General features: G+C 42.5%; 1 protein-coding gene across 1 annotated transcript; it reads left to right on the top strand.

The window, feature by feature from the left end:
- Positions 1-45,360: 45,360 nt before the first annotated feature.
- Positions 45,361-142,387, top strand: LOC120050703 (supervillin-like). The gene is made up of 43 exons (XM_038997274.1): positions 45,361-45,367; positions 46,867-46,930; positions 47,066-47,109; positions 50,315-50,381; positions 50,477-50,631; positions 50,994-51,762; positions 56,199-56,282; positions 58,304-58,569; positions 58,732-59,302; positions 59,949-60,157; positions 72,983-73,047; positions 73,921-74,057; positions 75,674-75,824; positions 76,004-76,180; positions 76,451-76,519; positions 80,708-81,299; positions 86,070-86,295; positions 96,889-97,018; positions 98,790-98,796; positions 99,766-99,809; positions 106,375-106,546; positions 107,177-107,269; positions 109,070-109,156; positions 109,451-109,634; positions 109,758-109,930; positions 111,524-111,679; positions 121,378-121,514; positions 124,189-124,336; positions 124,610-124,755; positions 125,027-125,202; positions 126,190-126,343; positions 126,617-126,819; positions 127,007-127,089; positions 129,915-130,069; positions 130,639-130,744; positions 131,214-131,421; positions 131,871-132,004; positions 132,099-132,254; positions 136,391-136,534; positions 140,546-140,667; positions 140,925-141,080; positions 141,466-141,486; positions 141,882-142,387. The coding sequence occupies exons 1-43, from the start codon at positions 45,361-45,363 to the stop codon at positions 141,966-141,968; spliced, it is 7,035 nt and encodes a 2,344-aa protein (XP_038853202.1). The 3' UTR covers positions 141,969-142,387.
- The last annotated feature ends 1,792 nt before the right edge of the window (positions 142,388-144,179 follow it).

Raw genomic sequence — 144,179 nt, 5'->3', positions numbered from 1 at the left:
CAGCATGGAATTCAAAGGAGGCGATAGACAGATGGGTCAGGGGAGAAAGAGAGAATGTCCACTTGGGAGAGATGAGGATCCCAGTGCCACCACCCCGCTGACCAGAAGCTCTCGGGGTGTGCGAGAACACGTGGGCAGACGAGGAGAGAGCAGTAGGAGTAGCAGTGTTATCTGTGGTAATCCATGTTTCCGTCAGTGCCAAGAAGTCGAGGGACTGGAGGGAAGCATAGGCTGAGATGAACTCTGCCTTGTTGGCCGCAGATCGGCAGTTCCAGAGGCTGCCGGAGACCTGGAACTCCACGTGGGTCGTGCGCGCTGGGACCACCAGGTTAGAGTGGCAGCGGCCACGCGGTGTGAGGCGTTTGTATGGTCTGTGCAGAGAGGAGAGAACAGGGATAGACAGACACATAGTTGACAGGCTACAGAAGAGGCTACGCTAATGCAAAGGAGATTGGAATGACAAGTGGACTACACGTCTCGAATGTTCAGAAAGTTAAGCTTACGTTGCAAAAATCTTATTGACTAAAATGATTAAAATGATACAGTACTGCTGGCTGGTGAAGTAGGCTAGCTAGCAGTGGCTGCGTTGTTGACTTTGTTTGAAAGTGTAGCTGGCTAGGTAACCTCGATAACTGGCTAGGTAACCTCGATAACCTCGATAATTACTCTAAACTACACAATTATCTTAGATACAAAGACAGCAAAGACAACTATGTAGCTAGCTAACACTACACTAATCAAGTCGTTCCGTTGTGATGTAATAGTTTCTACAGTGCTGCTATTCGGTAGAAGTTGGCTAGCTGGCGAGCTAGCAGTGTTGACTACGTTAGAAGGACGAAAATAGCTGGCTAGCTAACCTCGATAATTACTCTAAACTACGCAATTATCTTAGATACAAAGACAACTATGTAGCTAGCTAACACTACACTAATCAAGTCGTTCCGTTGTGATGTAATAGTTTCTACAGTGCTGCTATTCGGTAGAAGTTGGCTAGCTGGCTAGCTAGCAGTGTTGACTACGTTAGAAGGACGAAAATAGCTGGCTAGCTAACCTCGATAATTACTCTAAACTACACAATTATCTTTGATACAAAGACGGCTATGTAGCTAGCTAAGAAAAATTGCTCAGATCAAACAAATCAAACCGGTGTACTGTAATGAAATGTAATATTACCTGTGGAGCGAATCACTTCCAACCCGGAAGTGATTTAACTGTGTGTATTTCTATTAAGCTGCTGCCAGCAGCTACTCTTCCTGGGGTCCAACAGAATTAAGGCAGTTTATGCAATTTTACAAATTTACAATATGTTCAGACTGTGTGCCCTCAGGCCCCTACACCACCACTACCACATACACTGCTCAAAAAAATCACACTTCTGTGAAATGCTGGACACTACGCTGACAGACACAGCAAACCTTCTTGCCACAGCTCGCATTGATGTGCCATCCTGGATGAGCTGCACTACCTGAGCCACTTGTGTGGGTTGTAGACTCCGTCTCATGCTACCACTAGAGTGAAAGCACCGCCAGCATTCAAAAGTGACCAAAACATCAGCCAGGAAGCATAGGAACTGAGAAGTGGTCTGTGGTCACCACCTGCAGAACCACTCCTTTATTGGTGGTGTCTTGCTAATTGCCTATAATTTCCACCTTTTGTCTATTCCATTTGCACAACAGCATGTGAAATTTATTGTCAATCAGTGTTGCTTCCTAAGTGGACAGTTTGATTTCACAGAAGTGTGATTGACTTGGAGTTACATTGTTTGAGCAGTGTATATACAGTACAAAACCATATGTACGTGTGTGTATGCATGTGTCTGTGCCTATGTTTGTGTTGCTTCACAGTCCCCGCTGTTCCATAAGGTGATTTTTTTTATATTTTTTTAATCTGTTTTTTTTTTAAATCAAATTTTACTGCTTGTATGAGTTACTTGATGTGGAATGGAGTTCCATGTAGTCATGGCTCTATTTAGTACTGTGCACCTTCCGTAGTCTGTTCTGGACTTGGGAACTGTGAAGAGACCTCTTGTGGCATGTCTTGTGGGGTATGCATGGGTGTCTGAGCTGTGTGCCAGTAGTTTAAACGCACAGCTCAGTGCGTTCAACATGTCAATGCCTCTCATAAATACAAGTAATTATGAAGTCAATCTCTCCTCCACTTTGCGCCAGGAGAGATTGACATGCATATTATTAATATTAGCTCTTTGTGTACATCCAAGGGCCAGCCGTGCTGCCCTGTTCTGAACCAAATGCAATTTTCCTAAGTCCTTTTTTTGTGGCACCTGATCACACAACTGAACAGTAGTCCAGGTGCGACAAAACTAGGGCCTGTAGGACCTGCCTTGTTGACAGTGCTGTCAAGAAGGTAGAGCAGCGCTTCATTATGGACAGACTTATCCCAATCTTAGCTACTGTTGTATCAATATGTTTTGACCATGACAGTTTACAATCTAGTGTTACTCCAAGCAGTTTAGTCATCTCAACTTGCTCAATTTCCACATTATTCATTACGAGACGTAGTTGAGATTTAGGGTTTAGTGAATGATTTGTCCCAAATTGTAATGCTTTTAGTTTTAGAAATATTTAGGACTAACTTATTCCTTGCCACCCACTGTGAAACCAAGTGTTGCAGTCATTTCAGTCACTGTAATAGCTGACATGTACAGTGAGCCATCCACATACAATTCATTAGTAAAGATTGAAAAAAGTAATGGGCCTAGACAGCTGCCCTAGGGAATTCCTGATTCTACCTGGATTTTGTTGGAAAGGCTTCCATTAAAGAACACACTCTGTGTTCTGCTAGAAAGGTAACTCTTTATCCACAATATAGCAGGGGGTGTAAAGCCATAACACATACGTTTTGCCAGCAGCAGACTATGATCGATAATGTCAAAAGCTGCACTGAAGTCTAACAAAACAGCCCCCACAATCTTTTTATCATCAATTTCTCTCAGCCAATCATCAGTCATTTGTGTAAGTGCTGTGCTCATTGAATATCATTCTCTATAAGCATGCTGAAAGTTTGTTGTCCAATTTGTTTACTGTAAAATAGCATTGTATCTGGTCAAACACAATTTTTACAAAAGTTTACTAAGGGTTGGTAACAGGCTCATTGGTCGGCAATGTGAGCCAGTAAAAGGGGCTTTACTGTTCTTAGGTAGCGGAATGACTTTAGCTTCCCTCCAAGGCTGAGGGCACACACTTTCTAGTTGGCTTAAATTGAAGATGTGGCAAATGGGAATGGCAATATCTTCCGCTATTATCCTCAGTAATTTTCCATCCAAGTTGTCAGACCCCGGTGGCTTGTGATTGTTCATAGACAACAAGCATTTTTTCACCTCTTCCACACTAACTTTATGGGATTTAAAATTACAATGTTAGTCTTCCATAATTTGGTCAGATATACTTGGATGTGTAGTGTCAGCATTTGTTGCTGGCATGTTTTGCCTAAGTTTGCTAATCTTGCCAATTTAAAAAATAATTAAAGTAGTTGGCAATATCAGTGAGTTTTGTGACGAATGAGCCATCTGTTTCAATGAATGATGGTGCTGAGTTTGCCTTTTTTCCCAGAATTTAATATAAGGTGCTTTTACTATCATTCTTTATTTCATTTATCTTGGTTTTATAGTGTAGTTTCTTCTTTTTATTCAGTTTAGTCACATGATTTCTCAATTTGCAATATGTTTGTGCAGCCAGAATTATTTGCCATTCCTTTTGCCTCATCCCTCTCAACCATACAATTTTTAAATTCCTCATCAAAAGGATTTAACCGTTTTTAGTCATTTTCTTAATGGGTGCATGTTTATTAGCAACTGGAACAAGCAATTTCATAAATGTGTCAAGTGCAGTGTCTGTTTGCTCCTCATTACACACCACGGACCAACCAGATATTCTTGACATCATAGGAATCACTATAAAACGTATACTCTATATTAGGCCCAGCCTTTGGAGCTTTGGATTTCCTAGATATGGCTACTATATTGTGATCACTACATGTGATGTATCTGGATACTGCTTTCAAGCAAATTTCTGCAGCATTAGTAAAGATGTGATCAATACATGTTGATGATTTCATTCCTGCGCTGTTTGTAACTACCCTGGTAGATTGACTGATAACCTGAACCAGGTTGCAGGCACTGGTTATGCTACCATCTACCACTAACAGGGCACAGAAACAAATGGCCAGAAACAAAGGACTTTCTTCTGAAACTCGTCAGTCTATTCTTGTTCTGAGAAATGAAGGCCAGCATCCCGGAGTTGCCTCTTCACTGTTGAGGTTGGGACTGGTGTTTTTGTACGAGTTCTTCAGTTTCTTGGCAATTTCTCGCATGGAATAGCCTTAATTTCTCAGAACAAGAATAGACTGACGAGTTTCAGAAGAAAGTCCTTTGTTTCTGGCCATTTTGAGCCTGTAATCGAACCCACAAATGCTGACGCTCCAGATACTCAACAAGTCTAAAGAAGGTCAGTTTTATTGCTTCTTTAATCAGGACAACAGTTTTCAGCTGTGCTAACATAATTGCAAAAGGGTTTTCTAATGATCAATTAGCCTTTTTAAAATGATTAACTTGGATTAGCTAGCACAACGTGCCATTGGAACACAGGAGTGATGGTTGCTGATAATGGGCCTCTGTACGCCTATGTTGATATTCAATAAAAAATCTGCTGTTTCCAGCTACAATAGTCATTTACAACATTAACAATGTCTACACTGTTTTTCTGATCAATTTGATGTTATTTTAATGGACCAAAAAATGCTTTTCGTTCAAAAACAAGGTAATTTCTTATTGACCCCAAACTTTTGTGTTTTTTTTTCTTTTTTTCTCCAGAACATTAACCATGTGTGTTCTCTTGTTTTGTACTGTTCTGTAGTTTCTACCCAATGATTTGTTTGACAAACAAAGACCTTTGCGTGCTGCAGGCCCAGGCATGAATCAAAGCTGGCGAGACATTCAGTGACATCATCAAGAGATATGCTGGACCCTATGTCAGAAAGGTGTTTTTGGGACCACATCGTGTCTGTTGTTCTGCTAATAGCCCTTGTGAAAAATACTTGTTTGAAAACATATCTAATATCCAAGTGGCTTTTCATAATTATAATGCAGGGTTAATAATAATAATAATTATTATTATTATTATCATTGGATAACAAATCGGCTCTCGGAACTCATTAAGAAGCCACTTCTTAATATCTTCAATATAATCATTAACCTCTCTTGGGTATGTGAGACGTTAGCGTCCCACCTCTTCAACAGCCAGTGAAACTGCTGGGTGCCAAATTCAAATACAGAAATACTCATTATAAAAATTCAGAAAACAAAACATATTTTACATAGGTTTAAAGATTAACTTCTTGTGAATCCAACCACGGTGTCAGATTTAAAAAAATGCTTTATGGCGAAAGCATACCTTACGATTATTTGAGAACATAGCCCACTAGACAAATCATTACAAAAAGTAACCAGCCAAGTAGAATAGTTACACATGTCAGAAATAGAGAGAAAATTAATCCCTTTAATGATCTTCATATGGTTGCACTCAGCAGACATTCATTTACTCAATAAATGTTCCTTTTGTTCGATAAAGTCTCTTTATATCCAAAAACCTCTGTTTTGTTTGCGCGTTTTCTTCAGTAATCCACAGGCTCAGAACACAGTCAAAACAGGAAGACAAAAAAATCCAAATTGTATCCGTAAAGTTCATAGAAACATGTCAAACGATGTTTATATTCAATCCTCAGGTTGTTTTTAGCCTAAATAATCGATAATATTTCAACCGGACAATAACGTCGTCAATTTAAAAGGTAAACAAGAAAGGCACTCTCTCGGTCGCGCGCATGAAAAAGCTCTGTGACACTTTAGGGTCCACTCATTCAGACTGCTCTTACTTCCTCATTTTTCAGGATACAAGCCTGAAACAATTTCTAAAGACTGTTGACATCTAGTGGAAGGCATAGAAACTGCAATTTGAGTCCTAAGTCAATGGATACTGTAATGGCATTGAATAGAAAACTACAAAACCAAAAAATAAACTACTTCCTGAATGGATTTTTCTCAGGTTTTCGCCTGCCAAATCAGTTCTGTTATACTCCCAGACACTATTTTAACAGTTTTGGAAACTTTTGTGTTTTCTATCCAAATCTACCAGTTATATGCATATCATATCTTCTGGGCCCGAGAAGCAGGAAGTTTAATTTGGGCATGCATTTCATCCAAAATTCTGAATGCTGCCTCCTACCCTAGAGAAGTTCATTCAGAAGGTTAAACCCTTAGGTTTTAGGCCTGCAGTAGGTTATGGAAACATTGTTTTCAAGTCCTCTGGTGGTTACAGTCCCTGGAATGGGTAGCACCATAGAAACAAGCTGGCTTGATGAAAACTATGTCCATTTTGTCTGTTCTCTTTGGTCACAATATCATTTGGGGCGGGGTGAGGAGTACTGGAAAGGTGTGACTCCAGTTTACAATAGGTCATAAGTATACAGCAGATCGGTGATTGTCCTCACTTTGATTATGATGTAACAACATACTGTAGCACCATGACCAGGATCTCTATTCATTTATTAAGTGAGCAGATTAGGGCCTTCAGGAACAACGGAAAATTGCGTGTCAATTCATAAACCATGTGCCATGGAATCGGTACATGGGAAGAGATTTTCAAACTGTTTTGCAATCTATACAGCTGTCAATTTTTTTGTCCTTAAATGAAACCGTTGTTGTGACTATCATTAATGTGTTTGACTGATATTTTATAAAATAATTACATACTACGTTCAATTATAACGCAATTAAATTAATCATATAACAATTAATTAAATAGTAATCTGGGGCACCACGGGAAAAGTTATTTAACGAGTTACTATCTCCCGACTAAACTCTAAAGATATACAGTGGGGCAAAAAAGTATTTAGTCAGCCACCAATTGTGCAAGTTCTCCCACTTAAAAAGATGAGAGAGGCCTGTAATGTTCATCATAGGTACACTTAAACTATGACAGACAAAATGAGAAAAAAAAATCCAGAAAATCACATTGTAGGATTTTCAATGAATTTATTTGCAAATTATGGTGGAAAATAAGTATTTGGTCAATAACAAAAGTTTATCTCAATACTTTGTTATATACCCTTTGTTGGCAATGACAGAGGTCAAACGTTTTCTGTAAGTCTTCACAAGGTTTTCACACACTGTTGCTGGTATTTTTGATGAAAAAATAAATAAATAATATATTTTGGAAATTTCATTTTCAAAGTGAGCGGTTGTAATCTGGATAAAGCCCATTCTTGAACATGGGGTAAGACATTCTTACTAATTTGTAAGTAAAGCCCGTTTGTTATTTGACGATTTATTTCTGTTTTTAGAGGGAGAGAAAAGTGTAATTCCCCCATTTTTGTATTTACCCAAGTTCTCTCTTAACTCCAGGACCACCGACAGTTTTTTGTTGTTGTTGCCTGATGCAGGACTCTAGTGCCAGAGAAAAGAGACTCTCAGACTGATAACTCCATTAATTTGCAAAAGATAGTACATTTGTGCCGCAGTTTAGACTACTGATAGGTCAGCGTTCTAACTCCCCCTTTTGATAGTGTGGTGCAATCACAGAATGCTACCATCTACCACTAACAGTTGCGGCATAAGCTCGTAACTTTTAAAGGAAGAACCACTGTAGGAGGACAGAAACTAGCTGTACTCCGACTACACCATTGTGCTACCATACAGAGTGCTGTTGAGGCTACTGTAAACCTACATTGCATAACAGTGTGTTTTAATCAATTATTTGGTTATGTGAAAATATTTAGTATAGTTTTATCTAAAAAGTTTAACTTTTTCATGTTTCAATATTTTTATGACATTTACTAAGGAGGATGGTCCTTCCCTTCTACCTCTGAGGACCCTCCACTGGTTGACATGTTATGTCACATTGCCTTGTCATCGTTCCCAAACTGTCCCTATTCTGAATCCGTTGTGCATAATCTCATAGCACAAAACCATACGGAAATATGCTGTATTTTTGTTCTATTGTAGTCCTGAACACACTAGTTTGTACTTTGTACACACAGATACTCTGGCATCTGTTACTAGCCTAATTGTGTCTGTCAGTGCGAGATGAAGAGACTGGGAGATATTAGTGTACAGGACATAAGCAAAGACACTAAGGGTGTTTTCACAGTTGGTCTCTTTCACCCTAGTTTTGTGAACTCATTGTGGTTCGCTTTATTTTTTTGTGCATTGTGAACACTCCAAAGGAAATAAGACTCCTCAAAAGTGCCCCCGTAATGAACTGAGAACATTTCGAGAGGTGGTCTGAGTTCGTTTCGCTTGAATTCCAGGGTCTGTTTCCCTTTTTTAGGGCAATGTGAACACAAAGCTCCCTAAGTTCGCAATTCCCACACCACACACTATACTGCAACGCTGTTTCTCCTGAAATGACCACTCACATTGGTGCCACAAAAGAGAGAAGATGATGATGTGCAGATTTGTGGGAAAAAACGTGTGCCGTTTTTGGATATTGTTTAGCGATTGTCAAGGATGCAGAGAAATTCCAAAATATGTGTGGACTTATGTAGTTACTATTATTTGTTTGAAATATGTGATCTATAGGCTAAGTGCTTCATACGCTGTTTATTTGATTATGGTGTTTGAATAGTGTAAGAACAACATATTTGGTGAGAATCACAACATGTGACCAAATTCATTCTAGTTCTTAAAGTGGCAGTAGCTGCCTATGTTGGGTGCACAATTTTCAAATAATCACAAGTATGTGACAAATACAATTTTGAGTTGAAGATAATATGATTTGCAGTGCTTCCTGACGAAGACCTGGATGTGTCTTTTTGTTTTGTTTTAGTCGTTAATGTGTGGGGGATATTAAATGGATCCAATCCTCCTTATCTAGTTTCCGTCATTCCCACTGATCTGAGAGTTTAGGGGCAAATCCTAAATTCCATTTAAGATTAATTTTCACTTAGTCATGCATTGATGTCAATGGGAGACTATCGTAAAACTTCAATTCATAGCTTGGGTGTTTATTTTCAATCACTGAACACAACCGCCGCTTATTAGAGACAGGATTCTATTTGAACCAAGCGTCTATTTCCTTAATGTACAGAGCTTATGCTCAATAACATTTTGAAATGCTATTGAGCATAAGTTCTGTACATTTAATGTGACAAGTATAGACCAGTATAATTGCAGATTAGACTTGCAAAGGCTAGGCTGTCTATCACACATCCCCAAATCCGCGCTTTAGCACCCATCTCTCATGCGTTGCGTTCGCACAGACCGAATACTCAGGATACCAGATGTTTGTTTATGATACATTCCTCCTGTTCATTTGGGAATGAAGAGTTGCTGTAGGACAGTCCTATCCAATGGTCATTACCATAACACATCCAAACTTCTGTGTTGTTTTTCACCAATTTTTACAGAACCAAACATAGAAATGATGGTATGATTTGGTAAACTGTTTCTTCCGACTTAGAATTTGTCATTGACAAACTGTTGCCGGAAGAAGGCTAAGTCTTGTGAAGTGTTAGTTGCTTATGCAGTCGCCTTGCTTGCTTATCCACACTGTTACTGCAGAGAGACAGAGGGAGCACTGGTATTTTTACATTGCCCCAAGCAGATAGTGTGTCCCAAATAGCACCCGATTCCCTATTTAGTGCTCTACTTTTGACCAGGGCCCATTTGGCTCTGGTTAAAAGTAGTGCACGTTAAAGGGAAAAGGATGCCCTTTTAGGACAACGACAGCTTGTGAAACGGAGAGAGCTGGTATTTTTACACTGTAAAGCTGATAGAGAGCCTGCCTGCCTGTCCTTCAGTCTCTGCTCTGCTCCGCTCCCTTATCTAAAGACCATTCCAGTAGTAGGCCCCTTCAGAACCTCTTACTCCGTCCTTATCTTCAGTGCTGCCAGATCTTTTAAGTTTTTTTGTGAGCTTTAGGCTGATTGCCATATTCAACAAACTGCATTGCTGACATTTTAGTTTTCTACACAATTGACTGTTTGCAAACCTGACCCCTTCTGCAAATGGTGAATTATCTTATAAGAAAAAAAACCCTCTGTGGTTTGAATGCCTATCTGTGTGTCGGCACATTAATATCAGTAACCTGGGCGACATAGACCCCACTTAACCTCTGACCTTCGACCTGGATGAGAAGCTTTGTTCACATCTGACAGGAACAGTCTACTGCAGGACAGTGAGCGTAGACTGTTTGTGTGTTGGCATCCATCCATGTGGGAAAGTTGTTTTCTCCTCTTTTGTTATAGTTTTTTCCTTCTCTTTTTACTGTCCCTCTGTTTGGCTCATCATCTCTTACAGTTGACCCACATCCATCCCTCCTTCCATGGAGATTGTTCTAGCCAATGACTCCTTTTGCTCTCCTTTTCTCTCAACGATAACGAGTTCCATTGCGCCAACGACAGTTCAGCCTGTTGATTGGTTAACTCTTCTCTGGGCAGAATCCTATAGGGCCAGAGAGAAACACAAAGCAGACTAAGGGTGTGTCCCAATAGCACCATATTTCTTACATCGTTTTGGTCAAAAGTTGTGCAATATATAGGGAATAGGGTGCCATTTCGGATGCAGACTAGCTGTCTAATGGCCGTCCGAATAGACAGGTGACAGCAGGCCAACCTTTTCCTGTCACTGCCAAACCCTGTCACCGCCCGTGGCTTTGTGGGTCGTGTTGGCTGTGGTTACTGGTGGGGAGCCCTGGCCTGGCTGGCATAGGTGTGTGTTCCAAATGGCCCCCTATTCCTTTTATAGTGCTCTACTTTTGACCAGGGCTCATAATGCTCTGGTCAAAAGTAGTGCAGTATATAGGGAATAAGGGGCCATTTGGGACGCACACAGGAACTGGGAACCGCCAGTTAGTTTCTCCCCCAGTCTGGTTGTCATGTGACTTAGTCCTGCCCTGCCTCCCTCTCTCTCCTCTTTCTTTCTCTTCCCACTCTGGACCAATCTGGCATCGGAGGCTGTTTGTCAGAGGACAGATCTACAGCGTTCACTGAGACAAGGGCATCATGAAAGGTAGGCTTCCGTGGCTCTTTAGGGTTACCAGACGCAGCAGCCTTTTTGGGCCTCCTCCTCTCATTCTCTCGTCTCTGTGTCTTGTCTTGTTACTACTGTTCATCCATATTTTGAGCTGACATATCTCTGCTTGTTAATGCAGTTAATGTTAATTTATTTGCTGTGGCGGGCCTGGGGCTGCCGAGCAAAGTGGCAGGCTGTGGTGGGATAGGAAGGGGTCTGGTTTGTGTAACTGATTTGGTGTCTGTTGAGTAAGCATTTAGGTCAGAGAGGGGTGGGTGTTTTTGGGGAGGAGGGAGAGCCTCCTGTCGGCACTGAAAGCCTGCTCAGATAAGAGGCTCTGACACACATGGCTCCCAAAAACCTCTCCTTTTCTCTCTCCCTCTATGCACCAGTTCTTTGAAGGCTTATGTCTTCTGCAGCTTTGTCTCTCTGTGTCTGCTTCCATTTGGGGTTGCTGTATTTTGTTGGAATTGTGCAATCCACAGCGTCTTGTGCAGCAACTGGTGAACTTACACACACATACACCCAGGCAGTCTGTCTGAAGCGTGGTGGGTTACTGGGGTTGAGATGGGAGTATATCTGTATAGTATTTGAAAAGGGATACTCTTTTCTTTATCAGAGTGCTTTGGCTCCCCTGGTTGCTGAGTAAGCAGTGTCTAAGTGCGCTTCTGGGTCATGGTGGAAATGTTGATGTGTCATAATAATCGTGGGGGGAGTGCGAGGAAGAGCCTATTTGAAATCTGAAAGGAGCTGCTGCGATTTTCATTTTGGCCAGAGCCAAGATGTGGTCTGTGTAATTGCCACTTAAAGTACACTTTGAAAAGAAACTGCAAGGCTTGGTATTGTCCAACCCATCCCTAAAGTTGAATTGATATTTGGCATGAGGACGTGCCGTGTTTATCTGTTTTCGTCTTTTGTTTTGAAGACACGATTTAAACAGGGTTCTCATTGTGTCTCACTTCAATGGGGCCTGGGTGCTCATGCTCAGTGCGCTGTGTGAATGGGGAACCTGGTTGTGCCGACAGAGGGGGAGGAATAGAGAAGGGGAGAGCAAGGAGAGAGGATCCAGTCTGCTTGGCCCTGTGCTCGAAGAGTCCAGGGACGATGGTCTGAAGAAGGTCCTGCAAAGAGGAATGTTTTAATTGAGGAGTTTTTGTTGTGCTAAATGCTATGGACTTTGTATTCCACACAATTGCCTTTGAGTACACTCTGGCATGGTTGTCTTTAGAGTAGTGTGTATCACACAGCGGAGGAGTGCTAGTTTTATAAGTGCAAATATTTCCACTTTGTCACCATCGTCTCAGGCATTGTTGTGGTACATTTGCTGGTGTTATGGAAAAACAGAAGGGTAGTTGGCTAGCTATTTGCTGTGACTGGACAATTTGTCTCAGTCTCTGTTGTGCTGACTGTTCCCATGTGATCAACTCTGGGCATTTTTGTAATTAGCATTCTGCCCTGCCTCACAACACAACAAAGCTAAATTGAAATCTCATTCGCAACTCTCTCCACTATGTGTCTACTGATCCCGTCTTTGAGCGATGCCAGATGTCCCGATATTTTCAAACAGGTTTGATTTTATCAGAACAAAGGTTTTGAGAGCGGTGATCAGCAGCAGCTAATGAGAGCTCGCCAGAGAAGAAGCCAGTGAGGCGATGTTTCGCATCACCCAGAATGTGTACTCTCGAGCAGGATCGATGACCAGGCTACTACTAGTAGGCCAATGCGTTTGTACTTGCCTTTAACCAAAGCCAAAGTCTCAAATCGTTACAGCTCTGAAATTCACAAGAAATGTTATTCAATTGGTTTGATTTTTTTAGTCTGGCAAGCATTAATGTCTGACTGAAAACGTTTATTAGGCTGCTTTGAGCTACAACTCGTTCTACGTATGTTAACAATCTATCCACATCATCACATCGTTTTCACGAGACAGCGTAGTGGTATCGAGAATCTTCACGACCGAGTGAAAAATCTTGTAGTGCGTGATACCTAGGGTTGAATGGCGGGAACCCGGTTACCGAGATTTACCACCCAAAACCACTCCCCTTTCCCGGGATAAATAACTGCGAGAAACCAGGAAATTATAAATAAATGATTTATATAAACAGCGTGATGTGAAATGGAACTGTTAAATTCTATGCAACGTCTAAATGTGCCTTCTCTCTGCTCTCCGCATGATCAATCATCAACGCTCAGGGTGGAGACCGACAGCCCATCTCGGTATGCATGTAGGCTTATCCCATCATGGTAACTTTTTTTCTTGTGACAGGTAGGCCTACATTTGCTGCAGCATAGCCTATTCTACAGTAATATAAGGACCGAATGCACGTCTAATTTACACATCTCCATCTGGCTTTCGGAGGTCACCTTATTTTTTATTGTAAAGACTATATTTTTTAAATTGTAGGTGCAGAGTTTTAAAACAGCTTATCACTCGAATATCATTAATTGAAATCAGTGCACGTGCGAGCACTCCCACGCAGTCTTTTTCTACAGCAATTCCGTTCAATTGCATCCAAAATAGATAATCCTGTTCAAGATTGATATAGATAGATAGATACAGTACCAGTCAAAAGTTTGGACACACCTACTCATTCAAGGGTTTTTCTATATTTTTACTATTTTCTACATTGTAGAATAATAGTGAAGACATCAAAACTATGAAATAACACATATGGAATCATGTAGTAACCAAACAAGTAGTAAACAAATAAAAATATATTTTATATTCCTCAAAGTAGCCACCCTTTGCCTTGATGACAGATTTGCACATTCTTGGCATTCTCTCAACCAGCTTTATGAGCAATACTTTTACAACAGCTTTTTTATTTATTTATTTATTTATCCGTTATTTTACCAGGTAAGTTGACTGAGAACACGTTCTCATTTACAGCAACGACCTGGGGAATAGTTACAGGGGAGAGGAGGGGGATGAATGAGCCAATTGTAAACTGGGGATTATTAGGTGACCGAGTACCCATATATATTACGGAGTACCCATATATGCTGAGCACTTGTTGGTTGTTTTTCCTTCACCCTGTGGACCAACTCATCCAAAATCATCTCAATTGGGTTGAGGTCAAGTGATTGTGGAGGTCAGGTCATCTGATGCAGCACTCCATCACTCTCTTTCTTGGTCAAATAGCCCTTACACACCCTGGAGGTGTTTTGTGTCATTGTCCTGTTGAACAAAAACAAATGATGGTCCCACTAAGCACAAACCAGATAGGATGGGGTATCGCTGCAGAATGCTGTGGTAAGCATGCTGGCAAAGTGTGTCTTGAATTCTACATAAATCAGACAGTGTCACCAGCAAAGAACCACCACACCTCCTCTTCCATGCTTCACGTGGAAACAACACATGCGGAGATCATCCGTTCACCTACTCTGTTTCACAAAGACACGGAGGTTTGAACCAAAAGTCTCAAATTTGGACTCATCAGATCAAAGGACAGTTTTCCACCGGTCTAATGTCTATTGCTCGTGTTTCTCCGTCCAAGCAAGTCTCTTCTTCTTATTGGTGTCCTTTTAGTAGTGGTTTCTTTGCAGCAATTTGACCATGAAGGCCTGATTTCACGCAGTCCCCTCTGAACAGTTGATGTTGAGATGTGTCTGTTACTTGACGTCTGAAGCTTTTGTTTGGGCTGCAATCTGAGGTGCAGTTAACTCTCATGAACTTATCCTCTGCAGCAGAGGCAACTCTGGGTCATCCTTTCCTGTGGCGGTCCTCATGAGAGCCAGTTTCATCATAGCGCTTGATGGTTTTTGCGACTGCAGTTGGAGAAACTTTAAAAGTTCTTAATTTTCCAGATTGACTGACCTTCATGTCTTAAAGTAATGATGGGCTCTTGTTTCTCTTTGCGTATTTGAGCATTTCTTGCCATAATATGGACTTGGTCTTTTACCAAATAGGGCTATCTTCTGTATACCACCCCTACCTTGTCACAACACAACTGATTGGATCAAATGCATTAAGAAGGAAATAAATTCCACAAATTAACTTTTAACAAGGCACACCTGTTAATTGAAATGCATTCTAGGTGACTGCCTCATGAAGCTGCTTCAATGAATGCCAAGGGTGTGCAAAGCTGTCATCAAGGCAAAGGGTAGCTGCTTTGAAGAATCTCAAATATAAAATGTATTTTGATTTAACACTTTGGTTACTATATGATTCCATATGTGTTATTTCATAGTTTTGATGTCTTCTACAATGTAGAACATGGTCAAAATACAGAAAAACCCATGAATGAGTAGGTTTGTCCAAACTTTTGACAGGTACTGTATATAGAACAAAAATATAAATGTAACATGTAAAGTGTTGGTTTCATGAGCTGAAATAAAAGACCCAGAAATTTTCCATGTGCACAAAAAGCTTATCTGATTTTGTGCACATTTGTTTACATGCCTGTTAGTGAGCATTTCTCCTTTGCCAAGATCATCTGTCCACATAACAGGTGTGGCATATCAAGAAGCTGATTAAACAGCATGATCATTACACAGGTTCACCTTGTCCTGGGGACAATAAAAGGCCTCTCTAAAATAGGCAGTTTTGTCACACAACACAATGCCACAGATGTTTCATCTTTTGAGGGTGCCTGCAATTGGCATGCTGATGGCAGGAATGTCCACCAGAGCTGTTGCCAGATAATTGAATGTTAATTTCTCTACCATAAGCCACCACCGTCATTTTAGAGAATTTGGCAGTACGTCCAATCGGCCTTACAAAAGCAGACCACGTGTAACCACGCCAGCCCAAGACCTCCACAGCCGGCTTCTTCACCTGCGTGAATCTCCCGAGACCAGCCACCCGGACAGGTGATGATGAAACTGAGGAGTATTTCTGTCTGTAATAAAGCCCTTTTGTGGGGATAAACTCATTCCCATTGGCTGGGCCTGGCTCCCCAGTGGGTGGGCCTATGCCAACCCATGGCTGCACCCCTGTCCAGTCATGTGAAATCCATAGATTAGGGCCTAATGAGTACTTAATTTGAATGATTTTCCTTATGAACTGTACCTCAGTAAAATCGTTTAAATTGTTCCGTGTTGCGTTTTATTTTTGTTCAGTGTATATACATCTCTATGTATCCTAGCCTACCTCTTTCGGGTAATAAATTCAATGCAGTATTAGCCTTATATTTAGCTAATGAATGATGGGTTATTCATAATAAGCTTATAATTGATAGACTCTGTCTCTTGCACAGTACGCATGCACCTGCGGTCTGCTGGCCTCTCCTTAAAACATGCTCCTTAGCTATTGGAGTCCCATGCATGCAAAGCTAGAGTAGTTAGCTAGACATTTTTGGTTCTTGCATTTCTTATACCAATAGACTATTCCAAGAGGGATGCAAGTTCTTGTTTGCCTAATGTTAAATACAGCAGCCAAGAGAGCGGGCAGGCAGACCTATTCAGACCTTATTCAGACCCACAGATTTTAGCATGTAAATCTTGGTGGGGCAAAAAAAATCTACTTTTTAGATACTTGCCGGCAATACCACTAAAAAATACATTAATTGCACTATAACGGTGCCCACATACTGTTAGGGCCTACATAAAGCTGTCCCTACAGCAGAGCTGTCTTTTCAGCACCATGAGTGAACTCTTACCATCGCTACACCTGGCTATCAGCGGAGCCTTGTCTGGCAGCAAAACAGTTAACTCAGCCTCATGTACTGCTTTTTTAAAAGTAACATAGCTGATATGGCTGACTTGCTTAGGCAAATATGGTTTCTACTGACAACTGAGATGTCGTTCCCTTATGCCATAGTTTGTACAAGCGCAAAAGAGGCAATCCGTTATTTCAATTAAGACCTTAATGAGCGAGCTACTGTAGGACGGACGTAGTCAATATAACTACTTGTTCAACACTTTTGAAATGTACATTGACAGAATTCAGAACATGGGCCGTTCTTACAGTATTCTCCCTGTACACCAAGTTAGAAGCATAGGATAAATAAAGGGGTTATATAAGCAGTCAATGAAAGCTCTTACAATATTCAATTACATTTCTCTAAAACAGGCTATAGGCCTGTAGGCCGTGCACCAACAAGTCAGAACAGTAGGCTAAGTTATGAGGGGGAAAGTGACCAAATTATTCAACCCTAGTGACACCCTGCCTGTGCCAGAACGTTTAGTGTGCGCACCATTTACGTTGGCAAAAATAACCACAGGAAAGACTGTTAGTTTAATGTGAGGGGCTCAGCGACGTTACGATTTTGAAAGTCGTGTAGTGTACACCGGGCATACGTTTTGGTTGGCTACGAAAGTGCTAATGTTTCCCCTCAGCTAATTAGCCTGTGAGTCAGTCTCCTCTGTCTTCTAAGCTAACCGTTGCTAACCCACTGAGAGAAAGCACAAAGCGATGCGTCTTGCCTCTGTGCTGAACAACCTCAAAGCTCTGGCCTCATGCCCAGGACCCCATTTCCCAACCAACTGACAGAACATAAATCAGCTTCAGGGTTTACGTTTGTAGCACAAAGATAAACAAATCAATAAAAAAAATATATTTTGAAATACAGTTAATTCATTTTATTGTTGAGCCAGCCGTTGGCTAAGTAAAGGGGGATTCTCAGTCAGTACCTGTCGGTGAACACCAGAGGGTACTGTTTGATGAGAAAACGTCTCTGAGTGGCAGGTGATGGGGGTCAGTTCAGCTTTGTGTGTCCTGGTGACTATTTAGGCTCTGTGTTGCTTGCTGACTTATTGAGTACTTTTCCTGGGATTTGAACCTATAACGGTCAACATTCATTTAATGGGTGTATTGTCCCAGTGTGAGTCCAGAGAAGACAGAACAGCCGTCCTCATTGAGTTTTAGTTATGGTCAGTTGCTCTCGGTCAGTTTCATCCCATTCTTTGTTTGAACCCTCCACCCACACTTAGTTCTCATTAGAGTAAATATAGACACGATGACAATGGGATGATCATTTTACGCCTCTTCTCCTCTGTTAGTGAGGTGACAAGGTGTTTGGCTGCTCTTTATGTACTGTAATGTGAACGTCATGTGCAAGGCATGGACACAGATAGAACAATGAGCCAGATATTTAATCGGATGTATAAATGTGAAGCATCTGGTTGGTGTTTCCATTCACTAACAAGTATGGGGATGAGAGCAAGCCCAGTGGCCGTCAGTGGAAGAAGATGGAAAGACATGGATTTTGGCCGTAATTCTGCTAATAATCTCATCTATTAAACATTTGATCTCCATACAGTTTTCTGTTTCCAAAACTATAATCTGCAGCAAACAGAGTGTACTGCATTTTGTGGACTTTACCCTTTGCCCAAAGTCAAAAAGAATGCGTTTTTTCGAGTACACAGGCGAATTGAGTTGATAGTTGGATGGATAGCTCTTATCAATTTGATCGCTAGCGGGCCCAATCTTTATCTATTGGAAGTGAACTGGTTTATAGTACCCATTCCGGTTCTTGCTGAACATTCCCAATTCCCTACCAGAACCTGCCTGTTTTACTTGGAGCTGATCAGCAACTAACCTAACCCAGCCCAGGACCTTGATTCCTCTGTGACAGTCTGAGCACCTCTTAGTAATAGATGATATGCACAGATATAGTTGAGCTTTGAATTGGGAAAACTCTATTGTCTGATTTAAAAGGAAAATTGTGCACTTTCTGTTGACCAGTATAGCTCTTTATTTATACAGTATTTTATATATACACTACCGGTCAAAAGTTTTAGAACACCTCAGGGTTTTTCTTTATTTTATGATTTTCTACATTGTAGAATAATAGTGAAGACATCAAAACTATGAAATAACACATATGGAATCATGGCTACCACAGCATTCTGTAGTGATACGCCATCCCATTTGGTTTGGGCTTAGTCCCACTATCATTGTTTTTTCAACAGGACAATAACCCAACACACCTCCAGGCTGTGTAAGGGCTATTTTATCAAGAAGGACAGTGATGGAGTGCTGCATCAGATGACCTGGCCTCCACAATCATCTGACCTCAATCAAATTGAGATTGTTTGGGACGAGTCGGACCGAAGAGTGAAGGAAAAGCAGCCAACAAGTGCTCTGCATATGTGGGAACTCCTTCAAGACTGTTGGAAAAGCATTCCAGGTGAAGCTGGAATGTGAAGCACTCATCACTCTCTTTCTTAGTGAAATAGCCCTTACACAGCCTGAAGGTGTGTTTTGGGTCATTGTCCTGTTGAAAAACTATTGATAGTCCCACTAAGCACAAGCCAGATGGGATGCCGTATTGCTTCCGAATGCTATGGTAGCCATGCTGGTTAAGTGTGCCTTGAATTCTAAATAAATCTCTGATAGTGTCACCAGCAAAGCGCCCTGATATCCTCTGCAGCAGAGGCAACTCTGGGTCTTCCTTTCCTGTGGCGGTCCTCATAAGAGCCAGTTTCATCATAGCGCTTGATGGTTTTTGCGATTGCACTTGAAGAAACTTGAAAAGTATTGACTGACCTCAATGTCTTAAAGTAATGATGGACTGTCGTTTATCTGCTTATTTGAGCTGTTCTTGCCATAATATGGACATAATAAGACCATCTTCTGTATACCACCCCTACCTTGTCACAACACAACTTACTGGCTCAAACGCAATAAGAAGGAAAGAAATTCCACAAATTAACTTTTAAGGAGGCACACCTGTTAATTGAAATGCATTCCAGATGACTACCTCATGAAGGTGGTTGAGTTAATGCCAAGAGTGTGCAAAGCTGTCATCAAGGCAAAGGGTGGCTACTTTGAAGAACCTCAAATATAAAATATTTCATTTGTTAACATTTTTTGGGGGTTACTACATGATTCCATATGTGTTATTTCCATAGTTTTGATGTCTTCACTATTATTCTACAATGTAGAAAATAGTAAAAGAAAAACCCTTGAATGAGTAGGTGTGTCCAAACTTTGGAATGATACTGTGTGTACAGCGCCTTGCAAAAGTATTCATCCCCCTTGGCATTGTTCCTATTTTGTTGCATTACAACCTGTAATTTAAATTGGACATACACAAAATTGTCCAAATTGGTGAAGTGAAGTGAAATGAAAAAAATAATTTGTTTAAAAAAACATTTAATGGAAAAGTGGTGCATGCATATGTATTCATCCCCTTTGCTATGAAGCCACTAAATATATATATACACACACCTGTTCTGAAAGGCCCCAGAGTCTGCAACACCACTAAGCAAACGGCACCATGAAGACCAAGGAGCTCTCCAAACAGGCCGGGGACAAAGTTGTGGAGAAGTACAGATCTGGGTTGGGTTATAAAACAATATCCGTAACTTTGAACATCCCACGGAGCACCATTAAATCTATTATTAAAAAATGGAAAGAATATGGCACCACAACAAACCTGCCAAGAGAGGGCCACCCACCAAAACTCACAGACCAGGCAAGGAGGGCATTAATCAGAGGCAACAAAGAGACCAAAGATAACCCTGAAGAAGCTGCAAAGCTCCACAGTGGAGATTGGAGTATCTGTTCCTAGGACCACTTTAAGCCACAGAGCTGGGCTTTACAGAAGAGTTGCCAGAAAAAGCCATTGCTTAAAGAAAAAAAATTGCAAACACGTTTGGTGTTCGCCTAAAGGCATGTGGGAGACTCCCCAAACATATGGAAGAAGGTACTCTGGTCAGATGAGATTAAAATTGAGCTATTTGGCCATCAAGGAAAACGTTATGTCTGGAGCAAACACAACACCTCTCATCACCCGAGAACACCATGGGGTGTATGGTGGTGTTGGCATCATGGTGGTGGCAGCATCATGCTGTGGGGATGTTTTTCGTCGGCAGGGACTGGGAAACTGGTCAGAATTGAAGTAATGTTGGATGGTGCTAAATACAGGGAAATTCTTGAGGGGAAACCTGTTTCAGTCTTCCAGAGATTTGAGACTGGGACGGAGGTTCACCTTCCAGCAGGACAATAGCCCTAAGAATACTGCTAAAGCAACACTCGAGTGGTTTAAGGGGAAACATTTAAATCTCTAGGAATGGCCTAGTCAAAGCCCAGAATCTATGGTATGACTTAAAGATTGCTGTACACTAGCGGAACCCATCCAACTTGAAGAATGGGCAACAATTCCAGTGGCTAGATGTGCGAAACTGCTAGAATTGCAGCTGTAATTGATGCAAAAGGTGGCTCTACAAAGTATTGACTTTGAGGGGGGGGGGTGTATAGTTATGTACGCTCAAGTTTTCTGTTTTTTTTTGTCCTATTTCTTGTTTGTGTCACAAAATATTTTGCATCTTCAAAGTGGTAGGCATGTTGTGTAAATCAAATGATACAAACCCCCCAAAAATCTATTTTAATTCCAGGTTGTAAGGCAAGAAAATAGGAAAAATGCCAAGGGGGTGAATACTTTTGCAAGCCACTGTGTGTATATATACACTACTGTTAAAATTTTTGGGGTCACTTAGAGATGTCCTTGTTTTTGAAAGAAAAGCAAAAAAAATTGCCCATTTTTAAAGTGACATCAAATTGATCAGAAATACAGTGTAGACATTATTACATTTGTAAATGACTATTGTAGCTGGAAAGGGCAGATTTTTTAAAGGAATATCTACATGGGCGTACAGATGCCCCATTATCAGCAACCATCACTCCTGTATTCCAATGGCACGTTGTTAGCTAATCCAAATTTATAATTTTAAAAGGCTAATTGATCATTAGAAAACCCTTTTGCAATTATGTTAGCACAGCTGAAAACTGTTGTCCTGATTTTAAAGAAGCAATAAAACTGGCCTTCTTTAGACAAGTTGAGTATTTGGAGCATCAGCATTTGTGGGTTCGATTACAGGCTCAAAATGGCCAGAAACAAAGGACTTTCTTCTGAAACTCGTCAGTCTATTCTTGTTCTGAGAAATGAAGGCTATTTCATGTGAGAAATTGCCAAGAAACTGAAAATCTCTTACAACTCTGTGTAGTACTCTCTTCACAGAACAGCGCACACTGGCTCTAACTAGAATAGAAAGAGTGGGAGGCCCCGGTGCACAACTGAGCAAGAGGACAAGTACATTAGTGTCTAATTTGAGATACCGATGCCTCACAAGTCCTCAACTGGCAGCTTCATTAACTTCTTATGGGCAGGTGGGACGGTAGCGTATAACTAAGTGGCTCGGGGAACAAAACATCGATATTTTGGGTCCATGGCCAGGAAACTCCCCAGACCTTAATCCCATTGAGAACTTGTGGTCAATCCTCAAGAGGCGGGTGGACAAACAAAAACCCACATATTCTGACAACCTCCAAGCATTGATTATGCAAGAATGGGCTGCCATCTGTCAGGATGTGGCCCAGAAGTTAATTGACAGCATGCCAGGGCGGATTGCAGAGGTCTTGAAAAAGAAGGGTCAACACTGCAAATATTGACTCTTTGCATCAACTTCATGTAATTGTCAATAAAAAATCAAGATCTTTATCGGTCTTTCTGTGACCGCCTATAACTTCAGAAAGAATGTGACTACAAATACAAAGTTGCCAATGTCTGCAATTGTTACGAACAAGTGAAGGATGTAAAGATGCTTCATATGAAAACAGAGATGACTATTAAAAGAAAAATGGAGTGCATGCTACATAGACCTATATTTCAATGACTTGAAATCAATTTCATGTTTATTCAATTGAGTTTTATTTAGCTGTACGCTGGTCTAATTTTTGCCTCAATATATTTCACAATGTGTAAAGGGTGCAATGATGTGCCAAATCTTGATTTAGTACATTTATTATAGGGTAAGGATTATAAGCCATCTCAATATTTGTAAGCATGTGCGATTTAATCTCTCTAGGAGCTGATCTGCTGTCAGTATTGTGGTATAATTCTAACGTTAAGGGTCATTTTTGAAAGGGAGAACGCTGATCCGAGAGCAGCGCCGCTTTTCTTTCGATCCTATCAGTATCGACACGTGCCTCAACGACGCACTTAGCAAACGTTCTCTCTCAGTGTTTTTTTGAGAAACACATGTTACATCTTCAGCCGTTGTAGTAAAGATGCATCGTTAAAACACTCGTAAGCCTACGTTCCATCGCTATCGGGAAACCGGGGCCAGGACTATTGGTCTTGGTGGGCTGTTCGGCAGAAGGCTGGGTATATTGTAGATTAGAAACTGGATGGTTCGAGCCCTCAATGCTGATTGGCTGACAGCTGTGGCATATCAGACAATATACCACAGGTATGACAAAACATGTATTTTTACTGCTCTTATTTAGTTGGTAAACTGTTTATAATAGCAATAGGCACCTCTGGGGTTTGTGGTATACCACACCCCCTCAGCTGATAGTTAAGCAATAAGGCCTATCTGCCAGGTGTTGGGTATGGAACCTGTTGACAGGTCAGATTCACAGTGGTACATGAAGACAATGGTCAGGACACAAGGGGACTGGAATTTGGGAAACAACTTTCATTTGAGTGTTCCATTTAAACTGGTCTTGACTGTTTGTGCCATACCTCCTATTGAATTAGGCTGGTTATGGCCATGTCCTTTTCCCCTTGTAGGAAGAGAGCTGAGTAAATAGTGCCAAAATAACCTGTCAAAGGTTCATTAAACGTGGTCAGTTACTGGTAGCAAGACTGTATTACTGTTTTCCTTTGGCATCCACCCTTGGTCCACTCCCTTTTTGTTAATTGAGTTTCCAGTCTCTGGGAATAGGTGTTCTATCTTTGCCAGCAGCATCTTCTGGTGCTACAGTTGGTTTGGTATGCCAAGGGAACAGTCTCCTACCCGCTGGCTTACCTTGTGTTCTGTTGACTGTTCTGGCCCTTCAGTGGATGGAAAAGAGATACTAAGTGTTTCCAGTATCGACATCTCTCCTAGTCCCAGCTCTTCCAATACACTAAACAACTGGATGACAGTTCCCGGGAAGATGGTGTGGTGAGAATGGAACATAATGGGAATAACACATGGAATACTTTGGCAAATTGGATCAGTGAAGTATTCTGGTACTGAATGTTGTATCTCACTTGATAGAGCTGCCAATATCACAAGTGGACTTCTGTTTGTGTTTTCTGTGTTTTTCTCTGTGGAAATGTCGGTGTACCTGTGTGCACATTTTTCTCATTGTGTACAGTAAATTAAAATCTCATGTCAGGTTTCAACTCTCAAGCTGCATGCTCTTGACCACCACCGTGGGGGTAGTAGTCGATGGTGCTCTTCAGAGATCATTCCACCTTGAGCCATTGAGCCCATTAGGCACACTTATCTGGTTTATTTTGGGTTAGCCTGTCAGGGGGGAGGCAACAGGGCATGGCTAGCTGTGTGTGTTCCAATGATGGTGTTGGGACGGCGTTATCTTGGGCCTCCTATTTGTGTCAGTTATGTTGAAGACCAGGCTTGGGTACAGTAAGTAGAGGCCGTGGTCTTTTTGGAAATGTTCACGTTCGCGTGCACTGTCTTGGACATTGCCATGGTCTGGTCTTTTGGACTGATACCTGGGTATTGTGACTGGCCATGGACCCTATAGAGATGGTCTGGGTAAGGCCAGACCACGCCTGGGTACCAGCCAGTAAACAGTGAAGGTACATGCCCAGCCACTTGGGCAACACCTCGCCTTATTAGGGTAGATAGAACAGTGAGCAGGCTACAACAAGGTCCAACTATCGTCCACACTGTCAGCATGCATGCGTCTGAGTGTGTATTATGAAGGGAGCATGTCTGACCTTGTGCAATTCTCTCTAACTGTCCAAGGACCGTTTATAACAGGAAAACGATAAAGTAAACGTGGACCCGTGGTCCTTTCAGAGCTGTCTGAGGAAATGTATCAGTCCCAAATACTTCCCCATTGTGTTTGTGTCCCAAATGGCGCCCTATTCCCCATGTAGTGCATAGATTCTGAACAGAAACATATGGGTCCTGCTCAAAAGTAGTTACCTACTGTACATAGGGAATAGGGTGCCATTTGGGACACAGACTCAACTGCCGGGTTGAAGGTGTACTTTGAAGTCATCAGTGTTGCCTTGTACCTTATCTCTACCATATGTCCACTATAAAACAATGGCCTCCCTCCATCCCAGTTCTGTACAAGCATGAGTGTGATTATCTGAATATCTTTACCTTTCATTTTCTACCACCTGTATTAATTTAAGGGCTGAGCACTGCTATCTGTCTGTAGAGCCAAACGTGCTGGTCCCCTCCATTTGTTAACTTGCCAGAAGAGAGGGATATTTGTCCTGTGGGAGAAACCAGTATATCTGGACTATTTCTGAGAGAGGCCTGGGTCCAGAGTTTGAGACAACTTTAGCAGGTTTTTCCTTCTACACTACAAATGATTTAACGAACTGTGTAAACTTCCAGGATTTCACACACACCCAAGCATGCACACACTTCATCACCGGGCTTGAAACGGCAGGGGTCATTTAAAGTGCCACACTGTCGCTGGATCTCTTTTGAAGTGTTTGTATAAAAATCACCGGTTTCACCGTATGCAATAATACAAGTCTTCTATGTTGAATTAATGTGATACCGAGTCATCAGTATTGTGCATGGTTGGCGGGGAGGTGTGGACAGGCGTACATGTGCTGTTATGATGACCTGGGTCTGTATCCATAAAGCATCTCAGAGTAGAAAAAGTGCTGAGAATAGACATTTTACGCTTACTCTCTTTAGTCGTGAGTCCCACCTAGTTGACAGATATGTAAGACAACTCATGAGCTGTTCTAACCAGTTAGGAGTTTACCAGCAGGTGTCTTGATAATAGAAAAAAAGGCAGTGAGTCAGTGGTTGCTGCGCCACATACAATTGCTTTGGAATTGTTGCAGGAATGTTTCTATATGATCAATCCATAAATAAATATGTCTAAATACTTATAACCACAGGCTGGTAAATAATCACATTTTTCCTTTCGATTTAGTTAACCTACGTGTTATTTCAAGTTATCCCTTTTGTAGCGCAATATCACATTGTAAAGGGATTTCCAGGTGAAAATGATTATAAAACGTTTTACCATTGCAACATTTGATGTACAGTTACATTCATTGTGTTTGTGTGAAGCGTGCACAGCTTGCGGTTTGATTATTCCCCATTTTTCAGCCATGTCAATGAGCGTCATCGCTTTCCTTTGCGGTACCTACAACCGTTGTGATTACTCGCATAGGGCCACTTTTTTTTTCAGTTGATTTTACTCCTGGCTCAGACTTTGTCTGGTCAGTGTCTTAACGTCCATCCTAAAACCTACTCTGATCTGGGATTTTGTTGTTGTCTTAAAACGGGTTAGAACAGGATTCCTAGGACCTTTTCTGAGATGCTTTGTGGATACGGGGGTGCTGATGTCTCATCGATGGCCTGTTTCTCTTCAAGATCCCCCACAAAAAGCAATTTGCTTGGATTGCCTAAGAGAGAACTTCTGTGTACCTGTCAAATTACTGACATTTGTTTAGTATTACAATCTCTATCTCTCTCTCTCTGTGTGTGTGTGTGTAGCATCCCACTGCTGCCTTGTCACTGGGCCAAGGGAACAGAGCAGCATACTCTTAGTACTGGAATCGAGTCAATCATATATTTTTTAAAACATGGTATTTTGATCTTTGTCAGTACAGGTACTGAAGTTAGGCCTACATAGACTAACATTGTGTTCTAGTGGTTTACCTTGAAGATTTGTTTTGGGATGCGGTTGCCATATTGGGTAACCTTTTGGCTTGAATGACCTGTAATCCCTCCTAATGCGGAGCAGCAAGGTTTGTCTGTAAGGCGTGTAATTACACATGAACATGCGCGTGTCCGCATTTTGAACTTATAAGCTTGATCTGTTTTGTGCTGTCTTGCCAATTCCTATGGTCAGTCATTGTTATGTTGGCTACACAGCACAAACAGATCTGGGACTGGGCTAGTTAACTGTCTCTGTGATTCTGAACTACATTGGTAATCACAGAGCTAGCTACAGTACATGAACAGGGCTCAGACTTTGTTCTAGCATGTGTTCTAGCAGAGCCTGAATCTACCTGCCCATCCTTTGGCACGGTAGGGTCGTCATATTTAATGATGGGCTTCACCACCAAGTCATTTCAAGTCCTGATGTCATCCTAAAACGAGGTGAGTAAATCACGTACAGATGCATTTTTTTCCCAAGGCTTTGACTGTGCCCATCGAGCAGATGGGGCTGGGGATGGGGGGTGGAAGCTGGGACTGATGATAATAATAAGGACGTTAGTCTGCAGGTCTGGTAGTTTTCCACGATAAAGGTGGTTCAGAAGGCTCTGTTCTCCTGTTCTGTTAGGCTGTTAGCCCCACCAAGTCCCTCTGTGTGACCCAACCACACCTGGGTTCAAGTAGTATTTTGTTTTCGTTAAAATGATTTGGCTGCACTTGAATGAGGTTACCTGGGAGAATGGGACCGATGGAATAGTTTCAGAAGTACAAACCCGGCCCCATTTGGGACACTAGACCGGCTCAATCAAACACTCAAATATCTGAAAATAAACAGTACTATTAGAACCCAGGTCTGGAGCCAGCAGTAGAGGCATGAACACCAGAGCATGGCCAATGTCTGTTTCTTCCCAGGCCTCTCCAATGAGTCCATACTGCATTTCTCCAGTGACAGACCCCAGTCCTCTTCAACTCCTCCTCAGTCTATATGGGATGAATGTTAAGTGTCAGTGAGAACACTGCTGTGTCGGCCTGGGGTGCTTATGGTTATTTTATGGCTGAGCTGCTGCGGCGTCCTGCTGCCACTAGAGACAGTAGAGCTGAAATGTTTCCCTTTTCAAGAAAATGTTTAGTTTCTCTCTGCTTTGGTATGGTGTAGGCTACAGTAGATGTTTCTCTTTAGCCATTTCCATGTCTCATTGGTATGCAATTCACCTAGCTACATACTTGAAAATAAATGGGTTTACAGTACAAGTTAAGCAGATTGGGTCAGCTGGCAACTTTTACTGAGGTTGATATGGTTACTAGCTTAGCATGTAGACTACAGACAAACGTATAGCTGTCTGTCTCACCCACGGTGTGACTTGCGAGGTCTGAAGTGCGTCTGGTGTGCATGCGGCCTAGGGCTGTGGCGATCACAACATTTCATCAGCCGGTGATTGTCAAGCAAATAACTGTCGGTCTCACGGTAATTGACTGGTAATGAGCATAAACACATTTAGCATCTCCTGGCTTCCACTGATGCTGGCCTTTGGTACGTCTACATTTTAAGAAGTCTAAGTCCATGTAATATAGCCTTCATCTTCACAATAAATCCATTATTTATTTTAGACTAAAGAAGCATGATAAGAAGAAAATGTAGTATATTTCAGAAGAACAGAATAGCATACTCTGAGTTGTCCTTATGTTAGGTCCTCATCTGGCTATGCCATATGACTGTGGGTTACACTAGTTAATTTAGCAGACAAGATTTGCACATACGGCTATTCTGTTTTGAGCGGTTAACAAAGAAATAGGTATGCCTATATGTTTACTTTAGAGTTATTACTGTTGGGCTATATGTTTTCTGATTTTTAATACATTGAAAGGCTGCGTAATGATGATTTGAAAAAAGTCGCTTGAAAGGCGTGAAATTTGCTTTGTTTTTTTTGCGCAGGGTGTACACATCAGTCTCTCATTCACAATTTGACAAGCACTTGACAATGCCTAGAATTTCAAGCCGGCATCCCCTTTGTGTGGCCGTAATGCACCCTAAAAAATCCATGCCTTTTGCGGCCAATGGCCGGTGTGCCCTTCTCGCTGAGTGCTGCGCGCTCCATCACCTGATTGGGTCTTTCTCACAGGCTACAAGTGAAGAGAGACACATCGGGGGACGCATTAACGTGCGTCCTTATCCAATTCCGAGGTGCATATTGAAGATATCGTAACTGTCCATATTTACTTTTCGTCAGCCAACAAGATGAGTAGGCCTATGTCAATTTACTATCCCCCATGGTAAAAAGGTCGACCTATTCTGTGCGAGAAATAAAAATTCCAAACATAATCTGGTATAGTTGTGGGATGCGATAGATCCCAAATTAATACAACCACTAGCATAAAAAAAACATTTTATGCAATGTGGCTGACGCAACAGATCAGAACGTTTAGGTTAAAATGTTAAAATGTTAAACTATTAGGCTATTTCTTCACATTATAAACACAGCAATGCGCCCATGGTAGTAGGCTATAAGCGCACATTTTCCATTAGCGGAAAACACCATTTATCAAAAGTGACCGCAAATGCAATTTGAATTTAATGTTTTTATTATAAAGGTGATTTTATGGTGAACATTATCTTCCCCAAACTTAACTCACGCGCTGCTTATGTATGCCAGTTAGGCTCTACACCCCTTGTAAAGCGGATTCATGTGCTTCATTTTAAGACATTATTTGGCCACTATAGGCATATGGGCTAGGCTACATGAGGTGTGCGACTATGATTCAAAAAAGTTAACAAAAAAGGCGTTGTTTCTTATGCCGGGCATCATTCACAAGTGATAGGCTAATATTGCCACCCATCATATTATTGTTGATTTCATCTTGTCTTTACATATACTAAATAATATATGTGTGAAATTTGTTTCGATTTAGAATGGACCATTATTATGCACCTGTATCGAAACAACAGGGGCAGCTGGGAAAATGTCATCAACAGTTTGCGCTTAAATAGCGAATGGAGGACGCTTTTCCCCTTGGTTTATTTTCATGCCAGCCAGGTAGGCTATACTCCTGTTGTAAATATAAGCAATGTGCTTAATATTAGGAAAGGTAAAAATGTTATATAGTAGGCCTAGCCTATAGCGAAAGCTGATCTTCCTCTTTTCAGTAGAGGCCATCACTGTTTTTCTCGCGCAATTGCATAGCCTATTGAAATGTTGCGCAACATGAGCTCATGGGCTCTCATGAAGTATTTGATTAGATTTTCGAATACATTTGCATTAATGTCAGAGTGATTAGAGGGACAATAGTGTGCTGAGTAGCAGGCAGTTAGCAAACCTGCCACCTCTAATAAACTGATCGAATGTCTTTCATCCTCTCCTTAAGAACACTCCACATCACACCTGGGTTCAAGTAGGATGTGTTTAGACACATCACATTAATTTCTTGGCTGAGAAATCAAAGTAATTGTTTTTGTCTCTCTCTGTGTGTACACTATCAGTTATTGTGTGATTCTGCACGTCTGAACATGTATCCTTCTCAGTCTCATTCACTTTATGTGGTCTCCCTATGTGAGTGTGTGTGAGAAGCTGTCAGACTATAAATCAATATTTTCCCTCCCACACTGCTCCTCTTTTGCCTGCTCTGGGGATGGATTGCTAGAGTATTTACCATAATGATACGATTAGTCAGACAGACAATCCCATGATCTGAGCTCCATCGCAGCTGATTTCCCGTTCTGTTTCTCTCTCCTCTCTCGCTCTGTAGCATCCCACTGCTGTCTTGTCACTAGGCCAAGGGAACACAGCAGCACACTCTTCGTACTTCCTGGCTATACCTTTCTCTCTCCCTATCTTTTCACCTCTCTCTCTCTATCTCTGAGTTTCTGTAGGAGAGGGATGTCCAGCCTCTCAGGTCCAATCTGTAGTGTAGCGATGGGGCCTAGACTAGCTAATTTCTTGGCTGTAATCAGATTAGCAGGCACTGAGCAGCTTTAGTTAGCCCCTGTCTCCCTGCATGCCTGCAACCTGTCTAGTTAGCCAGTTAGCTATTAGCGTTAGTGCTGGAGGAGACTAGAGGGGAGCTGTCAAGAGACTCAGCCTAGCGTCGTAGCCACAGCCTCAAAGCTCCACTCAAACGCTACACTGCCGACGCTACTACGTACTACTACTTCTGCTCAGCTCTCTCCCTCTCCTGTCTTTCTGTCCGTGTCCCTCTCCCTTATGCTACCTGACTCCCTCCCCTCTCGCTCTCTCGCTCTCTCTCTCTCTGCTCATCCCGGGGCACTTACTGCCTGCGTTTGTTTCTCTGCATCACCTTGCAGTCAGTTGCCTGCCTGTGGGTTGGACCTCAGCACTTCTCACTTTCTCTCTCCAGCTCTCTTTTTATTTCAATCTGTCCGCTGTACCTACCTGGTCTTGCAAAAATGTATCGGAGCGCAAACCCATGGATCTCAAACTACCTGAGCCATGTCAAGTTCTGCGGCCAAGGTAAGAGAGAGGCTGGGACTGAGGATAGGGTTGGGATTGTGGGCTGGGGCTGAGGATAGTGAGGCAACACTGGCTCTCTTTTAACTGCCCCAGTTTCCAGTTTTCCTTGCGCTGTCTGCAGCTGTAGCCTCCAAAGACGTAGCAGCCGAGATGAGGGACTCGCCGATTGCAGGAGGAGGGAGAGCTATTTCTGGACTCTACTTTGTCTGAGGTTTATTTTGGAGAGTTATGTTAAGGCATATTATGTGTGTGTGTGTGTGACAGACACTGTTTGTGTGTGTGTGCTTGTGTAGCCGACGTTTCTCATTCTCATAGCTGTATACCATTCTCACCCTCTCAATAATGCTTCCAGAGTGTTGAATGGGGGTTCTGCTTGGTTAACTGGCTGAGAATTCACAACATATGTTCCTGGTGGTATCCCAGGATGGGTTCCCAGCCATTCAAACCCAGTAGGAGGGGTTGCATCCCAAATGGCACACTTTTTTCAAAAGTGTGCCATTTGTCAGGGCAGGTGGGCGCCTGTGTGGGGGTGTGGGTTTGGGTGTAGGTTTTTATTTTATTAGGAACCCCATGACCTACTGCACATGCAACAGATACTCTTCCTCGAGTCCACAAATAACGTACAAATACATGACAATGTACAGAACATTAGTAGACGAGCAATATAAGATATTACATTAAATTTTAAATAAATGTTCTACAGTACCAGTCAAAAGTTTGGATACCTACTCATGTCTTTATTTTAACTTTTGTAAATAATTATCCCCCTCATCAGTCTACATACAATACCCCATAATGACAAAGCAAAACAGGTTTTTAGAAAATGTAGCAAATTTATACAAATAAAAACATAGACCTTATTTAATAAGTAAAGACCATAAGTAAAAACCTGCTCCAGAGCGCTCAGGACATCAGACTGGGATGAGGGTTCACATTCCAACAGGACAAGGACCCTATGCACACAGCCAAGACAACGCAGGGGTGACTTCGAGACAAGTCTTTGAATGTCCTTGAGTGGCCCAGCCAGAGCCCGGACTTGAACCCGATCGAACATCTCTGGAGAGACCTGAAAATAGCTGTGCAGCCACGCACCCAACCAACCTGACATAGCTTGAGAGGATCTGCATAGAAGAATGGGACAAACTCCCCATATATAGGTGTGCCAAGCTTGTAGTGTCATATCCAAGAAGACTCGAGGCTGTAGTCACTGCCAAAAGGTGCTAAAACAAAGTAGTGATGTAAAGGGTCTGAATGTAAATGTAATATTTCAGTTTTCTGTTTTTAAGAAATGTGCAAAAAATTAACCTGTTTTTGCGTTGACATTATGGGGTATTGTGTGTAGATTGAGGGACATTTTTTTTCTTCCCCAATCCATCTTAGAACAGGGCTGTAACATAAGAAAATGTGGAAAAAGCCAGGGTTCTGAATACTTTATGAATGCCCTGTGTGTGTGTGTGTGTGTGTGTGTGTGTGTGTGTACACAACCAGTCAAAAAGTTGACATACCTACTTATTCAAGGGTTTTTCTTTATTTTTACTATTTTCTACGCTGAAGAATAATAGTGAAGACTTCAAAACTATGAAATAACACATGGAATCATGTAGTAACCAAAAAGCTTTTCCTTCGCTCTGCGGTCCAACTCATCCCAAACCATCTCAATTGGGTTGAGGTCGGGTGATTTGTGGAGGCCAGGTCGTCTAATGCAGCACTCCATCAATCTCCTTGGTCAAATAGCCCTTACACAGCCTGGATGTGTGTTTTGGGTCATGGTTGGGTTATGTTTCGCAGGACGCATGACTCTTGACCTTCGCCTCTCCCGAGTCCGTACGGGAGTTGCAGCGATGAGACAACACTTTAACTACCAAATTGGATACCACAAAATTGGGGAGGAAAGGGGTAATAAAGAATGCTATGGTAGCGATGCTGGTTAAGTGTGCCTTGAATTGTAAATAAATCACAGACAGTGTCACCAGCAAAGCACCCACACACCATCACACCACCTCCTCCATAATTCACAGTGGGAACCACACTTGCAGAGATCATCCGTTCCCCTACACTGCGTCTCAAAAACATGGCGGTTGGAACAAAATATCACATTTGGATTCATCAGACCAAAGGACAGATTTCCACCAGTCTAATGTCCATTGCTCGTGTTTCTTGGCCCAAACGGGTCTCTTCTTATTTTTGGTATCTTTTTAGAAGTGGTTCCTTTGCAGCAATTCAACCATGAAGTCCTGATTCGCGCAGTCTCGTCTGAACAGTTGATGTTGAGATGTGTCATTTACTTGAACTCTGAAGCATTTATTTGGGCTGAAATCTGAGGTACAGTTAACTCTAATAAACTTGTCCTCTGCAGCAGAGGTAAATCTGGGTCTTCCTGTCCTGTGGAGGTTTTTACGACTGCACTTAAAGAAACTTTCAAAGTTCTTGACATTTTCCGTATTGACTGACATTCATATCTTAAAGTAATGATGGATTCTCGTTTCTCTTTCCTTAATTGGCATGTTCTTGCCATAATATGGACTTTGTCTTTTGCCAAACAGGGCTATCTTCTGTAGACCAACCCCACCTTGTCTCAACACAGCTGATTGGCTGAAACGCATTGAGAAGGAACAAAATTCCACAAGTGATCTTTTAACAAGGCACACCTGTTAATTGAAATGCTTTCCAGGTGACTACCTCATGAAGCTGGTTAAGAGAATGCTAAGAGTGTGCAAAGCTGTCATTGAGGCAAAGGGTGGCTACTTTGAAGAATCTCAAATATAAAATATGTTTTGATTTGTTTAACACTTTGTTTTGGTTAGTACATGATTCCATAGTTTTGATGTCTTCACTATTATTCTACACTTTAGAAAATAGTAAAAATAAAGAAAAACCTTTAATTTTTATTGGTAATGTATATTGGAAAGACACCAAGAGATGACAACAATACTGTTTACACACAATTCATAGATATATATTCATATTATTATATACAGTACAGTTAAATTAGATCTTTAGGAGGAGAGGCACTGATGCAATGTTTAAAATAAAATAAAAATTGAAGCTAGACTTGCTTTTTTTCTGAGTAACCTCTTGCGGCAGAGCATTTCACGATAACATGGCTCTATACATAACTGAGCGATGCATTAAATCAGTTTTTGTATTGGGTTCCGTGATTAAACCCATAGTGGCGTGTCTGGTGGGGTATGTGTGCGTGTTTGAAGTGCATGTGAGAGATTATACAAGTGGTTAGGCATTTTCAACACACAAACTGTGGTAGCAGGGAGGGTAGTCGGAGTTGTAATGTAAGTGATCCTGTTGTCATTTTAGTGACATTTCCTTTTGGGCGCTCTCTAATCACGGGCTGTTCTGCTCAGGGTAATCCCATCTCAGCAGGGACATATGCTCTTGAATGGAGTGAGTATTTTCTGCACACACTTACTTAATAAGCCCAACGTGGGATTATTGCCTTCTCCAAGTATTAGCATTAGTGTATAGAGCCTGTAGCAAGAAAGAACTTACTTATAGAACAGTAAACGGGCATTTCGCCGTCAAACACAGTAGGTTTATCATGAAATAAATGACGTCTAATGCGGTTTCAACCAATCGGCATTCAGGATCAGATCTACTGTGCCTAAAAGTATTCAAACCCCTTGACTTATTCCACATTTTGTTGCAACCTGAATTCAACATTTATTAAAATGTTTTTACCCATCTACACACACTGCCCCATAATGACAAAGTGAAGCATGTATTTAGAAATGTTTAGCAAATTTATTGAAAATGAAATATGGCTAAATCAATGAGCAGTTTCATTCCTCTCCAGCAACTGAGTTAGGAAGGACACCTGTGTCTTTGTAGTGACTGTGTATTGATACACCACCCAAAGTGTAATTAATAACTTCACCATGCTCAAAGAGATATTAATGTCTCATTTATATATCCAATAGATGCCCTTCTTTGAGAGGCATTGGAAAACCTCCCTGGTCTTTGTGATTGCATCTGTTTTTTAAATGTACTGCTTGACTTATGGACCTTACAATGATTTGTATTCCTGAACTTATTTAGGCTTGCAATAACAAAGTGTTGAATACTTATTGACTCGAGACATTTCAGCTTTTCATTTTTTATGACTTTGCAAAAATGTCATAACATGTAATTCCACTTTGACAGTATAGGGTGTATGTGTAGACAGACCATTTGACCAAATAATCTCAATTTAATGCATTTTATTTTCAGGTTGTACGACAACAAAATGTGGAAAAAGTAAAGGGGTGTGAATATTTTCTGAAGGCACTGTACCTATTGAAGTTAAGCACATACATTTGATTAAACATTACATTTTTTTAATTGAACCTTATATTTAACTAGTCAAGTCAGTTAAGAACAAATTCTTATTTACAATGACGGCCTACCGGGGAACAGTGGGTTAATTGCCTTGTTCAAGGGCAGAACGACAGATTTGTACCTTGTCAGCTCAGGGATTCGATCCAGCAACCTTTCGGTTACTGGCCTAACGCTCTAACCACTAGGCTACCTGCCACCCCATAAAGTGGTATGAGAAGTCTATGCTATGATCTTTTGATATCTCAGCTTAGACCTGGGGGGGGGGGGCGTATGCCTATGAGACTCCATTGAATCATGAAATCAGTTCGTCCCAAAGTTTTACTAGCGCAGGGCAACTTTAATAGCTCTGTCTACGTGCATATAGTGTTCTTTTAACAGTATAGCATCCCTAGAGGCCTGTAGATTACATCTTTAACATCAAAGGGTTTGGGACGTCTGTGATCATCTTAGTGGTTTTATGCCTGTGTGTATGGAATGTGTAGTGCATTGAAGCACCCTCCTATTATTTGGCTAAAGTTTCCTCTGCTCTAAACCTGCATGCTGTCATTGAGGCTGTTAAAGTAACACAGGCATGTATCTGATGGCCTTCTATGCCCCCTGTAGGCTACAACATGTTGACTCATCCAGCACCATATTAACACTAGGATGTCAACAGCTAAATGTGGTTTTACACTGCAGTGATAGTGTGGTATAGCCTGTGTGCGCTGTCTTGCCAATTCCTATGGTCGTTATCATGCCATGATAATGACCATAGGAGTTGGCTTCAGCACAAGCAGATTAGTGACCAGGTTAACTGTGGTCAAATCAAATGTAATTTGTCACATGCGCCGAGCACAACGGGTGTAGACCTTACCATGAAATGCTTACTTACAAGCCCTTAACCAACAATGCAGTTTTAAGAAAATGTTTATTTAGTAAATATTTTCTTAACTAACACAATAAAATAACAATAGTGAGGCTATATACAGTGGGTACCGGTACTGAGTCAAAGTTCGGGGGTACAGGTTAGTCGAGGTAATTGAGATAAATGTACATGTAGGTAGGGGTAAAGTGACTATGCATAGATAATAAACACCGAGTAGCAGCAGTGATAAAAAAAACACCTTCGTTTTCCTGAAGTCCACAATCAACTTCTGTGTCTTGCTCACGTTGAGGGAGAGGTTGTTGTCCTGGCACCACACTGCCAGGTCTCTGACCACCTCACTATAGGCTTTCTCATCGTTGTCTGTGATCAAGCCTACCACCGTTGTCGTCAGCAAACTTAATGATGGTGTTGGAGTCGTGCTTGGCCACACAGTCATGGGTGAACAGGGAGTACAGGAGGGGACTAAGCAGGCCCCCATGTTGAGGATCAGCGCTGCCTACCCTTGCCGCCCCCAGGTGGTCCAACAGGAAGTCTAGGATCCAGTTGCAGAGGGAGGTGTTTAGTCCCGGGGTTCTTAGCTTAGTGATGAGCTTTGTGGGAACTATGGTGTTGAACGCTGAGCTGTAGTAAACAAACAGTATTCTCACATAGGTGTTCCTTTTGTCCAGGTGGGAAAGGGCAGTGTGAAGTGCAATTGCGATTGCGTCATCAGTGGATCTGGTGTGCAGTAAAGAACCAATAAGTACTGTATATTCTTAAAATGGAGTATACAGTCCCGTTAAGTTAATGTTTTGCCTACGTAATTAACCGTGTTTCCATCCACAGTTTTTATGTGCGTAAAGGCATACCGTATGAAAAATAATAATGACAGCTATAATGGAAACAGGAAGTTTCGTAATATTTTTTAAATGCCGACAGGTAATTTGTTCGTTCGACATGGTGGGATATTTTTGTGTCTGTAAAATTAATTACGCTAGAAATGGTGGTGGAAATGTCTTTATGTGCAAAAATTGATATAATAACCATTACATCGAAGTAAACTTGAAGTCACGAGACAATATGGTGTGTGTGTGTGTGGTCTGCCCACTATGACTAGGGAAACCTTGCAGTTTATTAGGCTACAGATGAAATAAGTTACGATGAACTTCACAGGGTGGTGAAAGTGCATGGTGATCTTGATGCTCCTTTCCAATAAATGTTTTCTGTCTTGTTCTGGTGACATGATGATCGTTGCTTGACTGCTGTTTGACAAATAAATATATTCTCGCTATTTTCACAGGGCGGTCTGTGCATATTTGTAAACAGCTGGTGCACAAAATCTAAGGAAGTCTCTAGATTTTGCTTGACTAAAGTAGATTATCTTATGATAAACTGTAGACCACACTATTTGCCAATAGTTTTCATCTATACTTTTCATGGCTGTTTATTTACCACCACAGATGAACGCTGGCACTGACTGCACTCAGTCAGCTGTAAAAGGAAATAAGAAAACAGGAAACTGCTCACCCAGAGGCCGGCGCTCCTAGTGGCCAGAGACTTTAATGCAGGGAAACTTAAATCAGTTTTACCTAAATTCTATCAACATGTTATATGCGCAACCAGAGGAAAAAAAAAAAATCTAGATCACCTGTACTCAACACACAGAGACGCATACAAAGCTCGCCCTCTATTTCGTAAATCTGACCACAATTCTATCCTCCTGATTCCTGCTTACAAGCTATAGTGACTCGGACTATAAAAAAGTGGTCAGATGAAGCAGATGCTAAACTACAGGACTGTTTTTCTATCACAGACTGGAACATGTTCCGGGATTCTTCCGATGGCATTGAGGAGTACACCACATCAGTTACTGGCTTTATCAATAAGTGAATCGAGGTCGTCGTCCCCACATTGACTGTACGTACATACTAGAGGTCGACTGATTATGATTTTTCAATGCCGATACCGATTATTGGAGGACAAAAAAAGCCGATACCAATTAATCGGCAGATTTTATTTTTAAAAAATTTAAAAGAATTATATATATATATATACTATACACACACACACATTTTTGTAATAATGACAATTGCAACAATACTGAATGAACAATGAACACTTTTATTTGAACTTAATATAATGCATAAATACACACACACACACACAGCTCTGAAGTGACAATGATACTGAAGAGTCTGCTTAGGAGACAAATACTCTCAACTGTTTGAATAAAAATAGAGTTTAAGTTACCTGTGATGAATGTTGAAAACAAAAACTTTAATTTCTATATGCAGGAAATCCTATTTTAATAATGGGCATGGTAAGAATTGACAACCAAAGTGCGAGTCATAATTCCCATGACACCTTTTAGCAAAATCTGAAAAGCGATTCCTTCATTTATTCCATAGAATATTTATATTCCATAGATTCACTTAAAATAAGGTCTGTGTTTTGTGTAGGCTTACATCACCGTGCCAATTTTATAACTGTGTAGATATCCATAGGACAAGGTAACTCTGATCAATATTGGCTTAGTGGATTTAGTGAATTAGTGGATTTATGAAAATATGTTGACAAACGTTACCTTATCCTAGTGAGATTTACACGGGTATCAAAACGTCGAGGCGGTTTAAGCCTGCACGAAACAGACCTTATTTGAAGTAGATCAAGACATTCTCTATGGAAGACATGAGCGGAAAAATAACGAAGGAACCCCTTTCAAATTCAGCCGCAAGTTATTACAGGAATTATAACGCGTCGACTATTTCTCTCTAAACCATATACCTTTGACTAATCCGGAAACTATCACCTCGAAAACAAAACGTTTATTCCGTTCCGTATTTTATCTAACGGGTGGCATCCATGAGTCTAAATATTCCTGTTACATTGCACAACCTTCAATGTTGTCATAATTACGTACAATTCTGGCAAATTAGTTCGCAAAGAGCCAGGCGGCCCAAACTGTTGCATATACCCTGACTCTGCGTGCAATGAACGCAAGAGAAATGACACAATTTCACCTGGTTAATATTGCCTGCTAACCTGGATTTCTTTTAGCTAAATATGCAGGTTTAAAAATATATACTTGTGTATTGATTTTAAGAAAGGCATTGATGTTTATGGTTAAGTACACATTGGAGCAATGACAGTCATTGATTGATTGTTTTTTATAAGATAAGTTTAATGCTAGCTAGCAACTTACCTTAGTTTACTGCATTCGCTAACAGGCAGGCTCCTCGTGGAGTGCAATGTAATCAGGTGTTAGAGCATTGGACTAGTTAACTGTAAGGTTGCAAGATTTGATCCCCCGAGCTGACAATGTTAAACATCTGTCGTTCTGCCCCTGAACGTTCCTAGGCCGTCTTTGAAAATAAAAATGTGCTCTTAACTGACTTGCCTAGTTAAATAAAGGTGTAAAAAAAAATATGTATATATATATCGGCAAATCGGCGCCCAAAAATACCGATTTCCGATTTGTTACGAAAACTTGAAATCGGCGCCGATTAATCGGTCGACCTCTAGTACATACCCCAACCAGAAGCCATGGATTACAGGCAACATTCGCACTGAGCTAAAGGATAGAGTTGCCGCTTTTAAGGTGCGGGACTCTAACCCGGAAGCTTATAAGAAATCCTTCTATGCCCTCTGACGAACCATCAAACAGGCAAAGCGCCAATACAGGGCTAGGATTGAATCATACTACACCGGCTCCGATGCTCGTCTTATGTGGCAGGGCTTGCTAACTATTACAGACGACAAAGGGAAGCACAGCCGCGAGCTACCCAGTGACACAAGCCTACCAAACGAGCCAAATCACTTCAATGCTCGCTTCAAGGCAAGCAACACTGAGGCATGCATGAGGGCATCAGCTGTTCCGTACGACTGTGTGATCACGCTCTCCATAGCTGACGTGATAAACATTCACAAGGCCGGACGGATTACCAGGACGTGTGCTCCAGGCATGTGCTGACCAATTGGCATGTGTCTTCACTGACATTTTCAACATGTCCCTGATTGAGTCTGTAATACCAACATGTTTAAAGCAGACCACCATAGAACACTATGGTGTGCCCCAAAACACTAAGGAAACCTGCCTAAATGACTACAGACCCGTAGCACTCACGTCCGTAGCCATGAAGTGCTTTGAAAGGCTGATAATGGCTCACATCAACACCATTATCCCAGAAACCCTAGACCAACTCCAATTTACGTACTGCCCAAACAGATCCACAGATGATGCAATCTATATTTCACTCCACACTGCACTTTCCCACCTGGACAAAAGGAACACCTACACATCTACTTTGTGCACGACACAAGTAATTTTTCCAACAATTGTTTACAGACAGATTATTTCACTTATAATTCACTGTATCACAATTCCAGTGGGTCAGAAGTTTCCCACTGAGTTGATTGTGCCTTTAAACAGCTTGGAAAATTCCAGAAAATTGTCATGGCTTTAGAAGCTTCTGATAGGCTAATTGACATCATTTGAGTCAATTGGAGGTGTGCCTGTGGATGTATTTCTAGGCCTACCTTCAAACTCAGTGCCTCTTTGCTTGACATAATGGGAAAATCAAAAGCCAAGACCTCAGAAAAACAATTGTAGTCCTCCACAAGTCTGGTTCATCCTTGGGAGCAATTTCCAAATGTCTGAAGGTACCACACTCATCTGTACAAACAATAATACGCAAGTATAAACACCATGGGATCACGCTGCCGTCAGACCGCTCAGGAAGGAGACGCGTTCTGTCTCCTAGAGATGAACGTACTTTGGTGCGAAGAATGCAAATCAATCCCAGAATAACAGCAAAGGACACTGTGAAGATGCTGGAGGAAACGGGTCCTATATCGACATAACCTGAAAGGCCACTCAGCAAGAAAGAAGCCACTGCTCCAAAACCGCCATAAAAAAGCCAGACTACGGTTTGCAACTGCACATGGGGAAAAATATCGTACTTTTCGGAGAACTGTCCTCTGGTCTGATGAAACAAAAATAGAACCGTTTGGCCATAATGACCATCGTTATCTTTGGAGGAAAAAGGGGGAGGCTTGCAAGCCAAAGAACACCATCCCAACCGTGAAGCACGGGGGTGGCAGCATCATGTTGTGGGGTGCTTTGCTGCAGGAGGGACTGGTGCACTTCACAAAATAGATGGCTTCATAAGGGAGGACAATTGTGTGGATATTGAAGCAACAGCAACATCTCAAGACATCAGTCAGGAAGTTAAAGCTTGGTCGCAAATGGTTCTTCTAAATGGACAATGACCCCAAGCATACTTCCAAAGTTGTGTCAAAATGGCTTAAGAACAACAAAGTCAAGGTATTGGAGTGGCCATCACAAAGCCCTGACCTCAATCCTACAGAAAAATTGTGGGCAGAACTGAAAAAGCATGTGCGAACAAGGAGGCCTACATACCTGACTCAGTTACACCAGCTCTGTCAGCAGGAATGGGCCACCCAAGTTAGACTGTTCTCTCTGCTACCGCACGGCAAGCGGTACCGGAGCGCCGAGTCTATGCCCAAGAGGTTCTAAACAGCTTCTACCTCCAAGCCATAAGACTCCTGAACACCTAATCAAATGGCTACCCAGAGTATATGCATTGCCCCCCATCTTTTACACTGCTGCTACTCTCTGTTGTTATCATCTATGCATAGTCAATTTTGACTCTCAATTCTTACCCTGATAGCAACGGGTCTGAATACTTATGTAAATATTATTTTTCAGTTTTCGCTTCGTCATTATGGGGTATTTTGTGTAAATTGGTGAGGAAATAGTTTTTAATCCATTTTAGAATAAGGCTGTAATTTAACAAAATGTGGAAAAAGTCAAGGGGTTTGAAAACTTTGCTTTCTGTGGTGATGGGGCAGCCAGTGGAAAATACTGAACATTGGGGTTGGCAATGTTATCTAGTTGTGCCATGATTGGCTCACAGATGGGTACACTACGTCACCGCAAAATCTACGGGGAGAACTGAAAAATTCAAGCCCCTTGAGTTACATTAGAAGTGCCCATCCAAAAAGGCTCAAGGTCATTGGCCACAGATAGAATGACATCAAATCATGTTACATCTACCGTAGCTTTGATTGGACTGATCATGTCAACATCATACTTTCAAAATCATGGCTAGCAAGCTAGACAAGCAGTTAATGTCATGAATCACGTCGACAATCTACTCGCAAATTATAGATCAAATGTATCGGTGCTCATCGGCCATTGGACATTACACAACAAGTTGGAAATCGCAAATTCAACAATGAGTGGTTTGGAAGGAATCAGTGGCTAACTGCAAGTGTTGCAATGCAATCACTAGCCTGCTATTCAGTGGAGTGGCTGTGTGGTTCAAGTCTGGGTTTAAAGGTCTCTTTTCCAAGCTTAAAAGGATAAACATTCAACACCATAGGCCAGAAAAGTTTGATTACATTGGCCATGCTGTCAATCCAGCATGATTTCTGCCACGTTCAAGACAACTGGGAACTCTGGGGGGGAAAAAATTACTCTGACTGGGGAAAATACGTTTTGAACAGTCATCCAATTCGGAATTCCAAGTCGGGAACTCAGGCCTCTTTCTAGAGCTTCGACCTGAAGATCACTGATGTCATGATTCGACCTTGTTTTTCCTCCTTAGTTCCCTGTTGTTTTGAAAGCACTTTAATCTCCAGAGAATGAAAGACTTTGACAAAGTTTGATGACAAAATTTGCCCGCAAGGACTGCTGCGCCAACTTCCTTTTCAAGTGAGCACATCACAACAAGGTGAGTCCAAAAATGTATTGTATACTGTTGCATAAATGATGTAATATGCCAGGGAGACATGTATACTGTAGCTAAGAAAGTAATACTAAGTGTATGTTGTGTAGTAAGCTGTTTGTAGCCCGTGTGCCTCACCCTAATAACTTAGCCTACTTCTCTGATTTGGTGATGCACATGTAGTTTATAGCCTGTTTTAGAGAAATGCCATCAAATATTGTAAGAGCTTTCATTGTCTGCTTATATGTCCCCTTTATTAATCCTACAGGTCTGACTTGGTGTACAGGGATAATACTGTCGCTGTACATTTCAAAAGTGCTGAACAAATAGTTTGTCTTAATTGAAATTACGGATTGTCTTTTTTCCGTTCGTCGTCCCCTTATGCCATAGTTTGTATATCTCAATTGTCAGTAGAAACCACATTTGTTTAAGCAAGTCAGCCATATTGACTGAAATAAGTGTTTCGCTGCCAGACAAGGCTCCGCTGATATCCAGGTGTAGCAGTTGTAATGATTCACTCCACGGTGCTGAAAAGAAAGCTCTGCTGTTGGGACAGCTTTATGTAGGCCCTAACAGTTTGTGAGCACCGTTTGTCACCTTTATAGTGCAATTAATGTATTGTTTAGTGTTGTGTTGTGGCTTTGCTGGCAGTTTGAGTTTGCCCCACCAAGATTTACATGCTAAAATCGTCACTGTATTCAATGTTTGCTTTTTTTAAATGATCTACCAATAGGTGCCCTTTGCGAGGCATTGGAAAACCTCCCTGGTCTTTGTGGTTGAATCTGTGTCAATGCTGTACTGAGGGACCTTACAGATAATTGTATGTGTGTGTTACAGAGATGAGGTAGTCGTTCTAAAATCATGTTAAACATTATTATTGCACACAGTGAATCCATGCAACTTATTTTGCGACTTTTGACATATATATATATATATACACACACACACACACACACACAAAAGTATGTGGACATCCCTTCTAACCTTTCCAACAAGTCAGTTTGTCAAATTTATGCCCTGCTAGAGCTGCCCGGGTTAACTATGTGCTGTTATTGTGAAGTGGAAACGTCTATGACCAACAACGGCTCAGCCATGAAGTTGTATGCCACACCAGCTCAAAGACCGTGCCGCCGAGTTCTGAAGCGCATAACGCATAAAAATGGTCTGTCATCGGTTGCAAAACTCACTACAAAATTCCAAACTGCCTCTGGAAGCAACATCAACACAAGAAGTGTTCGTCGGTAGCCTCATGAAATGGGTTTCCATGGCCGAGCAGCCGCACAGAAGCGTAAGATCACTATCAGTAATGCCAAGCATTTGCTGGAGTGGTGTGAAGCTCGCCGGTATTGGACTCTGGAGCAGTGGAAATGCGTTCTCTTGAGTGATGAATCACGCTTCATCTGGCAGTCTGACGGACGAATCTGGGTTTGGCAGATGCCAGGAGAACGCTACCTGCCCGATTGCATAGTGCAAACTGTAAAGTTTGGTGGAGGAAGAATAATGGTCTGGGGCTGTTTTTCATGTTTAGGGCTAGGCCCCTTGGTTCCAGCAAAGGAAAATGTACAGCGTACAATGATATTCTAGACGATTCCGTGCTTCCAACTTTGTGGCAACAGTTTGGGGAAGGCCCTTTCCTGTTTTATCATGACAATGCCCCTGTGCACAAAGCGACATCCATACAGAAATGTTTTGTCGAGATGGGTGTGGAAGAACTTGAATGGCCTCCACAGAGCACTGACTTCAACCTCAGCGAACACCTTTTGGGATGAATTGTAACGCCGACTGTGATCCAGGCCTATTTGACCAACATCAGTGCCTGACCCCCACTAATGCTCTTGTGGCAGAATGGAAGCAAGTACCCGCAGCAATGTTCCAACATCTAGTGGAAGTCCTTCCTAGAAGAGTGGAGGCTGTTATAGCAGAAAAGGGGGGACCAACTCCCTATTAATGCTCATGATTTTGGAATGAGATATTTGACGAGCAGGTGTACTCAAGACATTTCAGCAATTCATTTTTCATTCATTTGTAAAAATGTCTAAACATAATTCCACTTTGACATGCGGTATTGTGTGTAGGCCAGTGACACAAAATCTTAATTTAATCCATTTTAAATGCGGGATGTAACACCACAAAATGGTGAAAAAGTCAAGTGGTGTGAATACTTTCTGAAGTATTCTGTATGTCAAAGCAAATTCAAGACTTGATGGCCATGCTTCCGCCACATTGACTTTAAACGGTCTCCATTGTTTTTGTTTTTCTATGTCTAAAATTGTGTTGCACATATTCAAGGCTGCTGCTCTCTTCATAGGAACTATGATGTTTATGTGTTGTATTAGGGCAGAGCTTGACAACTGTCTTTGCCATGATGGTGGCTGGCACTTATCACTTCGATGCCCCTGTGTCGTGATGGCAAGTAAGAAAAGGCTCATCAGTCACCTATGTGTGAGGGTTGGTTACCATGTATTTAATTTGAATTGCTTGTATCTCCTCTGTATTTTGCTCTCATAGAGAGGCTTCTATTGGGTAGAGTTGGTAGGCGCTGCCACACACTCACAAAGAAACAACCATGACATGTGATTAGGGCTGTGATGTTCATGGAAATTTGGAGGACCTTAATTTAGCAGCCAAGTGACCGTGGTCTTCTTAACTGTTCGAAAAGTACAATAAAACAAATCTATGAAACAAAATTTTGCACATTTTCTTATCTCCTCCGCTCCTGCCTGCATGGGCTGCCATAGACAGAATGAATATAACGGCCGTCCCCATTTAAGTCCACGATGGCATAATGGATGGACTTGCAGCCATTGCGAATGTACCCATAGGAGCAAATCAGGAAGTGTCCCCATCAATATGTGCTGTGATTTGTTGATTCAACTCAACTGACATTGAAAAAATAACCTTCCATTGCATGAGCCACATCAGTTAAGATCACTTGAATGAACATTCTACGTTACCATGGAAATGATTGCATCACAATACCCGGCAGCCATTGCGAGTGTACACATGTACTCAGTCAAAGTGCCAGGGTTAGAGGTTCCAAGCCAGTTTTATTCATTCTATTTCTGTGTGCCGGTGCAGGCAATCTGGGATGCGTTCCCTAGGCAACTGAATACTTTTTTGCTACAGCACCTTGCTTGTTTCAGCAGTTTCACTTTGTAAAGAATCCATGTTTCCACAGAAACGAACTTAAACGCACAAAGGGCTCCCGAGTGGCGCAGTGGTCTAAGACACTGCATCTCAGTACAACAGGCGTCACTGCAGTACCTGATTCGAATCCAGGCTTCATCACATCCGGCCGTGACCGTTGGTTACATGGTTATACGTAATTGTGCCAGCCCTACATGTGATCAGACTTTAAAGAATCCAATCCGTCTCAATGAAAAGCAATCAAACCTCTAACGCCTTGAGCTGTGACATCATAGAGACAAGCCACTTTAGAAAGAGCTGTACCGCAATTTACTGTGTGCCTGCGTGTGTCTTTGTGAGTTAGCTGTCTCAAGTCTCACCTGGTTTCATTTTCAAATAAACAATGGTATGCGGCTCTGTTGAAAAGTACTGCAGTATATAGGGAATAGGTGCAATTTTGGATGCGCTCACAGTTACATTGTTCCCATTATTACAACCCAAAGGCTACACACATCTCTTATTGTTCAACATGATTCAATAAAACATGTTTTAGTTTTCTAATGTATTTAATTCCTCTGCAGTGCTGCAAGTCCACTTGACTAATGTCATGCATCGAGAAATGTTGTTGAATGACCTTAAGATGCCTTGAATACACTCGTTTTAATGTTTGGTCAGTAAAAAGTGTAAAGTTGGACCCTTCACAATGGCCCTGTCTCCTCTCACTCAAGTGATGAAGAACTGAGTATGGTCTTAAAGTCTAAATTATGTTTTCTCTCTCCTCTCTAGAACTTGGGAGTGAGACCCCCGTCAAACTTGGGAAGGCAAGACTTTTACAGAAGAGGGCTCTTAGGTAAGATGCTATTTTCATGGATAATATCAATATTTGTGTATTGTTTCGGTTCTGTATACAGTATCATTGCACATCTAATAGTCTCTCTTCAGCCTGTGTATGCTGCCCGTGGGTGTCTGTGTGTACATTATACAGGATTCCCAATGGAAAAGTGTCCAAGCGAAGTGAGAAAGTGAAGGGTAAGGTCACTGTAGAGCGAACGCCACTGCAACATTGGTGTGATTGCATCGTGTCAACGTTTTGTCCTAGTGTCAAATATTCCACCCTTCTGCCACCCATGACTCCACAGCTCCGCATACATATATTGTACATCTAGTATCCAACCAGTTCTTTACGTTTACAGTATCCGTTTGCGTTATTGTTTGTCCATGATCTTTGTCATCCTTTACGCAAATGATGAAATACTTCAGCAAAATGGGTGTGTCGTGTTCTTTGCAATGTAATGTGCTAGTTCATCTACTAAAACCCAAAAGGATGAGTTCCTCTTTTCAAAGGCCCCTTCCCTCAGATAGTCTCGTTGTATATTTCATGCCACAACTGTTTCGCGTTGAAGTCCAACCCACTCTATTGCCAACGGCCCTCTGGATATTTTTCAACGGTATTCTCTTCCCATCGTAATGGATAGACGTAACATGTAGACAATGGCTAGACAATGGTAATGGATAGAAGTAACACCAATAGACATAACAGGTCTTACTTGGTATGTTAGTGCCGTAGATTTGAGTCAGTGTGAATAGATCAACAGGATCTACGACCTTGATGTAAAAAGCCTATTACTGAAAATACTTTACTCGGAAAAAGCTTGTCTGGAGAAGACAAGGTGAGCGCTACCATCAGTCCTGTGTTACGCCAACAGTGAAGCATCCGGAGACCATTCATGTGTGGGGTTGCTTCTCAGCCAAGGGAGTGGGCTAACTCACATTTTTGTCTAAGAACACAGCCACGAATAAAGAAGGGTGCCAACACATCCTCCGAGAGCAACTTCTCCTAACCATCCAGCAACAGTTTGGTGACGAACAATGCCTTTTCCAGCATGATGGAGCACCTTGTCATAAGGCAAAAGTGATAACTAAGTGGCTCGGGGAACAAAACATTGATATTTTGGGTCCATGGCCAGGAAACTCCCCAGACCTTAATCCCATTGAGAACTTGTGGTCAATCCTCAAGAGGCGGGTGGACAAACAAAAACCCACATATTCTGACAAACTCCAAGCATTGATTATGCAAGAATGGGCTGCCATCAGTCAGGATGTGGCCCAGAAGTTAATTGACAGCATGCCAGGGCGGATTGCAGAGGTATTGAAAAAGAAGGGTCAACACTGCAAATATTGACTCTTTGCATCAACTTCATGTAATTGTCAATAGAAGCCTTTGACACTTATGAAATGCTTGTAATTATACTTCAGTATTCCATAGTAACATCTGACAAAAATATCTAAAGACACTGAAGCTGCAAACTTTGTGAAAATGAATATTTGTGTCATTCTCAAAACTTTTGGCCACGACTCTACATAGCATCAGCAATCTAGTGTTTATATACATAATTGGTTATGACTGACTGAGCTGTTCTGTTTTTATTTGTGCCCCTCTGCAGCTTCCGGAAAGTGTTCTTGTCCGAAGAGAAAAACAACCTGGCCAAGAACACCAAGGATATAGATGTACATCTCTTGGCAAGCCTCCCTAAAGGTGACTTAGGGCTTTCTGTTTCAGCATGCTGTGCTGCATGAAACACATGACTCTATCTGACAATGCTTGCATCTCAAATAGCACCCTATTCTCTATATAGTGCACTACTTTTGACCAGAGCCCTTTTAGCTCCGGTCTAAAGTTGTGCACTATATAGGGAATAGTGTGCCATTTGGGAAATATTCTCGGACAAAGGATACTTTCCCAGAGTTATGGGTTTGAGGGAATGGTGTCTATTGTGTGACTGTATAATGGCAATCCTCAGAGGAACACGATTACCAGACCACTCGTAGAACAGCTAAGTGCTTCGTTAGATGCTTTTTGCTCTCCGCTAAACGTAGAATCACATGGATTATCCATCTCTCAGGCTCCACAGTGGCGCAGCGGTCTAAGGCACTGCATCTCAGTGCTAGAGGCGTCACTACAGACACCCTGGTTCGAATCCAGGCTGTATCACAACCGGCTGTGATTGGAAGTCCCATAGGGCGGTGCACAATTGGCCCGGCGTCATCTGGGTTTGGCCGGTATAGGCCGTCATTGTAAATAAGAATTTATTCTTAACTAACTTGCCTAGTTAAATAAAGGTTACGCATCTGATTAACTTCAGAACAAAGTTGACTACAAATACAAAGTTCTCTTTGCAAGTGTTACAAAGAAGCAATGAATAAAATATGTTTCAAATGAAAACTGAGATGAGTGCATTAAAATATTGTGAAATAATTGTAATAATTGAAAATATTGTGAAATAATTGTAATGTTAAGGAAAGATTTGAATGAAGAAAGCTGATCCAAGAGCAGCTCTACCTTTCTTTCGATCCTATCAGTATCGACACATGCTCCAACGATGCACTTAGTGACTATTCTCTCCGTGTGATGTTGTGGGAAACACATGTTACATCTTCGGCTGTTGTAGAAAAGATTGAAAAGTTGCTTTATTACATGTGGTGTCCAGCAGTAACACGCATAACAAGCTCTAGACTGTACTGTTCTGTTTATCCTGACTACAGTGCAGCTCCTTTCCTACTAGCTCATGGATAGGACTAAAGGGGCAGTCTGGTTCAGTCCAACCCAATAGGCCATTACCTGACTGCCCTGCTCTGGCTGTGTTTACACAGGCAGACCAATTCTGTTCTTTTTGCCTGTAATTAGTATTTTGAACAATCGGATTAGATCTTTCGCTAATATTTGCCCAAAAGATTAGAATTGGGCTGCCTGTGTAAACACAGCCTGTGGGTGAATTTTGTGTGATCTCTCGGTCTCTATGTAGGTCTCGATCAATCACATGAAAGATTCAGAGTGTAACCACTTCTTTCGCTAAGTCAATTAGTCAGTAGCAGATTGGACGCTTTCTATTATCGAAGCGGGATGCAGATTTTGTCAGTTCCTTGTGAATGTGTCTCTCAGCGATTTGTCACTGTGTCGTAGAGAACAGAGTCTGCTACTGGAGGAATGGTCACCTCCTTATAACAAGACCCACAAACAAACCGAGATCTATTCTTGCTCTAGATGTGACAGTAGCCTGTACCAGATCGGTTTGAATTTACAGTAAACTTTGTTGGCTAATGTGAGCTTAAACTGTCCATCCTCATCTGCTGTGAAGTGTGTCTCTCTCTTATAATGACTACTGAATTGAATAAACTTTATTCTCTACTTTCCAGTTTTATCCTGTATAACCTACCTGTGTTTTCATCTGTCCAGTTTCAGAATTGAGGAAGCGTTTTGAAGGCATCAGCCCAAGCACTAGCTGTGACTGGGAAATGAACAGGTACAACCGAGACATTCGTGATGGATGAGAACGTGCGCGTGTCACTGTGTGTGCGTGTGTCACTGTGTGCGTATTTGACTCTGTGTCTGATTGTGTAGGAAGGAGAGGATTGCCCGGCGGTTGGAGGGCATAGAGAGCGAGGTGCATCCCGCCATATTACCCAGCTGCCCAGGCCTGGTGACCAATCGGCTGGTAGAGGAAGACACGCCCCGTTACACACGCGCCTCGGACACCTGTGACCCCTGTGTCGGTGAGGACACACACACACTACACAGAGTACCCTGTGTCAGTGAGGACAGGGACACCTAGGCACACCAGAATACAGTCACCTACTCACTAAACTTGTACCTGGAGTTTCTACATGGCTGCATCAGCTACTTACGCAACCCACAGAATGACAGACCTAGAGCATAGTTAGAGCTCCATATAGCATATCAATAAAGAGACCTGACCAATGCTTTTTATTATGAATTTGATCAATATTTGCTTACAGTATTAAATCATTTGCAAGATATACATTGACATCATGCATTATATACTACTTGCGTAGTGTTTTAGTCCATACATAATGTAATAGTCTGAAGCAGTAATGGTCTCTCCCTCTATCCCCAGTCACAGTACAACGTTACAGTAAGGAGGACATGGAGAGTCCAGAGATGATGACCCATCAGCAGGTCACTGCTCCAGAGAGGCAGTCCAGAGCCCGGTGCAGACCCGAGGAACAGACCCAGACCGTCCTCACTGAACCCACAGACCTCGCTGGTACCGACCTGGACTCCAAGGTGGAGCGGATCGCCCGCTACAAGGCAGAAAGGCGTCGCCAGTTGGCCGAGCGCTATGGTATCTCGCTGGACCAAGAGCCAGACACCACTGTCACCGACCACTTCTCTTCCCGATACGGTGCCTCCTGTGGACGCAAGGAGTTGGCTTCTTCCTTTGAGAGGCAACAGGGCTACACACACCCAGAAACACGCTGCAGGGCAGAGTCTGTGGGGGACGAACACTCCTACACATCCATTAGATCCAGGGTGGGTAGAGTGGCCCACCCACCACAGGGCTACGGCAAGCCTGGCCAGGGGCGACCCAGGGTCGACTCGTTCACAGAGAGGGAGAGGGTGGAGAACCTGGAGAACCAGCGCAGGGCAGCTCAGCAGGAGAGGAACATCAAAGCCCCCGAGCCGCAGCCGCCATCTTCCTCCACCTACATGGATGTGACGTCGTCGACCTCTGCCAAAGTGCCCGTTGCTAAGCACAACATCATCATGGGGTTGCCCCCCAGCTCACCCAAGACGAAGTCCTTGCTGCCCTCCCCCAAACAGGAGGTGCCCCCTGGGGACCTGTTCATAGAGCAACAGGCCCACAACATCCTCAGCAGACAGGGGTGAGTGTCCCTACCTCCTACACTATGTCTAGATCTGCCTCGCTCTTTCTCTGTCCCCCTACTGTAAACATAACAGATGGAGAGAAAGAGAGTCTCTGTATCTCCCTCACACACACACACACACACACATAATGTCCTCCTATGGAAGGATGGGTGGGCTGCGTTTGGGACTGGAAGATGACACATCATCCATTAGGCTTGCACCACACTCATCGCTCGCCCCCTCACAAAGTCGTGCTCTTGGCAGGAACATTGACTGTCCCAAATGGCACCCTATTCCCTATATAGTGCACTACTACTGGGACGCACACATTATTTCAAACAGCAATCTGGACCCAGAGCAGTTGTCTGGAGTGGAATTAAAGTGCAGCGCAGGCAGGCTCAGTCAGTCCAAAAGGGTTCAAACAGACACGCAGTTGGGACTGAGAGAACTTAAATCTGAACTGACCTCAGATCAGGCATTGATGTTGCTGCTGCATGTCTTTCATGTTTAACAACAACCTGTACTGTTAAGATGATAAGTTGACTAGATAAAAGGAGTTGCTTTTGGGATATAGTTGAAGTCAAAATTATATTAAGAATCTACTATAATTGCTCAGATATCAGACTAGAGCTGTGTTCGAATCCTCATACTAACCGCACTAACCATACTATTTGTGACGTGAATTAAGTATGTAGTATGCTTATTGGTCATAGCATGGATATAGTTAGTATGCCAAAAGTTCCCGGATGTCGTACTAAATTTGCCAAAATATGAAGTATACACGCAGAGAACACTATTTCGGTACTTTAGGGCCCATAATGCAATTCTTCAGGAAATGGGTGTGGCTCTTCATATCGTTTTCAGATTTGAAGAAAATGGCGGAAAATATGCAGCCAAGTACGACGAGAGCAGATACAAAATCATTGCTTTAACTAATTATGACAAATGTTAAGAAAATGTTGAACAATGTAATTAAGTAATGACTTTTCAAATAAGTTACCTTACACGTTATGTTGGCTGACAATTTGTTAGCTACGCTGTCCTTACGAACCACATAGCATATCATTACAGCAGTATGTACCGGTATGTTAGCTAGCTACCTAATGTTAGCTGGCTAATAATGCATCAAGCTTGCCAGTATATATTAACTATAGGCTGTCTAATTGCTAACTATCCAATGTTTATTGACTTGATTATTCTTTGTCGTTCTTAGCTAAATGGTATCGTCATTGTGCGTTCTCAATGGACATTCGGGTGCTTTCGTAAATTCGCTCTGGCTATCTAATCTATTTCAGAGCACTCTCCTCTGAGTGTACCAGAGCGCAATTAATTTACTAGCGCTCAACACCCGTTGAATATGGCCGGTGTCTGTAAATGTCGGCTAAAAAAAGTAATTAAATTGTTGCCAGCAGCACATGAATGCCTAACCGGCTCTGCTAGGGCGAGTAAAATGATCAGAGTGGTCTCATTTGTGTCTGGAAGTAACTAGCTAGCTAGCCAACGTTAGCTTAGGTGCTTGACTGCAGTTGTACGGTCAGAATGCTCAAATCAACCCTACTCCTCAGCCCGAGGGTCCAGTGTGAGCTCCCAGAGCGAGATGCTCAGAATTTACAATCTGACAACACACGCACTCTGGCACTCCAGATTGTGTTTAATAACACACCTGAAGTCGTTAAATGTCTAACTAGTAATTTGTTATGCTAACAAGCTAGCAAAAGGTTGCATAGCAACACCATCAACTTCCGGTAGACAGCGAAGAGCTAGTACGCTCAACTGAAAGGATACTGTTTGTTTACAGTATACTAAAATGAACCAATAGTATGCAGTATATACTCATTAAGTATGTAGTATACAGTATGTTAGTATGGGTTTTCGAACACAGCTTATGACTGAGCCAGTCACCCAAAGCCCTTTATTTCAGGATGTGAAACTAATGGTGTCATGTTCTAAAAAATGGCACTGTCAATGTAAGATATCCTCACCAAATAGTTAAGGAATTCTTAATTTGGCATTCACAGTCCTGGCCAATGCAGTTCGGTGTCTAGAGACATTGCATTTTCCAATGTTTTTTCCAGTGCTCTTCATACTCCTCCCCTCAGTCCATCAGTCTTATTTTAACAGCCAGCTCTTGTCCTAGCTGTACCCTGCTGGTAGTAAATGTTGACTCACTAAGGGGGACATTTATATTCCACATCCCACCAGGCATTACTCTTTCCCTCCTCTGTCTCTCTCTGTGTCGGTCTCTCTCTGTGTCTGTCGCGCTGTCTCTGTCTCTCACTCTCGGGTTTCAAATCTTAGCAGCAGCTGTGTTGCGTTAACCATCAGAAGGGGTGTTGGGTTAGGGGGCGCACTGTGTGACTCCTCGGTCAGAACTATGACAGCATACAGAGACACAGCTGGGACTGATGAAGGCCAGCAACACTATGCCAAACCGCCTGCTTCGAGAAAGAGTTTAGGGTTTAGGTCATGGAGCAGAGGGATAGCTGTCTATCACTCACTAGCTCTCTTTTTTCTCATCCTCTCTCTTTCGCTCTGTCATTTATTTTCTTTAAAAAAAAAATGTTTTTTTAAAATCTCCCCAATTTCGTCATATCCAATTGGTAGTTACAGTCTTGTCCCATCGCTGCAACTCCCGTATGGACTTGGGAGAGGCCAAGGTTGAGAGCTGTGCGTCCTCCGAAACACAACCCTACCAAGCTGCACTGCTTCTTGGCACAATGCACGCTTAACCCGGAAGCCATCCGCACCAATGTGTCGGAGGAAACACCATACACCTGGCAACCGTGTCAGCATGCATGCACTCGGCCCACCACAGGAGTCGCTAGAGTGCGATGGGACAAGGACATCCCGGCTGGCCAAACCCTCCCCTAACCCGGACGACGCTGGGCCAATTGTGCGTCGCCTCATGGGTCTCCCGGTCGTGGCCGGCTGCAACACAGCCCGGTATCAAACCAGGATCTTTAGTAACACAGCTAGCACTGCGATGATATACCATTTTCTAGCTCTGAGTCTCTACTTTTATCCAATGTAAAAAATAAAAATAAATCAAATTTCAAGCCGGTCGGTCACATATCGTCCCACGACACCCTGCTTCCTTCCTTTTGTTCTCCTCTACAGAAAGACCCATGACTATTTATTTAAATATCTCTCCTTTGTGCATAGAATAGATATAAGTCAAATGCCTATTCTCAATCCAGTACAGCCCTCTATACTAGGAAGTTATGGCTCTGGATATCGGTAAGACAGATAAGGAAGGACATATACTATGTAGCCACATGGGACAGGACTACACTGGGATTTTTGCCTTCCTTTTTTAGGACCAAATCATGCACGTGCAGTGTTTACAATAGGCTACATCAGTTGACTGTATACCTATTCTTTCCCATATACATTGCCTTTATAAAGTATTCAACCCCCTTTACTTGTTCCACGTTTTGTTGCATTAATGCCATTAAGCAGTTTCCTTACTCTACGGCAACTGAGTTGGGAAGGACGCCTCTATCTTTGTAGTGCCTCAGTTTATAAATACACCATCCAAAGCCTTATTAATAACTTCACCATGCTCAAAGGGATATTCATTCTTCTTTTTTTTAATATATATATCTTCCAAGTGGTGCCCGTCTTTGCGAGGCATTGGAAAACCTTCCTGGACTGGTTGAATATGTGCTTGAAATTCACTACCTGACTGAGGGGTAGTTATTCAAAAATCATGTTAACCAATATTATTTCACACAGTGAGTCCATGTAACTTATTATGAAGGCACTGAACATGTACAGTACACTGTGTGCATTGCAATACATGCTGCTGTTTTGTGTTATGTCTGTATTACAGGAGGTTGGTGGCACATTAATTGGGGAGGACGGGCTCATGGTAATGGCTGGAGAGGAATCGGTGGAATGGTATCAAATACATCAAGCACATGGTTTGATGCCATTCCATTGGCTCCGTTCCAGCCATTATTATGAGCCGTTCTCCCCTCAGCAGCCTCCACTGGTCTGTATGGTCCTATTATTTTCATAAGCCCCAATTGATGTACAGTTTGTTCATTTTGATTAACGTTCCTGGAGAGGATTTATTTCATATTTCATCGTTTGTTGACATTTCTCCAAATACCAGTATCATAACAGAGCTTGCACTAGACTACTAGAGAATGGGATATCCATTGAAGTACCAGGCAGATGGATGGTCTTTTTTGGTCAAGTTCAATACGAAGTCAATCGTGTGTGTGTGTGTGCTACAAGTGAAACGCTGGGGAGTCTAGCCGCTAGCCACTCACTCACCCAGGGTGCGTCCAAAATTACACCCTATTCCCTATATAGTGCACTACTTTTGACCAGAGCTCCACAGGGCTCTGGTCAAATGTAATGCACTACATGGGAATAATAGGGTGCCATTTTGGACATAGCACAAGTGTGTCGCTGACTCACTGCATCTCCCATCCCATTGGTACAGCCCGGAAGTGAAACCACCCAGCGATTGGTTCCTCCAGACTGATTCGGCAGGCAACACCCAGTCCCTTATCAACTGGCCCTCCAGGTACAGGGTGTGTCTGACCTTCCCTCCCTCCCCTCCACATTCCCATCTCTTAACCTATCCCATCATGGCATTGTCGCATCTGACATCACCCCCCATCAACATTAATGGGTGTTGCTGTGGTTTCATTTCATTGACCAAATTTTCCCCCTCCCCACCTCCATTCAGGTTGTCCAATGACTGCAGATGTTTCTATCTCAATGACTTACTTATAGGTTTGTAGAGTTACTTACAGTAAGTGCTCTATTGAGGTACGCACTCTGTTTCTCCCTGTTTCTCTGCTGACTAGGCCAGACTGAGGGAGAGGGGAGGATGATGCTGGGAGTCAGACAGTGGGGGAAAAAACATTTTAGTCACAACTCATCCCCCACTCCTCTCTGTCTTGACTCAGCAGATATATCCAGTAATGTATCCTCTCTCCCTCAGGCCCACACACACAGTCAGAGAAAATGTGAAATTAGAGCTGGAAAAAGTATTGCTGTTTGCGCCATTAGCTCCTCTTCATTTCCTTTTTCTAGATTTCAACAATCAGATCATTGGATCTGGGCTCAAAGCAGTAGTAACCTTGTGATTACAGACAGACAATGGAGTCCAGTAGAGTTACGCTGACTAAATTTCCATATTCAAGACATTGACATCATAGTAGACCATTTCTGACCCACTAAACCTGATTACTGGATTTAGTCAAAGGAATGTGTCGTTCAGAGATGAGGAGAAAAGCAGACTGAGCTAACCTTCCACAGCCAGGCCTTATTCACAGCCCACCATATTCACAAAACGAGGAATAGTAACTTTGCTTAACTTTCCTCATAAGTCTATAGTTAAAGGTCCAATGCAGCCATTTTCATCTCGATATCAAATAATTTCTGGGTAACATTTAAGTACCTTTACTGTGATTGTTTTCGATTGAAATGGTCAAAAATAAACAAAATAGCTTCTTAGCAAAGAGCAATTTCTCAAGCAAGATATTTGTTAGGATTGTCTGAGTGGGGAGGAGAAAACTGAAAACTAGCTGTTATTGGCAGAGCGGTTTGGAAGTCTCTTATTGGTCAAACTAATTTACTGCTGGTGATGTCCCCAGGCAGGCCAAAGCTCCCACCCCACCAACACAGGCTGAAATTTCAGGCATTCTTTTCAAACAAGTCTTCCACTAAAAAGGCATTATCATAATTTTCACAGTATTATTCCAACTTCATAGTGTGGAAATATATATAAAACACAGGAAAATCACGTTGCTGACTGCACTGGGCCTTTAAGGGAACAATGGCAGTTAAGAAGAGATTTCTTCTGAAGATATGCTATGTGAATCCAGGCCCAGGCCTGCTCAGCTGTGGAAGACTGCTGTGGAAGAGTCTTCCCGGACCTTGAGTAGTAGAGGCCAGTGAAGAAAGAAAGGGAAATAAGGAGAGGGCACTCTGTCAACTGTTCCATGAACATCTTAGATGTACTATAGGAATATGCTCAAGAGCTGAGTGTTTTTATGCCATATGCTAGCCGCCTTCCAGAGAGATTAACCTGTACAATATTGCTGGCTTTAACTCTCCCAGAACCACAAAATCAAGTCTTATGGGAAAGAGCTACTGTTTTATATTTAACTACTGTTGAAAAAGCATTAGCCACCACCTGACAACAGCTGTAGCCTAGCGTGTTGTCAACCAACCGACCCCACCATCATCCAGCATGTGATCTGTCTATGCTCTGCATCCAATTGATTCCCTGTTTTTGGCGACTTGGTGTTCATCATGTGTTTCTCATTAGTATCTCACTGGTCAGATGGTATTACATTCATATTTCTGAGTTATATCGTTGATGACATTTTGACCGTTTTCTCTAAATGGAGCCACGCTTGAATAAGAGGGGAAGGAGGTGAGGAAGGGAGGAGGTGAGGGAGGGATGGGGGGGCAAGGGTATGTTTGTGGCTGAGGGAAGGGGATGTGTTGGGCATTTACCATAATTTATCTCTCTGCACTCTGAGTTTCAGTACAAACTGGAGCGTGTTGTAAACCCTCTGTCTCTCCCTAAAGAATCAGAGTTAGGGAAAGACTGGCCAGGGATGAGGGAGTTCGAAAGAGGAGTCCAGAGCTGGGCCACCATGTCTCCGAGGCCCCCCTGTACAGGAGACACCCCCAGATCACCACCCGCTCCACAGCCTACCACCATGACCCCCAGGCTCCGGCGTATACCACTAATGACCCTCCAGGCCCCAAGTCCTACTCTCACCACCAGCCTCAGCTCACCCGTTCTGGGCAGAGTGATGACCCCAGCTATCTGTCCATGACTACTGGCCCTGGTTCCGGGGCACAGCAGCCCCAACAGCCTCCGCCAGAGGAGGAAGAGGAGATGGAGGGAGAAGTGGAAGAAGAGGAGAAGAGGGGAGCCCCTAGGGAGGGCAGACAGGAGGTGAAGACTGAGGGACTACTGAAGAGCAGGAGGAAAGCTGTGCTGCCGTCAGAGATCAGAGGAGTCCAGGGAGTGGGACAGGGGAGGGAGGCTGAGCCCAGAGGAGGGTACATGGGAAGAGGGGGAGAGAGAACCAGGATGAGATGGGGGGAGTCGGACACAGACCCCGAACCAATCAGACCTACGGAACAACCCATGACCCGCCTGCAGGCCGCCGAGGTCAGAGCGGAGCTCAGAGCCTCCAGGGAGAAGGGTCAACAACCGTGGAGTGATAACGCCATCTACATCCAGAGAGGCGTTGTCCCCGCCTCTACCCACATCCAGAACAGGGGAGGAGGCCCAACCACCACCACCATGACCACTGACGCCTTCATCTCCATCCGCTCCTCATCCGACACTGGGCCCCATGGGGCCCCTAGAGGCTCCATCCCCAGGGCCCAGGAGCCATGGTCGGTCAAAGAGGCAGCAGGCCTGCGAAGGGGAGCCATTGAAGATGGGATCAGAAATAGAGACCAGAGCCCACTAGAGACCAGGGACGCTCGTATCTCTGTGGCCAAGCTTCGTCACTCCTACCTGGAAAGTGCTACGACTGCTACTGCCCCAGTCGTCAGGAAACCTGAGCTGTAGGTAGTTCTCTAATACAGTGCTGCTCTACAATGCATTCTGCTAAGAGCTGCGGCTGGCTTCTCTGTTTGGAACTCAGTCATCCGCTGCCTAACACGAAATGATAATCAGTGTGATTGTTTTCACTGTTTTTAACATGTAGAAACACTCATCTAAAAGCTGATACAGTATAGTTTCTTCAATCCATACTGCTGGGAACTGCTGCTGGCTTCTATCTAGAACTCACTCACTGCCATGCACTACCTAGCTAACACCAACCTCCTGACTGACTGCAATCATCTTTTTGATTATTCTTGACTGTTTCTTCTACTCTATAGAAACTCTCATCCAATCACTAACGCTAGCAGTAGTGTGTTTCGCAGGAGGAGGTTTGACTTGTTGCTTTCTCTTGGGGCTTACCTGATGGACAGTATTGTGTGTGTGTGTGTGTCTAACACAACGTAGTGGCCAATCAAGCAAACTTCTGCATGAGTGTGGCCTTCATTGCTCCTCTATTTATAAAACCAGGGGTTGGGATTCTGTGTGGCGAAACAAATAAACTATGCTTCAATTCTTAAATTACTATTTTCCTGCTCTTACTTTTGTTCTCTCACTTTCCTTTCTTCATCGCCCGACCCTTCTCCATCTCTTTGTTGTGCTCCAAAGAGAGGAGGAAATAAAGTGGGTGTACCCAGGGGGGACGGAGGTCCCCTGGAGAGGGGTGCGGGACAATACAGTGGTCCCATGGAGGGGGGACAGGGACAGGGGGCGCAGGCCCAGACTCTACATCTCGCCTGGAGAGAGTAGAAAGACCTCAAAGAGGTTTAGGACCCAGCCCATCACCACCGCTGAGAGACACCGGTCTGATGGGTACTGTGGGTTGTGTGTGCTGTGGCTAATGCATGGCCAACAAAAGGAATTAGTCCTCATCTTTTCTCAGGGGTAAAGACGTATAGAGGGTCTAGTCTGCTCTGAAGGAACATACACATTCACACAGGCTAATCCAGAAACCTATGCTTTCTCTCTCCGGCCGCATGTACTGTTCCTGAAGTACAGTAAGATGTGTTGCCTTTTTATTAAAATCAAATCAAATTGTATTTGTCACATGCAGCGAATACAACAGGTGTAGACCTTACAGTGAAATGCTTACTTACAAGCCCTTAAACAACAATGCAGTTAAGAAAAATACCTCAAAAAGTAACAAATAATTACAGAGCAGCAGTAAAATAACAATAGCGAGGCTATATACAGGGGGTACCGATACAGAGTCAATCTGCGGGGGCACCGGTTAGTTGAGGTAATATGTACATGTAGGTAGAGTTATTAAAGTGACTATGCATAGATAATAACGGAGAGTAGCAGCGGTGTAAAATAGGGGGGGGGGGGGGCAATGCAAATAGTCTGGGTAGCCATTTGACAGAGAGCACAGTCGATGAATAGGGTGGCTGGAGTGACAATTTTAAGGCCTTTCTCTGACACTGCCTGGTATAGAGGTCCTGGATGGCAGGAGCTTGGCCCCTGTGATGTACTGGGGCCTACCCTCTGTAGTGCCTTGCGGTCAGAGGCCGAACAGTTGCCATACCAGGCAGTGATGCAACCAGTCAGGATGCTCTCGATGGTGCAGCTGTAGAACACTTTGTAGATCTGAGGACCCATGCCAAATCTTTTCAGTCTCCTGAGGGGGAATAGGTTTTGTCGTGCCCTCTTCACGACTGTCTTGGTGTGCTTGGACCATGTTAGGTTGTTGATGATGTGGACACCAAGGAACTTGAAGCTCTCAACCTGCTCCACTACAGCCCCGTCAATGAGAATGGGGGCGTGCTTGGTCCTCCTTTTCCTGTAGTCCACTATCATCTCCTTTGTCTTGATCACGTTGAGGGAGAAGTTGTTGTCCTGGCACCACAAGGTCAGGTCTCTGACCTCCTCCTTATAGGCTCTCGTCGTTGTCGGTCATCAGGCTTACCACTGTTGTGTCATCGGCAAACTTAATGATGGTGTTGGAGTCGTGCCTGGCCGTGCAGTCATGAGCGAACAGGGAGTACAGCAGGGGACTGAGCACGCACCCCTGAGGGGCCCCCGTGTTGAGGATCAGCGTGGCAGATGTGTTGTTACCTACCCTCACCACCTGGGGACTGCCCATCAGGAAGTCCAGGATCCAGTTAAAGAGGTATGTGTTTAGTCCCAGGGTCCTTAGCTTAGTGATGAGCTTTGAGGGCACTATGGTGTTGAACGCTAAGCTGTAGTCAACGAATAGCATTCTCACATAGGTGTTCCTTTTGTCCAGGCGTGAAAGGACAGTGTGGAGTGCAATAGAGATTGCGTCATCTGTGGATCTGCGGGGGCAATATGCAAATTGGAGTGGGTCTAGTGTTTCTGGGATAATGGTGTTGATGCCAGCCATGACCAGCCTTTCAAAGCACTTCATGGCTACAGGCGTGAGTGGTTTGAGTCTGTAGTTGTTTAGGCAGGTTACCTTAGTTTTCTTGGGCACAGGGACTATGGTGGTCTGCTTGAAACATGTTGGTATTACAGACTCAGACAGGGAGATGTTGAAAATGTCAGTGAAGACTGCTCGGAATACATGTCCTGGTAATCCGTCTGGCCCTGCGGCCTTGTGAATGTTGACCTGTTTAAAGGTCTTACTCACATCGGCTGCAGAGAGCATGATCACACAGTCATCCGGAACAGCTGATGTTCTCATGCATGTTTCAGTGTTACTTGCCTAGAAATGAGCATAGAAGTAATTTAGCTCGTCTGGTAGGCTTGTGTCACTGGGTAGCTCTTGGCTGTGCTTCCCTTTTGTAGTCTGTAATAGTTTGCAAGCCCTGCCACATCCGACGAGGATCGGAGCCGGTGTAGTACTATTCGATCTTAGTCCTGTATTGGCCCTTTGCCTGTTTGAAGTTTCGTCGGAGGGCATAGTGGGATTTCTTAAAAGCTTCCGTGTTAGAGTCCCGCTCCCTGAAAGCGGCAGCTCTACCCTTTAGCTCACTATGGATGTTGCCTGTAATCCATGGCTTCTGGTTGGGGTATGTACGTACAGTCACTGTGGGGATGACGTCCTCAATGCACTTATTGATGAAGCCAGTGACTGATGTGGTGTACTCCTCAATGCTATCGGAAGAATCCCAGAACATATTCCAGTCTGTGCTAGCAAAACAGTCCTGTAGCTTAACATCTGCTTCATCTGACCACTTTTTTTATAGACCGAGTCACTGGTGCGTCCTGCTTTAATTTTGGCTTGTAAGCAGGAATCAGGAGGATATAATTATGATCAGATTTGCCAAATGGGGGGCGAGGGATAGCTTTGTATACGTCTCTGTGTGTGGAGTAAAGGTGGTATAGAGTTTTTTTCTTTCTTTTTTTCTCTCTGGTTGCACATTTAACGTGCTGGTAGAAATTTGGTAAAACGGATTTAAAGTCCCCGTGTACGAGGAGCACCACCTCTGGATGAGCTGTTTGCCTATGGCCGTATACAGCTCATTGTGTGCGGTCTTAGTGCCAGCATTGGTTTGTGGTGGTAATTAGACAACTACAAAGAATATAGATGAAAACTCTCTAGGTAGATAGTGTGGTCTACAGTTTATCATGAGATACTCTGAGGTTGCTGTTCTATCCTGCCAATACAGTGTACAACCCACCAGCTGTATGTTATTCACGTCGTCGTTCAGTCACGACTCGATGAAACATAAGATATTACAGATTTTAATGTCCGTTGGTAGGATATACGTGCTTGTAGTTCGTCCACTTTATTATCCACTGATTTTACGTTGGCCAATAGTACCGATGGCAAAGGCAGATTAGCCACTCGACGCCAGATTCTCACATGGCACCCCGATCTCCTTCCGCGAATCCTCCGTCTCTTTCTACTGCGAATGACGGGGATGAAGGCCTGTTCGGGTGTCTGGAGTAAATCCATCTCGCTCGACTCATTGCCTGGCCAGCAAAGGAAATTATGGAGAATGAAGTGTCCTCCCTCATCACTCCCCATGGGAAAAGACTACAGTATATAGATCATATTGGGTTTAGTGTGCAGGAAGTGTTTGTTTAGGCTGACGTGAGTTCTTCTAAATCAACAGCATGTGTTCACATACAGTTGAAGTTGGAAGTTTACATACACCTTAGCCAAATACATTTAAACTCAGTTTTTCAATATTCCTGACATTTAATCCTAGTAAAAATTCCCTGTTTTAGGTCAGTTAGGATGACCACTTTATATTTAAGACTGAAATGTCAGAGTAATAGTAGAGAGAATGATTTATTTCAGCTTTTATTTCTTTCATCACATTCCCAGTGGGTCAGAAGTTTACATACACTCAATTAGTATTTGGTAGCATTGCCTTTAAATGGTTTGACTTGGGTCAAACGTTTTAGGTAGCCTTCCACAACCTTCTCACAATAATTTTGAATTTTGGCCCATTCCTCCTGACAGAGCTGGTGTAACTGAGTCAGGTTTGTAGGCCTCCTTGCTCGCACACGCTTTTTCAGTTCTGCCCACAAATTTTCTGTAGGATTGAGGTCAGGGCTTTGTGATGGCCACTCCAATACATTGACTTTGTTGTCCTTAAGCCATTTTGCCACAACTTTGGAAGTATGCTTGGGGTTATTGTCCATTTGGAAGACCCATGTGCTACCAAGCTTTAACTTTCTGACTGATGTTTTGAGATGTTGCTTCAATATATCCACATAATTGTCCTCCCTCATGATGCCATCTATTTTGTGAAGTGCACCAGTCACTCCTGCAGCAAAGCACCCCCACAACATGATGCTGCCCGTGCTTCACGGTTGGGATGGTGTTCTTCGGCTTGCAAGCATCCCCCGTTTTCCTCCAAACATAACGATGGTCATTATGGCCAAACAGTTCTATTTTTGTTTCATCAGATCAGAGGACATTTGTCCAAAAAGTACGATCTTTGTCCCCATGGGCAGTTACAAACAGTAGTCTGGCTTTTTTATGGCCGTTTTGAGCAGTGGCTTCTTCCTTGCTGAGCAGCCTTTCAGGTTATGTCAATATAGGACTTGTTTTACTGTGGATATAGATACAGATATAGATTGTACCTGTTTCCTCCAGCATCTTCACAAGGACCTTTGCTGTTGTTCTGTGATTGATTTGCAGTTTTCGCACCAAAGTACACTCATCTCTAGGAGACAGAACGCGTCTTCTTCCTGAGCAGTATGACGGCTGTGTGGTCCCATAGTGTTTGTACTTGCGTACTATTGTTCGTACAGATGAACGTGGTATCGTCAGGCGTTTGGAAATTGCTCCCAAGGATGAACCAGACTTGTGGTGGTCTACAACTTTTTTTCTGAGGTCTTGGCTGATTTCTTTAGATTTTCCCATGATGTCTAGCGAAGAGGCACTGAGTTTGAAGGTAGGCCTTGAAATACATCCACAGGTACACCTCCAATTGATTCAAATGATATCAATTAGCCTATCAGAAGCTTCTAAAGCCATGACATAATTTTCTGGAATTTTCCAAGCTGTTTAAAGGCACAATCAACTTAGTGTATGTAAACTTCTGATCAACTGGAATTGTGATACAGTGAATTTTAAGTGAAATAATCTGTCTGTAAACAATTGTTGGAAAAATTACTTCTGTCATTCACAAAGTAGATGTCCTAACCGACTTGCCAAAACTATAGTTTGTTAACAAGAAATTTGTGGAGTGGTTGAAAAACGAGCTTTAATGACTCTAACCTAAGTGTATGTAAACTTCCGAATTCAACTTTAACACACACACAGGCTCATCCAGAAACCTATCGATTCGCCCTCCCTCCCTTCTAGTCCTCCAATCTCTGATGGCCTAAGCACAGACTCTAAGCTCTCTGGCCGGGCAGCAGAGCGTGACAGGAGATTAGAACCCAAAGGTCTACTTTGTGGTTGCTGAGTGTATCCTGGCAGTGGACACTCCATGTGACCAGCGCTCGCCTCTCTACGCTCGCCAGGGCGAATGAATCACTCCTATTGTTGTTGTTTACTCTTAAGGTCTAGCAGTCTGTAATGCCTTAGATTGGGCAACTCTCTCTGTTAGAAACTCTGATTTCTGTGGTTATGTCCCAAATGGCACCCGATTCCCTATGTAGTGCACTATATTTGAATTGAGCTATTTGTTCCCTGGTCAAAAGTTGTACATAAATAGGGAATAGGGTGCCGTTAGGGACACATTCTGTTTAATATCCTAATATCCTAAACACCACCTATCACGTTACCTCTGTTTCTACTGCTGGGAAAATCTACTGCTTTCTTTCTGCTCTCAATCTCTCATCTCTGGGTAGCTATACTCACAGTAGCAGTCATTTGCCATCGATTTCCAACAACTTGATTTGATTGTCTATTAATAATGTGTTTTTTCTTTCTTTCTTTCTTCTTGCCTTTTCTCCTGAAGGTCTTGTTTGAGCCCAGATCTACCAAGCACTGAAGGTAAGTTATTTTTGAACTTTTTGTAGATTTGTAGATCATTTGTAGATAACTTTGAACAGGTACATGCCATCGAATAAATGTAATATGTTTGCGTTCCGCTAAAGAACATGTCTGTCATTTTTGTTTTAATGATTCCCATTAATCATATAAGCTTAATGATGCAAGGCTTATCATTAAACTTAAACTACATGACCAGAAGTATGTGGAAATGTGCTCATCGAAAATTTTTAATTTAATTTAGCCACAAGCGTTAGTGAGGTCGGACACTGATATTGTGCGATTAGGCCTGGCTCGCAGTCGGCGTTCCAATCCATCCCAAAGGTGTTAGATGTGGTTGAGGTCAGGTCTCTGTGTAGGCCAGTCAAGTTCAACACCAATCTCGACAAACCAATTCTGTATGGACCTCACTTTGTGCATGGAGTTATTGTCAAGCTGAAACAGGAAAGGGCCTTCCCCAAACTTGCCACAAAGTTGGAAGCACAGAATCATCTAGAATGTCATTGTATGCTGTAGCATTAAGATTTCCCTTCTGGAACTAAGGGGCCTAGCCCGAACCATGAAAAACAGTCCCAGACGATTATTACTCCTCCACCAAACTTTTTAAAGTTGGCTCTATGCATTCAGGAAGGTAGCATTCTCCTGACGTCCGTCAAACTGCCAGGTAGTGATGGCGAGATTCATCACTCCAGAGAATGCATTTCAACTGCTCCAGAGTGCAATGGCGGCAAGCTTTATACCACTCCAGCTGACGCTTGGCATTGTGCATGCTGATCTTAGGCTGTTTGGCATTGGAAACCCATTTCATTAAGCACCTGACAAACAGTTGTTGTGCTGATGTGCTGATGTTGCTTAACAAAGCAGTTTGGAACTCGGTAGTGAGTTGCAACTGAGGAAGAGGATTTTTACACGCTACGCACTTCAGTACTCGGTGGTCCCATTCTGTGAGCTTGTGTGGCCTACCGCTTCGCGGCTGAGACGTTGTTGCTCTTAGACATTTTCACTTCACAATAACAACACTTAGTTGACCGGGGCAGCTCTAGCGGGGCAGAAATTTGACTTGTTGGAAACGTGGCATCCTATGACAATGCCACGTTGAAGTCACTGAGATCTTCAGTTCGGGCCATTCTACTGCCAATGTTTGTCTATGGAGATTGCATGGCTGTGTGCTTGACGTTATACACTGGTCAGCAACTGGTGTGGCGGAAATAGCAGAATCCACTAATTTGAAGGTGTGTCCACATACTTTTGTGTATATAGTGTATGATTCATAAAGGAGAAAGAAAAACATTTTAGTTATTATTGGTGCTCACAGTACAGTCGTGGCCAAAAGTTTTGAGAATGACACAAATATTAATTTCCACAAAGTTTGCTGCTTCAGTGTCTTTTTAGATATTTTTGTCAGATGTTACTATGGAATACTGAAGTATAATTACAAGCATTTCATAAGTGTCAAAGGCTTTTATTGACAATTACATGAAGTTGATGCAGAGTCAATATTTGCAGTGTTGACCCTTCTTTTTCAAGACCTCTGCAATCTGCCCTGGCATGCTGTCAATTAACTTCTGGGCCACATCCTGACTGATGGCAGCCCATTCTTGCATAATAAATGCTTGGAGTTTGTCAGAATTTGTGGGTTTTTGTTTGTCCACCCGCCTCTTGAGGATTGACCACAAGTTCTCAATGGGATTAAGGTCTAGGGAGTTTCCTGGCCATGGACCCAAAATATCGATGTTTTGTTTTTGCCTGCTGCCATTCCTGAGCAAGCTCTGTACTGGTGGTGCCCCGATCCCGCAGCTGAATCAACTTTAGGGGACGGTCCTGGCGCTTGCTGGACTTTCTTGGGCGCCCTGAAGCCTTCTTCACAACATTTGAACCGTTCTCCTTGAAGTTCTTGATGATCCGATAAATGGTTGATTTAGGTGCATTCTTACTGGCAGCAATATCCTTGCCTGTGAAGCCCTTTTTGTGCAAAGCAATGATGACGGCACGTGTTCCCTTTGTAGGTAACCATGGTTGACAGATAAAGAACAATGATTCCAAGCACCACCCTCCTTTTGAAGCTTCCAGTCTGTTATTCGAACTCAATCAGCATGACAGAGTGATCTCCAGCCTTGTCCTCGTCAACACTCACACCTGTGTTAACCTCTCTGGGATATGTGGGATGGTAACGTCCAGTGAAAATGCAGAGCGCCAAATTCAAATAAATTACTATAAAAAATAGACTGTCATGAAATCACACATTCAATATACCAAATTAAAGCTACACTTGTTGTTAATCCAGCTAACGTGTCAGATTTAAAAAATGCTTTATGACGAAAGCAAACAATGCTATTATCTGAGGATAGCAACCAAGCAAACAAACACAGACCATCATATTTCAACCCTCCCGGCGCGACACAAAACGCAGAAATAAAGATATAATTCATGCCTTACCTTTGACGAGCTTCTTCTGTTGGCACTCCAATATGTCCCATAAACATCACAAATGGTCCTTTTGTTCGATTAATTCCGTCGATATATATCCAAAATGTCCATTTATTTGGCGCGTTTGATCCAGAAAAACACCAGTTCCAACTTGCACAACGTGACTACAAAATATCTCAAAAGTTTCCTGTAAGCTTTGTCCAAACATTTCAAACTACTTTTGTAATACAACTGTAGGTATTTTTTAACGTAAATAATCGATAAAATTGAAGACGGGATGATCTGTGTTCAATACCGGAGGAAAACAATGTGTAGCATGCTTTCTGGTCACGCACCTCTAACAAACAGTACACTTCACTGGAGCCTCATTCTGAACATGGCTACTTCTTCATTTCTCAAAGGAAAAACCTCAAACAATTTCTAAAGACTGTTGACATCCAGTGGAAGCGATAGGAACTGCAGGAAGGTCCCTTAGATTCCCAATGAAAACTCAATGAATAGAAAGTGACCTAAAAAAAAAAAACTGAAAATCTGCAGGTTTTGCCTGCCAAATAAGTTCTGTTATAGTCACAGACATGATTCAAACAGTTTTATAAACTTCTGAGTGTTTTCTATCCAATACCAATATTAATATGCATAAATTAGCATCTGGGACTGAGTAGGAGGCAGTTTACTCTGGGCACGCTTTTCATCCAAATGTGAAAATTTGGATTTCCCTATCCACGAGAAGTTAACAGGAGAATCACTGACATGATGACAGCTGGTCCTTTTGTGGCAGGGCTGAAATGCAGTGGAAATGTTTTTTGAGGATTCAGTTAATTTGCATGGCAGAGAGGGACTTTGAAATTAATTGCAATTAATCTGATCACTCTTCATAACATTCTGGAGTATATGCAAATTGCCATCATGCAAATTGAGGCAGCAGACTTTGAAAATGTATATTTGTGTCATTCTCAACTGTACATAACACAGCTACGGTTCTACAGAGCAGAGCACTATACATCCATCTGGTTCCTATAATTACACACACACACACACACACACTCACACACATGGTTTAATACCCACCCTCAGTCAGTCAGCAGTGTAGCGCAGCGTCAGCCAAAGGGGATGCTTTCAAAGTGATGTTCTGTGGTGTTTCTCTTTTGTGTCCAAAATTGCACCCTATTCCCTTTGTAGTGCACTACTTTTGACCAAAGCCCTGTTGGCCCTGGTCAAAAGTAGTGCACTACATAGGGAATAGGGTGCCATTCCCCGTAACCCTCTCAGATCACACCTGTATGCAGTGTTTCCCCTAGGAATGTTTTCGGCAGGGGTAGCGGTGGGGCTGGGGGGGCGGGGTCTGGTGGTGCTAGTTGTTCTCATACTTCCAGTTATTGAGCCAACAACTATCCATTTAAAAGTGTGTCTCTGCAGAAATATATATATATAGTGCCTTCAGAAAGTATTCACACCCCTTGACTTATTCCACATTTGGTTGTGTTGCAGCCAGAATTCAAAGTTGATTACATAGATTTTTTTTCTCAACCATTTTATTTTCTCAACCACAATACTACTTACCTAATGTTTTTAGAAAATGCTGCTAAGTTATTGAACATTAAATGCAGAAATCTAATTTACATTACAGCTGTGAGTCTTTCTGGTTAAGCCTAAGAGCTTTCCACACCTGGATTGTGCAACATTTGCCCATTTTATTATTTTGAAATTTCTTCAAGCTCTGTCAAATTGATTGTTTTTCATTGCTAGACAGCCATTTTCAGGTCTTGCCATAGATTTTCAAGTAGATTTAAGTGAAAACTGTAACTTGTAACTTGGCCACGCAGGAACATTTACTGTCTTTTTGGTAAGAAACTCCAGTGTAGATTGGCCTTGTGTTTTAGGTTATTGTCCTGCTGAAAAGTGAATTCATCTCCCAGTGTCTGGTGGAAAGCAATTTGCCTGCTTAGCTCCATCCCATTTATTTTGTATCCAGAAAAACTCACAATTTCTTAACGATTACCTGCATACCCTTTATTTTCAGGACAAAAAGTTAATTGCTTTGCCAATTATTTTATTTTAGTGCTATTTTTGGGAATATTTGTATTCTGTACAGGCTTCCTTCTTTTCACTCTGTCAATTAGGTGCTGGGTAGACCAGTGCTGGGTAGATCTGGGCTCAAATCAAGTTTTATTGGGCACATACACATGGTTAGCAGATGTTATTGTGAGTGTGCTTCTAGATCCGACAGTTAGCAGATGTTATTGTGAAATGCTTGTGCTTCTAGCTCCGACAGTGCATCAGTATCTATCAGGTAATATCTAACAATTCGACAACAAAACGTAATATCTAACAATTCCACAACCAACCTGATACACACAATTTAGTAAAGGAATGGGATAAGAATATATAAATATAAAATCTATGAATGAGCAGTGACAGAGCGGTTAAGATGCAATAGATACTATAGAATAGATAGTGTCGGATACAGTATATACATATGAGATAAGTAATGCGAGATATGTAAACATTCTAAAAGTGGCATTATTAAAGTGACTAGTGTTCCATTTATTAAAGTGGCCAATGATATCAAGTCTGTAGGTAGGCAGCCGCCTCTCTGTGCTAGTGATGGCTGTTCAACAATCTGATGGCCTTGATATAGAAGCTGTTTTTCAATCTCTACGGCCCAGCTTTGATGCACCTGTACTGAACTCGCCTTCTGGATGGAAGCAGAGTGAACAGGCAGTGGCTTGGGTGGTTATTGTCCTTGAGTATCTTTTTTGTGACATCGGGTGTTGTTGGTGTCCTGGAGGGCAGGTAGTTTGCCCCCGGTGATGCGTTGTGCAGACCGCACCACCCTCTGGAGAGCACTGTGGTTGTTGCCGTACCAGGCGGTGATATAGCCTGACAGGATGCTCTTAATTGTGCACCTGTAAAAGTTAGAGAGGATTTTCGGTGACAAGCCACACTTTTTTCAGCCTCCTGAGGTTGAAAAGGCGCTGTTGCGCCTTCTTCACCACACTGTCTGTGTGCGTGGACCATTTCAGTTTGTCGGTGATATGTATGTACACCTAGAACATAAAACTTTCCACCTTCTCCACTGCTGCCCCATCGATGTGGATAGGGAGGTGCTCCCTTTTCTGTTTCCTGAAGTCCACAATAATTTATTTTGTTTTCCTGACATTGAGTGAGAGGTTATTTTCCTGACACCACACTCCCTTACGGAGGGGATAACTACACTGTTTGTATTCGTCCATATTCCCAGTTGCCTTGCCATAATTAAATGCGGTGGTACGTGCTTTCAGTTTTGCGTGAATGCTGCCATCAATCCATGGTTTCTGGTTAGGGAAGGTTTTAATAGTCACATCTCCTATACACTTCCTTATAAACTCGCTCACCGAGTCAGCGTATACGCCAATGTTGTTCTCTGAGGCTACATGGAACATATCCCAGCAACCTTGAAGCGTGGAATCCGATTGGTCAGACCATCGATGGATAGACCTAAGCACGGGCGCTTCCTGTTTTAGTTTCTGCCTATAGGAGGTGAGCAACAAGTTGGAGTCAGATTTGCCAAAAGGAGGGCGGGGGACGTCCTTGTATGCATCGCGGAAGTTAGAGTAGCAATGGTCGAGCGTGTTACTCGCTCGTGTACTGCAAACAATACGCTGATAGAATTTAGGTAGCCTTGTTCTCAAATTAGCTTTGTTAAAATCCCCAGCTACAATAAATGCAGCCTCAGGATATAAGGTTTCCAGTTTGAAGTTCCTTGATGGTCGTCTTGGTATCCACTTGCGAGGGGATATACGGCTCTGACAATAACCGAGGGGAGTTATCTTGGGAGATAATTCAGTCGGCATTTGATTGTGAGGAATTCTAGGTCAGGTGAACAAAAGGACTTGAGTTCCTGTATGTTGTTACAATTTCACCATGAGTCGTTAATCTTGAAACATACACCTCCTCCCTTCTTCTTACCGGAGAGATGTTTATTCCTGTCGGCGCGATGCACTGAAAATCTCGTTGGCTGTACTGACTCTGACAGCATGTCCCAAGCTAGCCATGTTTCTGTGAAACCGAGTATGTTATGATCCCGGATATCTCTTTGGAAAGCAACTCTTGCCCTGATTTCGTCGACTTTGTTAACTAGGGACTGGACATTAGCGAGTAATATACTCGGAAGCAGTGGGTGGTATGCGCGCATACCCTCTCCTCCGGCGTCGTTGTTTTCGGTCGGCCTCTGGAATCAGTTCAAATGCCCTGGGAGGTGCAGACAAAGGATCCGCTTTGGGAAAGTCGTAATTCCACTTTGACTATATGGGGTATTGTGTGTAGGCCAGTGACAGAAAATCTACATTTAATCAATTTTAAATTCAGGATGTAACACAACAAAATGTGAAAAAAGTAAAGTGGTGTGAATACTTTCTGAAGGCACTTTGTTTTTTTTTTAAATATAATGGTGGGCAACTGCTGCTAAATTAATATAGGGGAAACACTGTATGTCTGGCTCTGTCTCCCAGACACACTGCAGTCACTCACACCACATTGAAGTCTCGCTTGTCTTTGTTCTATAGACATTACAGATGGTGACCATCAGGATGATTATAAACCTTTGGCCTGTAGTACTTCACAGCACAAGCTGTGAGATCTAACTCAATTTGCAGCCATTGGACTGGCATTTAGTACTTACTTCACTACCGGTGGAACACACTAAGTAGGTTTTAAAGGATTCAAGCATGCTGTTTTATTATGGGAATTGGTTTTCAAGATTCTCAGACTCTCGCTCTATTTGAGACACTTGGAATTTTCCTTGTGATATTTATCTTGCTCTCTCTCTCTCTCTCTTCCTTCCCCTCTTTCTCCCTTATTTTGTCTCTCTCTCTAGCCGATGAAGAGAAATTGGATGAGCGAGCCAAGCTGAGTGTTGCAGCCAAGCGTTCTCTCTTCAGGGTACGAAAGGACACGATGTTGCTTTGGTGTTTTCTCTCACCTGTGTTTACCTTGCTTGGAGGTAGCAATGAGTGGACATGGCCTTTTAGATGTATGCACACACGCGCATGTACACACAAGCAGCAATGTACGCACGCATGCCCGCACGCATGCACACAAATACACACAGCATTCCTCCTCTGACTCAGTTACTCCACACATTGATGTGAGCTGGTGTTGGGCATGACAGACGGACAGAGAGAAATATTCTAATAATTTACTTAAGCATTGAGACTGATTTTCCATACAGAATCTTCTATTGGCCAACTCGCATGTGGAATATACTGTCAAGGTATTAGCTAATGAAGTCATAGTAATGACATAGCATTTCAAGTAATAACTCCATTGCTGTCATTGGCATGATAATTCCATTAGGAGTTGGCAAGAGAGCGGAAACAGACTGGCACTCAGGCTAGGTCAAGCACGGCGATCATGTGCTTTCTTGTATCAATCTGTCTCATGCTAACGTCTTGTGCTACATCATGATTAACTCTTTCCTCATATCGCAAGACAAAGTCCACTCTCTATGCAAATGCCTCTTTGTTAAGGTTTACAATATCAAACCTTGCAACAGCCATTTCTTACCCTATTTTGGTTGGGTACTTGGGTAACTCCAGAGTCTCTGGTTAACTGAACATATTTCTCTAGTCGATGTATTTGAATTATATTTGAATTAATTTATCTTCTATTGGATTATCTAAAACCAACGGATTTCTCTATTCTCTTACTCTTTTCTATTGAAGTATCAATCTATTCCCTTAAAACAGAGTTTGTGCTTTGAATTGGTTTGAAAACACGGAAGATGACTCTGGTCTCCATGCATGGCCTCCCCAGGAGTTGGAGAGGAACACGGATGGGGGCTCCCCAAAACCCCCATCACGGAACGTGGCCATGGAGAGGCGACTGAGACGCACCCAGGAGCGCTCCCATACCCAGCCAGTCACTACTGAGGAGGTTGTCATTGCTGCCACGTAAGTCCCAACTATACCTGCCTCTCCATTCCTCCATCTGCTTGGCGCGTGCTCCCCCCACCGCCCCCATTTGTGAGACAACTGTTGTTTTGTTGATTGAAAGCCACAGTCAGTAATTCCCACTCCAGTAAGGCAGGGTCATGTGTTTTGATTTAGAACATGCTCTGTGATTTGCCTGCTGGTTCCGGTCAGTTGATTAATACAAAGAGGGTGGAGAAAGCGGCTGTTACCTTTCTACCTTGCGTCACGTTGCCTTAAAACGGTCACACAGGTTTGACTCTCCAAGGGCTTGACACTGAAACATAGTAAGGATCCACTGAAGCTGATAAACACTTAACACAGTATAAACAGTTTATAGCAGCTTATTAACACTCCGTTTACATGATACTCACTATTCTATTGGGAAGTGAACTACCTTAATTTAAAGCTGTAATCCTTAGCGGTCAAACTTTCACAGCCATTTGCGATATTACAACAACAATTACATTTCTTCATCTGACATCATTTGCTCATCATTGCACGCGCAATAGAACAGAGTATGTACTACACTTTGGATGCTAGATTCTAATATCAATGCTGAATGCTAAAATTCTCTGTTTCAAAAACTTAACAAAAACAAATGCGCCCGAGTCGCCCAGTGGCTCTGTTTCACCTTTCACAGATCTCCGCTTTAAAAGGGAATTCCATTCAAAAGAATCATCTGGACCTCCTCTTCTCCTCCGTCTCCCATCTCTCTTCCCGCTGTCACCTCTGTCTCTGTACGACTCGGTCTCTGTCCCCTCTGTGTCACCCTATGTCTCTGCGACTCTCTATACTGTCACTGTAAAGTGTATACCGGCGGGAGCACTCATCCCTAGCCCCACTCTAGTCCAGCAGCAAACTGACACCATACAGGTACACAGGCACGGAAGTGAGCACACCCGTGTGGCATTAGCAGCCTATGGGAGTTCAGGGGTTATCCTAACCCAGGAACGAACCTAATTAGCCTGCTCCCAAATCTGTTTGTGCTGTCTTGCTAACTCTTGTGGTCAGAGTTGGCAAGACGGCACAAACGGATCTGGTACCAGGCTATAACCTAACCACAACAGCTACAGTACACTGGTTGAATGTATCGTTGGTTGTTTACTGGCTCCATCATCATGACGGAGATATTGTTGATGGACGCTGACTAGCATTTGGTCCGAACAGAGTATTTGTCTGTGTGTAATTATATTAACCTTTGCGGAAATTTCAACCATCAATCTGTTCCCACAAGGTCAGGAGGGGTGTTTGGATGTTTGGCACCCCCTTGTGTATTTTGAGGGAACAACTTGCATGTAAAGTCTGTTGCATATATTACTCAATTGTCTCTTTTCTCTACACGTTATGCTGTTACACCATTGTCAATTTTGTGGTATCCAGAATCTCCTGCAACCTCTCAAAAGATGGAGCATAGAAATTGTGCTTTGTCAAACGGTCAATACAATGATACTGTATTTGTCCACACTGTAGGCTATGCACTGGACTGTACACCCTTTCTGTCTGTGTAGCATGGCCCTGGCCTGCGTGAACTAGCCTGCCTTCCTGTTCATTTTCTCCCCCCCATCTCCCTATTTGTGTGTAATTCCTCCTCCCAGCCTGCATGCGTCCTCACAGGAGAGTGCTGCAGCCAGGGAGCAGGCCAGGCAGGCCCATAATGCCCTAGAGGTCCAGAGGGAGGCGCAGCGAACCTCCAAGCTCCTCCAGACTTCTTCTCCTGAGGAGAACCAGCCCCAGGCCCAGAATCATGTATGTATTCATGAATGATGTATATTGTTTTAATATATTTATAATCTGGTGTATGTATCATCATCAGCATGCTATCCTGCCTTTCAGCCAGAACATACATTTTTAAAAGTTTGTGTTTTCGATGGTTTTAAATGCATTGTATCGACGTGTCAAGTAAATCAAATCCAAAAACCCAGCAGGGCCAGGGGGACGCAGAGCCGGATCTGTCCACCTTAAGCTTGGCAGAGAAGATGGCTCTGTTCAACAGACTGGCCCAGCCAGCCACCAGGGTGATCCGCACCAGGCCTGATAGCAGGGGGCGCAGGGCCAACGCCCGTTACCAGACCCAGCCAATCACCCTGGGAGACCTGGAGCAGGTAGGGAGACAATGGAGCAGATATTATAGGAGGGGTTCTGGCTGTATTCGGTGTGTGACGTGGCCGTAGTGATTGTTGCTGTAATCATATACTTCTATAACCCTTCTTACATAGTGTTGTCCCTTATCTAGTTCAATATTGATTCAAGCCTCTTATCCCCTTATTGACTCTCAACATCACCCATTGTGTGTTTAATACCATTTCATAGAGACAACAAACACACACCGTTTTCCTAAGTGTGTGAGACCGTGTGTGTGTTCTCTGGTCCAGGAGCACTCAGACACTGACCCATGTGATGAGCAGGAGCTAGGTGACGGGGGCCAGTGTGACATCACACAAGTAAGGCTCAACCCACGGCATGGTGGCCAGGGAGTGGAGGCTGATGCAACTGGAGCTATGCTTGGCTCTTGGCAACACCATCGTTGTCCGTTATGTGCGTGACCAAAATTAAAAGATCAGATTCATTAGTAAAAATTATTTTTTTGCTTTTGTTAGTTCTGTGAATCAAATAGCAATAGCATACAATTACTTAGAAAATCGATGGATCATTTGCTGATGCTCTTATAATGAATCTGAGGCTGCTTCATTTGAAAGTGAAATGCAGTATCATCGCATGCCGTAGCAGCTTTTGAAGAAAGCACGATTTTAATTAGAGCACAAGACACAAGTGCTATCTCCCTGATTGGCCTGTGATGTTGATAAGAGAATTTAGTTCTCAAGGTATATCCTCTAACACCTCCCAAACCCGGATCCGGGAGCACCCCCATCAGTAGAAAAGCTACTAGCATAGCCTAGCATAGCGTCACAAGTAAATACTAGCATCTAAATATCATTAAATCACAAGTCCAAGACACCAGATGAAAGATACACTTCTTGTGAATCCAGCCATCATTTCTGATTTTTAAAATGTTTTACAGGGAAGACACTATGTAAATCTATTAGCTAACCACGTTAGCAAAATACACCATTTTTCTTTGTCCACCATTTTTTTACTCCATCAGTAGCTATCACAAATTCGACCAAATAAAGATATAAATAGCCACTAACCAAGAAACAACTTTATCAGATGACAGTCTGATAACATATTTATTGTATAGCATATGTTTTGTTAGAAAAATGTGCATATTTCAGGTATAAATCATAGTTTACCAACTCTCCCCAAAGCGACTAGAATAACTACAGAGAGCAACGTGTATTACCTAATTACTCATCATAAAACATTTCTTAAAAATACACAGCGTACAGCAATTGAAAGACACAGATATTGTGAATCCAGACAACAAGTGTTTTACAGCGAAAACGCAATATAGCGTTATATTAGCATACCACAATAGCATACATTGATTCAAGGCAAAAATAGCGATAACGTATAAACCACCAAAAGATATTAATTTTTTCACTAACCTTCTCAGAATTCTTCAGATGACAGTCCTATAACATCATATTACACAATGCATATAGAGTTTGTTCGAAAATGTGCATATTTAGCGGCACAAATCGTGGTTATACAATGTGATTAGTGGCCAAAAATTCAAGCAATCTGTCCGGCGCCGTCTTGAAGAGGCACCTAATCTAATCGAAAACTATTCATAAACTTGACTAAAAAAATACAAGTTGGACAGCAAATGAAAGATAAATTAGTTCTTAATGCAATCGCTGTGTTAGATTTTTAAAATTAACCTTACTGCGCAATACAGCGTGCGCCAAAGCGAGACCGCACCATAATTCATGGCGGAAATATTATTTGACATTTGTCAACATAAGTACGAATTAACAGCATAAAGACTGCTTACTATTAGCTGAGCTTCCATCAGAATCTTGGGCAAGGTGTCCTTTCTCCAGAACAATCGTCTTTGGGTTGAAAGATGTCCTCTTGTCCGGTCGAAATAGCAGCTAACGATAGCCACCAACTGGAGAGGTGTCCACCTCGTGAAAGCGCATGACAAAGAAATCCCAGAAAATCGCTATAAACTGCTATAAGTCGGTTTAAATTAACTACCTTATGATGTCTTTAACACCTATAACGAATAAAAACATGACCGGAGATATAGAACTACTAAAACGAAAGCGTTTGCAGGACGCCATTGTGATGTCTTCATGCGCCAGGCGCACTGTTGAAAAGGACGGTCCTTCCGTTCCACGGTCTTATATAAGGTCCGAGATTGCGCAATCGACTCCATTCAAATTCTCACCGCTTACTGACATCTAGAGGAAGGCGTATGCAGTGCATGTAGCCCCATAGCTTGCATGGGGACTTATAAACTGACCCTAGAACAGGGACCTCGATTTCTGAAATCTCACTCCCTGACAAGAAATGTGCTGCAGAATGAGTTCTGTTTCACTCAGAGAAATAATTCAAACGGTTTTAGAAACTAGATTTCTATCCAATAGTAATAATAATATGCATATTGTACGAGCAAGAATTGAGTACGAGGCAGTTTAATTTGGGAACTCATTTTTCCAAGATCGAAATAGCACCCCCCATAGGCTCAAGAAGTTAAAACCCAATTTAATTATTCTCCTCAGTCTGCAAACCAGAATTTGTAAGATCCTGGTCGAATGAAACAGACAGAGGCCCAGCTAAAATAGTCAAAAAAGGTTTATTCACGGGAACGTTCTAAGGTCAAGAATACAAAACAATACATTTTATACTGACTTCTCACGCCCACACATTCACACAACCATACGCACACACATACACACACACACACATACGCACACACATGTCCTGCTACCCAGCCGACAGAGATTAGTGACCTTGTCCTTGAGCCGTACTCCCCGTTCTCTCCCAAATCTCTAGTCAGGTCGGCACCAAGCTCAGACACTCTGTGTTTAAAATACCATAAAGACATATTGTCTTTACCCTAATTCTGACTAGGACTACATATTTATTGATTATGATTTTATACATTCCAATCAATTCCATACAATTATATGTTTCAGGGCGGAATATTCTAATCATTCAATTAACAGATCATTTTCACCTAACAGATGTCAATTAAGAGATTGTTGTGTGATGATGTGCGGACGAAGGCTGGGCATGGTTTCTCCCAAATGGCACTCTATTCCCAATATAGTGCACTACACTAGGAGGATGGTGGCACCTTAATTGGGGAGGACGGGCTGGTGGTAATGGCTGGAGCGGAATTAGTGGAATGGTATCACATTTATGGTTTACATGTATTTGATGCCATTCCATTTACTCCGTTCCGGACATCATTATGAGCCGTCCTCTCAGCAGCTTCCACTGTTGCACTACTTTTGGGCCCTGTCCAAAGTAGTGCACTAAATGGGGAATCGGGTGCCATTTGGGGTGCAGACGCTATTTCACTGAGGCATAAACAGACCCTCTGTGGGAGAGGAAAAGGGAAGAGAATAAAAAGCTGCTCCCTTGTTCATCTCTGAATGGAGGGATGGACTGAATGCAGTTTATCAGCCGATGTTGATCTCTCACCAGTCACTGTGAGAAACAAGCTTGTTGTGACTGAAAAAGAGGGACGAATGAAGGAACGGGCTTCTTGCGACTGTCGTTAGTGAGCCATACAGTATAGGGTTGACACGGACAGTAAAGTCTTAACATTATTCACTCCTAAATGGTATCGACGTTTGAGAGCAGCTTGTTCAGACAGCATTGAGGTCTGCCTACTTTCCTCTCATAAAGAGTACAACACTGTACATGTACAGTACATTGTTGTAATCTGAGCAGATTACCTCAGAGGAAGTACATGAGTTAGTTTTCTGTTATGTGTGATGTAAAAGTGATTTCTAGGTTTGTCCTTCGACTTAGACGATGAGGAATGTCCTTTGACTTGATTCTGTTTATACCACAACAGGATATGGAAATGATGTAACGACAAAGACGAGATGATTCATAAAAGTGAATGACTTTAGATGTTAGCGTTCTTGATAAACATCAGAGAAATTGTCGTTTTTTTCTCCGTTGAAAATTGACGTTTGAGGGTCAATCCTAAATGAATGGACGATTGTGTCGATGTCTACTGATTCAGTGTTATTATTAGAGCATGATTCTGTGAATAGAGCGGGAGGGAGAGTGTGTGTGTGGCTGAACTCATCCTTTGCTTCACAGACTGTTGCTGCAGCTGCGTCGCATTCATAAGTGCACATCGTAGCAAAACGTTTTGTAACCAAAAACATAAACGTCACTACCTTTGCTTTTGTTTGGTGCCCAGTGAATATGACCCTGGACTCATTGTGCTCTGTGGTTGTCAGAGGGTGGGTGGACATGATTGGTTGGGCATGGCTTTGTGACGTGGGCCGTGATTGGCTAGGCAAACTGCAGTCCTTTTGATCCTCACAGGAAGTGCAGTGGGTCAGCCTGTGATTAGTCAGCTTTATCTAGAGTTCCATTGTCTGTTGGTTAGCCTGCTGCCTCACTATTGCTGGGCAGACAGACTCATCTGCTGAGGGAGCTTCTTGTCCACTCTAGCTGACTTTGTTTTCTCTCTCCTCCTCTCTCATCCCGCTCTCTTCTCTCTCTCTCGCTCTCCCTCTTTTCCCTCGACCCAGATCCATAACGGGGCCAAGTTGGGCCAGCTATCCTCATCTGCCCTCAGACCTGGGGCCACGGTCTCCACAGACCACGCAGGGGACATCCACTTAGCCACTGGGGGCGGGGGTAGCCCAGCCAAGGCACCCAACCCTAGGTACTACGAAAGGTCCATCCCCCACCACCCTAGCCCTCCCACCCAGATCACAGAACCCTCCAATGCCGTCTGGAGGTCTGTGCCTGGCCCCCACCACCAAGCCTCTCTGGATCTCCAGGCGCACCAGGCTGACACAACCACCATCCTCCTCCAGGGAGAAGAGGGCGATCTGTGGGGAGGGAAGAGAGAGCTGCCCTCTCCGGAGGGAGGTGTCAGAAAGGCCCCCATGCCCCAGCCTCAGGCCTGGTATGGTGGGAGGGAGTGGGAGGAGGAGCAGCGTTTGGCCAGGATGGGTGATGGTGTGGAGCCCCAGCGTGTATTGAAGGGGTCAGAGAGTGGTGGTGGTGGTCTCCACCAGGACCACAGGCAGCACCAGGAGCAGAGGGGCTATCTGAGACAGTCATCATTAGACCTCCAGGACCCAGACAGACACAGGTCAAAGGTCATCAGCACTGGTAAGCAGAAGCTATTCTGAAAATATAGTTTACCAAGCTACCAATTACTTCACACTGGAATAAGTAAGCTACACTGAAGCTACCCTTAAGAAAAATATAGTGATCAATTATCATATCGAAATGTCATGGAGTACAAATTGCAAGAACAGATCACTCTGCAGTCAGATGTTAACAGAAAAAAAACAATGTTTCAAGTGAGAATTCTGGCAGGTCTGGTGCCGACAAAGAAAGGAAAGTCTTGCACACCCATATTATCGTTTGTGTGTGTAGTTCCAGTAGTTGGCTACATCGCTACATAGCAAAAAAGTAATTAACTACTGAAAACACTAACAAGATTTAAGTTCAACTACCAACAAAAATGTAGTTAAATGACATATAGTTCACTACTCCCCAGCAATGCTGGTAAGACAAGCTTCCAGGGGCTGTGGTCTGACAGGGGAAAGGGGGAGGAAAGGTTGTCTTTTCTGTTAGTCTTTCACTTTCTCTCTCTGCCTCTCTTTCGCTCATGCTTTAAAAAATCCACATCAAATTCTTAGAAAATCTCCCCTCTCTCTCTCACGCTTGCTCACACACACACACACACACATACAGTTGAAGTCGGAAGTTTACATACACCTTAGCCAAATACATTTCAACTCAGTTTTTCACAATTCCTGAAATTTAATCAGAGTCAAAATTCCCTGTCTTAGGTCAGTTAGGATCACCACTTTATTTTAAGAATGTGAAATGTCAGAATAATAGTAGAGAGAATGATATATTTCAGCTTTTATTGCTTTCATCACATTCCCAGTGGGTCAGAAGTTTACATACACTCAATTAGTATTTGGTAGCATTGCCTTTAAATTGTTTAACTTGGGTCAAATGGTTCGGGTAGCCTTCCACAAGCTTCCCACAATAAGTTGGGTGAATTTTGGCCAATTCCTCCTGACAGAGCTGGTGTAACGGAGTCAGATTTGTAGGTCTCCTTGCTCGCACACACTTTTTCAGTTCTGCCCACAAATGTTCTGTGGGATTGAGGTCAGGGCTTTGTGATGGCCACTCCAATACCTTGACTTTGTTGTCCTTAAGCCATTTTGCCACAACTTTGGAAGTATGCTTGGGGTCATTGTCAATTTGGAAGACACATTTGCGACCAAGCTTTAACTTCCTGACTGATGTCTTGAGATGTTGCTTCAATATATCCACATAATTCTCCTTCCTCACGATGCCATCTATTTTGTGAAGTGCACCAGCCCCTCCTGCAGCAAAGCACCCCCACAGCATGAGGCTGCCACCCCCGTGCTTCACGGTTGGGATGGGGTTCTTCGGCTTGCAAGCCTCCCCCTTTTTCCTCCAAACATAACGATGGTCATTATGGCCAAACAGTTCTATTTTTGTTTCATCAGACCACAGGACATTTGTCCAAAAAGTACGATCTTTGTCCCCATGTGCAGTTGCAAACCGTAGTCTGGCTTTTTTATGGTGGTTTTGGAGCAGTGGCTTCTTCCTTGCTGAGCGGCCTTACAGGTTATGTCGATGTAGGACTCGTTTTACTGTGGATATAGATACTTTTGTACCTGGTTTCCAGCATCTTCACAAAATGTCCTTTGCTGTTGTTCTGGGATTGATTTGCCGTTTTCGCACTAAAGTATGTTCATCTCTAGGAGACAGAATGCGTCTCCTTCCTGAGCGGTATGACGGCTGCGTGGTCCCATGGTGTTTATACTTGCGTACTATTGTTTGTACAGATGAACGTGGTACCGTCAGGTGTTTGGAAATTGTTCCCAAGGATGAACCAGACTAGTGGAGGTCTACTTTTTCTGAGGTCTTGGCTGATTTCTTTTGATTTTCCCATGATGTCAAGCGAAGAGGCACTGAGTTTGAAGGTAGGCCTTGAAATTCATCCCCAGGTACACCTCCAATTGACACAAATGATGTCAATTAGCCTATCAGAATCTTCTAAAGCCATGACATAATTTTCTGGGCTTTTCCAAGCTGTTTAAAGGCACAGTGTTTGTAAACTTCGGACCCAACTGGAATTGTGATACAGTGAATTATAAGTGAAATAATCTGTCTGTAAACAATTGTTGGAAGAATTACTTCGGTCATGCACAAAGTAGATGTCCTAACCGACTTGCCCAAACTATAGTTTGTTAACAAGACATTTGTGGAGTGGTTGAAAAATGAGTTTTAATGACTCCAACCTAAGTGTATGTAAACTTCCGACTTCAACTGTACATGCATACATACAGTGCCTTCAGAAAGTATTCACACTCTTTTACTTTTTCCATTTTGTTGTATTAAAATGTGGGATTAAATTATCAAAGTGGAAGAATAATTATAACATTTGTAAACAAATATATATTGATTAAAAAAGTATTCAACCCCCTGAGAATACATGTTTGAATCATCTTTGGCAGCGATTACAGCTGTGAGGCTTTCTGGATAAGTCTCTTTTAAGAGCTTTCCACACCTGGATTCTGCAAAATTTGCCCATTTTATTAATTTCAAAATTCTGCAAATCTGTCAAGTTGGTTGTTGATCATTGCTAGACAACCATTTTTAGGTCTTGCCATAGATTTTCAAGCAGATTTAAGTTAAAACTGTAACACGGCCACTCGGGAACATTCACTGTCTTTGTAAGCAACTCCTGTGTAGATTCTGCCTTTCTGTTTTAAGTTATTGTCCAGCTGAAAGCTGAATTCATCTCCCAGTGACTGGTGGAAAGCAGACTGAGCCATGTTTTCCTCTAAGATTTTGCCTGTGTTTACCTCCACTCTGTTTATTTTTTATCCGTAAAAACTCCCAGTCCTTAACTATTACAAGCATACCCATAACATGATACAGCCGACACTATTCTTGAAAATATTAAGAGTGGTACTCAGTAATGTGTTGTATGTTTGGGGCAAATCCAATAACACTTTGTATTCCGGACAAAAAGTGAATTCCTTTGCCACATTATTTTTGCAGTATTACTCGAGTGCCTTGTTGCAACAGGATGTATGTTTTGGAATATTGTTTATCTGTACAGGCTTCCTTCTTTTCACTCTGTCAATTAGGTTAGTATTGTGGAGTAACTACAATGTTGTTGATGCATCCTCATCTTTTCTCTTATCACAGCCATTAAAACTCTAACTGTTTTAAAGTCACCATTGGCCTCATGGTGAAATACCTGAGCGGTTTCCTTCCTCTCCGAGTTAGGAAGAGCGCCTGTATCTGTGTAGTGACTGGGTGTATTGATACACCATCCTAAGTGTAAATTCTAACTCCACCATGCTCAAAGGGATATTCTATGTCTGCTTTTTTTTCTTTTTACTTTAACCCATTTACCAGTAGGTGCCCTTTGCGAAAACCTCCCTGGTCTTTGTGGTTGAATCTGTGTTTGATTGAAGATTCAATCACTGCTCGATTTAGGGACCTTACAGATCATTTGTGTGGTACAGAGATGAGGTAGTCATAAAAAAAATCATGTTAAACACTATTATTGCACACAGAGTGAGTCCATTCAACTTATTTTGTGACTTGTTAAGCAAATGTTTACTCCTTAACATAGTTAGGCTTCCCAATAACACAGGGGTGAATACTTATTGACTCAATACATTTTACCTTCATTTGTAAAAAAAAATAATAAGAATTCCACTTTGACATTATGGGGTATTGTGTATAGGCCAGCTACAAAATATAAATGTAATCTGTTTTAAATTCAGACTGTAACACAACAAAACTTCAAAAGGTCAAAGAGTGTGAGGGAGGAAGGGTTGTTTCTGTCTCTGGACTTAAACCCCATTGAAAACCTATGGTTTGAATTGAAGAGGGCAATCCATAAGCACAAACGAAGGATATCAAGGATCTGGAAAGATTCTGTAGAGAGTAATGGTCTGACGTCTCTCCCAACGTGTTCTCCAATCTCATTATATTGTGAAAGAGACTCGGTGTCTTTATCCTTGTAACGGGAGGGTGATAGAGTATTGAAAACAGGGGTGTCAATCATTTTAACCCCAATGTTTTTTAGATTTGTTTTATTACTTAAACACAATCTATTTCTCTGAGCAATTGTGTTAGTATAATTTCCATTTTTTTCAGCATACAATTTACCTCAGTATTTGTGTTATTTATTTTATACAGTCTTTTTTGCTCCTCTTTATTAATGGTGCCAATAATTCTGATCATCGCTTGGCTGTGTGTTTGTGGGAGAGAGTTATGAAGTTATTTCCTATGCCGACCATCTGACAGATCACATTAGCTCAATCAAATTCATTTATTTCCCCCTTGGTACACCCACTATGGCTCCTGTTGTAAAGTAAATCCATGTAGACTACTCGCAAAAAAACATCAACATAGCCAATGCTACGACACGGCGTAAACTTAAGTGTTAAGCTGCAGATATACCAGAGATGCTGTATCTCTCATCAAAAACTTCCTGTGTTGTGTGTCTATGAATTATGTTCACACGCAGTGTCTGTGGTTTTCAAGCTTTCTCTTATTTGACAATTCACTGTGGGTGCAGACTCTAGCAAGCTCTCCCCTGTTTTGTCTTGTCACTCTGTATCAGCGTTTGGCTTTTCCCGCAGCCTGTTAGGGCACGGACCAGTCGAGAGCGAGAGACTCCTTTATGGTGTGGCTTCTGTAGAGGGAGGTTCGCTGTACACATCTAGAGGAGCAACAGGGCGGAGGGTTTTAACATTGAGAGTGTTACGCTTTTCTACAGCTGTTTTAGAGATTTTTGATAAGTGTGTTTGCAAAAATGTTGTGCTAGGGGAGCTCTCCTAACGCCTTCCTGTGTGTGTGCAGAGCTGCCAGACACTAGTGTGTCATCATCGAGAGCAGCAGAGCAGCTAAGGAGTGCATCTCTCTCTCCACACACACTGCTGCCTCAGGCTCGGGAGCTGGGCGGCGAGGACACACACACGGACGGCAGCAGTGGTCTGGGACACACACACAGCCTCGTCCATTCGGAGCAAGAGGACATAGAGCTCTCAGAAGCCATGTCGGCGAGACAGATGTCCATCAAAGACAGGTGAGTTCCTTTTCTTTTTCTCATCAAAGAAACCCTGGTTGATTAGGGAAAGCCTTTTGTTTCTAGACAGCTTGTTTTTGCTCACCATCCTCCGGTTTCCCATTTCACAGGTATTAAACTCTGCTTTAAAGTCACCATTGGCCTCATTGTGAAATCTCTGAGCGGTTTCCTTCCTCTCCGGCAACTGAGTTACGAAGGGCGCCTGTATCTTTGTAGTGACTGGGTGTATTGATACATGATCCTAAGTGTAATTAATCATTTTTGGCAAGGCAGTTTTGGTCATTCATTGTACAGTATGTGTGTGAGCATATGAAATTCTCTGAATCATTGTCTGATTGGGCTGTGTTTTTGAATGCAGTGTAGTCCTGTTTGTTTCAGTCTGTCAGACAGGACAGCAACAGACACATGCATTATTTGAATTGTTGTTGACTCATGTTGGATATTGACACTGACTCAGTCAGTATGTTTATGCTTGTGGACTTTTTGATCTGTATGAGGTCAAAATGATAAGATGTAGTGTTTCATTTTCTTGTTCTGATGTTAGTATGTTCGAGAGAGATGGGAGAGAGTTAGAGACTCACCTTGACTCTCATTGTGGAATGTAGGTTGCAAGAGAGATGGAAGGAAAGAGCGAGAGAGAAAGCGAGGTAGCACTGGGTGCGTTTTGACGTGAGTTAAAGGGATTTGTTTTGGGCGGTAGGTAGGTTGGTTGGTTAGAGCTGTGAGCACCCAAGGAGGAAGACAGCAGTGATGGTCGGCAGAAGAGCGAGAGGGAGAGAGAGCTGCTCCACTCTAACCCCATTCCTCATCTCTCTGATAAGGAGGAAATTATACTGAACAAAAATATAAACGCAACATGCAATAAATTCCTAGATTTTACTGAGTTGCAGTTCATATTAGGAAATCAGTCAACTGAAATAAATACATTAGGACCTAATCTACGGATTTCACATGAATTGGAAAACAGACCTAGATCTATTGGCCACAGATGTCTTTAAAACAAAAAGGTAGGAGCGTGCATCAGAAAGACAGTCAGTATCTGGAGTAACCAACATTTGCCTCATGCAGCGCGACACCTCTTTCGCACAGAGTTGATCAGGTTGTTGATTGTGGATTGTGGAATGTTGTCCCACTTCTCTTCAATGTCTGTGCAATGTTGCTGGATATTAGCGGGAACTGGAACATGCTGTCGTACACGGGTGGGAAATGGAACATGCTGTCGTACATGTCGATCCAGAGCATTCCAAACATGCTCAATGTGTGACATATCTGAGTATGCAGACCATGGAAGAACTGGGACACTTTATTATTATTGCTTTTTTGGGGGGCGGGGATAGATCCGCTTTAATATTGAAAATAGATTGTAATTGTCTGCATCATTTCCAATCCCCCATATATATATATATATATATACACTACCGTTCAAAGGTTTAGGGTCACTTAGAAATGTCCTTGTTTTTTTAAAGAAAAGCACATTTCTTGTCCATTTAAAATAACATCAAATTCATCAGAAATACAGTGTAGACATTGTTAATGTTGTTAGAAAACCCTTTTGCAATTATGTTAGCACAGCTGAAAACTGTTGTGTTGATTAAAAAAGCAATACAACTGGACTAATTTAGACTAGTTGAGTATCTGGAGCATCAGCATTTATGGGTTCGATTACAGGCTTGAAGTGGCCAGAAACAAATAACCTTCTTCGGAAACTCGTCAGTCTATTCTTGTTCTGAGAAATGAATGCTATTCCATAGAAAGCGGAGTGGGAGGCCCCAGTGCACAACTGAGCAAGAGGACAAGTACATTAGTGTCTAGTCTGAGAAACAGACGTCTCACAAGTCCTCAACTGGCAGCTTCATTAAATAGTACTCGCGAAACACCAGCCTCAACGTCAACAGTGAACAGGCGACTCCGGGATGCTAGCCTTCTAGGCAGAGTTGTAAAGAAAAAGCCATATCTCAGACTGGCCAATAACAATAAAAGATTAAGATGGGCAAAAGAACACAGACACTGGACAGAGGAACTCAGCCTAGAAGGCCAGCATCCGGAGTCGCCTCTTCATTGTTCACGTTGAGACTGGTGTTTTGCGGGTACTATTTAATGAAGCTGCCAGTTGAGGACTTGTGAGACGTCTGTTTCTCAAACTAGACACTGTAATGTACTTGTCCTCTTGCTCAGTTGTGCACCAGATTGTCCCACTCTTTCTACTCTGGTTAGGGCCAGTTTGCGCTGTTCTGTGAAGGAAGTTGTACACCGAGTTGAACGAGATCTTCAGTTTCTTGGCAATTTCTCGCATGGAATAGCCTTCATCAGAATAGACTGATGAGTTTCAGAAGCAAGTTCTTTGTTTCTGGACATTTTGAGCCTGTAATCGAACACATGCTGATGCTCCAGATACTCAACTAGTCTAAAGAAGGCCAGTTGTATTGCTTCTTTAATCAGCACCACAGTTTTCAGCTGTGCTAACATAATTGCAAAAGGGTTTTCTAATGATGAATTAGCCTTTTAAATTATAAACTTGAATTAGCTAACACAACGTTCCATTGGAACACAGGAGTGATGGTTGCTGATAATGGGCCTCTGTACGCCTATGTAGATATTCCATAAAAATATACAACATTAGCAATGTCTACACTGTATTTCTGATAAATTTGATGTTATTTTAATGGACAGAAAATTTGTTTTTCTTTAAAAAACAAGGACATTTCTAAGTGAACCCAAACTTTTGAACGGCAGTGTAATGTATATAAACTAAGAAAAAAAGCAACGTCCTCTCACTGTCAACTTAATTTTTTTTAAGCAAACTTAACATGTGTAAATATTTGTATGAACATATCAAGATTCAACAACTGAGACTTAAACTGAACAAGTTCCACAGACATGTGACTAACAGAAATTGAATAATGTGTCCCTGAACAAAGGGGGGGTCAAAATCAAAAGTAAGTCAATGCAGCTGGTGGCCACAAAAGATACTAAGTACTGCAGTTCTTGCTGTGAGATGTTACCCCACTCTTCCACCAAGGCACCTGCAAGTTCCCAGACATTTCTGGGGGGAATGGCCCTAGCCCTCACCCTCCGATCCAACAGGTCCCAGGGGTGCTCAATGGGATTGAGATCCGGGCTCTTCGCTAGCCATGGCAGAACACTGACATTCCTGTCTTGCAGGAAATCACGCACAGCACGAGCAGTTTGGCTGGTGGCAATGTCATGCTGGAGGGCCATGTCAGGATGAGCCTGCAGGAAGGGTACCACATGAGGGAGGAGGATGTATTCCCTGTAACGCACAGCATTGAGATTGCCTGCAATGACAACAAGCTCAGTCCGATGATGCTGTGACACACCGCTCCAGACCATGACGGACCCTTCACCTCCAAATCGATCCAGCTCCAGACTAAGGGCCTCGGTGTAACGCTCATTCCTTCGACGATTAACGCGAATCTGACATTCAGCCCAGATGAGACAAAACCGCGACTAGTCAGTGAAGATAACTTTTTGCCAGTCTTGTCTGGTCCAGCGACGGTGGGTTTGTACCCATAGGCGACGTTGTTGCCGGTGACGTCTGGTAAGGACCTGCCTTACAACAGGCCTACAAGCCCTCAGTCCAGCCTCTCTCAGCCTATTGCAGACAGTCTGAGCACTGATGGAGGGATTGTGCCTTCCTGGTGTTAATCGGGCAGTTGTTGTTGCCATCCTGTACCTGTCCCGCAGTTGTGATGTTTAGATCTACCGATCCTGTGCAGGTGTTGTTACACGTGGTCTGCCACTGCGAGGACGATCAGCTGATCGTCCTGTCTCCCTGTAGCACTGTCTTAGGCATCTCACAGTACGGACATTGCAATTTATTGCCCTGGCAACATCTGCAGTCCTCATGCCTCCTTGCAGCATGCCTAAGGCACGTTCACGCAGTTGAGGGACCCTGGGCATCTTTCTTTTGGTGTTTTTCAGAGTCAGTAGAATGCCTCTTTAGTGTCCTAAGTTTTCATAACTGTGACCTTAATCGCCTACCATCTGTAAGCTGTTAGTGTCTTAACGACCGTTCCACAGGTGCATGTTCATTAATTGTTTATGGTTCATTGAATAAGCATGGGAAACAGTGTTTAAACCCTTTACAATGAAGATCTGTGAAGTTATATGGATTTTTACAAATTATCTTTGAAAGACAGGGGCCTGAAAAAGGACGTTTGTTTTATATATTGTTACATTTCATATATTATTTTAAGTACAGTGCCTTCGGAAAGAATTCAGACCCCTTGACTTTTTCCACATTTTGTTAGGTTACAGCCTTATTCTAAAATGTATTAAATTATTGTTTTTCTCTCAGAAATCTAACACAATACCCCGTAATGACAAAGCAAAAATAGGTTTTTAGAAATGTTTGCGAATTTATAAACAAATAAAAAAATGTAAGATCACTTTTACATAAGTATTCAGACCCTTTACTCGGTACTTTGTTGAAGCACCTTTGGCAGAGATTACAGCATCAAGTCTTCTTGGGTATGACTCTACAAGCTTGGCACACCTGTATTTAGGGATTTCTTCCCATTCGTCTATGCAGATCATCTTAAGCTCTGTCAGGTTGGATGGGGAGCATTGCTGCACAGCTATTTCCAGGTCTCTCCAGAGATGTTCGATCGGGTTCAAGTCCATTTCCATAGAGGAACTTTGGAGTTCCTGACATTTTAATCAGAGTAAAAATTCCCTGTCTTAGGTCAGTTAGGATCAACACTTTATTTTAAGAATGTGAAATGTCAGAATAATAGTTGAGAGAATGATATATTTCAGCTTTTATTGCTTTCATCACATTCCCAGTTGGACAGAAGTGGGACAGAATACACTCAATTAGTATTTGGTAGCATTGCCTTTAAATTGTTTAACTTGGGTCAAATGGTTCGGGTAGCCTTCCACAAGCTTCCCACAATAAGTTGGGTGAATTTTGGCCAATTCTTCCAGTCAGAGCTGGTGTAACGGAGTCAGATTTGTAGGCCTCCTTGCTCGCACATGTTTTTTCAGTTCTGCCCACAAATGTTCTATAGGATTGAGGTCAGGGCTTTGAAATGGCCACTCCAATACCTTGACTTTGTTGTCCTTAAGCCATTTTGCCACAACTTTGGAAGTATGCTTGGGGTCATTTTCCATTTGCAAGACCCATTTGCGACCAAGCTTTAACTTCCTGACTGATGTCTTGAGATGTTGCTTCAATATATCCACATAATTGTCCCCCCTCATGATGGCAACTATTTTGTGAAGTGCACCAGGTCCTCCTGCAGCAAAGCACCCCCACAACATGATGCTGCCCATGCTTCACGGTTGGGATGGTGTTCTTCGGCTTGCAAGCCTCCCCGTTTTCCTCCAAACATAACGATGGTCTTTATGGCCAAACAGCTCTATTTTTGTTTCATCAGATCAGAGGACATTTCTGAGGTCTTGGCTGATTTCTTTTGATTTTCCCATGATGTCAAGCAGAGGCACTGAGTTTGAAGGTAGGCCTTGAAATTCATCCCCAGGTACACCTCCAATTGATTCAAATGATATCAATTAGCCTATCAGAAGCTTCTAAAGCCATGACATCATTTTCTGGAATTTTCCAAGCTGTTTAAATGCACAGTCAAATTAGTGTATGTAAACTTCTGACCAACTGGAATTGTGATACAGTGAATTATAAGTGAAATAATCTGCCTGTAAACAATTGTTGGAAGAATGACTTGTGTCATGCACAAAGTAGATGTCATAACCGACTTGCCAAAACTATAGTTTGTTAACAAGACATTTGTGGAGTGGTTGAAAAACGAGTTTTAATGACTCCAACCTAAATCTGTGTAAACTTCTGACTTCAACTGTAGCTAGTATCTATGAACTACTGTAACTAGCTGTCAATTGTAGTCCGTGTTGTTTTGTAATGTTCTGTAGCAAATGGGGAATGCAGAATATGTGGAGTTGTGATTTTTAAATCTAGTTCAAGGAATGGGAATGTTTCCGATCCATCAGTATTGCAGACCGGTGATGGTTTCGCACATCCAATCAATTACATAAGCATGTTCCTATCAGTTCTCCTTGTCAACAAGCTGGCCATTGATTGGCTTTTAAATTGATTGATGACATAATGGAACAACATTTGCTTCCAACGACTAGCAAAAGCTGTGTGTGTCTGTGTGTGTTTCTGACACTGAAGAGTGTAGATCCACCTCGTCCTTTCAAAACTCTGTGTGTGTGTGTGCGTGTGCAAAATTGAGTTTGTCCTCTTGAATCATCCATGAAGTGCATGATGCATCCATCATTGGACGCCCACTCATTTGGGACATAGGGGTGTTTTTGAGAGGAGCAGAGGGCACCACTGGCCCAGGCTTTATGAACACTATGTCCTGTCTCCTACTAGAGATGTGTCCCAAATGGCAACCCATCCCCTATATAGTGCACACATTTTGACCAGAGCCCTATGGGCCAGGCTTAATCTGTGTCCGTGAATCCGTCCCATTGTGACTTTGACTATGATCTGTATTTATGTGATTCTGCTTACAGTAGAATGTCTGCCTTCAAGTTAAAGTTTGGTCACATGTGTAACAGTACTCTGCTTGCGTTGTGTACAATCAATCATCGATACGAACTCCAACGTGTAGCACCAGTCATGGAGATTTATTCTGATAGGAACAGCACAAAATTGCACGTCATGCAATGCACAGCTCACCATCCAACTCTGCACTCACGCACGCTGGTTTGGTGCTTGTTCACTGGGCATGTAGTTACCAAAATAATACAATTACAATATACAATATAATATCTTTAACAATGTACCTGATAGGAACAGCACAAAATTGCACGTCATGCAATGCACGGCTCACCATCCAACTCTGCACTCACGCACTGTACAAAATATTCGAACCCCCCCACCAGACACAGTAAGTTGCTAGCTAGTACTGGCGGGAATTCTTTACAACAAAATGCACAACAAATATTCTCCAAAAAACACTGCATCTTATGTGTGATGTTCGAATAACATTTACAAACAAATTGATATAAATTGTACATTTAAATCATCACTTGAGAGTATAAAAATCACTTTTGACGTACAGTGCTTTGCAACCAACAACTTACCGCTGGTTTGGTTCTTGTTCACTGGGACGATTCTAACTGAAACATCCCCCCTCGTAAGCAAGCTACGCAAACCAGCCAATAAGATGCCATGTTGAGTAGGTGAAGGCAAGACAAAACTAAAACCAAAAACCCATTGGCTTAACACTAAAGTGGCAAGGGGAATCACCAATATAACCCTGTTACACATGCACAAATACAGTGAAATGCTTAACTTGTAACAGTGCAGTAATCAATATTAATACAGTATAATAAATAATTTACATAAATATATAATACAGAAAACATGAGAAATAAGACGGGAAGCTATATTCAGTATTTAGGCGGGCGATTAGGAGAAAGTGACTGGTAGCAGGATAAAAAAATAATAGTAAACAGTATGGCAACAGCATAAGTGGTGGGTTGGTGTGTGAGGGTGTTAGTGTGTGTGCAGAGTGCCAGTGTAGGCGTGATAGGCGGATATACATGTACACAGGGCTGAAAAGTGACCGGTATATAAAGAATTATAATATATACAGGGCCTTCAGAAAGAATACACACCACTTGTCTTTCTCCACATTTTGTTGTGTTACAGCCTGAATAACAAATGGTTTACATTGAGATTCTGTCACTGGCCTACACACAATACCCCATAATGTCAAAGTGGAATTATGCTTTTCGAAATTTTTACAATGTAATTAAAAATGAAAAGCTGAAATGTCTTGGCTCAATAAATATTCAACCCCTTTGTTTATGGCAAGGCTAAAAAAGTTCACGAGTAAAAAAAAATGTAATTAAAAAAGCATGTTGAAGTTATTAATTACACTTTGTATGGTGTATCAACACACCCAAAAGATACAGGCATCCTTCCTAAGTTGCTGGAGAGGAAGGAAACTGCTCAGGGATTTCACCATGAGGCCAATGGTGACTTTAAAACAGTTACAGAGTTTAATGGCTGTGATAGGAGAAAGCTGAGGATGGATCAACGACATTGTAGTTACTCCACAATACTTACCTAATTGACAGAGTGACAAGAAGGAAGCCTGAACAGCATAAAAATATTCCAAAACATGCATCCTGTTTGCAACAAGGCACTAAAGTAATGTGGCAAATCAATTAACTTTTTGTCCTGATTACAGAGTTTAATGTTTGGGGCAAATCCAATACAACCCATTACTGAGTACCACTCTCCATATTTTCATGCACAGTGGTGGCAGCATCATGCTATGGGTATGCTTGTAATCGTTAAGGGCTGGGGAGTTTTTCAGGATAAAAAATTTACGGAATGTAGCTAAGCACAGGCAAATTCCTAGAGGAAAACCTGGCTCAGTTTACTTTCCACCAGACACTGGGAGATGAATTCACCTTTCAGCTGGACAATAACCTAAAACAAAAGGCCGAATCTACACGAGTTGCTTACAAAGAAAACAGTGAATGTTCCTGAGTGGCCGAGTTACCGTTTTGACTTAAATCTACTTGAAAATCTGTGGCAAGACCTGAAAATGGTTGTCTAGCAATGATCAATTTGACAGTGCTTGAAGAATTAAAAAAATATCTGGAAAGCACTTGGAGACTTACCCAGAAATACTCACGGCTGTTATCGCTGCCAAAGGTGCTTCTAAAAAGTATTGATTCAGGGGTGTGAATACTTATGGATGTAAATGAGATATTTCTGTATTTCATATTCAACACGTTTTCACTTTATCATTATGGGGTACTGAGGTGTCGATGTATACATGTGAACAGGACTAATAGTGAGCAGTACCAGGATAAATAGATACTAATGATAATGGCAGTCAATGAACAAAATCGTAGTGGTAAAAATCAATAATAATTTTAGTAGCAGCGTAGGTGTGAGGGGGAACAGTAGGAGTTAGCCAGTTAGGGGATTGTATCTTTGCTTTTAATTGTCAGCACTCTGTAGTATATTTAAACTTTACAGTATGTGCCTATTTGTGGCTTGATTGAATTTGCTGAATACAGTATTTCTACCTACACTGCATGTATGTGGACACCTGCTCATCTCATTCCAAAATCATGGGCATTGATATGGAGTTGGTCCCCCCTTTGCTGCTATAACATCCTCCACTGGGAAGGCTTTCCACTAGATGTTAGAACATTGCTGCAGGGACTTGCTTCCGTTTAGGCAAGAGCATTCGTGAGGTCGGGCACTGATGTTGGGCGATTAGGTCAGGCTCCCAGGTGGCATTCCAATTCATCCCAAAGGTGGCATCCGCCAAACCCAGATTCAGCCGTCGGACTACCAAGATGGCAAAGTGTGATTTATCACTGTTTGAGTCCAATGGCGGCGAGCTTTACACAACTCCAGCTAACACTTGGCATTGCACATGGTGATCTTAGGCTTGTGCGCAGCTGTGGCCGTGGAAACCCATTTCATGAAGCTCCCGACGAACAGTTCCTGTGCTGATGTTGCTTCCAGAGGCAGTTTGGAACTCGGTAGAGTGTTGGAACCCATGACAGCACTCTGCAGTCCCATTCTGTGAGCTCGTGTGGCCTTCCACTTTTCCGCTTAGACGCTTCCACTTCACAATAACAGCACTTGAAGTTGACCAGGGCAGACATTTGACAAACTGACTTGTTGGATAGGTGGCATCCTATGACGGTGCCACATTGGAAGTCACTAAGCTCTTCAGTAAGGCCCATTCCACTGCCAATGTTTGTCTATGGAAATTACATGGCTGTGTGCTCGATGTTATACACCTGTCAGCAACGGGCGTGGCTGAAATAGCTGAATCCACTAATTTGAAGGTTTGTCTATATACTTTTGGCCATGTAGTGTATGAAGTCTATTTAATATCTCCATTGCCAATGGTACAATTTACTATTTTGATGATGAGTATAAGAACAAACTCCTACAGCTCTTCCTCTGGTAGAGATTTGAAATGAAGCTAAATCAAACATTGGCAGCAGACTCCCAACTCGGGTTTCATCACGACTGACCATCACCATCAGTGTGTAGCTATGGTCCAGATCCATGGCTAAGGCTGACAGTGTGCCCGTGGTCTGACCTGCTCTAGTCTGCTCTGTTTATTCTCAGCTCTGTTCTGTGCGCCTGTGTCCCAAATGGCACTCTATTCCATATATAGCGCTCTACTTTTGATTGTGTTACTGGTCAAAGTAGTTCACTATACAGGGAATGGGTTGCCATTTCACACTTTTGGAGGATACGCACTAAACCCAAACATGGAGTCGTTTTAAGCATCCAGACTATCCCGGCGCTCTGATTGGCTCCTTGTAGAATAGGAGCAAGATTCCAAATTCTAAATAATGGACGTCGCTTGTAGAGTCTAGGTTCTGACTTTATGACTGAGCTGAGACCATAGGGGGAATGCTTTATCATCCGTCTCTCCAGCTCTCTCACAGCTTGTTGTCATTGATCCAATTGACCTTTATTGGACAGGTGGCGCAAACAATCCACTGTGCGTGCTGTATTACGTGTGTCTTCGTGTTATACAACCATGGCCCCTTGGCAGAACCAAGACTGACATCTCTCTCCCCCCCCCCCCCCAGGCTGGCCCTGTTGAAGAAGAGTGGCGAGGAGGACTGGAGGAACAGGATTAATAGGAAGCAGGATGTGGTGAAGATGGCCGTGTCAGAGCGTCACGCTCAGCTATGGGAGGTGGAGCAGAGCTTCAAGAAGGTAACCTGACTCACTACTGTATATACTCTACGGTACGCTCCTCTATCAACAGAAAACTATACCCCTACTAAAGACTCTTCACAAGCACATGGTTAAAGTATTTTGGCTGACACTTTTATGCGATGAAAAAGTCAATCAGGCCGTTTTTAAGGCATATTTTGGGGGAAATCACAAACACCTTCATTTGCTTCCTACTTTTCTAATCAAGTAATCCCAAAAGGGGAAATTGTAAGAACACTTGTAAGAGCCTAAATTAATTCATGCTTTTGCCATGTGCTGATGTTGTCGCTTCATTCAGTTATCGCCTTTAGACACCTTTAACTTGTATCAATGAACCATGAATAAAGTCAAATTGTTGGTTTAATATGAACTCGTTGTAAATTCATATCAATACACAGTTGTGGATATCTCTAAACAGAGGGGTTGTGTATTGTCATCGATATTGTGTGTGTGTGTCTATGTCTTTTCCTTTTCATCTCAGTCATGTTAGAATCACTTATAAAGCATGCTTCTTATCATGCTTATAAGCTTATTGAGTGCAGTTTATTTGAGAGTAAACTGCACTTACTCTCAAATATGATAGTCATTGGTGGTTGTTTTGATTTTGGAAACGAGTAGTAGGCCTATATCAGTAGTACTGTATTTACACTGTTTTACCATACTCTGTAAACCTAAGTACGTTGTCTAAATGGCTCTCACCATGTGTGTATTCTGAAGACATTGTACAGTAATTTCCAAGTAAATGTAATACTAAGAAGACCAGATTAAGGTTGGCATCATTTCCTTAAATCCGGTATTCTGGTCAAGATAACTTCCTGAGCAGTATCAGGAATTGTATTAACTGATAAATGTGTGCACATTTATTTGGCAAACAAGAAGTGTAGGATATGAATCTAATGCATGTTTGTTGTCATTTCTGTATCTTGTCTTTAGCCTACAATAACCAATGCATGTTCTATGTAATTTCTCCTATTCTATCTATTTGTCTTCCTTCGATTTGCATGTATTTTTTTCATTCAAAATAAACCTTTATTTCAATCTCTGCATGCGCACTGTAGTTATGTTGCGTGAGGGTTTTTAATTTTATTTTTACACTTACCTCTCTGTTTAGAACTATTCACAACCTCGCCTATTCTCTGCCCTTCCACCGAAGCAGAAATACCATGTTTTGTTTTGGCTCACCAATCCTATTTTTTTCGTTGCTTTGTCAGTTTTTTTTTACAGTACGGGTGTAATTGACCTAACTGAATGAAAACATTCCTGTGTTCCACATGGTAACCTCTGCCGAGTCTCCAACAACTGGACGTTCCGGTTTCAGGGGAAATGAAAAGAGAGCCTGTGACTCGACTTCCGCTTTCGGCGACACTCCATTTTAACTCCTCCTCCACATTTACCGGATTGGTGGAACAGTGCAGAAGAGAACCTCCCCCGACAGTAAACATTTTTCTCGTCAAGACCAGTATATAGGGGAATTTGTTTTATGATAGATTACACATGCGATGACAGCTGCCATTTGTCAAGTTATGACAGCCTCTGAAGATTTTGCGATAAACTTGATTTTCTTTCCGCCTCATGAATCCAAAAGGAGGCTGTTGTCAGGCCTGAGTCGTCTGTATTCATCATGTGTCTTAGAGCTCTTTTAGAGTACTTTTTTCCTTTAAATCATAATGAATAAGATTACACAGGGGTGGGTCTGACCCTAGGTCGACGCTCCATCTCTGAGACGCTTTATGAATATGGGCCCTGATCTTTTAACTCTGTAGAGTAAGAGAAGAACGGTGAGGAAACTAAATGTATAAAGTTAGGATCAAAGCATAGAAGAAGAGCAGTGAATCAACTGAAATAAGCCAGTCTTAGGGGCTTCAAATGAGGTCGAGGATCGATGTTTTTGTTTTCAGTCTCTTTTTCAACCTCCCATTCAGCCTGGCCAGGAAGCTCAATCAAAACCATGTCCTTCTGATGTCAAAGGAGATATACTGTAGCCTACAGTACAGTAGCAATTAGAAATCAGGAAACCCCTTTATGAGATTATTTTCTAGGATGTCATTGTCCGTGCTAATTAAGAGCTTGAACTGCACTGAATCATTGCTTAAAATGTTAAAGGTACAGCTCACAGCAACTTCAGGGACTCAACCGAAAGTGAAGAAAAGTTGTGTGGTGATCCTAAAAATGTTGTTTAATTCAGGGGTTCCCAACCTAAGGGGCATCGCCCCCCATATGGTGTATGTGTATGCGTCTTGATTTGACAGATTGAGTGTGTGACTCTGTCACTATCAATTGATCTAATCACTTTCTCTAAAAGAGCATATTTAATTAAGTGTTCATATAAGTGATCATAAAACATTTGGTAGTGGAATAACATTCGGGGAAACCAGCTCTAGACTTTATTTTCTTTGTCTTCGTACCTAAAAGATGTAATTAAACTTGTTAAGCCACGTAAAATTGCAGGAAATGAGCTTCATTTTCCTAGGTCCCTTAAATTAAACAAAATAAAGCTGGTGTTTGTATTTAATATAGGGGGAGGGAAGGGGGCCATGGGGGGGAAAAAGGTTGGGAACCCCTTGGTTTAAATGACACCTGACACGAATATAGCTTGTATTTCAAAGTCAACATCTCAATAGTCAGTTAAAGTTTATGGTGTGCTGAGGTAGAGGTTGACGTTTTAGCTTAGCCTCAGCCAATCGGATGACAACTTAGTCTACAGACAACACTTGTCCTTTTTCTCCTGGTTGTGCTTCTTTAGGAAGAAGGGATGCTGATTAATGAGTTGGCTGTGTCTGATCAGCTCTGGGTAAGACCAGTGTGTTAGCGGGGAACCTAACACATACCCTGGTGTGTTGGTGGTATGGTGTTTTATACACAGTAGTATTGATGCTTGAGGGTATAAGGCACTATTGACAGGGGTGTGGTCTCTGTTTTACATAGGGTCGCAAAATTCCGGTAACTTTACCAGGTTTTCCAGAAATCCTGTTTGGAGGATTCCTGTATTTCCTGCTTATTCCCACCTGATTTTGGGAATCTTCCAACTTGGATTTCTTGAAAAACCTGGGAATTTGGGTGAAGTGTCCAGAAATGTGCGACCCTATCAATGTATTACAAAGGTAGTGCACTATGTAGAGAATAGGGTGCCATTTGGGTGGCAGCCTTGGTTTCAGGCGTAATTCTGAAACCAATTCACCAGCTCGTAGTCCCTGTCTATACAGCCATTTAAATCCAGACTCATAAACTGCATGACATTGTTTGTGTTGGATGAAGTTGTGCGGGCAGGCTATGACAACAATCCACATTTACAAACCTCTGTCAAAGTACAGTTGCATATGCAGCTCTATAAAATATTGGGTTGACGGTATCCCATCTAATGTTTATTCCCCTCTGTCATTGATTCTTTCCATTTGACCTTTCTGTCTGTCTTCCATGGCCCTCCCTCCATAGGAGCCCGTCTTTACCGCCACTTTCTCTCCTCCTGATCACCCTGACAATGATATTAGTCAGTGTCTTGATCATTACCGCCAGGTGAGATCATGCATCCAGTTTGACCTGCATACTATAGCCAGTCTGCATAGCCTACCTACCTGCTTTATGCAGTTAGTGTTATTGAGTAATAATGTGCTTAGTATCTACACCAAAGATCATGCATCTGTAGGCTTTGCATTGCAAGCGCATCTACTATATGGATGCATATTATTCACTATATCCATTACTGTATACTCTCTCAAAAAAAAGCCCAGCCCTGTTTTTTTGCTGTGAGCTTGTGTGTTAAATCCGCTACCCTGCAGTTCTATAAGGTCTCTATAGTTGTCCTTACTCCTAAAGTGTTATCCATATGTCTGCAGGCATTGTAATGATGTTGCTCGGCTGCTGCTCTCCCTGTCCTACCGCCACAGCACCATTCTGAGGCAACTTTTTTTCATGGCCTATTTAAAAACATGCCTACTCTTCCAAACGCCTAGTTCTGCCAATGAAGAGCATGGTTATTTATAAGCTACTATAGATTTGACGGTCAGTGCTTCTGGAGCTTTGGTTCTATGCAGCTGTAGCTTTGACGGTACATAGCTTTGTTGCGTGATAGCTGTGACGCTACATACAGTACCATTTTGGTCATTCCAGGGTTTTTCTTTATTTTTACTATTTTCTACATTGTGGAATAATAGTGAAGACATCAAAACTATGAAATAACACATTTGGAATCATGTAGTAACCAAAAAAATTGCAGATTTGTATAGGGTATATAACAAAGTATTGAGAAACTTTTGTTATTGACCAAATACTTATTTTCCACCATAATTTTCAAATAAATTCATTAAAAATCCTACAATGTGATTTTCTGGATTTTTTTTTCTCATTTTGCCTGCCATAGTTGAAGTGTACCTATGATGAAAATTACAGGCCTCTCTCATCTTTTTAAGTGGGAGAACTTGCACAATTGGTGGCTGACTAAATACTTTTTTGCCCCACTGTATATCCTACCAACGGAACATTAAAAACTGTAATATATTATGTTTCACCGAGTCGTGGCTGAATGACGACGTGAATAACACACAGCTTGGCGGGTTTTAAGCTTTTTCGGCTGGATAGGACAGCGGCCTCTGGTAAGACAAGGGGTGGCGGTCTATGTATATTTGTAAACAACAGCTGGTGCACGAAATCTAAGGAAGTCTCGAGGCTTTGCTCGCTTATATATATATATATATATATATATATATATATATATATATATATATATATATATATATATATATATATATATATATATATATATATATATATATACTGCTCAAAAAAATAAAGAACACTAAAATAACACATCCTAGATCTGAATGAATGAAATATTCTTATTAAATACTTTTTTCTTTACATAGTTGAATGTGCTGACAACAAAATCACACAAATTATCAATGGAAATCCTTAAAACAAGTCAAAATGAGGCTCAGTAGTGTGTGTGGCCTCCATGTGCCTGTATGACCTCCCTACAACGCCTGGGCATGCTCCTGATGAGGTGGTGGATGGTCTCCCGAGGGATCTCCTCCCAGACCTGGACTAAAGCATCCGCCAACTCCTGGACAGTCTGTGGTGCAACGTGGCGTTGGTGGATGGAGCGAGACATGATGTCCCAGATGTGCTCAATTGGATTCAGGTCTGGGGAACGGGCGGGCCAGTCCATAGCATCAATAACTTCCTCTTGCAGGAACTGCTGACACACTCCAGCCACATGAGGTCTAGCATTGTCTTGCATTAGGAGGAACCCAGGGCCAACCGCACCAGCATATGGTCTCACAAGGGGTCTGAGGATCTCATCTCGGTACCTAATGGCAGTCAGGCTACCTCTGGCGAGCCCATGGAGGGCTGTGCGGCCCCCCAAAGAAATGCCACCCCACACCATGACTGACCCACCGCCAAACCAGTCATGCTGGAGGATGTTGCAGGCAGTAGAACGTTCTCCACGGCATCTCCAGACTGTCACATGTGCACAGTGTGAACCTGCTTTCATCTGTGAAGAGCACAGGGCGCCAGTGGCGAATTTGCCAATCTTGGTGTTCTTTGGCAAATGCCAAACGTCCTGCACGGTGTTGGGCTGTAAGCACAACCCCCACCTGTGGACGTCGGGCCCTCATACCACCCTCATGGAGTCTGTTTCTGACCGTTTGAGCAGACACATGCACATTTGTGGCCTGCCTGAGGTAATTTTGCAGGGCTCTGGCAGTGCTCCTCCTTGCACAAAGGCGGAGGTAGCGGTCCTGCTGCTGGGTTGTTGCCCTCCTACGGCCTCCTCCACGTCTCCTGATGTACTGGCCTGTCTCCTGGTAGCGCCTCCATGCTCTGGACACTACGCTGACAGACACAGCAAACCTTCTTGCCACAGCTCGCATTGATGTGCCATCCTGGATGAGCTGCACTACCTGAGCCACTTGTGTGGGTTGTAGACTCCGTCTCATGCTACCACTAGAGTGAAAGCACCGCCAGCATTCAAAAGTGACCAAAACATCAGCCAGGAAGCATAGGAACTGAGAAGTGGTCTGTGGTCACCACCTGCAGAACCACTCATTTATTGGGGGTGTCTTGCTAATTGCCTATAATTTCCACCTGTTGTCTATTCCATTTGCACAACAGCATGTGAAATTTATTGTCAATTAGTGTTGCTTCCTAAGTGGACAGTTTGATTTCACAGAAGTGTGATTGACTTGGTGTTACATTGTGTTGTTTAAGTGTTCCCTTTATTTTTTTGAGCAGTGTATATACAGTTGAAGTCAGAAGTTTACATACATCTTAGCCAAATACATTTAAACTCAGTTTTTCACAATTCCTGACATTTAATCAGAGTAAAAATTCCCTGTCTTAGGTCAGTTAGGATCACCACTTTATTTTAAGAATGTGAAATGTCAGAATAATAGTAGAGAGAAGGATTCATTTCAGCTTGTATTTCTTTCATCACATTCCCAGTGGGTCAGAAGTTTACATACACTCAATTAGTATTTGGTAGCATTGCCTTTAAATTGTTTTAACTTGGGTCAAACATTTCAGGTAGCCTTCCATAAGCTTCCTACAATAAATTGGGTGAATCTTGGCCCATTCCTCCTGACAGAGCTGGTGTAACTGAGTCAGGTTTGTAGGCCTCCTTGCTTGCACACGATTTTTCAGTTCTGCCCACAAATTTTCTATGGGATTGAGTTCAGGGCTTGACTTTGTTGTCCTTAAGCCATTTTTCCACAACTTTGGAAGTATGCTTGGGGTCATTTTCCATTTGCAAGACCCATTTGCGACCAAGCTTTAACTTCCTGACTGATTGAGATGTTGAGATGTTGCTTCAATATATCCACATAACTGTCCTCCCTCATGATGCCATCTATTTTGTGAAGGGCACCAGTCCCTCCTGCAGCAAAGCACCCCCACAACATGATGCTGCCACCCCCGTGCTTCACGGTTGTGATGGTGTTCTTCGGCTTGCAAGCCTCCCCCTTTTTCCTCCAAATATAACGATGGTCATTATGTCCAAACAGATCTATTTTTGTTTCATCAGACCAGAGGACATTTCTCAGAAAAGTACGATCTTTGTCCCAAGTGCAGTTGCAAACCGTAGTTGGGCTTTTTTATGGTGGTTCTGGAGCAGTGGCTTCTTACATTTACATTTAAGTCATTTAGCAGACGCTCTTATCCAGAGCGACTTACAAATTGGCTTCTTCCTTGCTGAGCAGCCTTTCAGGTTATGTCGATATAGGACTCGTTTTACTGTGGATATAGATACTTTTGTACCTGTTTCCTCCAGCATCTTCACAAGGTCATTTGCTGTTGTTCTGATTGATTTGCACTTTTTGCACCAAAGTACACTCATCTCTAGGAGACAGAACGCATCTCCTTCCTGAGCGGTATGACAGCTGCGTGGTCCCGTGGTGTTTATACTTGTGTACTATTGTTTGTACAGATGAACGTGGTACCTTCAGGCATTTGGAAATTGCTCCCAAGGGTGTACCAGACTTGTGGAGGTCTACAATTTTTTTTCTGAGGTCTTGGCTGATTTCTTTTGAATTTCCCATGATGTCAAGCAAAGAGGCACTGAATTTGAAGGTAGGCCTAGAAATACATCCACAGGTACACCTCCAATTGACTCAAATGATGTCAATTAGCCTATCAGAAGCTTCTAAAGCCATGACATAATTTTCTGGAATTTTCTAAGCTGTTTAAAGGCACAGTGTTTGTAAACTTCTGACCAACTGGAATTGTGATACAGTGAATTGTAAGTGAAATAATCTGTCTGTAAAAAAATGTTGGAAAAATGACTTGTCATGCACAAAGTAGATGTCCTAACCGACTTGCCAAAGCTATAGTTTTTTAACAAGAAATTTGTGGAGTGGTTGAAAAACGAGTTTTAATGACTTCAACCTAAGTGTATGTAAACTTCCGACTTCAACTGTGTGTGTATATATGTATATTTTGTACCGGTTTCCTCCAGCATCTTCATATGGTCCTTTGCGGTTGTTCAGGATCTCTGCAGATCCTCTCAAGCTTTGTCAGGTTGGATGGGGAGTGTCGCTACACAGTTATTTTCAGGTCTCTCCAGAAATGTTTGATCGGGTTCAAGTTCAGACTTTGGCTGGGACACTCAAGGACATTCAGAGACTTGTCCTGATGCTACTGCTGCATTGTCTTGGCTGTGTGCTTAGGGTCATTGTCCTATTGGAATAAGAACCTTTGCCCCAGTCTGAGGTCCTGAGCGCTCTGGAGCAGGATCAAGGATCTCTCTGTACTTAGCTCCATTCATCTTTCCCTCGATCCTGACTAGTCTCCCAGTCCCTGCCGCTGAAAAACTTCCCCACAGCATGATTCTGGCACCACCATGCAACACTGTAGGGATGGTGCCAGGTTTCCTCCAGAGGTGAAACTTGACATTCAGGCCAAAAAGTTCAATCTTGGTTTCATCAGACCAGAGAATTTTGTTTTGTCATGGTCTGAGAGTCTTTAGGTGCCTTTTGGCATACTCAAAGCGGGCTGTCATGTGCCTTTTACTGAGGAGTGGCTTCCGTCTGGCCTCTACCATAAAGGCCTGATTGATGGACTGCTGGTTTTGTTGGTTGTCCTTCTGGAAGATTCTCCCATCTCCACAGAGGAACTTTGGAGCTTTATCAGAGTGACCATCGGGTTCTTGGTCACCTCCCTGACCAAGGCCCTTCTCCCCCTATTGCTCAATTTGGCCTGGTGGCCAGCTCTAGGAAGAGTCTTGGTAGTTCCAAACTTCGTCCATTTAAGAATGATGGAGGCTACTGTGTTCTTGGGGACCTTCAATGCTGCAGACATTTTTTGGTACCCTTCCCCAGATCTGTGCCTCGACATATTCGTGTCTCGGAGCTCTAAGGACAAATCTTTCGACCTCATGGCTTGGTTTTGCTCAGACGTGCACTATCAACTGTAGGACCTTATATAGACAGGTGTGTGCCTTTCTAAATCATGTCCAATCAATTGAATTTACCACAGGTGGACTCCAAGTTGTAAGAACATGTCAAGGATGATCAATGGAAAGAGGATGCACCTGAGCTCAATTTCGAGTCTCATAGTAAAGGGTCTGAATACTTAAGTAAATAAGGTATTACTGTTTTTAATTTTTAATACATTTGCTAAAAATTATTAACCTGTTTTCGCTTTGCCATTATGGGGTATTGTGTGTAGATTGATGGAGAAAAAAATGTATTTAATCAATTTTAGAACAAGGCTGTAATGTAACAAAATGTGGAAAAAGTCAAGGGGTTTGAATACTTTCCCGAATACACTGTAGGTAATAGGCTGCCATTTGGGACACAGACAATATTTCACATCACTGAATACACCCAGAGTCTCCCTATCCCCATGTCTCTGTGTTCTCCAAGCAGAGGATGGGAGGGGGAGAGGAGACTACGGAAAACCAGAACCAGCGTATAGAGATGTCTATCCATGAGAGGAAGCAGCTGATCGTGGCCCGAGAAGAGGCCTGGAAGTCCAAGGGCCACGGGGCCGCTAACGACTCCACACAGTTCACTGTGGCCGCACGCATGGTCAAGAAAGGTCGGGTCATCTAATGCGCACACTTGCACAAAAACACATGTATTTGCACACGCATCTGAGCGCACACGGAGCCAGGGTTTGTGTCAGTCAGTGGATAGTGGTCTTCAGTGTCAATTCGCAATTCAGTTACACTCATTCCATATAACCCTGCAGTTTGTTTTGGCAGCCAGTGACTACAATTCTCCCTACAGCCTTCCCAGCTCCCATAGAGTAGCAGCAGTCAGTGTGTATTTCACTCGGGCCGAAAACTATATAGTTGGTCTCCTATTGTCCAGTTAGCAGTACTACAGAGGGTCTTGTCGGTTCCTGGTTCAGTCAGGTTTACTGCTGAGTGAGATTGAGTGAAGCACGGTGCATTACTGTAAGAAATGGAGGGGGGGAGAACACAAACACTGACATACTGTTACAGTACTACTGTTGCTGCTAGGTGGGTGGCTAGCGTATCGCTACAGTAGCTCAAACACAATATATATATATATATATATAAGTCTGTAAAATAGAAGGAGCTGCAGCATGATCTACATTACAGTAGTTAATTTACATTATGCCCTAACTTTTCAGGTCTCTTCTGTTGTTCCATGTGGTGGAACATCCAATTATATTGTTAATGTCTGTCTGTGTGTGTTTCAGGTCTGGCTTCTCCTTCTGCTCTCTTGAACCCTGTGACGTCTCTCCCTTCCAAACCCAAGAACACCACTCCTGCCATCTCCAAGCCCCTGGAAGGTCAGTAGTCCCAATTCAGTTTTTCCCCTTTCTCCCTCACCCTCAGGGATTCAAAAGCATTGGACAGATTGTCTACCATGTTTATTATACCAATCCAAAGCTTTAAACTTTTGAGTGGGATTGAACGAGTTCACGTTTTTGTGAGAAAGGGAAAAATCATAATTGGACAACAACCTCTCTCTCCTCTCTGGTCTATGAGTCACCTTAAAGGGAAACTCTACCCAAAAACTATCTTTTAAAATACAGGAATCATCTATGTATGATGTATTTTGCATCATATGATACAAAACGCAGCATCATATGATGCAAAATGTATCATAAGGGGATAATTTCTCTATTTTGAAAGTTACATATCTTGAAACCTTGATTGATGGCAAGCAAAACAGGTTGGGACTATGTCAACAATGGATTATTGAAACAAATACCAAAAGATTGTTTTTGGTGGAATTTTCCTTTAATATTATTTACAGTAAATAGTTTTGACCAGGGGTTGGAACCGGTTCAGGGAACAGAACTGAAAAAGAACACAAACACAAACATTTTAGGAACAGAAACAGAACCTGGAACGAAAGTGATCTCTAGTGTTCCAGAATAGAACTGTTATTTTAAGATCTTGAGAACCGGTTAATGTAATTTTTTTGTTCCAAAAATATGCCTAATATCTAGTATATAACTCTGTAACGTTATAACACATTCCAGTTCACGTCATGTCATGATGTTCAAGCCGAGCCCCCTCCTTGTCCACCCCTCATTTGACATTTTAGTCATTTAGCAGACGCTCCTATCTAGAGCAACTTAAAGGGGCAATTACACTTAAGTGCCTTGCTCAAGGGCATGTTGACAGATTTTTCACCTAGTCCGCTCTGGGATTCAAACAAGAGACCTTTCGGTTACTGGCCCAGTGCTCTTAACCACTAGGCTTCCTGCCGTCGATCTCTCCTCTCTGGTGAGATTTCAGTCGCATCTCACGCATGCATTTATCTGACCAATCAAACATGTACGTAAATAACTAGCAAGCTTCTCTATCCATGCTAATGTGTCGAGTAAATTAATGCGCTGTTCTGTTCAGAACGATTGGAAAATAATTTCAGTTCCAACCCCTGGTTGTGACTGCATTATGTTGTTTGGGGTAAAAGGTTGTGACTGGGTTATGTCCGTTACTGTTATTAGACGCATGCCGACCCAAATGTAAACGCTACTGAGGAGTTCTTGTGAATAATGTTATATTACTCATCTTCATCATAAAATGTGTGTATCAATAGCCATTCAATATAAAATACACTAACACTGATATGTCAAGAATCACCTCAACGTAATCCAATCACTGCGTAGCTATTGTAGCCTCTGTGTAGTTTGACTCACGATCGAACTACAGTGCAATACATATTTGCCAATGCTAACATTTGGTTATAATCAATTGTCTTTGTTTTTATTCTTTAAGAAATGGAGGATTTATCTAATACTGAAGGTGTTTTAAAATTCCTTTTGCTGTTGTATTGTGTGCATCATATCGCCTGTACTTGTCATGTGTAATCCCTGTGACATTAATCATTGTGGTCATTGTTATCTGGCAACCAATGTCTGATAGAATATGATCCCCGGGATAGTGTTTGGTTGCCCTCAAACTTAAACGCTGTGTTGATGCATGAGACAGATGTCACCTTCATTGCTATTGTGATTGACATGTCTTCTGATTTCATTGAAAAGTGAGTCCCAAATGGCACCCTATTCCCGTGCTGACTAAGTGTAGATGTCAGTCTCTCTCCATTCATAGAGTAACTCTTGTGTGTTGCTTTGCAGAGATCGAGGCCAAACCGGACATGAACCTGGAGTCGGACAGTAAACTCGATAAGCTGGAGTCTTTCCTGGGCAGGTTGAACAGTAAAGGTAAGTGTCTTGTTCTAGTACACTGTCTCCGTCTTTCCCAATTCACTCCCAACCCCTCCGCTTTGGCACTAACTCTGGGATGTTTGCAGATCTGTAAGGTGGAAGGAATAGGGTGGAAGCTCCACCACTACACTGCTTATTCCTGTCCAGACCCTACAGATCTGCAAAAATTGAAGATTTAAAGCCAAGGGGGAGGGGTTGGAAGCGAATTGTGACCAACGGTCTCTGTCTATTGAGGCCTTAGTGACTGGGTCATGTCAAGACTCATCTTGTCTTCCATGCTTCTCCCGTCAGTGGGCGGCCTGCAGGAATCCACCATCACAGTGACGAAGAAGACGGTCAAAGATGTCATGAATCTGGATGATGAGATGTTCGACAAGTTTTACCGCCACATGGCCGAGATGCCCCTCAACATGAACAGCAAGGTGGACATCAATGACGACTTTGACGACATCTTCGGTGGTACCCAGATGCCCAAGTAAGCATGTGCGCACACATACACTCACACACACACACACATACACAGTGCAGAGGTCAGGGGTGAGTCAACACTGTTAAAACCCGTCACCTGCTTTCTGTTGAACCCTAACTTCTGACCTAGGCTGACCTCAGCCATGGTGGAGCACAAGCGGTCGGTGCGTCCAGTGCGCAACGTCCAGTCGTCCAGGAACCCTCTGAAGATGCTGGCAGCCAGAGAGGACATCCGACACGAGTACACAGAGCAGAGACTCAACATCGGCCTGCTGGAGAGCAAGAGGATGAAGCAAGAGAAGAGTGAGTACACGAGAGGGAGTACATAGAGCAGAGACTCAACATAGGCCTGATCTAGAGCAAGAGGATGAAGGCTTAGAAGGGTTATGGTTAGTCCACAATATGTTTTTGCCATATTGCTTAACTTATACCTATCCATCCCTTCAGATCTACAAAAGTGCTTGTGGTTGGGGGAGTTTGGATGACTAGGAATATGGGGGAAATAAGCTTTTGATCTGATTGTGCTTGTATTCAGTTGTAAATGCATTGTCAGTCTATGCAGAGGTGGGTGCTGTGTGCTGTGCTTTAAATTGCTTGCTTTACAGTATGTGAGACTGTGGTTGAGACACACACATTAACAGAACCACAACAGCTCTATGAGAAAATATTCTCTAACACTTCCCACGACAGAAAACTTTCCAGAGCAGACTTTCAATCGTATATTAATAACTCTCTTCCTCCCTACACTACAGTACTTTAACTGATTGAAATCAGGCTGAATGGGTGAGTTTGAGTGCGGTTGGCAGCTTCAGTAGGTCAAGGAGGAGCTGGTACTCAGGCATTGTACTGTAGTTCTATTCTATAAATACATTCACACATTGCATTCTGGGATAGCAGACGTAAACGCTGTAAAAGTGACCTACATTTAAACGCCTTGTCTGAGTCCCAAACTGGCACAGTATTCCCGTATGTAGTTCACTACTTTTAACCAGGGCCCATGGGGCTCTGGTCAAAAGTAGTGCACTTCATAGGGAATTAGAGCGCATTATGGATGCAACCTTGCCTTAATTTCCTGGTATTGTGCAGAGCAATCATTCAAATGTTCACTGTTGTTTTTCTACCATTATTGGTTGGGTAACGGGCTGTGTTGCAAAACACTCTTTTCATGCCAAAATCAATTTTCTGTATAAATGGCCTTGATAAATGGCCTTGATGTAAACAGGCCATAAATGTCTCAATTCTTGTTGTCTTGGAAAGCTGTGTGTTATTGCAATACAATATCAGTACTTGTTGCATTTACAACTTGTCTGTAAGTCAACTGATTTCAGCCAGTATCTGGCTGTGGATTGACTGCATTGTTTGAATGAAATGTTGGCATATTGGCAGTTAATTAGAAAACAATGGAATCGTTCCACTAAAACTGTCTGGATAGTTAACAAACATTCGTCAAATTCATTGCACAGGCAAACCATGGTTGACCAACTCCCATACCATAATGGCTGACATTTTATAGATGCGGTAAAGAGGTCAATCGAAATCAACCAAAACAGTGGAATTGCCATGGAAACATGTGGGGGAAAGATCCCGAGTCGCCTCATTGCCCCCCAGCAAAATGTATACATTTAGGCTATTGTTTTAATGTGTATTTCATATTGTTTTGAGGTAAAAATCTGCGTATGATGCTTGTATGGATGTCAACCCCAACATATGTTCATGTCATCGTTACAAATCAACTGCGTTTACAGTTAAGAACGTCTGCGTTTCATTGACTCCCTTACCACATCTATGCCATCATAAGAAGGTTAATTTCCATTCTAGGGTTCTGATTCCTAATTATATGGTATATTGTGTTTCTTTATAACTCCTCTAACTTATGGCTCCATGTCTTTGTTCCAGTGAATAAAAATAGTGGATTCTCTGAGGTGGCTCTGGCGGGTTTGGCCAGTAAGGAGAACTTCAGCAGTGTCAACCTGCGTAGTGTCAACATCTCCGACCAGATGTCCAACAACAGCGCCGTGCCCTACAAGAAACTCATGCTCTTGCAAGTCAAAGGTGAGATGGACAGATGACCGCTCAACCCCCCCCCCCCCCCCCCCCCCCAAAGGTACAAGGTCATCAGTCAGTCATGCCCAGATAAAAACAAAAACAGGGAAAGAATGTGGTTATGTCACGTGTGCACCCTCTCCGGCCTCTAGGTCACCAGTCCGCTCATTATGGCGCACACCTGTCACCACCGTTACGCGCAACAAAGCATTATGACACTCACCTGGACTCCATCACCTCCTTCGTTACCTGCCCTTTATATGTCACTCCCTTTTGGTTTCTTCCCCCGTCGTCATTGTTTCTGTTTCATGTCTGCGCGTTGTTTGTGTTTCTTGTTTTGTGTTATGTTTTAATTTATTTATTAAATGATTCACTCCCTGAACTTGCTTCCCGACTCTCAGCGTACATCGTTACAGGTTAGCCCCACACACACAACCCTCTAAGCAGAAATGTTTAGATACTGACAGGTATGTTACTCTCACCTTTCATGGGGATATAACATATTTTCTGCCCAAAGGTTTCTTTATGATATGTATTACTCTCTATGCCTGACCCTGCATTTTTTTCATCTATTTTTAGATTTTTAGCAGACACACGCCCCCTTTTTAAATGCCTTGGAGTCAAAAATAGAACAAATCCTTGGTTCTCTGTAGAATTTACAGATCTGTTTATGATGAGAAATCAGGCCTGTGCTAAAGCTAGAAACTCTATAGCTGATTGGCAGCATTTCAGGCAGCTGCGAAATAGATGCACCTCCGCAATTAAGAAAGCCAAATCAAGTTACTTTTTTTTATCCGACTCTGCTTGTGCTCTGTCAAAATGCTGGAAAACAGTTAATGCACTGAAGCGCGGAAATTCCTCTCCTTCCCTGCTTAAGCAAGTTGTCAGACTACTGAGATGTATTTTTATCAGTGACGCTTTTAATTAGCATTTTAGAGAAGAGGAGCTCTGTTTTGTCGAGCTGAGATGTCTGCCAGGCACACAGGGAGGCCTGTCGCCAACTGGGTGTCAGAAGGGGGGGAAGGAGAAAAGTGCTTGAGTGTCATCCGTACAGCAATAATAGGAGAGACCATGTGAGGATATAACGGAGCCGAGTGACTTGGTGTAAAGAGGAGAGGGCCTAGAACCGAGCTTGGGGGACACATGTAGTGAGGGCACGTGGTACAGACACAGATCCTCTCCACACCACCTGGTAGGAGCGACCTGCCAGGAGTGTGCAGAGCCTGAGACGCCCAACCCTGAGAGGGACAGAGGAGCAGAGGAGCGGGTCAGCTTTGGCAGAGCGGAGAGCATTTGTGACACAAAGGACAGTGGTCTTAGTGAGCCGCCTTGAAGCCTGACTGGTTAGGGTCAAGAAGATCATTCTGAGAGAGATAATGAGAGCGTTGGTCAGAGACCATGCACTCAAGTGTTTTAGAAAGAAAAGAAATAAGGGATACCAGTCTCTTGTTTTTGACATTAGAGTGGTCGAGTGTTGGTTTCTTGAGGAGGGGAGAGATTCTGGCCATCTTAATGTCAGAGAGGATGCAGCCAGTAGTCAGGGATGAGTTGATGAGGGAAGTGCGGAATGGGATAAGGTCTCCAGAGATGGTCTGGAGAAGACAGGAGGGGACGGGGTTAAGTGGGCAGGTTGTTGTGCGGCCGGACATCACTAGTTGCAGGATTTCATCTGGAGAGAGAAGGGAGAATAAGGGAAACGTAGTTCTGTGTGAGTGGGCTCAGTAGGCTGAGTGAATGAGGAGTGGATGTCGTCAACTTTTTTTCAGTGGTCCGCTTAGAGGGAGGGGAGGAGAGGAGGTGGAGGAGGATTAAGGAGTTTGGAGAAGTTTTTCAGGGTTGGAGGCAGAAGCTTGAATGTAGAGTGACAGAAATAGGCGATACAGAGGAAAGGAAGGTAGAGAGGAGGGAGTGGGAGGATGATAAGTCCCCCGGAAGTTTCGTATTCCGCTCAGCGGTCCGCAGCCCTGTTCTGTTAGCAAGCAGTGAATCACTCAGCCATAGAACGGAACAACAAAAAACAAATTATTGTTATTTGTTAATAATGATAAACCTCCTGGCATTAACAGGGCGGCAGGTAGCCTAGTGGTTAGAGCATTGGGCCAGTAACCGAAAGGTTGCTGAGATTACAGCGAAAACACAATATAGCATTATATTAGCTTACCACAATAGCCAAACACACAACCGCATTTATCAGCAGCAAAAGGTAGCGATCGCAAAAAACCAGCAAAAGAAAAATAAGAATTTGTTCTTAACTGACTTGCCTAGTTAAATGAAGGTTAACCTCTACCGCTTCTCTCTCCCGGATCCGGGATCCCCCCCATCAAAAAAGCTGACTAGCCTAGCCTAACGCCACAGGGATATCATATAACATAATTTTCATGAAATCACAAGTCCAATACAGCAAATGAAAGATAAACATCTTGTGAATCCAGCCATCATTTCCGATTTTTAAAATGTTTTACAGCGAAAACACTATGTATTTCTATTAGCTAACCACAATAGCAAAAGACTCAACCGCATATTTTCACAATTTTTCTACCGCATAGGTAGCTATCACAAAACCAAATAGAGATATATAATTAGTCACTAACCAAGAAACAACTTCATCAGATGACAGTCTTATAACATGTTATACAATAAATCTATGTTTTGTTCGAAAATGTGCATATTTGAGGTATAAATCAGTTTTACATTGCAGCTACCATCAAACATATCACCAAAGCAGCCAGAATAATTACAGAGAGCAACGTGAAATACCTAAATACTCATCATAAAACATTTATGAAAAATACATGGTGTACAGCAAATGAAAGATAAACATCTTGTGAATCCAGCCAATATTTCCGATTTTTTAAGTGTTTTACAGCGAAAACACAATGTAGAATTATATTAGCTTACCACAATAGCCAAACACACAACCGCATTTATCAGCAGCAAAAGGTAGCGATCGCAAAAAAACAGCAAAAGATATAAAATTAATCACTAACCTTGACCAACTTCATCAGATGACAGTCTTATAACATCATGTTACACAATACATATATGTTTTGTTCGAAAATGTGCATATTTAGAGGTACAAATCTTGGTTTTACATTGTGAATACGTAGCCAAAATGCACAAAATTCTCCGGAGATATTTTGGACAGTCACCTATCTAATCAAAGAACTCATCATAAACTTTACTAAAAAATACATGTTGTACAGCAAATGAAAGATACACTGGTTCTTAAAACTTCTTGTCAATAGGGGGGCGCCATTTTGACTTTGTAAAAATTCGTTCCCAAATTAAACTGCCTCGTACTCAATTCTTGCTCGTACAATATGCATATTACTATTGGATAGAAAACACTCTCTAGTTTCTAAAACCGTTTGAATTATTTCTCTGAGTGAAACAGAACTCATTCTGCAGCACACTTCCTATCAGGAAGTGAGATTTCTGAAATCGAGGTCTCTGTTCTAGGGTCAGTTTATAAATTCCCATGTAAGCTATGGGGCTACATGCACTGCATACGCCTTCCTCTAGATGTCAGTAAGCGGTGAGAATTTGAATGGAGTGGATTGCACCATCTGGGGCACTATAAAAGCTCATGGAACGGAAGGTCCGACCTTTTCAACGGGGCGCCTGACGCAGGAGGGACATCACAATGGCGTCCTGAAAAGCTTTCGTTTTAGCAGTTCTATATCTCCGGCTCTGATTTAATTAGATTTTTGTCTTAAAAACTTCATAAGGTAGTTAATTTAAACCGACTTATAGCAGTTTATATCAGTTTATTGCGATTTTCTGGAATGTCTTTGTGAAGCGCTATCGCTAGTTGGACACCTCTCCAGCACATGGCTAGCGTTAGCTGCTATTTCTACAGGAGAAGAGGACATCTTTCAACCAAAAGACGATTGTTCTGGAGAAAGGACACCTTGCCCAAGATTCTGATGGAAGCTCGTCAAATAGTAAGAAGTCTTTATGCTGTTAATTCGTATTTATGTTGACAAATGTTAAACAATAATTACGCCATGGTCTCGCTTTAGCGCACGCTGTATGCGCAGTAACGTTAATTTTAAAAATCTAACACAGCGGTTGCATTAAGAACTAATGTATTTTTCATTTGCTGTCCAACCTGTATTTTTTAGTCAAGTTTATGAATAGTTATCGATTAGATTAGGTGCCTCCAAGATGGCGCCGGACAGATTGCTTGAAGTTTGGCCACTACTCACATTGTATAACCACGATTTGTGCCGCTACATATGCACATTTTCGAACAAACCCTATATGCATTGTGTAATATGATGTTACAGGACTGTCATCTGAAGAAGTTTATGAAGGTTAGTCAAAAATTATATATCTTTTGCTTGCTTGTTACGATCACTAACCTTTGCTGCTGGTAAATGGTGTTGTGTTTCTGGCTATTGTGGTAAGCTAATATAATGCTATATTATGTTTTCGCTGTAAAACACTTAAAAAATCTGAAATATTGGCTGGATTCACAAGATGTTTGTCTTTCATTTGCTGTACGCTGTGTATTTTTCAGAAATGTTTTATGATGAGTATTTAGGTAATTCACGTTGCTCTCTGTAGTTATTCTAGTCGCTTTGGTGAGAGTTGTGATGGTGGCTGCAATGGTAAACTATGATTTATACCTGAAATATGCAAATTTGTCTAACAAAACATATGCTATACAATAAATATGTTATCAGACTGTCATCTGATGAAGTTGTTTCTTGGTTAGTGGCTATTTATATCTTTATTTGGTCGAATTTGTGATAGCTACCTATGCAGTAAAAAAATTGTGGAGTAAAAAAAGTGGTGTCTTTTGCTAACGTGGTTAGCTAATAGATTTACATATTGTGTCTTCCCTGTAAAACATTTTAAAAATCAGAAATGATGGCTGGATTCACAAGATGTGTATCTTTCATCTGGTGTCTTGGACTTGTGATTTCATGATATTTAGATGCTAGTATTTACTTGTGACGCTATGCTAGGCTATGCTAGTCAGCTTTTTTACTGATGGGGGTGCTCCCGGATCCGGGTTTGGGAGGAATTAGAGGTTAATGCAACCGCTGTGTTAGTTATTTAAAAAAATCTTTAGTACGACATACAGCTTGCGTTATTGCGAGACAGCGCCCGCTATAAGGGCGGAGAATAGGACTAAACATTTCACACAAAATACGAAATAACATCATAAATTGTTCTTACTTTTTGCTGAGCTTCCATCAGAATCTTGTACAAGGAGTCCTTTGTCCAGAATAAATCGTTGTTTGGTTTTAGAATGTCCTTCTCTCCTGTCGAATTAGCAACCTTAGCTAGCCAAGTGGCGCGAAGATGTCCATCTTCACCTAACGCAGAGAACGGAAAACTCCAAAACTCCCAATAAACGTTGAATAATCTGATAAAACTATATTGAAAAAACATACTTTACGATGATATTATCACATGTATCAAATAAAATCAAAGCCGGAGATATTAGCCGTCTATACCGAACGCTTTTCAGAAGCCAATGCTGATGTCCTTCCCGCGCCTTGGTAGACAAAGGAAATTGTGGTCACGTCATTCCAAGAGCTCTTGTTCGACCTCAGATCAAGCTAGACACCCCATTCCACCTCCCACTGCCTGTTGACATCTAGTGGAAGGCGTATGAAGTGCATGTATATCCATAGATTTCAAGCAATTGAATAGGAAGGCCCTGGAACAGAGCCTCGATTTCAGATTTTTCACTTCCTATCAGGAAGTTTACTGCAAAATGAGTTCTGTTTTACTCACAGATATAATTCAAACGGTTTTAGAAACTTGAGAGTGTTTTCTATCCAATGGTAATAATAATATGCATATTGTACGATCTAGAATAGAGTACGAGGCAGTTTAATTTGGGCACGATCTTTTACAAAGTGGAAACAGCGCCCCCATATTGACAAGAAGTTTTAAACAAAAAATAATAATTAAAATAGGGCAGTGTGATAGCGATTGCATCGTCTGTGGCCCTTTTGGGGTGGTATGCAAACTGAAGTGGGTCTAGGGTGGCCGGGTAACATGGAGGTGATAAGATTCTGGACTGGTCTCTCAAAGCACTTAATGATGACAAAAGTGAGTGTTACGGGGCGGTAGTCATTTCATTCAGTTATCTTTGCCTTCTTGGGTACAGGAACTATGGTGGCCATCTTGAAGCATGTGGGGACAGCAGACTGGGATAGGTAGCAATTTAATATGTCTGTAAACACACCAGCCAGCTGGTCTGCACATGCTCTGAGGACGCGGCTTGGGATGCTGTTTGGGCCAACAGCCTTGCGAGGGTTAACACGTTTAAATGTTTCACTCACATCGGCCACGGAGAAGGAGAGGGGGGGGGGGGGCGCAGTCCTTGTTAGCGGGCCGCAACGGTGGCACTGACAAAGAAGGTGTTTAGTTTGTCTGGAAGCGTGACGTTGGTGTTCGTGACATGGCTGGTTTTCTTTTTGTAGTCCGTGATTTCCTGTATACCCTGCCACATAGGTCTCGTGGCTGAGCTGTTGAATTGCGACTCCACTTTGTCCCTGTTCCGGCATTTCTCCTGTTTGATTGCCTTGCAGAGGGAATAACTAAACTGTTTATATTCAGGCATATTCCCAGACCTCTTTCCATGGTTAAATGCGGTGGTTCGCACTTTCAGTTCTGCGCAAATGCTGCCATCCGTCCACGGTTTCTGGTTAGGGTAGGTTTTAATAGTCACAGTGGGTACATCTCCAATGTACTTCTTTATAAACTCACTCACCGAGTCAGCGTATAGATCGATGTCGTTATCTGAGTTTGACCGGAACATATCCCAGTCCGCGTGATCAAACCAACTTTGAAGCGTGGATTCCAATTGGTCAGACCAGCGTTGAATGGTTCTAGTCACTGGAGATAGGGCGGGGGAGGGATATGTATGCATCACGGAAGTTAGAGTAGTAGTGATCGAGTGTATTACCCCCGAGGATCCACTTCGGGAAAGTTGTATTCCTGGTCGTAATATTGGTTGACGTCACTCTTATATCCAATAGTTCTTCCCAGCTGTATGTAATACGACTTAAGATTTCCTGGGGTAACAATGTAAGAAATAATACATTTTAAAAAAAAGTTTCCTTAGGACTCGAAGCGAGGCGACCATCTCTGTCGGCGCCATCTTGCATGGGCAGCGACCATGTAACGCTTTTACAACATACAGAATTGTTTGTTGTCAATGGGCAAAGTATTGACACGTTTTTTAAAATTGAGAGACGAGCTTAAAGTTTTCTTTACTGACCATAATGTTCACTTGTCTGACCGCTTGCATGATGACGAGTTTCTCACACGACTGGCCTATCTGGGTGATGTTTTTTCTCACCTGAATGATCTGAATCTAGGATTACAGGGACTCTCCGTAACTATATTCAATGTGCGGGACAAAATTGAGGCTATGATTTAAGAAGTTGGAGCTCTTCTGTCTGCATTAACAAAGACAACACAGGTCTTTCCATTATTGTATGATTTTGTTGTGTGCAAATGAACTCAAGCTTACGGACAATGTCAAATGTAATATAGCGAAGCACCTGAGTGAGTTGGGGGCGCAATTACGCAGGCACTTTCTTGAAACGGATGACACAAACAACTCGATTCGTTATCCTTTTCATGCCCTGCCCCCAGTCCAATTACCGATATCTGAACAAGAGAGACTCATTGAAATTGCAACAATCGGTTCTGTGAAAATGTAATTTAATCAGAAGCCACTGCCAAATTTCTGGATTGGCCTGCGCTCAGAGTATCCTGCCTTGGCAAATCGCCATGTCCTTTGCAACCAAGTACCAATGTGAGGGTGGATTCTCAGCCATCACTGGCATGAAATGTAAATACAGGCACAGACTGCGTGTGGAAAATGATTTAAGACTGAGACTCTCTCCAATACAATCCAACATTGCAGATTTATGTGCATCCTTTCAAGCACATCCTTCTCAGTAACTTGTGGTGAGTTATTCACAATTTTTGATGAACAATTAAGGTGTTATATGTAAGATGGTTAAATAAAGAGCAAAATTATTGATTATTATATTATTATTTGTGCCCTGGTCCTATAAGAGCTCTTTGTCACTTCCCACGAGCCGGGTTGTGACAACAACTCACACTCATTCTTATGTTTAATAAATGTATTGTATGTGTGTGTGGCAGGCTTACAATGATGGCAAAAAAACAACATTTGAGAGTGCGCTGACCCTGGTGCTAGAGGGGGTACTCAGCTGGAGGTTGAATGTTTGAAGGGGTACGGGACTATAAAAAGTTTAGGAACCACTGCTCTAGAGAAATGTTCTTGTTGAGGATATTTTGAATGAAGAGTATTTGTTTTCTATGATTGCTTTGTATCTGTTTTGCTTTTTATATTTATTCATTTGTATTTCTGTAATTACAGGGCTCATCTGTAAAATAATCCTTGGTCTCAGCATGACTCCCTATCAAAGTCAAGGTTAAATAAAGAAACGGCCTTGAAACCAACCACGCACTCCCTCCACTGCCATTTCCTAGTAGTTCTTTGGAGAGACATGCAGGTCAACAATGCTACAGTAAACGCAACCGTTTAGAGGATAAATCTGAGCTGGAATCCCAAACACATTTCACACAAAGTAACAGACAGTCTCATAGTATATCATCTTACAATGACAAGAAAGGGACTGGAGTAATCATTTATGTGTAGTATTCTGATAATGGTTTCATCTTCACAAAGAAGGAAGGCAGTGTTTTCTTTGACTGTCGCGTCACATTGAGGAGAAAAATATCTCAGGCTGTGTCTCAAATGGCTCCCTATTCATTATGTAGTGCACTATGTAGGGGATTTGGGATTTGGGATGCAGCCTCAGTCATCAGAGAGGTCATTCGCCTAGATTAGACAGATATTGAGGGCAGGAAGCACATCTTCCATGTATCAAGGAGACTGTAGCCTATAACAAGCATGCTAAGGCAAACCATCCAGAACAGTGAGCAGCAAAACGTTGGCTACATCCTCAATGGCACCCTATTCCCTATATAGCGCACTATTTTTGACCAGAGCCCTTTGGGAATAAAGGGAATGGGGTGCCATTTGGGATGCAGATGGCTGTCTGCTGCTGCATGTTAATTGACTAAATGATATCATTGTTTTGTCCTTGTTGTCTTCTAGTCTGGGGAAAGAAGAAAGGATTGTGTACGTTGTGCCTGTTTGCACTGCTTATTGCAGCCACATCTGTCACAGTAGTAACCCATTTCCTAGTGCTGCTGTGCTTGGGTCCACAGAGAAAAATGGCCTAATTGGCAATTTTTACCCAAAGCAACGAAGGATGCTCTTCAAGGGTGTCCTTTCTTTTCCAGAGGATGTTTTTGTGTTTTTTTGTGGTTGTTTTGGTTCCTTCTCTACACCTCTTCCATGCAGCTGTGGTGCTTAATCATGTTACCCAGGTCACCTCGCTCTACCCTGGGCTAGCCTGTCCCGCCAATCCTCCCCCCCCTCCCTAATCCAGCCCAAATCCAATAAGACCAACCAGACCACATTTAAAGTGGTATTCTAATCTTAAAAACACCCTTAGGGTATGTCCAAGATGGCACCCATATTCCCTATATAGTGCACTATTTTGACCCGAGCCCTGTTAATGACTCTATTAATGATTTCTTCTTAAATGCCGTTAAAATCAAGATCAAAACATTTGATAATATATGCCTGTCTGTCTGTGTTTGTTTGTTTCTGTCTGGTTTATAATAACCAGGCCGACGGCACGTCCAGACCAGACTAGTGGAGCCCAGAGCGTCCTCTCTAAACAGCGGGGATTGCTTTCTGCTCATCACTCCCCATCACTGCTTTGTCTGGACCGGAGAGTTTGCCAACGTCATCGAGAAGGCCAAGGTGAGTCTGCCATGTTAATTTTCATTCAGTCTTCTTGCTCTTGGTGTTATATGTAACTTATTGTCCCTAGAGGGAAATTTGGTTCATGAGCAGGGGTAACATGATAAAAGTACAGGCTTATCAGACACACTGATCAAAACACATGCACCAATGTTGTCATACATATATTGTAAGGATTGCTGCTCAGTGTTGTCTTATTTATACTGAACAAAAATATAAACGCAACAATTTCAAAGATTTTACTGAGTTATATAAGGAAGTAGCTCAATTTAAATAAATTCATTAGGCCCTAATCTATGGATTGCACATGTCTGGGAATACAGATATGCATCTGTTGGTCACAAATAACTTTTTAAAAAGGTAGGGACGAGGATCAGAAAACCAGTCGGTATCTGGTGTGACCAATATTTGCCTCATGCAGCGACACAAATCCTTCGCATAGAGTTGATCAGGCTGTTGGTTGTGGCCTGTGGAATGCAAAACAATTTGAGCACAACATTTTTAGAGAAATACGCCTTTTATGCATATGGAAAATTTACATTACAAAAGTTACATTAGGTATGTTTCTATACTCCATAGATGAACGCGAGTAACCATCTGTCAGTGAGGTTTAAAGGGACTTTGTTATTATTAGGCGTGTGCTACATCACGTGTAGGAAGTAAATACTATTTTGCTTGTTATTTTTGATTAATGTACTGCATTGTAGTGGGAGCTAGCAACACAGGAAGTGTGTGTGTGTGTGTGGGGAGCTGCAGTAACAGGAAGCCACACAGTGACACATCAACCCAGACCTAGAGCCATTGTTTTAGACATACTCTGCTCAAACTGAACTCTAAACTCTGTATGGCCAGGAGGAACACAGACTTCATTCTAAAATTCTATTAAAAAAAACTATAATTCAGACTATAAAACCCCAAGCAGATTGACATAAAGTGTAGTCCACTTTGTTCTAATGGCAGAAATAATTTGATTGGTTTAGGGCAGAACAAATTCGATTGGTTGCTGCTAGCGTGCTACATTTGACTCTTATGCTCTTTAGAAATGATGGTGCTGACAAACATGGTCACCCTGTTTTTAGCTCCTAGCTAACTTTGCAAAAATTTGTGTGTGTTATTTCTTACATTATTTTTGTGAATGTTTTTAGTATTATTACCTACTTTTTGAAAATAACTTTTGGGATGTTAGATTGCGGTCACTCACCAGAAATTCGACTTTCCTGACCTGGCTTCTTTGTCTAGACTTCCTGAGGCAGCCCCATTCATCCCGGGTGCTGCACAAAAACTTTGATGCTGGAGAAGATGGAGGAGAAGTGGGGTGTTTGTCAGGCTCAGGCGGCGAACAAACCATCCCTCGCTTCTGAGTATATTTCTTGCTGACGTTCAGTCCCTGGACAATAAAGTAGACTAGCTCAGGGCGAGGATCTCCTTTCAGAGAGACATAAGGGACTGTAACATACTCAGTAACATACCCCATAGACGATTCTGTGCTTCCAACTTTGTGGCAACAGTTTGGGGAAACGCCTTTTCCGGTTTCAGCATGACAATGCCCCCATGCACAAAGCGAGGTCCATACAGAAATGGTTTGTCGAGATCGGTGTGGAAGAACTTGACAGAGCCCTGACCTCAACCCATCGAACACCATTGGGATGAATTGGAACGCCGACGGGGAGTCTGGCCTAATCGCCCTACATCTGTGCCCGACCTCACTAATGCTCTTGTGGCTGAATGGAAGGAAGTCCCCTCAGCAATGTTCTAACATCTAGTGGAAAGCCTTCCAGTGGAGGATGTTATAGCAGCAAAGGGGGGGACCAACTCCATATCAATGCCCATGGATTTGGAAGGAGATGTTCGACGAGCAGGTGTCCGCATACTTTTGGTCATGACTCATATAGCATATTTATATTCTTGACTCGGGTTAGGAAGCAAATTTCCTGCAATTCTATCCATTTTGCCATGGGGTTGTGTACTGTGTATTTACAGTAAATACTGCATTCTCGTCATGGCTCATTCTAATATTTCTACTACTGTACATTGCATTTTAGTTACTGTTTATATACACCGTATATGTATTTATATACTGGATCCTTGACATAGCCCACTCTATCTACTGCTGTACATATCATTCTTAGTATATGTTGTGTAAATTCATCCAGTGTATATATGTATAGATTGAATTTGGATTACTGTTAGTGCTAATTGGGTTGTTAATTGGATTCCGAGATTTCTTGATTTGTTGTATTTTTTAAATTAAAATGTTTTATTTTACTGCATTGTTAGGAGCAAGTAGCATAAAAAATGTTACAAGTAGTTTTATTTACAAGATTCTCAGTTAAAACCTTTTTTTTTTTAATGTTTTTAATAGTTGTGCATCTGCTAGATGCCCATTGACCTTTTAGAAACCAATCAGATCTGATCTGCCCTAAACCAAACAGATTCTTTCAGCCCTTAGAACAAAGTTGACTACACTTTGTCAACCTACAAAAACCCCTGGGGGTTTGTTCAAAACTCTTGCATAGGAGGCCCATCTCAGGATATGCTTCTTAAGAACATATCTATTTACCAATAGCTAAATATCTAACTGTCGAACAATGACACATCAAATCATCAGTGGTGAATTACTTATTTTAGTCCTCGAAGGAACCGTTTTCTTATTGTCTGTGTCTTTCTTTCTCAGGCTGCTGAGCTGGCCCAGTTCATCCAGACCAAGAGAGATCTGGGCTGCCGTGCCAACTATGTAGAGCTGATCGAGGAGGGTATCAACACACACAGCTACGCTGCCAAGGAGTTCTGGAAGATTCTGGGTGGACAGACCAGCTACCAGTGTAAGGCTTAACTGTCTGTTCATATTTTAATCCGTTTGGCGGACGCCCCTTTTGTCTTGCTATGTAATAGCAATCCCAAATTAGTAGCAACTTCTTATGAATGTGATATGTAGGGGTTATGAATGTGTTCTGAAGTCCTTATGTAGGTGCCCTTCCAACTGAAGTGGTACCCAGAAAGGCTTCCCTGTTTTCCCGGTATCGTCAGTTTCTGACATTGATGATAGTTTTATGAAATTTCATGACAATTTCTAACTTCCTGTGTTCTTCCTGTAGCCGCGGGGACACCAGACGAGGATGAGCTGTATGAGAGCGCCGTCGTAGAAACCAATTGCATCTACCGCCTAGTGGACGACAAACTGGTCCCCGATGATGACTTCTGGGGGAAGGTTCCCCGATGCACGCTGCTCAGCCCCAAACAGGTCAGACATTACTTCTACTAACATTGTTTGGGCTGGATTTAGATTTCCATTCTGACTGGATCCCAATCCAGTTAAGACAGAGAGAGAAAAAGGAACCTGGCTGATCAGACACTGCTGTAACTCCTTAATAGAGATTGTTAGACACTGACAGGTACACTACTCTGACCTGACCTGCTACAGTTCCTCACTTCCAAATGACCATTTTGAGCTGAAGTGCATAATAGCATTGTACTGGTACTGATTGCTGCCTCTCTGCTCTGCTCTCCTATAGGTGTTGGTGTTTGACTTTGGCAGTGAGGTGTATGTGTGGCACGGTAAGGAGGTGACTCTGGCCCAGAGAAAAGTTGCCTTCCAGCTGGCTAAACACCTGTGGAACGGAACCTTCGACTACACAAACTGTGACATTAACCCCCTGGACCCTGGAGAGTGCAACTCACTCATACCCAGGTATGGCTCACAGACAATTATACTCAGGTATGTTTCAGACACTCATACCCAGCTATATATCCACTCATATTCTGTCTCCCACACAAACACGCAACACACAAAGTATAATAATTACCATGAAAACATTTCTCTTTAAAGTCCACCACTTTCAGTTAATTTGCGTTTACAAATAACTTTGAGCTGCCTTCTTAAAACCACCCAGGTGAGTACAGGTTGTACAACATGCCCCCCTCCAATAGGTACCCTAGCCAAGTATTCCACTATGTGTAAACAGCTAAGAGGCTAGGGGATACTCCTATGAATGGGCAGTAGTGTCATTGCTCCGCTCTGCACGAAACAACCTGTCTCTGCCTCTATGCCCATGGACAAGTTGGTAGGCTTCTTTAATCGCACTTGCCATGTTGTCATTGGAAATATGAAATAGTTCTGAACTTATATGCCTGGAAAAATAAAGGTTAACATATTTTTTTCCTGTGTTTTATATCATATTGTACAACAGCTGTGTGAACTTTTTATCAGTGTTATTTCCTGATAGTTGTTGGTTGAAAATACAATCTACACAGGACCTTCTAATCAGCAGGTTTGAATGTGCAGGTGTTTTGGCTCTCCGTAGTGACATCATCATGTGGTAAATTGGTTAATAGACCAATAAGAAAGAGAGTTCCTTTCTGCCAATAACAGCTAGTTTTCCCCTCCCCACTCAGACCACTCTGAAAGTTCTAGCAAAATTATTGCTTGAGAAATAGTTTTTTGCTTAAAAAAAAGTTTGCCATTTTAAATGGGAATCTTTTACAGACATGTTATTGATATAAAACTTCTGCATTGGGCCTTTAAATAAAATATCAAATTAAAAGCTACAAATAGCCTCTGTCCTCTCCACCTCTACCTCTACCTCTCCCATTCCAACTATTTTACCTCTCTACCTCTCCTCTCCCATTTCAACTTGGACCTTTCCATCTGTCCTCTATCTCCCTCTGTCGAGTGCAGGAAAGGCCAGGGCCGTCCAGACTGGGCTATGTTTGGAAGGTTGACGCAACACAACGAGACCACCCTGTTCAAGGAGAAGTTCCTGGACTGGACAGACTCCAAGAAGAAAGGTACCATCAAGAACGGCCATGAGCACCTCAACGAAAACAACAAGGTACAGCTCCAAAAAGTTTTTAACACATTTTATTTCGTTCACCTCCTTACAAACCTTTGTCCTGTAGCTTCTCAAGCATTCCTTATTAGAAGGTAAGCCATAATACCGACCAAATCATACAAAATTAGACAAGACAACAAAACCTAATTCTGTTCCAACAACCCATCGCCCATTTCCACCTCTCCTCCCTCACAACAACCATCACACGCATCTTAACCTCCCTACTCACCCTTCTCTTTCTAAACCCTTTTTGTTGCTTTCCCCTCCCCCCAGGAGCAGCAGAGCCCGGAACAGAACATGATGCGGGCCTATGATGCCTCCCTGATGCTGCCGCTGCTCCAGACCCCGGTTCGTACGGTGTTGGATGGGGTGGACCTGGGCCGGGGCTATGGCCCGGTGGCGGGGGATGACCGCAGGCACTTTGAGATCAGCACCACCGCCGTGGACATCTGGCACATACTAGAGTTTGACTACAGGTGGGTGTGTATGGCTGTGTAGGAAATGGCACCATATTCCCTACATAATGCGCTACATGTAAGTTCTGAGCAGGGCCCATAGGGCACTGTATAAGGAATAGGGTGCCATTTGGGATGCGTACTATGTGTGTGACGCTGTGCGGTTGGGTTAAAGGACAATTGACAAAGTATATCTCATATCCTACAGCCGGCTGCCCAGGCAGAGCATCGGACAGTTCCATGAGGGAGACACCTATGTGGTGAAATGGAAGTACATGGTGAGCACAGCAGGTTAGTATCGACCCACCGTTGCCCACATCTCTACACCATCACACACCACAAAGTTATCTCTCTTTCTCGTTCTCTCTCGCGCTCTCTTTTTATTTTATTTATTTATTTTTTGTCTCTCTTTTGCTACTGTCGCTGATGACACCCTAAACCAGTGCAGGTGTTTGAAATCTGGATTTTTACCTTGGTTATTTAACGGAAAGACACCCTGTGTCCCTCTCTTAGACTGAGCGCAACTGACCTTTGAGTAAGCTTGAACATATCCTCCTTGATTTATACACTTTTCTTCTCCATGTAAAGACCATATAAAGATTGCCCCCTGTCACCCTCCCCCCTCCTCTCCCTCGCTATGTTAGGGTAATAATTAACCATCACATAAACTCATGGATACCGACCGTGCTGTTCAAAAGCCTAGCTCCCTGTAGGAATCCATGTTCTATAATTTGGCATGGCAGGGCCAGCCCAGTGCAACCAAACAGTAATTCATATCACTACTAGTGGGAAGAGAGTTCGAAAGGGGCGCTGGCAAGTGGCTGTGATTAGTTTTAGTGGTTAGCAGTAGTACGGCTAGTTCTCTTCCGCACAGAGAGAGAGAGAGAGACCATAGGACCTGTCAATGTATGGGCTGCTAAACATGCCAGCCGATTACAGTAATAGAGTATTATCTTTCATCTATCTTACATAGTACACAGATACAGGCACACTGACGTACCATTGTCGTGCATATGATTTCACAGATACACCGAATGTGCACACAAGGGGTGCTATTCAAAAAAGAAAAATAATAATAATAAAAAAATATATACAGTTCCAGTCAAAAGTTTGGACACACCTACTCATTCCAGGGTTTTTCTTTATTTTTACTATTTTCTACATTGTAGAATAATAGTGAAGACATTAAAACTAGGAAATAACACATATGGAATCATGTAGTAACCAAAAAAGTGTTAAACAAATCAAAAAATATTTTAGGTTCTTCAAGGTAGCCAGCCTTTTCCTTGATGACAGCGTGGCACACTCTTGGCATTCTCTCAACCAGTTTCACTTGGAATGCTTTTCCAACTCATCCCAAACTGTCTCAATTGGGTTGAGGTCGGGTGATTGTGGAGGCCAGGTCATCTGATGCAGCACTCCATCACTCTCCTTCTTAGTCAAATAGCCCTTACACAGCCTGGAGGTGTGTTGGGTCATTATCCTGTTGAAAAACAAATTATAGTCCACTAAGCGCAAAACAAATGGTATGGCGTATCGCTGCAGAATGCTGTGGTAGCCTTACTGGTTAAGTGTGCCTTGAATTCTAAATAAATCACAGACAGTGTCACAGCATAGCACCATCACACCTCCTCTTCCATGCTTCACGGTGGGAACCATACATGCGGAGATCATCTGTTCACCTACTCTGCGTCTCACAAAGACACAGCGGTTGGAACCAAAAATCTCAAATTTGGACTCATCAGACGAAGGACAGATGTCCAACAGTCTAATGTCCATTGCTCGTGTTTCTTAGCCCAAGCAAATCTCTTATTCTTATTGGTGTCCTTTAGTAGTGGTTTTATTGCAGCAATTTGACCATGAAGGCCTGATTCACGCAGTCTCCACTGAACAGTTGATGTCTGTTACTTGAACTCTGTGAAGCATTTATTTGGGCTGCAATTTCTGAGGCTGGTAACTCTAATGAACCAATCCTCTGCAGCAGAGGTAACTCTGGGTCTTCCTTCCCTGTGACAGTCACCTGGAGACATTTTTGCAAATGTATTAAAAATATAAAATGGAAATATGACTTTTACATAAGTATTCTGACCCTTTACTCAGTACTTTGTTGAAGCAGTGATTACAGCCTAGATTTTTCTTGGTTATGTTTCACCGTAAGGATGGTGCCAGGTTTCCTCCAGACGTGACGCTTGGCATTCAGGCCGAAGTGTTCAATCTTGTTTTCATCTGACCAGAGAATCTTGTTTCTCATGGTCTGAGAGTCCTTTAAGTGCCTTTTGGGTAACTCCAAGCGGGCTGTCATGTGCCTTTTACTGAGGAGTGGCTTCCGTCTGGCCACTCTACCATAAAGGCCTGATGGTTGTCCTTCTGGAAGGTTCTCCCATCTCCACAGAGTAACTCTGGATCTCTGTCAGAGTGACCATCGGGTTCTTGGTCACCTCCCTGACCAAGGCCCTTCTCCCCCGATTGCTCAGTTTGGCTAGCTCTAGGAAGAGTCTTGTTGGTTCCAAACTTATTCCATTTAAGAATGATGGAGGCCACTGTGTTTATGGGAATCTTCAATGCTGTATAAAGTTGGTACCCTTCCCCAGATCTGTGCCCGACACAATCCTGACTTGGAGCTCTATGGACAATTCCTTCGACCTCATGGCTTGGTTTTTGTTCTGACATGCACTGTCAACTGTGGGAATACAGTGGGGCAAAAAGGTATTTAGTCAGCCACCAATTGTGCAAGTTCTCCCACTTAAAAAGATGAGAGAGGCCTGTAATTTTCATCATAGGTACACTTCAACTATGAAAGACAAAATGAGAAAAAAAAATCCAGAAAATCACATTGTAGGATTTTTTATGAATTTATTTGCAAATTATGGTGGAAAATAAGTATTTGGTCACCTACAAACAAGCAAGATTTCTGGCTCTCACAGACCTGTAACTTCTTCTTTAAGAGGATCCTCTACAATCTACAATCAATCAAGTTGTAGAAAAATCTCAAGGATGGTCAATGGAAACAGGATGCACCTGAGCTCAATTTCGAGTCTCATAACAGTATGTCACAACTATTTATAGTTGCTCATTCGAGTTGTTTGTGAATCCATGTCTCTGTCTGTTGATCCTAGTTGGGAAGAGGCAGAATCCGGACGCGGTGAGGAGCGCAGGAGCTGGGAAGGAGAAGTGTTCCTATTTCTTCTGGCAGGGCCGGAATTCTACCGTCAGTGAGAAGGGAACGTCAGCGCTAATGACTGTTGAACTGGACGAGGAGAGAGGAGCACAGGTAGTGTGTGTGTGTGTGTGTGTGCATTTCATGCGCGCGCCAGGGGAAAATGACTGCCCCCTCTCATTGAAGTTAAAGGCTGTACTGCAGGCATTGTTAGCAGAAAACAGGATCCCCATTATAGTTAATGTAAAAATGTCAATATTTTCTGTAAGACAATCATGGTACCAATAATTGCTTCTATTACCCCAGATGTATGTCATTGAACCGATTTATAAAAAACATTTAAAAATGCATTCAGAATAAGTTATAAGGATAATTTAGTTACTAATTGCAGCCTGCAGTACCCCGGTCGGCCTTCAACTTGAATTACTCAATAAGAAGGGGCGGCACTGATTTAGCCTACAATGTCACTTCCTGGAGTAGCTCAAACTTTTCATGTTATGTCTCCATGAGATGCACGCCATCTTAACAACCATTTGCCTTCAATGCGCTGTTGAGTCTTCACATAGGAATGAATGGTGTCATGTCATCGATGGCTTTGTCCATTCATATATACAGTCATCGGTGTGTGCGCGTGCCTCCTTGTCCGTGTGTGTATGTAACCACTCTCGCCTCTGCTCTTACAGGTCCAGGTGCAGCAGGGGAAGGAGCCTCCATGTTTCCTTCAGTGTTTCAACGGAGGGATGGTGGTCCATGCAGGGAAGAGAGAAGAGGAGGAGGAGAACTCACAGAGTAAGTTACCATCCACACCTTTCCCTCTCATTATTACTATCCTCTTTTCTCCTGCGATCAGCCCACTGTTTTTTCTCTTTCTTTCTGTGAGTGTGTGTCAGAGAGAGATGGATGATACGCTTGCCTTATCTTTCCGCTCTTGTCTATTAGATATGACCTGTTTGAAACTGCATAGGGGTGTAGAACTCCAATGGAAACCCATGAAAAAATATATTTTTCTCCACAGGCGTGATTTATGTATGGTCTTTCACCTGTCATCGGTGGGGGTGTCTGTACGTTGTGTGTATGTTCGTGTTTGTTATATTTGTACGTAACTGCATAGTAACTGCATATGTACGTAACTGCATAGTATTAACTGTAGTAACAATGTTTCGTTACATAGAAACTGCTATGTAATTACATTGTTATATAGGTTATTACAATCCCAGGGCTTCATCTTTCTGACCTCTTACTCCTCTCTCCCAATCAGATGACTGGCGGTTGTACTGTGTGCGGGGGGAGGTCCCGGTGGAGGGCCACCTGCTGGAGGTAGCATGCCACTGCAGCAGTCTGCGCTCCCGGACCTCTATGGTGCTTCTCAGCGTCTCTAAAGCAACCATGTACGTGTGGCACGGCTGCAAGGCCCAGCTCCACACACGCGACGTGGGGCGCACTGCCGCCGACAAGATCAAAGAACAGTGAGTACCAACATTCACAACACTTTACAACGATTTCTTTCCTAGTATTCTGACATGGCAGGCAGAAGACGGCACATTTATTCTCCTTGACGTGTTATTGTCCAGTTAGGGTTAGGGTAATGGCCTACCGTGCCACTGTGAGAGGTCAAAGGGCTCATCATGAAGACTGATGTTGAGCACTCTCTGATATGACTTGTTTGAAGTCTAAATAATGTTAATGTCTCCAATCCAATTGAATCGTTTGATCTCATTAGTATAACTGTGTTCAATAAGCCTGGGTCAGGCATAAGTCTTTTAACAGTGTGCGCGCATGCATGCCATGAGTGTGTGAGCCATACAGTACCTGGGTATGAGTTAGTTGAACGCTCCAAGGTCAACGGGATTTATGTCACAGTTGGTGTAGTTGATGGTTCCGTTCCACAGGTGTTTAGCCAGTTGTTTTTATGCAGGTGTCCGTTGGAGGCGGGGCTCCACAGCAGCAGTAAGGTGACCATCCATGAGTGTGACGAGGGGGCGGAGCCTACGGGATTCTGGGAAGCTCTGGGAAGGAGAGATAGGAAGGCCTACGACTGCATGCTCCAAGGTTCGAGTCCTTTTCTTTAATTAAGGGTCTATTTCTGGTAGTCCATGATCCTCCTGGTTGGTTGATGTGATGACCTTCAACCTTTGATCCACAGATCCAGGGAAGTTCAACTTCACCCCTCGTCTCTACCAGCTGAGCAGTACGTCTGGAGAGTTTGTTGCAATGGAGTTCTTCTACCCAGCCAGAATAACGGAGGAGGTCAACTCACTGCCCTTCCTACAGGAGGACCTCTACACTGCCTCTCAACCAGGTACTGTACAGGATATACACACACACACACATACAACCTAGGCTTGGGCGATACCCTGGTGTATGGTATAATGGTATATTTCGAAATACAGATGGTATAATTTTCAATACCATAAATGTTTTTTAGATCTAAGATGTCAACTGTAATTATATCCAGCTCAGTGCTTCAGCTATGCATTTGGTTTGCTAACTTGCTAACCAACCAAGCTTCTTGGTTACAGCAGAGACATTCAATCCCTTCTTGGATCAAGATCTCTGTTGCCTAAATTGTTTTGTGCAAAAAAAAAAAAAAGGGATTATTATCCAAGAGGGATTGATTGTCTCTTCTGTAACCAGGAAGCTTGGTTACAAGCTTGACATCTAGCCACTTAGCTAGCAAGTTAGCAAACCAAATGCATCGCTTGAGCCCTGAGCTGGATATAATTTGACACATCTTGGATTTCTTATAGTCATACTTCTAATTACATTTTAAGCAGTTGCTTATACTCACCCCCCCCCCCCCCCCCCCCAAAAAAAAAGAATATATATATGCAAAGTTGTCATCAAGGCAAAGGGTGGCTACTTTGATTAATCTAAAATATATTAAATACTACCCGCAAAACACCAGTCTCAACGTCAACAGTGAAGAGGCAGCTCCGGGATGCTGGCCGGCCAATAAAAAGAAAAGATTAAGATGGGCAAAAGAACACAGACACTGGACTGCGGAACTCTGCCTAGAAGGCCAGCATCCCGGAGTCGCCTCTTCACTGTTGACGTTGAGACTGATGCTTTGCGGGTACTATTTAATGAAGCTGCCAGTTGAGGACTTGTGAGGCGTCTGTTTCTCAAACTAGACACTCTAATGTACTTGTACTCTTGCTCAGTTGTGCACCGGGGCCTCCCACTCTTTCTATTCTAGTTAGAGCCAGTTTGCGCTGTTCTGTGAAGGGAGTAGTACACAGCGTTGAACGAGATCTTCAGTTTCTTGGTAAATTCTCGCATGGAATAGCCTTAATTTCTCAGAATTAGAGTAGACTGGTGAATTTCAGAAGAAAGTCCTTTGTTTCTGGCCATTTTGAGCCTGTAATCAAATCCAGAAATGCTTGCGCTCCAGATACTCAACTAGTCTCAAGAAGGCCAGTTTTATTGCTTCTTTAATCAGGACAACCATTTTCAGCTGTGCGAACATAATTGCAAAAGGGTTTTCTAATGATCAATTAGCCTATTAAATTATAAACTTGGATTAGCTAACACAATGTGCCATTGGAACACAGGAATGATGGTTGCTGTTAATGGGCCTCTATACGCCTATGTAGATATTCCATAAAAAATCTGCCGTTTCCAGCTACAGTAGTCAGTTACAACATTAAGAATGTCTAAACTGTATTTCTGATCAATTTGATGTTATTTAATGGAGAAAAAATGTGCTTTTGTTTATAAAACAAGGACATTTCTAAGTGACCCCAAACTTTTGAACGGTAGTGTGTGTGTGTATGTATGTATGTATGTGTGTGTGTGTGTGTGTGTGTGTGTGTGTGTGTGTGTGTACGGATGTATGTATGCACAGTTAAAGTCAGAAGATTACATACATATAGGTTGGAGTCATTAAATCTTGTTTTTCAACCTCTCCACAAATTTCTTGTTAACAAACTATAGTTTTGACAAGTCGTTGGGACATCTACTTTGTGCATGACACAAGTCATTTTTCCAACAATTGTTTACAGACAGATTATTTCACTTATAATTTACTGTATCACAATTCCAGTGGGTCAGAAGTTTACATACACTAAGTTGACTGTGCCTTTAAACAGCTTGGAAAATTCCAGAAAATGGTGTCATGGCTTTAGAAGCTTCTGATAGGCTAATTGACATCATTTGAATCAATTGGTGGTGTAGCTGTGGATGTATTTCAAGGCCTACCTTCAAACTCAGTGCCTCTTTGCTTGACATCATGGGAAAATCAAAGGAAATCAGCCAAGACCTCAGAAAAATATTTGTAGACCTCCACTAGTCTGGTTCATGCTTGGAAGCAATTTCCAAACGCCTGAAGGTACCACGTTCATCTGTACAAACAATAGTATGCAAGTATAAGCACCATGGGACCGCTCAGCCATCATACCGCTCAGGAAGGAGACGCATTCTGTCTCCTAGAGATGAACGTATTTTGGTGTGAAAAGTGCAAATCAATCCCAGAACAACAGCAAAGGACCTTGTGAAGATGCTGGAGGAAACTGGTACAAAAGTATCTAAACGAGTCCTATATTGACATAAAACGAGTCCTATATTGACATAACCTGAAAGGCCGCTCAGCAAGGAAGAAGCCACTGCTCCAAAACCGCCATAAAAAAGCCAGACTACGGTTTGCAACTGCACATGGGGATAAAGATCGTACTTTTTGGAGAAATGTCCTCTGGTCTGATGAAACAAAAAAATAACTGTTTGGCCATAATGACCATCGTTATGTTTGGAGGAAAAAGGTGTAGGCTTGCAAGCCGAAGAACACCATCCCAACCGTGAAGCACGGGGGTGGCAGCATCATGTTTTGGGGGTGCTTTGCTGCAGGAGGGCTTGGTGCACTTAACAAAAAAAGATGGCTTCATGAGGAATGAAAATTACGTGGATATATTGAAGCAACATCTCAAGACATCAGTCAGGAAGTTAAAGCTTGGTCGCAAATGGGTCTTCCAAATGGACAATGACCCCAAGCATACTTCCAAAGTTGTGGCAAAATGGCTGAAGGACAACAAAGTCAAGGTATTGGAGTGGTCATCACAAAGCCTATAGAAAATATGTGGCCAGAACTGAAAAGTTGTGTGCGAGCAAGTAGGCCTACAAACCTGACTCCGTTACACCAGCTCTGTCAGGAGGAATGGGTCAAAATTCACCCAACTTATTGTGGGATGCCCGTGGAAGGCTACCCGAAACGTTTGACCCAAGTTAAACAATTTAGAGGCAATGCTACCAAATACTAATTGAGTGTATGTAAACTTCTGATCCACTGGGAATGTGATGAAAGAATTAAAAGCTAAAATAAATAATTCTCTCTACTATTATTCTGACATTTCACATTCTTTAAATAAAGTGGTGATCCTAACTGACCTATGACAGTCAATTTTTGCTAGGATTGAATGTCAGGAAGTGTGAAAAACTGAGTTTAAATGTATTTGGCTAAGGTGCATGTAAACTTCCGACTTCAACTGTATGTATGCATGTACGTACGTAAGGATTTATGAATGTACGTACGTACAGCTTGCAATTGCTGTGTGCTTTTCTGCAAAACTGCAGTTAATGGAAATTATTCTGTATATTTCAGAGATATAGCTAGTTCTAGAAATGACAGTATATTTCATGGAGACCTAATCTTAACAGAAAGCTAGTCCTATAGCGATGACCCCAATAATATAACTCCATAGAGATACACTAGCTATCGTGGCTATTGCAGGTTGATTTGCAGCAAATGGAGAAAACCTACACTGAACATAAATGTAAACGCAACATGTAAAGTGCTGGTTTCATGAGCTGAAATAAAAAAAATACCAGTAATGTTCCATTCGCACAGAAAGCTTATTATGCTCAAATTTTGTGCCCAAATGTGTTAATATTCCTCTTAGTTAGCATTTCTCCTTTGCCAAGATAATCCATCCACCTGACATGTGACCTTTCAAGAAACTGATTAAACAGCATGATAATTTCACAGATGAACCTTGTGCTGGGGACAATAAAAGCCAACTTTAAAATGTGCAGTTTTGTCACACAACACAATACCACAGATGTTTTGAGGGAGGGTGCAATTGGCATGCTGACTGCAGGAATGTCCACCAGAGCTGTTGCCAGATAATTGAATATAATTTTTTCTACACCAAGCAGCCTCCAATGTCGTTTTAGAGAATTTGGCAGTCCAACCGGCCTAATTTTTTTATGTATTTATTATTATTATTACATTTTTTAAAATAGCGCCCCTTGTGTGCACATTCAGTAATACCGTGTAGTACAGACACGGTATGACGGTATGAAAATCGGGATACTGCCCAACCCTAATACACATACACCAGAAAATCTTACAACATGGCTAAAGACTACACTACAACATGTCACATAGATTGGAGCTCTCATTGTGTATGTCTATCATGACATTACTTCCTGTTCATCTTCCTGTAGCCCTCTTCCTGGTCGACAACCACCACGAGGTCTACCTGTGGCAAGGCTGGTGGCCCCAGGACAGCGAGAGCCCCGGCTCTGCCCGTATCCGCTGGGACGCAGACAGGAAGTGTGCCATGGAGACGGTGCTGCAGTACTGCACAGGTACTTGAACACTATTTTATTGTTATATTTAACCTTTATTTAACTAGGCAAGTCAGTTAAGAAAAAATTCTTATTTACAAAAAATATATCTAAATATAGGACAAAACACACATCACGACAAGAGACAACACTACATGAAGAGACACCTAAGACAACAACATAGCAAGGCAACAACACATAACACAGCATGATAGCAACACAACATGACAACAACGTAGCAGCGCAAAACATGGTACAAACTTTATTGGGCACAGACAACAGCATAAAGGGCAAGAAGGTAGAGACAACAATATATCACGTAAAGCAGCAACAACTGTCAGTAAGAGTGTCCATGACTGAGTCTTTGAATGAAGATTAAACTGTCCAGTTTGAGTGTTTTGTTGCAGCTCGTTCCAGTCGCTAGCTGCAGCGAACTGAAAAGAGGAGTGACCCAGGGATCTGTGTGCTTTGGGGACCTTAAACAGAATGTGGCTGGCAGAATGGGTGTTTTATGTGGAGGATGAGGGATGTAGTAGATATCTCAGATAGGGGGGAGTGGGTTTTATAAATAAGCACCAACCAGTGGGTCTTGCGACAGGTATACAGAGATGAACAGATTACAGAGGACTATAGAGTGCAGTGATGTGTCCTATAAGGAGCATTGGTGGCAAATCTGATGGCCGAATGGTAAAGCACATCTAGCCGCTCGAGAGCACCCTTTCCTGCCGATCTATAACTGATATTTCCATAATCTAGCATGGGTAGGATGGTCATCTGAATCAGGGTTAGTTTGTCAGTTGGGGTGAAAGAGGAGCGATTACGATAGAGGAACCAAGTCTAGATTTAACTTTAGCCTGCAGCTTTGATATGTGCTGAGAGAAGGACAGTGTACCATCTAGCCATACTACTTGTACTACTTGTACCTCAAGTACTTGTACCTAAACTCTTAGAGGTAGTAATCACACCAGTGGGGAGAGGGGCATTCTTCTTACCAAACCACATGACCTTTGTTTTGGAGGTGTTCGGAACAAGGTCAAGGGTAGAGAAAGCTTGTTGGGCACTAAGAAAGCTTTGTTGTAGAGCGATTAACACAAAATCCGGGGAGGGGCCAGCTGAGCATGACTCTCATCTGCATATACATGGATGAGAGAGCTTCCTACTGCCTGAGCTATGTTGTTGATGTAAATGGAGAAGAGCGTGGGACCTAGGATCGAGCCTTGGGGTACTCCCTTGGTGACAGGCAGTGGCTAAGACAGCAGATGTTCTGACTTTATACACTGCACTCTTTGAGAGAGGTAGTTAGCTTACCAGGCCAAAGACTCCTCAGAGACACCAATACTCCTTAGCCAGCCCACAAGAATGGAATGGTCTACCGTATCAAAAGTTTTGGCCAAGAAAATAAAAATAGCAGCACAACATTGCTGAGAATCAAGGGCAATGGTGACATCATTTAGGACCTTTATTCTCCTTTAGTAACCGTTTTCTATAACTTCTTGCCGTTAGACCCACAGAGAGAGATCTGCTCCTTAAAGTAACTAACTTTGGCTGCCGTCCCCCTTAAAGTAACTAACTTTGGCCTTCCGGATAACCTGAGTGAACTTATTTCTCATTTGCCTGAACGAGAGCCAGTCACCCTGAGTATGCATGTGCCGAGCGTTTCGCCAAATGCAATTCTTGAGGTGGACTAACTCTGCAAGATCACGGTCGAACCAGGGGCTGAACCTGGGGGCGTGTTTGTCAACAATACCACTGAAAATGTCAAAAAAGAGAAACAAAACCAAACAAAATAAACCCTTATAAGATATTAAGTGTTACTATTGACTTAGTTGAGTTTGAGTTTAATGAATCTTGCTCACAGATAAAACTGAAGAAATGTAGAATTTACATAATAAAAAAATTGCTACGCAATCACTTCAAATACATATTACACGGCATAAATAGAATACTAAACACTTAAAACATTACAGGAAATGTTTTCATGGTGGAAACAAATGTTGAAATGTGATAGTTAAAAATATAATTTTAGGGAAAACATTTATGAGCTAGAGTTGTTGTACAGTCTGACAAAAGTGGTTAGAGCGTCGTTTTTCAGGCGGTTCGTAAGTGCACTTATACAGGACAGTTTGTGGTTGTTTTCAGGAGCCTGGTAGTGTAGTTGCCTCTTTTTGGAGGGAGCAGGTCATGCAGAGGGTGTTCAAGAGTGTACATTTCCTTCACCAGGTGCACTGCAGCCTGCTCTGCAGTGACGGGAGCTGTGGTTAGACTGCTTCACCTCTGGAGATGATCCACAGGGCCCTCCTCTGCACCCTGTCAAGTTGGGCCTGCTGCTTTTTGTTGCATCCAACTAACACTCCACCGTATTCCAGACAAGGCCTGACCAGTGTTGTGTATTATGTGACCAGATCTTCAGTGGGTAGGCCATTTCTGGCAAGAACAGTCAAAAAGTGCAGGCATTTTGGGGCCTTCCTCACTGACTGCTCCATATGTGTCTCACCACTGAGGTTAGAGTCTAGATGAAAACCAAGATACTTGGATGTTGTTGCCACTGGTACTTCCTGTCCATCTAGGACGAGTGGTGAAAGTTGTGGAGGGTCTCTTAAAAATCATATCCGGATTTCCAGACTTTTTCCCCATTCAAGAGCATGTTGTTGGATGTGTCCCACACTTCCAGCTGGTTTACCTCCAAGCCCATGGATGTGTCCTCCTGGATGCTGGTTAGTGGTATGGCTCGGGACAGCCCTACATTATCTGCATACCCAGTGTCCAGAGTGTCACTGAAGACAGCTTTTCGGGTGGACATGTGAAGGAGAAACCGATATGGTGAGACCATGCCCCCTTGTGGCACACCAGAGGCCACCTCTGATCAAGGGCTGAATGTGCCATTCGCCATCACCCTCTGCCTTCTTCCGGTGGTGTAGCTGTGGAGCCAGACTAGTAACCTGGACAGTTCAATGTCAGGAGCTTTGCGTAATCTACTCTATCAAAGGCTTTGGACAAAAAGTAACACCCTCACCATTGTTTGGTTTTCTGGAGTCTGAAGATGTCAGCCAGGAGTGTTTGGCTTTCACTAGGGATAGTAATGCTTGGCTTTGGGAGGTAGGCATACTGGTTCGTGGACTCAGAGAGGACTGTTGGCATGAGTTTTTTCATGATGAAGCTCTTCTGGATTTTTCCAAGGCATGAAGTTAGAGATGGGCCTCCAGACACTCATCTCATTGTACATGGGTTTGACACTTTAGGTATGAGACACACATTGGCAGTCTTCCAGGCAGCAGGAACAGTCCCCTATCGGTAGGCGGTGTTAACAATGTGTGTGATGACAAGGGCATGCTCTTTTAGTAGCCAGGCTGGAATGGCATCAGGCCCACATGCATTCCTTGGGCTGAGTCTGATCAGAGCTTGCTTTATCTGGCCATTGCTGCACAGCTCAACCTGCCTGGTAGGCATGGGCAGGGGGATGGTGGCGAGAGGTGTAGTGCTTGTCCATGCCTCAGCAAAGAAGCCATTTAAAACATCAGCCACGTCGTCTTCAACCCTCGACCTGTATGCTCTCTCCTGATGTTTTCTTTGGTCCCAGTCCTTTTGTTAATGAAGTCCCACCATTCCTTGGGATTTTTCTTCTTTTGGTCCTGGATTTCAGTTTTGTAGTAGTTTTCGTTTGTTTCCTTGATAAGCATTTGCACTGTGTTTCTGTATTTTCTCCATTTCATGGTTTTCCCCATCTGTTGAATGTTTTCTGTCTTTTCCTGATGGCAGCCTTTGTTTGTTCGGTCATCCAGAGCTTCTCCAGTGTTGATGTTTTTCTTATTTATGATTGGCATGCATGCGTTCAAGTGCAGTTTGAATGCAGGAGTTGAACGTCACCACCTTCGCATGAACGCTCCACCTCATCAGTGGCATACCAGTCAGTACTGGCCATACACCATGCCAAGGATGGTATACCTTGTTCTAGGTATATCATCAAAAGAGAGAGGCAATGTGGAACTGTTTGATTTATACTAAACATAAAAAATGTTGCCCCCCCCCCCACAGAAAAGAATGAGAAGAAGCCACCCAAGGCGTATCTGATCCATGCGGGACTTGAACCTCTAACCTTCACCAACATGTTTCCATGCTGGGAACACAGAGAGGACATAGCTGAGATCACTGAGAGGGTGGGTCACCTATCCATTACCTGTTTCCCATCCCATACCCATTACACCAAACACATCCCTATCATCCACCTAAATATCCATTAGATCTATATTGTAACCAACTCCTCCTGTTGCCGACTTATTCCAGACTGATTTCCTCCTGGCCAGCCCGAGGTTTCGAATTGGCAACCCTCAGGGTACTGAGGATAGGGATGGGATTGATTTTGAAAGTGTGTGTACTGACCATGACGTTGTATTTATATCCTTGTGTGTCCCAGGAGGCAGAGGTTTGTAACCAGATAATTCTGGTAGAGGATGTGTTGGCACGGCTGTGTAAGACCACCTACCCCCTGGCAGACCTGCTGGCACGGCCCCTACCCGAGGGAGTCGACCCCCTACGCCTGGAGATCTACCTAGACAATGATGACTTTGAGGTGAGGCCACGCCCACACCTACGGTACCATCAGCTCCCTGGTGAATTATGACTTTTTTGTCTAGGTTTGCCTTGGCTCAAACCATATTATTACAGGTATGTCTACTCAGTCTGTGGTTGAGCTATGTTTGCCTGCAATAATGAGACTCTCTCCAGTGTGTGTGACCAGGGATCATACTGGAACATTGTACACTGGTAGTCAAGGCAAACGAGTCTAAAACAGTCCTTCTTTCTAAAATCCATACAGTAGTCACACTGACGTGTCCTTCAGTCTCCTTGAACTTTTTGTTGTCTGTGTTTTTATGTAAATAATATGTTCTCCATCCCTTCATCCCCTTCTGTCCTCATTTTCTCTCTCTGACTCATCATGTGTTTAACTCTGCCAGGGTGTAGGGGCTTATGGGAAGGTGAGTTCTTTAAATTGAGAGCACAGGTGGCCCCAGATATGTACACAGCATCCTCACTTTGACTGATTAACTACATCACCCATAATCCGGTGTGTGTTGCTTTCTGTCTCACCACCCTCCTCACTCTGTGTCTGGATCAACACACTCTCACTCTGAAACCTCTCTTGCATGATTTGGTCTGTTTCCACTCACTAAGTAATAGCTGTGTGAATTTTCTGTACTAGATGCTCCTGGAGTGATGAGCTGGACCACTGACCATGTTGTGACCTTGAATTTACTTGTGGATATTGTTTTTTGCAGTTCATGCGTTAAAGTAATTTCACAAGAGTTGACATAGCGGTTGACAGATTTTGTGTTTATTGTGTGGTAACAATGTGTATTTGGCCCCCCTGTAGAACGCTCTGGAGATGTCGAGGGATGAGTATGAGGTGTTGCCAGGTTGGAAGCAGGTGAACGTGAAGAAAGCCAAAGGATTGTTTTAGTACTTTGGACAGAAGGCTTGACCAGCGGATGACATCATCAGCAAGCGACGGTCAGTGCATCGTGGTTCAGTTGTAACAGGAACCCGCCACTGAGAACTTTTTAATTGAACATTATACCCCTTCATCTCCGGACTGGAGAGGGCTTGGGACACACACACACTTCTGAGAACCCTACCCTGGTTGGAGGGAGGGAAGAGGAGGAGAGATGCAGTGGTGGAAGGAGTGAGGATCAACAGATTTGTGCCAGCCTCGTGTATAGTTTTCTTCTTTTCTTTATTTTATTTGTATGTGTTACCAGTTTTGTTTTGTAATTCTCAATGTAGGTAGTTCAGAGGTGCGTGTGAGTGAATGTTGAGTGGATGTTTACGTAATGTCGGCACCCGTTTTTTTTAAATCCACACGGTGTGTGTGTGGGTGGGTGTGTGTGTGTGTGTGCTTGCGTGCTCGTATGTCTGTTTGTGTGTGTGTGTGCTTGCGTGCTCGTATGTCTGTTTGTGTGTGTGTGTGCTTGCATGCTCGTATGTCTGTGTGTGTGTGTGTGTGTGTGTGTGTGTGTGTGTGTGTGTGTGTGTGTGTGTGTGTGTGTGTGTGCTTGCGTGCTCGTATGTCTGTTTGTGTGTGTGTGTGGGTGTGACCATGCTTTTACAGTATCGACAGCAGTCTGTCAGTTTGTCTGGGAGCAGGAGAACCACTCTTTGACACACCCCAAACAGACTCTCTGCAAGCTGTTATTTGCGCATTAGAATAAATTATTTATATTTACTCCATATTAGGAATAAAAAGCCTTTTGAGTATTGTCTGTGAGATAAGAAATTAAATACATTGTATTGATATTCATGTTGAGGTTGTCATATGTTGATAAGTAGTTGGACAATAATGCTCCTTTCCCAAGAGTGTGCATGTTGCCATTTTATTGAACAAATCATGTATCTACCACGTTCTGAAGTGTCTGTTGTCATTGCTAGGCTGTCCTGCATCATTCAGGTGCTCAGATTGAAGAGAATTGTTGTATTTTACAGGCATGAATTTACAGAATCTTATAAATTCAACATTGTATAGTGCCTTGCTTTTATGTACAGTTTATATACAGAACAATATTAGTCTGTGTTTTAAAGACTCTCTTTGTGATATAAAGGATATTAGAGAAATAAACATTGAAATGAAATCCAAGGATGTTGTTTTACATCTTTATCACCTGAAATGATCTAAATGGATATGTCACAAATGGCAACCTATTCCCTTCATAATGCACAGCTTTTGAACAGAACCCTATGGGCCATGGTCAAAAGTAGTGCACTATATAGGGAATAGGGTACCATTTGGGACATACACATTGTTTCTTTAATCCCTTGGCTTTCAGTTTCCATATAATGCCTAAACCCTCAATGACACAGAAAACTGGTAAGTCTGGTATGTTCTCTCAGATTAAAAACAGAGGTTTATGCATATGTGTCAATTGATTTTGTATTTAGTATGTAGCTTAAGTATTTTGTTCCAAGGGTATGTTGTTGCACAGTTTCTCCAACAGAGTGCGCTGAAAGACTGCTTATAAAGTATGTTCTTGTCACCTCTACAGTGGAGAGGATGATGCTTAAACACAGATAGATACTATGGGAGAATCTCAATTCCATTTCCTTTCCTCAACTTCTCAAATCACGTTGGATGGGTTTTGAGAAGGAGGCACGAACACTCAGTGAATGAAGAAAATTCAATTGAGATTCTCCTCTTGGTTGCTGTTGAGTCATAGGGGTCATTTCAGGGTGTTGCATGAGTCAAGTCAGGTTGCTGTAAATTGCAGGCTTGTTTGCTTGCCGACATAACTAATGGTGTCACTGCGTAAAGTGCAGTCTGATTTGAATAGTACACCCACAATTTGTAGTTTGAGGTCCTGTATTAAATGTTGTTATTCCAGACTACATACATCATGATTGTCTCATGTAAAATGGACCTCTGAAATTTGGCATTGACTGGTGGTCTCTGTAGCTCAGTGTCGGGCATACAGACCAGACTAGACCGTGCTTTAGAATGTCATCACATAGACTTTTTTTCATTATCAGCCCCAAATATTTTTTTGAGAGGGGGTAGATCAGGTTTAATATTGCACATATACTGTATTGTCTGCATCATTTCCAATCCCCCATATATATTTTTTGTGAATATATATTTTTTTATAATATATTTTCCTTTATTTTCCCCAAACCCTACCACCCC

The sequence above is a fragment of the Salvelinus namaycush genome, chromosome 7 (genome assembly GCF_016432855.1).
Source record: "Salvelinus namaycush isolate Seneca chromosome 7, SaNama_1.0, whole genome shotgun sequence".
In the NCBI taxonomy this organism is placed as follows: Eukaryota; Metazoa; Chordata; class Actinopteri; order Salmoniformes; family Salmonidae; genus Salvelinus; species Salvelinus namaycush.
Note: the sequence above shows the minus strand (reverse complement) of the source record. Positions and strands in the feature narration are given on the sequence as shown.

Coding starts and splice junctions, on each gene's coding strand:
- LOC120050703 (XM_038997274.1), top strand. Junction 46,931..47,065: donor TTACAGAAGAGGGCTCTTAG/GTAAGATGCTAT, acceptor TACATTATACAG/GATTCCCAATGGAAAAGTGT. Junction 106,547..107,176: donor CGCACGCATGGTCAAGAAAG/GTCGGGTCATCT, acceptor TGTGTGTTTCAG/GTCTGGCTTCTCCTTCTGCT.